The sequence below is a fragment of the Balaenoptera musculus genome, chromosome 9 (assembly GCF_009873245.2).
Source record: "Balaenoptera musculus isolate JJ_BM4_2016_0621 chromosome 9, mBalMus1.pri.v3, whole genome shotgun sequence".
In the NCBI taxonomy this organism is placed as follows: Eukaryota; Metazoa; Chordata; class Mammalia; order Artiodactyla; family Balaenopteridae; genus Balaenoptera; species Balaenoptera musculus.
Window position 1 is genome coordinate 43177228 of NC_045793.1, and position 124625 is coordinate 43301852.

A 124625-nucleotide genomic window follows, 5' to 3' on the forward strand; every position below is an offset into this window, starting at 1 on the left:
TTTTCTTAATATTGAACTGCAGGAGCTGTTTATATATTTTGGAGATTAATCCTTTGTCCGTTGATTTGTTTGTAGATATTTTCTCCCATTCTGAGGGTTGTCTTTTCGTCTTGTTTATAGCTTCCTTTGCTGTGCAAAAGCTTTTTTTTTTTTAAAGCACATTGGTTGGGAAGGCTTTTTTTTTTTTTTTAAATAAATTTATTTATTTATTTATTTATTATTTTTAGCTGTGTTGGGTCTTCGTTTCTGTGCGAGGGCATTCTCTAGTTGCAGCGAGCGGGGGGCACTCTTCATTGCGGTGTGCGGGCCTCTCACTATCGCGGCCTCTCTTGTTGCAGAGCACAGGCTCCAGACACGCAGGCTCAGTAGATGTGGCTCACGGGCCCAGCTGCTCCGCGGCATGCGGGATCTTCCCAGACCAGGGCTCAAACCCGTGTCCCCTGAATTGGCAGGCAGATTCTCAAACACTGCACCACCAGGGAAGCCCCCTGTGCAAAAACTTTTAAGTTTCATTAGGTCCCATTTGTTTATTTTTGTTTTTATTTCCATTACTCTAGGAGGTGGGTCAAAAAAGATCTTGCTGTGATTTATGTCAAAGAGTGTTCTTCCTATGTTTTCCTCTAAGAGTTTTATAGTGTCTGGTCTTACATTTAGGTGTTTAATCCATTTTGAGTTTATTTTTGTGTATGGTGTTAGGGAGTGTTCTAATTTCATTCTTTTACATGTAGCTTTTACAGGTACCAGTTTTCCCAGTACTACTTATTGAAGACACTGTCTTTTCTCCATTGTATATCCTTGCCTCCTTTGTCATAGATTAGTTGACCATAGGTGCGTGGGTTTACCTCTGGGCTTTCTATCCTATTGATCTATATTTTCGTTTTTGTGCCAGTACCATATTGTCTTGATTACTGTAGCTTTGTAGTATAGTCTGAAGTCTGGGAGTCTGATTCCTCCAGATCCATTTTTTTCCCTCAAGATTGCTTTGGCTATTCAAGGTCTTCTGTGTCTCCATACAAATTTTAAGATTTTTTGTTCTAGTTCTGTAAAAAAATGCTATGGGTAATTTGATAGGGACTGCATTGAATCTGTAGATTGCTTTGGATAGTACAGTCATTTTCACAATATTAATTCTTCCAATCTAAGAACATGGTATATCTCTCGATCTGTTTGTGTCATCTTTGATTTCTTTCATCAGTGTCTTACAGTTTTCTGAGTATAGGTCTTTTACCTCCTTAGGTAGGTTTATTCCTAGGTGTTTTATTCTTTTTGTTGCAATGATGAATGGAATTGTTTCCTTAATTTCTCTTTCTGATCTTTCATTGTTAGTGTATAGGAATGCAAGACATTTCTGTGCATTAATTTTGTATCCTGCAATTTTACCACATTCATTGATTAGCTCTAGTAGTTTTCTGGAGGCATCTTTAGGATTCTCTATGTATAGTATCATGTCATCTGCAATCAGCAACAGTTTTATTTTTTCTTTTCCAATTTGTATTCCTTTTATTTCTTTTTCTTCTCTGATTGCCGTGGCTAGGACTTCCGAAACTATGCTGAATAATAGTGGTGAGAGTGGACATCCTTGTCTTGTTCCTGATCTTAGAGGAAATGCTTTCCATTTTTCACCATTGAGAATGATGTCTGCTGTGGGTTTGTCATATATGGCCTTTATTATGTTGAGGTAGGTTCCCTCTATGCCCACTTTCTGGAGAGTTTTTATCATAAATGGGTGTTGAATTTTGTCAAAAGCTTTTTCTGCATCTATTGAGATGATCATATGGTTTTTATTCTTCAATTTGTTAATATGGTGTTTCACACTGATTGATTTGCATATATTGAAGAATCCTCGCATCCCTGGGATAAATCCCACTTGATCATGGTGTATGATCCTTTTAATGTGTTGTTGGATTCTGTTTGCTAGTATTTTGTTGAAGTTTTTTGCATCTGTATTCATCATTGGTATTGGTCTGTAATTTTCTTTTTTTGTAGTATCTCTGTCGGGTTTTGGTATCAGGGTGATGGTGGCCTCATAGAATGAGTTGGGGAGTGTTCCTTCCTCTCCAGTTTTTTGGAGGAGTTTGAGAAGAATGGTTGTTAGCTCTTCTCTAAATGTTTGATATAATTCACCTGTGAAACTATCTGGTCATGGACTTTTGTTTGTTGGAAGATTTTTAATCACAGTTTCAATGTCATTACTTGTGATTGGTCTGTTCATATTTTCTATTTCGTCCTGGTTCAGTCTCAGAAGGTTATACCTTTCTAAGAATTTGTCCATTTCTTCCAGGTTGTCCATTTATTGGCACAGAGTTACTTGTAGTAGTCTCTTAGGATGCTTTGTATTTCTGTGGTGTTTGTTGTAACTTCTCCTTTTTCATTTCTAATTTTATTGATTTGAGTCCTCTCCCTCTTTTTCTTGAAGAGTCTGGCTAAAGGTTTATCAATTTTGTTTATCTTCTCAAAGAACCAGCTTTTAGTTTTATTGATCTTTGCTATTGTTTTCTTTGTTTCTATTTCATTTATTTCTGCTCTGATCTTTATGATTTCTTTCCTTCTACTAACTTTGGGTTTTACTTGTTCTTCTTTCTCTAGTTCCTTTAGGTGTAAGGTTAGATTGTTTATTTGGGATTTTTCTTGTTTTTGAGGTAGGATTGTATTGCTATAAACTTCCCTCTTAGAACTGCTTTTGCTGCATCCCATAGGTTTTGGATCATCGTGTTTTCATTGTCATTTGTCTCTAGGTATTTTCTGATTTCCTCTTTGATTTCTTCAGTGATCTCTTGGTTATTTACTAACGTATTGTTTAGCCTCCATGTTTTTTACGTTTTTTTCCCTGTAATTGATTTCTAATCTCATAGTGTTGTGGTCAGAAAAGATGCTTGATATGATTTCAATTTTCTTAAATTTACCAAGGCTTGATTTGTAACCCAAGATGTGATCTTTCCTGGAGAATGTTCCATGTGCACTTGAGAAGAAAGTGTAATCCGCTGTTTTTGGATGGAATGTCATATTAATATCAATTAAATCTATCTGGCCTATTGTGTCATTTAAAGCTAGTGTTTCCTTATTAACTTTCTGTCTGGATGATCTGTCCATTGTTGTAAGTGAGGTGTTAAAGTCCCCTACTATTATTGTGTTACTGTCGATTTTCTCTTTTATAGCTGTTAGCAGTTGCCTTATGTATTGAGGTGCTCCTATGTTGGGTGCATTTATGTTTATAATTGTTATATCTTCTTCTTGGAGTGACCCCTTGATCATTATGTAGTGTCCTTCCTTGTGTCTTGTAACAGTCTTTATTTTAAGTCTATTTTATCTGATATGAGCATTGTTACTCCAGCTTTCTTTTGATTTCCATTTGCATGGAATATCTTTTTCCATCCCTTCACTTACAGTCTGCATGTGTCCCTAGGTCTGAAGTGGGTCTCTTGTAGACAGCTTATATATGGTTCTTGTTTTTGTATCCATTCAGCAAGCCTGTGTCTTTTGGTTGAAGCATTTAATCCATTCACATTTAAGGTAATTATCGATATGTATGTTCCTATTACCATTTTCTTAATTGTTTTGGGTTTGCTTTTGTAGGTCCTTTTCTTCTCTTGTGTTTCCCACTTAGAGAAGTTCCTTTAGCATTTGTTGTAGAGCTGGTTTGGTGGTGCTGAATTCTCTTAGCTTTTTCTTGTCTGTAAAGCTTTTGATTTCTCCATCGAACCTGAATGAGATTCTTGCTGGGTAGAGCAGTCTTGGTTGTAGGTTCTTCCCTTTCATCACTTTAAATATATCATGCCACTCCCTTCTGGCTTGTAGAGTTTCTGCTGAGAAATCAGCTGTTAACCTTATGGGGGTTCCCTTGTATGTTATTTGTCGTTTTTCCCTTGTTGCTTTTAATAATTTTTCTTTCTCTTTAATTTTTGTCAGTTTGATGACTATGTGTCTTGGCATGTTTCTCCTTGGTTTTATCCTGTATGGGACTCTCTGTGCTTCCTGGACTTGGGTGGCTATTTCCTTTCCCATGTTAGGGAAGTTTTCAACTATAATCTCTTCAAATATTTTCTTGGGTCCTTTCTCTCTCTCTTCTTTCTGGGACCCCTAAAATGCAAATGTTGTTGCATTTAATGTTCTCCCAGAAGTCTCTTAGGCTGTCTTCATTTCATTTCATTCTTTTTTCTTTATTCTGTTCTGCAGCAGTGAATTCCAGCATTCTGTCTTCCAGGTCACTTATCCGTTCTTCTGCCTCAGTTATTCTGCTATTGATTCCTTCTAGAGTATTTCTCATTTCAGGTACTGTATTGCTCATCTCTGTTTGTTTGTTCTTTAATTCTTCTAGGTGTTTGTTAAACATTCCTCGCATCTTCTCGAACTTTGCCTCCATTCCTTTTCTGAGGTCCTGGATCATCTTCACTATCATTATTCTTAATTCTTTTTCTGGAATGTTGCCTATCTCCACTTCATTTAGTTGTTTTTCTGGGTTTTTAGCTTGTTCCTTCATCTGGTACACAGTCCTCTTCCTTTTTATTTTGTCTATCTTTTTGTGAATGTGGTTTTCGTTCCACAGGCTGCAGGATTGTAGTTCTTCTTGCTTCTGCTGTCTGCCCTCTGGTCTCATCTTTGTACATTTCTTGACCAAATCCAGAATCAGCCATTACTCAAAGAGCTTTGATTCCTGTCAAAGATCATCTGCAAATCCAAATGATAACTATAATGTGAGGTTAAGAGCTCAGGCTCTGGATTTGAATGCCAGGTCTACCATTTACTTGCTGTGTGATCTTGGGCAAGTGACTTCACCTCTCTGAGCGTGGTTTCTCATATAGGACTTGACAAAACTGTAGCTGGTGTGATGAGCAGCGGTCAGAAGCACAGGCTTTGAGGACAGACAGATCTGGAGCCCCGCGTTCTGGTTTCTTTCCAGATCTCTGAGAAATTCCTCATGTCAAAGAGCAATCAGGGCAGCACCGCCTGCTGGCGAGAAAACCCATGTGCGAGGATGCCCTGTGAGATGGCGCCATGGCATGCTATTGCACATGTGCACCACCCAGGGTCCACCCATGCCTGTGACGAGTTTCTGATGACACTAACAAAGCAGAATAAAGATGACATTAGGTGTGTCCAGGAATCGGAGATTATAACTTGACAGATTCCATTTTTGCACAGTGATGCCTACTCTTGACTTTGAGTCTAGAACGATGTAAGGAGCCTTACTTTGACCATCTTCTCACCTACTTTAAGAACTACACCAAACCATATCGATCACGTGGATTGCAAATACTCTTAAGCAAAGCAATCATTCTCATTTAACCTGATAAACTAATAAAAAAAGCAATGATCATAAAAACGATTTTGAACTGATTTGTCTAGTCAAAGTGGGCAAGCACTGACTCATTTGCTCACCAACTGATTTATTCATTTAGTATGTTCTAGGAACTGTTTCAACTCTTGAACAGAGATGAACAAGACCCAGTCTCTAACCCATTGTCCCCCACAACCATAAACACACACAGACATACACATATAGGATCCTATAGTCAAGGGGGGAGACACTCATATAAAGGAATAATCACAATACCAATCTGATAAATAGCAGAGACCTGCCAAAATGATCCAAGATCACAGGAGAACGGATTGTCAACCCATTCAATTAAAGAAGTCTTTGCAGAAAAGGTAAGCTTTCTGTTGGTCCTTAAAGCAGCCAATCTGGTTTGCATGTCTAAACATCCACCCAATTAGCCAACCAAGCAGACAAGAACATTACATACAGAGAGAAACTCACCTATTAGTGTCATGAGAATATGATGACAAAAAGAGAGAAAGGAAATGAGAGGAAGGACAATCAGGGAAAAATGTACTGTTATTTTAAAAGTACCTTTTAAAGTGCACTAATGGCTGCCACTTCCTTGGAGATTCATCAAAAAGGAAAGAAGAATTTACTGATGGATAGAGAAATGGATAGATCTGAGATAAAGCAAACAGAGTTAACTGTAATTGTCCAAACTAAGTGAGTATATAGGTGTTTCCTGTACAGTTCTTTCAACTTTTCTGTATGTTAAATTTTCTCATAATATAATGTTGGGGAAATGTTACCTTATATAAAGTTTTCCTGAAATGTGCAGTTTTAGATTTTATTTATCTTTCATTAATTGTCCATTGCCATTTTAAGTAGCCCATGAAAAAATATTTTCGAAGGGCTTTATTCTAGTTTTTTCTCCTATAATCCCCTAGAGATTATTTAGGAGCACAGGGGCTAATTGATCTCTAAGGATCCATGAATCCTAGGATAAAATTCCTGCTTGAGGGATTTCATTTAGAAACTAAAAGATAATTTAAACTAGCATCTACATACTGGTGACGGATTACATTTGATTAGCCTGTAGAACCTTAACTGTGGATCAAAAATAGGTGAAGACTTCCATTTTAATATGGCAGGCTAAGTACACACATGTACCTCCTCTCTCTGCCAAAGTCTATTTGAAATGACACAAAATATGTAATTGAAAAATAAATTTATAACAACCTGGGGAACAGGAAATGATATCACCAGTAGACCATACATTTGGGAGAATTTCTAGAAGTTAGAAAACTAATAAGATCAGATTGATAGAGAAACCAGAGTACAATACACTATGCACAAAACAGGAAGGGGAAAAGGCTGCTGAGGAGAAGAGAGTTGTTCACCCCAAGAGTTTTAGAATCTTCAAATCAGAGAATACAAATCAAAACTGGAGGAGATCCTGGCCATGGGGCAATGCTCAGGACAATTAAGGGACTGCCTGATGAGCAGCTTGGTCTGTAGTCCCCATCCACTCCTGGAGACAAGCACCAGGACAAAGCCTTGAGAATACTTTCCATGGTGGGAAGTCTGCCTTTAGGGGCTGTGGGAAGAGGGTATCCTAACAGTTTTTGAGTTTGGAAAGAGAGAAAAGTAGAACAGAGCTCCGGGAAATTCTCATCCTAGATAATGATCATGCAGGGAAGGTAAGTAGGAAAAAAAGAGTTTTTCTAGGAATGAAAACACTAAAGTATTCTAGTATCAAGGTAAAAATCTTCCTTATTTTGATAACTGTGTGGAACCCCAACTTGCCTCCCTCATCCACTCTAAAAAGAAACATGCCTGTCAGCAGGCCCATCTACTCCTCATTCCTTCCAATCAGGGGAGAAACCTATTATGAAAACAGATACGCACAAAAAAGGAAATCCATGCCAACCTCAAACACTCATCATCCAAGTCTTTCATTTATAAATTTAAATGAGCAATGAAAGATCACCAAACATCTGAGAAAAACCAAGGGTAGCAAAGAAAGAGCCAAGATGAACAGGCAGAAAGAACAATTCTGAAGAAAACGAAAGATATTATATTTGAAAGTGAAATTTAAAAATTCTAATTAGCAACCTCCAAAATTTTCAGGAGGATGTTTTGCTCCTGAAGAACAAGGTACTGTAAGGTGCTATTTTTAAAGAAGAAATCAAAGAATAAGGAAATAACTGCTCAAAAGAAATGCTTGAAATTGAAGTAATTAAAAAGGACCACCCAAAGGCCAAATTAGAGATATGGAATACAAAGCAAAGAAATTTTCCATAAAATAGAACAATAAACAAAGAAATAAAAATATGACAAAGAAAGACTTAGAGGATATATTTAGAAGATCCGTTTAATATAAAAAGAAGAAAGAGATAACAGACTGGAGAAGGGGAAACAATAAAAGAAACAATACAGGATAATTGAGATGAATAAAGACTTGGGACTTCACTATTGACTGCTGAGCAAAAATATTGAAAAAATATGTTTATCTAGACATATCCCCCCAAATTTCTTAACTCATCCTGAAAATAAAGGAATGAATTATTTACGAAGGAACTACCTTTTGAACACTGTCCAACTTTATTTCTTCAACACAGGATGCTAGAAGATAATGACATTGCCATTTAATGTGTATGGTAAAATAAATGTACCTTCAATTTTCAAAAAAAAAAATGCAAGGAAATTCTTCAGCAAAACAAACAAAATGAACAAAGAGGAAGACTTGAGATAAAAGGGTTGGTGATAAGCAAAGATAACTGAAAAACAAAGGCTGAAGGATTGCAATATGGTTGTGAACTTGAGGCAATTGTTAGGAAATATTGAGGCAAAATATGAAATCAAAAGTAAACAGTCAAACTAAAATTAAATATGATTTTAACTAAACAAAAATTTGTGGTGGTAGAGAGGAAAAGCAAAATAAACTTAAATATATTATTCCATATGTACAGTATAGTCCATATGTACAGTATAGTCATATTTGTACAGAAAATCACACTTATTTATGCATCAATAAATCTGAAAGTGTAATATTCATTAAGAACTTTTCCAGGGGTTGTAATGGACTTTCACTTTTACTGTTTAGACTTCCATGCTACTGTAACTTTATAACAATTTGTGTTGCTTTTATAATTTAAGAAATTAATACATTTCCACAGATGTTCATAAAAGTTTAAGAACAGTCATTAGAGTAATAAAATAGTGCTCACCAAAGAAGATATACAGATGACCAAAAAAAGCATATGAAAAGATAATCCATATCATATGTCATTAGGGAAATGCAAATTAAAACAATAATGAGATACCAATACACACCTATTAGATGGCCAAAATCCAAAACACTGACAACACCAAATGTTGGCAAAGATGTGGAGTATCAGGAACTCTCCTTCATTGCTGATAGGAATGCAAAATGGCACAGCCACTTTGGAAAACAGTCTGGCAGTTTCTTACAAAACTAGGCATACTCCTATATGATCCAGCAGTTGTGCTTATTGGTATCTAAGCAGATGATGAAAACTGTTCACACAAAAACCCACATAAGAATATATAGCAGCTTTATTCATAATTGCCTAAATGTGATAAAAACCAAGATGCCCTTCAGTAGGTGAATGGACGAATAAACTGGTACATCCAGACAATGGATTATTATTCAGTGCTAAGAAGAAATGAACTATCAAGTCATGAAAAGACATGGAGGAAGCTTAAATGCATATTACTAAGTAAAAGAAGCCAATCTGAAAAGGCTGCATACTGAACGATCTCAACTATATAACATTCTGGAAAAGGCAAAACTATGGAAACAGTACAAAGATCAGTGGTTGGCAGGGGTTAGAAGCAAGAAGAAAACAAAACTGAAATGATAGTTCTTCCCTCCGCCGTCACTGAACTGCCCCGGAGCCCAAGGGGAGGGCGGGCTCACTGAGGCTGCCGGCTCTGGAGGGGCCCCAGCAGCCAAAGCTGTGACAGTTCTGGGGACCGCAGGCCGGATCACTCATCCTGGGGTAAGCCAGCTGCCATGTCATGAGGATACTCAAGCAGCCCTAAGGAGAAATCCATGTGGCAAGGAACTGAGGCCTCCTAGCTACAGCCACATGACCAGGTGTCAGGGCTGTGCCTCTGAGGTTGGAGAGCCAAGTTCAGGACACTGGTCCACAAGAGACCTCCCAGCTCTACATAATATCAAACGGCGAAAATCTCCCACAGTTCTCCATCTCAACGCCAAGACCCAGCTCCACTCAACGACCAGCAAGCTACAGTGCTGGACACCCTATGCCAAACAACTAGCAAGACAGAAACACAACCCCATCCATTAGCAGAGAGGCTGTCTAAAATCATAAAAAGGCCACAGACACCCCAAAACACACCACCAGATGTGGACCTGCCCACCAGAGAGAGAAGATCCAGCCTCATCCACCAGAACACAGGCACTAGTCCCCTGCACCAGGAAGCCTACACAACCCACTGAACCAAACTTAGCCACTGGGGACAGACACCAAAAACAACGGAAACTACGAACCTGCAGCCTGCGAAAAGGAGATCCCAAACACAGTAAGTTAAGCAAAATGAGAAGACAGAGAAACATACAGTGGATGAAGGAGCAAGGCAAAACCCACCAGACCTAACAAATGAAGAGGAAATAGGCAGTCTGCTGGAAAAAGAATTCAGATTAATGATAGTAAAGATATCCAAAATCTTGGAAATAGAATGGAGAAAATACAAGAAACGTTTAACAAGGACCTAGAAGAACTAAACAGCAAACAAACAGTGATAAACAACACAATAAATGAAATTAAAAATTCTCTAGAAGGGATCAATAGCAGAATAACTGAGGCAGAAGAATGGATAACTGACCTGGAAGATAAAATAGTGGAAATAACTACTGCAGAGCAGAATAAAGAAAAAAGAATGAAAAGAATTGAGGACAGTCTCAGAGACCTCTGGGACAACATTAAACACACCAATATTCAAATTATAGGGGTCCCAGAAGAAGAAGAGAAAAGGAAAGGGACTGAGAAAATATTTGAAGAGATTATAGTTGAAAACTTCCCTACTATGGGAAAGGAAATAGTTAATCAAGTCCTGGAAGCACAGAGAGTCCCATACAGGATAACTCCAAGGAGAAACACGCCAAGACACATATTAATCAAACTATCAAAAATTAAATACAAAGAAAAAATATTAAAAGCAGCAAGGGAAAAACAAAAAATAACACACAAGGGAATCCCCATAAAGTTAACAGCTGATCTTTCAGCAGAAACTCTGCAAGCCAGAAGGGAGTGGCAGGACATATTTAAAGTGATGAAGGAGAAAAATCTACAACCAAGATTACTCTACCCAGCAAGGACCTCATTCACATTTGATGGAGAAATTAAAACCTTTACAGACAAACAAAAGCTAAGAGAATTCAGTACCACCAAACCAGCTTTACAACAAATGCTAAAGGAACTTCTCTAGGCAGGAAACACAAGAGAAGGAAAAGACCTACAATAACAAACCCAAAACAATTAAGAAAATGGGAATAGGAACATACATATCGATAATTACCTTAAATGTAAATGGATTAAATGCTCCAAACAAAAGACATAGACTGGCTGAATGGATGCAAAAACAAGACCTGTATATATGCTGTCTATAAGAGACCCACTTCAGACCTAGGGACACATACAGACTGAAAGTGAGGGGATGGAAAAAGATATTCCATGGAAATCAAAAGAAAGCTGGAGGAGCAATTCTCATATCACACAAAATAGATGTTAAAACAAAGACTATTACAAGAGACAAAGAAGGACACTACATAATGATCAAGGGATCAATCCAAGAAGAAGATATAACAATTGTAAATATTTATGCACCCAACATAGGAGCACCTCAATACATAAGGCAAATACTAACAGCCATAAAAGGGGAAATCAACAGTAACACAGTCAGAGCAGGGGACTTTAACACCCCACTTTCACCAATGGACAGATCATCCAAAATGAAAATAAATAAGGAAACACAAGCTTTAAATGATACATTAAACAAGATGGACTTAATTGATATTTATAGGACATTCCATCCAAAAACAACAGAATACACAATCTTCTCAAGTGCGCATGGAACATTCTCCAGGATAGCTCATATCTTGGGTCACAAATCAAGCCTTGGTAAATTTAAGAAAACTGAAATCGTATCAAGTATCTTTTCCTACCACAACGCTATGAGATTAGATATCAATTACAGGAAAAAAATCTGTAAAAAATGCAAACACATGGAGGCTAAACAATACAGTACTTAATAAGAGATCACTGAAGAAATCAAAGAGGAAATCAAAAAATACCTAGAAACAAATGACAATGAAAACACGATGGCCCGAAACCTATGGGATGCAGCAAAAGCAGTTCTAAGAGGGAAGTTTATAAGCAATACAATCCTACCTCAAGAAACAAGAAACATCTCAAATAAACAACCTAACCTTACACCTAAAGCAATTAGAGAAAGAAGAACAAAAAAACCCTAAAGCTAGCAGAGGAAAGAAATCATAAAGATCAGATCAGAAATAAATGAAAAAGAAATGAAGGAAACTACAGCAAAGATCAATAAAACTAAAAGCTGGTTCTTTGAGAAGATAAATAAAATTGATAAACCATTAGCCAGACTCATCAAGAAAAAAAGGAAGAAGACTCAAATCAATAGAATTAGAAATGAAAAAGGAGAAGTAACAACTGACGCTGCAGAAATACAAAGGATCATGAGAGACTGCTACAAGCAATTATATGCCAACAAAATGGACAACCTGGAAGAAATGGACAAATTCTTAGAAATGCACAACCTTCCGAGAATGAACCAGGAAGAAATAGAAAATATGAACAGACCAATCACAAGCACTGAAATTGAAACTGTGATTAAAAATCATCCAACAAACAAAAGCCCAGGACCAGATGGCTTCACAGGCGAATTCTATCAAACATTTAGAGAAGAGCTAACACCTATCTTTCTCAAACTCTTCCAAAATATAGCAGAGGGAGGAACACTCCCAAACTCATTCTACGAGGCCACCATCACCCTGATACCAAAACCAGACAAAGATGTCACAAAAAAAGAAAAGTATAGGCCAATATCACTGATGAACATAAATGGAGAAATCCTCAACAAAATACTAGCAAACAGAATCCAACAGCACATTAAAAGGATCATACACCATGATCAAGTGGGGTTTATCCCAGTAATGCAAGGATTCTTCAATATACGCAAATCAATCAATGAGATACACCAGATTAACAAACTGAAGGAGAAAAATCATATGATCATCTCAATAGATGCAGAAAAAGCTTTCGACAAATTCAACACCCATTTATGATAAAAAACCCTGCAGAAAGTAGGCATAGAGGGAACTTTCCTCAACATAATAAAGGTCATATATGACAAACCCACAGCCAACATCGTCCTCAATGGTGAAAAACTGAAACCATTTCCACTAAGATCAGGAACAAGACAAGGTTGCCCACTCTCACCACTATTATTCAACATAGTTTTGGAAGTTTTAGCCACAGCAATCAGAGAAGAAAAAGAAATAAAAGGAATCCAAATCGGAAAATAAGAAATAAAGCTGTCACTGTTTGCAGATGACATGATACTATACATAGAGAATCCTAAAGATGCTACCAGAAAACTACTAGAGCTAATCAATGAATTGGTAAAGTAGCAGGACACAAAATAATGCATAGAAATCTCTAGCATTCCTATACACTAATGATGAAAAATCTGAAAGTGAAATTGAGAAAACACTCCCATTTACCATTGCAACAAAAAGAATAAAATATCTAAGAATAAACCTACCTAAGGAGACAAAAGATCTGTATGCAGAAAACTGTAAGACACTGATGAAAGAAGAGGGAAGAGATATGGGGACATACGTATATGTATAACTGATTCACTTTGTTATAAAGCAGAAACTAACACACCATTGTAAAGCAATTATACTCCAATAAAGATGTTAAAAAAATTGAAATGATAAACTATTTAGCAATAAATGATAATGAAAACACTACAATTTGATATCTATGAAATGTGACCAAAGAGTACTCAAAAAAAATTAACAGCCTGAAAATAAATAAACCAAGTGTTCAATGAATGAAGCTAAAAAACAAAATAAGGAAGAGATTAATTAATAATAACATAAATTAATAAAATAGAAAACAAAATACCAAAAAGAGTAGATAATTATAAAATCAAAGGCTGTTATTCTAAAGGTCAATTTAAGAGTTAAGGTTCTCAAAGAAAGACAAATAGTGTGATATATAGACAAATACAAATGATTTAACTTAATGTGAAGTCTAAAAAATCCTGAACTTATAAATACAAGAACAGATTGGTGGTTGCCAGAGGTGGGAGTGGGAGGTATGCAAATGGGTGAAGGTGATCAAAAGGTACAAATTTCCAGTTATAAGATAAATAAGCCCTGGGGATGTAATGTACAGCATGGTGACTATAGTTAACGATAATGTATTGTATATTTGAAAGTTGCTAAGAGAATAAATTTTAAAAGTTCTCAACACAAGGAAAAAATTGTAACTATGTATGATGACAGATGTTAACTATTGTGGTAATCATTTCACAATATAGACATATATCAAATCATTATGTTATACATCTAAAACTAATATGATGTTATATGTCATCTATATCTCAATTTTAAAGAAAAGAATAAATGGAAAAAACGTTGAAGTTCTGATGTGTCTGATTAGTATGGAGAAAGAGAGAGAGGGAGAACATGTAAAAAATTAGGAATGAAAAAAAATATCACTACAGATAGGAAGGAGGTTAAATTTATTAGTAAATACTATGTACAGATACAATGTGAAATGTTATCTTTATAAAAATATAAATTACTAAAATTGTTGCAGGGGTTGCAGAGGCACTAGATAATGCACATATACAAGAACAACTGAAAACTGTATCAATTTGGGAGAGAGGGAGAGACCCAAGTGTTTTTTTAAATAGAAGTTACAATTGCCTACCTAGAATATAAAAGAAACAAATTAAAAAGTTATTAGAATTGAAACAAAATTTCAAGTACATGGCTGGATATAACAACGAAGTGGAAAAATAAATAGCTTTCCCACATACCAGCTCAAAAATATAATATTAAAATTTTTATCTCAATAACAAAACCAGACAAAAACATTATGAGCAATATCTCCCATGACCATAGATGCAAAAATTGTCCACAAAATATTAACAAATCAAATCTAGTAATATATAAACAGAATGATACAGTATGACCAAGTGGAATTCTTCCCAGGAATGCAAGGCTGGTTCAACATTTAGATACCAATCATTATAATAACAGGCTAAATAAGAGAAAACATATTATCGTATCAATAAGGTAGAAAAAAGCACTGGAGAAAATTCAACATCCATTTATAATAAAAACTCTCAGCAAACTCCAAATAGAGGAGAATTTCCTCAACTTGATAAAAAGAGTCTATAAAACTCCTATAACTCACAGCAGACTTACTGATGAAAAACTGAACGTTTTCTCCCCAATATTTGAAACAAAGCATAATGTTGGCCATCACCACTTTTATTCAACATAATACTGGAAGTCTTAGCCAGTATAATAGGCAAGAAAAGGAAATTAAAAGGCATACAGGTTGGAAAGGGAAAAAATAAAACATTCCCTATTCACAGATAACATGATTGCCTACATAGAAAATCCTAAGGATTGTCTGAAAAAAAATAATAGAACTAATTGAGTTCAGCAACATTGCAGAATACAAATAAAAAACCAAAAATCAACCATATTTCTATAGCAGTGAACATGTGAGAAATGACATTAAAAACACAATACCATATACAATCACTCCCCAAAATGAAATACTTATATATAAATCTAACAAAACATGAACAGTCTCTGTATGCTGAAAATTACAAAAAGTTGATGAAAGAAATCAAACATCTAAATAAACAGATGTACAATTTTCATGGATTAGGAGACTCAATATAGTAAATATGTCATTTCTCCCCAAATTGATTCATAGGTTTAATGCAATTCTTGCCAAAATCCCAGCAAGGTTTTTATAGGTATAGATAAGCTTATTCTAAAATTTATATGACAAGACAAAGGAATTAAAACAGCTAAAATAATTTTGAAAAAGAATAAAAAAGTAGAAGAAATTCCACTTTATAGACTTACTACGTAGCTACAGTAATCAGCAATATCTCCCTATTAAGGCTATTTTGAGGATTATAAAAATAAAATATGTTAAGAATTTAGACAAGTATCTTGCACACAGTAAATGCTTAACATATGTGATCTATTAAATAAACATTTTACAGCTCAGGAAGTGACGTTTAAGAAGCGTAAAGTTAAATGCCCACATTCATATAGATAATAAGTTTAGGAATCAGAATTTGAGCAAAGTCCTGCTGGTTCCAAGTCCCAGGCAACTTACCACCATAATATAAACATAACTGAAAATAAGTTACCTTTCCAAAGGCCACTCCAATTTTCTCATTCACAGAGTTTTATTTGCCTGTGGATGATAAACTCTGAGGTCTCTTCAAAATATCCCAGTTCACAAATGTCAGAATCATTTGTGGCCCCAATTGGTCTGCCTATTCAAGTTGTTTTATTTTTATTAGTATTTTTCCTTGCCAGGAGGTCAATCCAATGGTTATCCTTGACTCCTTCAGTAATGGGACTCTGATAGATATTTAAGGATCCAAAAGTCCCACTCTGTAAAACATAAGATGCCTTGTCCCCTTCCTATAAATGATTCATCACAAGTATTAACCCAACAAGCCTATGATCGATAGGAACATCTTCATTTGTGTGTAAATGACACCCGTCTTCAAGGGCCAGTGCTTTCTCTCACTCCTACACCTGCAGAGACTAAAAGAGATTAAGTGGGTCTTCTCAATACATCCCATGAAATATTGATTAAAGGTCTAGTTGAAATAAGTGTATTAATGTAGACTTAAAGCACTCAAGTGAGTAAGAACACCCCAAGGGGAAACGTCTCTACAGAGCAAGTGAGACAAAAAATGGATACTTTGTAAATAGTGAGAATGTTCCTGGGTACACAGATCCTTTTTGCAATGTCACACGGCAAAGTAGGACTTTTATCAAATGATCCCAGTGATAAAAGCCTAGCCCTTGGAGGAAGGGAAAAGGTGGGAGAGAGGAGGGGAAGTTAAAAATGAAATAAACAGGAGGCAAGCAATGACTTTATAAATTAGTATTTCTCATCAAATTCACTTAAAATCACGAAGCTTTTTACTCTCCTTTTTTATTTGACCTCCTTCCCATTTCCACCCAGTACAAGTAGAAATGAGCCACAGTTTTATGGGGAAAATGAATAAGAAGGAAGAAGATTCTCATCAGTCCTAGAAGACCTGCAATGCCTGCAATTCACTGCCTGTGTTTAGTTTCTTTGGGGAAAATTATCTCAGACTTAGCTTTTTCCTGTGGCTTCTGGGGTATACTTAGTCTCTTTTGTAGAATCCAAGGAGACCATTCATTCTTTTTTTTTTTAATGTAGAAATTACAGATTTCTAAGAACTGAAAGAGATCTAATAGAACTTCCAATCCTTTAAATTTTTCAGATGAGAAAACTAACTGGCTCTAACGTAGGTTAAAAGACTTGTCCAGAAACTCACATTATGATAGTAGCAAAGCCCAGTCTAGATCCTTGACTTCTGAACATCTACTAGTGACCCTCGATGGAGGACAATATCATCCCCCAAGGAGTATTCAGAAGTATGTAGGGGTATATTTGATTGTTACCCGATGACTAGGGGGTGCTACTGTACTGAGGGGTTGCTACTGTACCGAGGACTAGGGCATTGTTCAGGGCACTCCTCCCAAGAAGAGTTGTCCTTCCAAAGATGCCAACAGGGTTTGCATGGAGAGATACTGACATTAGTAACCCTCCCTCCACCACACCATTCTAATTTCTTATGACCATTTTCCCTGGGTACATCCCTGGGTACTACTGTTTATCAATATCTTTATCACCCTCCCGCTTCTCTGCAATTCTCTCCTAATATCTCAGTGTCCAAGATCAATCTCCCTTTGTCCTCCATCCCAAGAATGAATTCCCCTCCTCTAAGTGGCAGAAGAGGACCAACTCCAAAATAGTTCCTGTGGCTCAAATAGCCTCAAATTCATACCAGGTAGGAAGGCCTTGAGAGTATTCCCAAACTTTACTGAACAAATGGTAGTTTTTGTCCTACCTCCTTTGCCTTGCCTTAGAGCATAAAAGGACATTCCAGATTTATTTTTTACTTTAACCAGAAGATGTGACATAAGCATATATTATACTAGAACTGAGTCCCCAACATCTACCCGCCTCACATTAACTCAAAATTTAGAATGAGTTATTTTATATACCCAAAACAAAATCTCATGAGTCCCTTCAAGGCATTAGTTAGAAAGAGCCATCTGTGTCTGTCCATTCTGTTCCCAGTAGCCCTTCCTTCTTTGCCAAATGTCTGTCTTCATCTGGGCATAGGCCTCAAGGATTATGTGATGGTTTGGGTTGAGGGGTACACATCCCACTTTAGAATTTAAATGGTTGGGGGGGATATGTTGAGTTTTTTCATGTTCCAAGCAATGTTAGCCAATTGTTGGATAGCTTTCAGAGTTGTTGTAAATGAGATAGCCTTGCTTTAAAGCAGCTTATGTCTTAAAAGACATTTAGCTCTTCCCTGGCAGAAAGAACCAAGCCCCAAAGGCTCAGGGTCCTTGGTAACACATTCTTCTGTTGAAACCTGAACATCATGGAGAGGGCTGGATTCTACCAGATACAAACCAGGCAGCTGCCACATTGCATGATTATTGCCCCCCAACTCCTCTCAGAAGGAGCAACAACACTAAGAACTGCTAGAAGAATTTCATGAAAAATAAGGATTCCCATTATAAACTAGGAACAAAATGAAGACACCACTTTGAAGTTATATACAATAATTCAGCATGTCTTACCTCTTAACAGCAATAAGTTCCCAAAGAAAAGGAGGGTGGAGTCAAGATGGTATACTAGGAGGATGCAGAATTTGCATCTCCACACAACTAGGGCACCTACCAGGCACCGGTGGGGGACCATGGACACCTAAGGGGACGGGAGGAACCCCCAGCAACCGGTTGTTTCAATTAGTTTTATTTTTCCTAATATATTTTTTATATTTCTAATTTTACTTTGTTTTTTATTCTTTGATATTGTACTGCTCCTTTTTTTCTTTCTTTCTTTCTTTTTTTTACCATGCCATGAAGCTTGTGGGATCTTGGTTCCCAGGCTGTTGGTCAGGCCTGAGCATCTGTGGTGGGAGCTCTGAGTCCAAACCACTGGACTAACAGAGAACCTCAGACCCCAGGGAATATTAATCGGAGTGGGGTCTCCCAGAGGTCCTCATATCTCAGCACCAAGACCCAGCTCTATCCAACTGCCTGCAAACTCCAGTGCTGGATGTTTCAGGCCAAACAACCAGTAATACAGGAATACCCATCAAAAAAAAAAAAAAATGAAACGACAAAAAAATATGTTACTGATGAAGAAGCAAGGTAAAAACCTACGAGACCAAATAAATGAAGATAAAATAGGCAACTTACCTGAAAAAGTTCCCAAAGAAAAGACATGTAAATAGATGTGAAGGAACCTTTCTCTCATATCACTGACTTTCTCTAACTCTACCACACTCCCCAGTAAAACAGCTACTATACAGATTATTTATTCCCTTTTCATGTCCCCATCATTTTATAGAGTGCTTAATATATGCCAGGATACAAGGGAGATCAAATGTGAATAAAGAGGCAGGATTATTCATGGTGCTCATGCCCCATGCACGAGAGACAGATTCAGAGGTACAACTGGATATAAATAGTATAGTCAAGACTACACAGGGAGCTCTATTAGCTCTAACTATCATTTCTATCAGGCTATAGAATGAAGCGCTGGAATCATGCCATCATGATCTGCAATCTGGGATAGAGGGGAAAAAAATATTGTCATCCTTCAGAAGGAAATTCTCCTTAGATAAGCACCAAAGGTGGAAATACTCCTCTCTTATACCACAGCCCCGCATCTGCACAGAAGGCTGAGAATCTGCACATGGCCACTTTGCTTCCAGTCACTGGGGATCAGAGAAAGAACGGAACACCCCTCAGGGCATCCTGGATGTCAGGACAATCTGGCCCTGGCATTTGTCGTGTATAAGGAGCCAGGGTGGATGGGCCTGAGCTGGCTGGCGAGGCAGGTCACCCCTGCCTCCCATCTCATGTACTCTGTCAGATAACATGACTCTCAAAAAAAAAAAAAAGGAATGCCTCAGAGGACTCTGTCTGTCTTATGACTTGTTTGGGTACCATCCAGAGACACAGGAACAATTTTCTCAGCCAGTAGCTACAAACAAGTCTTACTGCTTACAGCTCCTAGGCCAAGCTGCTAAACTGGGTCTACATTTTTTTTTTCTTTACAAATTTAGGCCTACTACTCTATTATAATACTTCTCACTGCATAAAGGAATGAAATAAATATTAATTATAGATGAAGATAGGCTGAGTTAAGAAAGAAAAAACTATATATGGCTTATAAAATGCATACCTAAAACATGAGGAACAAGAAAGGTAGAACATAAAATAATTACATATATAATATTCATATATAGTCAATGAAAATGACAACCAAATGAAAGCTGGTGTGGCTATGTTAATATTAAACTAGTAGACTTTAGGTATACAAAAGTTACTGGAGATTAAAAATACACTATATAACAATAAAAGGTTTGTTCACCAATGTATATACACCTAAAAATATGGCCTCAAAATATATAAAGAGAAATTTTGACAGAGCTATGAGGAGAAAGAGACAAACCTACAATCATCTCTCTCAGAAACTGTTACAAGTAATCATGTTGGAATCTACTGTATCCTTATTGACAGAGAAAGGTCAGGAAGAACACAGAAGACATTAACAACCCGATTATATACTTTAACCAATTGACATATGTAGAACACAACCATACACATGTCCTTCAAGCACAAACAGAACGTTAAAAAAAAAAAAGGAATATATACTAGGTCATAAAGAAAATCTCATCAAAATTTTAAGTGATTGAAATTCTGTGGAGAATGACCTCTGACCACAATGAAATGAACATAAAAATTAGAAAGTATCCATATGTTTGGAAATTAAGAAATATACTCCTCAATAATCTGTGGGTCAAAGAAGAAATCACAGTGGAATTAGAAATCATCTGAATAAATGCTAACCAAAAAATCTACATTTAAAAACTTGTGGGCTATAGCCAAAAGAGTTTTTACGAAGGAAAATTATAGCCCTGAAATGAAAATATTAGAAAATTAGAGAGACCTCTCTTGTTTTTCTTGGTCAGTTTTGCCAGTTTATTTCTTGATCAATTTTAATAGTCTTTTCAAAGAATGAACTTCTGGTTTTGTTGATCCTCTCTACTGTATCTGTGTTTTCTATTTTATTAATTTCTGTTTTCATATTTATTTCTTTTCTTCTCCTTTATTTGAGTTTATTTTGCTGTTCTTCTTCTAACTTCTTCAAATAGATGTTGGCTTAGCTCAAACTGCTTCATAATCCCCTTGAAAATTACGATGTAATCTCCAGAGGAAGCCAATTAGAACTCATCTATCTGGAAACTGAAAAACATGTCAGTTGGTCAACTCAAGTTAAAAGTGTTCATCAAGTTCATTTGTATCATTTTTTATTAGATTCCACATATAAGTGATATCATATGATATTCATCTTTCTCTGTCAAGATTTTTTTCTTTCCAAAAAGTTCTGTTTGTCTAAGAAAGTGGTATAAAATAAGTGATATGAAAAGACTAAAACCAAATTATCCTTTATCATAGTCCAAAAAAATTTACATCAGAAAAACATATCAGAAAAAAATAACAAGGACAGAAAAAAAAATTCCACAGGAAACATCACTAAAAAAGCTCAATATTCCCAAATAAGAATCAGAGTTCACCCTTTCCAGCACAATGGGGTATAACAGTGAGGCTACCACAGTGGCTAGAAGAAGCAAACATTCTCTCCATCTCTCCATGAACATGAAAGTAAGATGATTTTCAGGCTCATCTGTGAATTTATAGAGATAAAACATTCACAGCTTAATATGAGCTCCATGTTCAATCAACAAGCCAGAGAGTCAAGTGGAATATTCCCCACCTATGGCCTTCTTAATCATTTTCTAAGCAAATGATAAGAATAAAAGGAATCACTAAAAGCAGATGAGACCATCTTCCCCAAGCAGATTGAGTCATTTCCCTTGACTCCTGGGAAGTTTCCAGAGGTGCCTAAACATTGCTAAGTTCCTCCATGTCTTAAAAACTGAAAAAAAGCACAGTTCGTTTCACATTGGACAAGTGCCCAACTACCCATCAGCTATATCTGAAAGAAAAGAAAATACACGCTACTATGAGAAAACCTGAGAACTCTTAAGTATGATCACGTCCATAGCTTGTCACTTTAGCTTTGCAAAAGTTAAACTTCTCCTCTCCTGGAAGGTGTTCAAGAAGAAAAACATTCCTGTGGAGATAAATGATTTCTGCCTAAAGGATGATATGTAATTGAGAGCAAGGACAGGATATTAGAAATCCTGTTTACAGTTTTGTACCACCAAATTACACCATCAGTGTATTAGTCAGGATAATTTTACTAGCTGCTGTAACAAACAACTCCCCAAATTTTAGTAGCCTAACACAATAGTTCTCACCCATGTCATGGTCCAATTAGGTGTCCAGCTTTCAATGTGATATTTTAGGGGTATCAGTTCTTTTCGTCTTTTTTGTGCTTCCATCTTCTAGGAGTTCCTGAGTCTACCACAGCATCCTTTGCATTCAAATAATGAGCGAGAGAAGAGGATTGTGCCAGGTTTAGAATGGCGCACATCACTCATGCCCACATCGCATGGATAGTCATATAACTCTAATCTAACCACAAGTTTGGTAAATGCAGTCAAAGTAATGAGACAGATGAGCACGTAGGCAGTCTGCCATAGTGAGGAAGCACATCACTCAAGCACTCTGGCACTCACTTTATAATGAGCTGGTGGAACAAAAGGATCTCTAAGTTCACTCCCAGTTCTGGCATTCTGTGATTCTCAAATAGGAGAATATACCTAGCTTGGGTTCACTGACACAGTTGCACATAAGAGAATACTACTCCACTGTTATCTGAGACTTTTCTTCAACTTCTTGATATGGTGTTTGTCTTTAGTGCTTCCAGTGATGTCCCCCCAAATAAGGGAATGCACGTGATAAAGCCGACTGAGCTATCAACAGCAAATCAGGGGCCCTTCTAACCCTAATATTCTTTGATCCATTGCATCATGCTCCTCATTTAGCAAAGAAGTTGTCCAAGAATTCCTGGGATTGTAAAAACCATGAAGGTGTTTTTTCATGGCTTCTGCAGCAGTGCTTTGGCACAGGCTGAGCTCCACGGTTATTGCTATGGTTGTAAGAGAAATTAAGAGGCTAATGATGTTAGGGGACTTAATGGGTGTTTTTCTGAAGATCTCCAAAGCCTGATTATCTCCATGGATGGGAAACATTGCTGACATAAGCATAAATTAATAATCTGTCATTGATGTGTATCTGAGTATTACTATCAAGATTTGAATAAGCATTTAAATCAATAATAAATTTGATGTAAACTGGTTAACTACCAAATAAATCAGCCTAATGCCATTTCCCTTGGTGTCTTATTTTCTTTGTTTTGTTTTACATTGTTAAGATAAGAGATATAGAATATCTGTTCTGGTGATGTTTTCCACTTTATGTTATCATAATAATTAGTCCAGATCTGTTGTTGTTGGGTTTTTTAGTATTTATTTATTTTTATATTTATTTGTTTATTTACTTTTGGCTGTGTTGGGTCTTTGTTGAGACTCTGTATTTGTGGCACGCAGGCTTAGTTACCCTGCGGCACATGGGATCTTAGTTCCCTGACCAGGGATCGAACCCATGTCCCCTGCGTTGAAAAGTGGATTCTTAACTGCTGGACCATCAGGGAAGTCCCTACCCAGCTCTGTTTTTTACATATTCTAAAAGTCAATCAGAAAAAGTTTAGATAAGATACCACATTTTTTATCTAGGATCTTGTGACAAGAAACAGGTTAAGTGTATTTGTTAATTGAGATCAGATGTGGTGTTTTCATAACTAAAACTGAAACTATCAGAAAAAGAATTTTTTTATGTCAATATTTTATTAAGTGGGGTTAATAAGGAGAATTTTCAAAAGATAATTGCTAACATACCTTTAAAAAATCCCTTTTTCATGGCTTTATTTTATAATTTGACCTTAACAAACAACTCTTTCTGTAATATTTGTTGTTCCTACTACTAATGTATATAAATTGAGATTTGCATGACAGAATTTTCTTTAGAAGATCCTCTCTGAGATTGTCCATGTTTTGTGAAATTCTATTCATGTATTACTGAATATTCCAATAGATTAACAGCTGACTACTGCCATCACCTTGAACCAGAGCTGGGCAGTTTGATTATGTAAGGTAACTAAAGTATCCTGGTATAATTTGGTGAGATCCTCAATAGCACAAATCTGTTTTGTTTTAAATGTTCATGTAATATATATATCTGATTATAGTCAGCTGAATGTTAGTAATTATATTCAGCTGAAATTTTGAAATCAACACACTATACTATATCATGACCAACTTACCATTATCCTAAGAATATAAGGGTAATTTTATCAAATGCATAACTAATTGTTACACTAATAATTCAAAGGCTAAAAGATCGTATAATTATCACTATAAAAGCCAAAAAGGATTTTGTTAAAAGACAACAGAACTTCTGTTAAAAACTCTTTAAAAGCTATAAATAAAAAGGTATTTCCTTAACATAGTACAGAAAAGCTTTTTCTGATCAACAGCCAACATCAAATTAATAGTGAAACACTGTAGTGTTTGCATTAAAGTCCAAAGCAAGCCAAGCATTTCCACTATCATCATTATTATTCAACATTGCTAAAGAAATAAGACAGTAAAAAAGAACTAGGTTTAAATATTAGAAATGAAGAGGAAAATATCAGGCAGGAGAACACAAACCCAATAAATGCCATCTCCTTTCCATTTGTTCCTGGTGTTAGAACTATCTCTTTGGATCAATGCTTTGCAAGTCACAGGTCTCACCGCTAGTCTCTGAAGATTCTGTATTTGGGATTTTTTTAATATTTTATTTTAAATATTTAAAGTCACTAAAGTATTGGAGTTGGAAAATAAAGAGATAAGGAACTTGGGCCTGTGTTGCTCAGTGTGGGTTCTTTGGAACCCATATTAGTATTAATGAATGTACTGTGGAAATGGAGTTTTGTGGCTAAATAAGTTAGGTGAATTCTACATAAAATAGGACTTCTCAGAAGCTACAATGCGCCGCTCTGTGTTATAAACACCCAAGAGAGAGTATAGTGTACAGTGTTCCCAAATGTATCTTACCACAGACACCTTCCTATCTCCCTTTTTTCTGAGAAGTCTCTCAAGGGATCAGTGTTCCATGAAACATATTTTGGGCAACCCTCTTCTAGGCTTACCCTCTCATTTCACAGATGAGAAAGCTGATTCCCAGAGAAAGGAAGTGACCTGCTGAAGGCTATTCAGTGACACGATAGCCAGGCAGGGACTAAAAGTCATGTTTCCTCCTCTCAGTCCCATATTCACTCTATACACCCTGATGCTTCTCTCTTTGAGATCCTTCTGTAACTGTTTTCCCCCCAACCCACTCAGTATAATTAGGTGCTGTATTCGTTTGCTAGGGCTGCCATAACAAAATACCACAGATTGGGTGGCTTAAACAACAGAGATTTGTTTTCTCACAGTTCCAGAGGCTAGAAGTCCAAGATCAAGGTGTCAGCAAGTTTGGTTTCTTCTGCGGCCTCTCTCCTTGCCTTGTAGATGGCTGTTATCTCCCTGTGTCTTCATATGGTCTCTCTTCTGTATGTACATGTCTGTGGCTAATCTCCTCTTCTTATAAGGACACCAGTCATATTGGATTAGTCATATGACCTTATTTCATCTTAACTACCTCTTTAAAGGCCCTGTCTCCAAATACAGTCACATCTGAGTACTGAGTTCAGACTTCAACATATGAATTTTGGGAGAACACAATTAGCCCACAACAAGTTCCATTTCTCAGTGTCTAAAGTGCCCTGTGCTTCTCTCAGTTATAGCATGCATCTCACTGAGGTACAGAAAAAGATGGTATATGCCTCACCTACTAATCTGTGGATGATTTAAGAACAGGAACTGTGTTTGTATTACTATCAAATAGTACAGCTCCTAGAATACTCTGGATGCTCAATGAATGATTGTTGAGTACATGAATTATGACGTCAGAGGACCTAACTCCAAGCCTGTGCTCTTTCACTTACTAGCAATGTGATCACTGAGACAAACGGAGATGATAAGCACCTCCCATAGTTTAGGTGAGAATTCAAATAAAATATGTCCCTGGCAAAGTGCCTAGCAATAAAAGGAGCTCCATAAATGTTAATTGAATTTGAGGTTGTATCTTCTTCCCAGATATCTATAAAAAACTAATTAATAATAGTGATTACAAATGCTTAGTAATTAAATTGCTTTTATAAAAACAATAATAACGAGGCATGCCAATCTAGGCCACACAGATACGTAAAGGATTTGTCATCAACAACAATATTCCATAAATTTTATCTCACAGGTTGAAGCCAATTTCAAATCTAGGTAATTAAAAGCCTTTTAGCCAAGGACTGTTTCCTCCTAGCATGCCATGGAGAACACTGTGTGACACCTTCCTGGGCAAAATAACGAACAAAATAATGCCCTCTAGAGGAACGGAATGTTGAGTCTATTGCAGTTTTAACAGGACATTCTTGGTCTAGGAGCTACAGTTGGCCAAAACCTTTGAAAATCTTGATGTTATTCAGTGAAATGATTCTTCTCTACTTTTAGTCACAGAGACACGTTTAGGGCGAAGACAGGTTAAACTCAGGGTACAACAAAAATCTCTGGAGGAACGGAAACCTATTTGCCCCATGTATGAATTATCTGTTGCCCCAATAATACTGGGTAACAAACCAACTTAAGCCGCTCAGATTTCCTGCTGTGGGGAGTATAACTGATTAATGGCTCCAGCTGCTGCCCTTCTGGATCCATCCCCAAGTCAGTGAGGGTATGACTCACACTTCCAGTGACTGAACACAGAGGACCTGCTAATGCAGACCCACTCCTGTGAAACACGGGGTTCCTTTCACAGTGACTTTGGCTCAAGAACTCCTGGTCAGGCTGGCCAGAACTTTCTTAGCCCTGTGCTGCAGTCTGAGACTCAAACTACTCAATCCTTCCTTCCCTCTGTCTTCTACAGAGGTCAGACCTGTGTCTCAGTCTGAAGGCTCTCACCTTCTCTGTCTCCCTCCTCTTTATCCTTCAGCAGCATTTCATCTGGTAAATCTCTTGGACATCTAATTCCACCTTGGTATCTGCTTCTCAGAGTACTTGAACTAACACACACCTCAGAGTTAAATCACTTAAAACAATAAGCATTTCTTTTTGCTCATAAGTCTACAGGTTGGCTGGGTGGTACTTATGGCCTGCGTCAAGCTGGGTTGATCTCGGCTGGGCTTGCTCATGCATGCGTCACAGTCAGCTGGGCACGGAATGGTCTAGGATGGACTCAGTTGGGATGCTTCACCCTTGCTTCGTATGATCTCACATCCTTCCACTTGTGCACACAGCACTGTCTCAAGAGATAGAGCATAAGTGCTCAGGCCTCTCAAGATCTGGGCTTGAAGCTGACATAAACTCACTTCCACCTTATTCAATTGGTCAATGCAAATCAAAAGGCCAGCCCAGATTTAAGGGTGGGGAAATAGACCCCAACTTTTGATAGGAGGAACATTGCAAAGGGCACGGCTATAGGGAGGGGTAAAGAATTGCAGCCATTCTTGCAATCAATCTCTCACACTCCATTTCCCAATATTATCCCCAAACACATTGCCATGTCTGTGCCAGTAACTGCCTTGGCCTTTGAAGAACTATCCAAGCAGACTTGGCCAATAAGCATCTCTGGTCTCTTCACTTGGGCTTAGCTGCCCATCAGAGAGGCTTGTGCGAGCCTGGGCAGAACTCCCAGCTGGTGTGAGCCATGTTAATTGATAAGCATAGCCTGTAGAAGCTGCTGCTAGTGGTCCAGTCTTCCTAGTGGGGAACTTGAAAAGGTTTACTCTGAATACAGCGCGAAGTCTCTTTCCCGTCTGTTCCCTGTCACCCCGCATCAGTTTCAGGTCAGGAATGCTAAAAGAAAACAGGGCACATAAGCATTTGAACTCAACCTTACTTTCTGAGGAGCAAATTGACAATTAGGACCAGGACCTGCATCAAAAAAGAGCAACCCAGCATGAAGTCCGTCTAATTAGTCATATGAACGGAGAGCTTCCCCTCCGCTTCCTCTAGAACATACGCTTGTCAGATCTTATAAGGGAGGCTTTGTGCCCTGACATGCTATTGAAAGGGGACTGGGTACAGGTAGCTTCACATTAATACCATGAGTACCCCTCTCCAGGCCACAAAATGTTCCTCTGAACATCACTTTTAGATTTCTTTTTGGTCTCTCAAGCTGCAAATGAATTTGCAAAGTGAGGCTTTTAATTATGCTGCAAAGATAGACCCATAAAGAAAACCAAGCACCCTGGTCTGGTTCAAAACCCCGACCTCTTTAATACCTTGTCTCATGTTAATGGGAAACTGAGCAAGATGAAGAATTCAAGGTGAAAGCTGGATATGGTCTGCTAATCCTGGGAACTGGATTGTTTAGGCTTCTGCACTTTATACTTTTTTTTCCCTTAAAGAGTTTGTGTGCCACCAAAGGTCACCAGGCCTGTCATCAGAAAAGATTAGAGAAGACGTCCACATAGCACCTTGCTCCGGGCATTGCAGAAATGACGCCTATTCTGAGGGGTTGTCCAGACCCAGACTTTGAGGTAGACAAGCCTCGACTGGATATGATATCTTGTTACTGCCTGGATTCTCACAGTGGGATGGCCTGGCTTTCCACTGTGCGTCTGCGTTTTATTCAAGTGTTAGCTTTTTGGGCAAGTCACTTCTCTCTCTGTAGGCAGCTCCTGGCCCAAGCACATTGTAACCACATGACTATTAATGTGATTTGAGTCATTTATTTTCCTGCTTGGAGTTCATGTCCATATGTGTAAAATGACTCTCTGCTGTAGCCACATGCACACAAGCATGCTTTTATTTTCTCCTTAAATTGTTAAGCAAAGATGTGGACGGCGTGTCTAATAGTACGCAAAGTGGAACATAAGCGCCGCTTCCTCTGGCCTCCCTTCCCTTTCCCAACTCTCTTTTTCCTATCTGAGAAAGAAACTCATGCTTCATCAATTCTAACCGGCCTTGTTAGTTAACTGGGTTATGAATTCCTACCCATCCTTCAAGATCTTCTCCAGGAAGCCTTCGCATACAACATTCCCACTAGACCTCCTGCACACCTCTTGTATGTGTTACCTTGTTGCGACCATTTGCTCTCATGCCCAGTTCACCTGTGCCCCAGAAGACAGAGCTTCTGTTGTGCCAGCTGTGCAGCTCCAACACCTGGAGACCCTCACTCTATCTTTGCCCAAGGAAGGAAGAGAAGGAAATTGCTACACCTAGATGAGACTTAATTATACTACAAGGGAACAGAGATGCTATACCCTGAAGCTTTTTCATAGCACTGCCCAATATTTAGTAAATGGCAGGCCACATAGACTTGCCCAAGTCTGAAAGATTCTCATCATAAAGTAGCCTGGCTGCAGAAATCCCTTGGGACAGCATTAAAATGGAGCTCCAGGGTAAGACGCGGCTTTCTATATTCAGACTCTGATGTCTCACCTGCCCCAGGAAAATGATCCATGGTTGGCATGGAACTTCTCAAAGAGGTGGCTCACACCTGCTGCTGCCATTTGGTGGCCACTCAGCCTCACACTTACCCCTGTGATCTGGCCTCAGCCCCAACTACTCTCGCAAACTGTTCTCCCAAAGATCCCCTATTACAAACCTAATCACCAATTCAATGACCCTTTTCTTTGATGCATTTCCTGTTGTTGGCCCCCCCCCTTTTGTCTTGAAATGCTCTCATCCCATGTGTCTTTCCTCTAGTAACCCCTCTCCCATGGAGGGAGATGCTCATGTGGTTTCAGCTTTTGCCTCCTTGGACTGCCTCTCCGTGCAGTCATATACTTTAAAATACTTCTGTATGTGATGTATATGTGTGCGTGGGTTAACTTTAGTCTATGCCCTGGTGCTGGTTAGCTAGCAGGTGAAGAACCCTAATTAGGGATCCACACTTGTGTATGTGTGTGCGTGTGTGTGTGTGTGTGTGTGTGTGTGTGAAAAGCACTTCTAATATTGTTATATAAATCTACATTAGAGGGTGGGAAATACATATGCACCCAACATAGGAGCATCTCAATACATAAGGCAAATGCTAAAAAAGAGGAAATCGACCGTAACACAATAATAGTGGGGGACTTTAACACCTCATTTACAACAATGGACAGATCATCCAGAGAGAAAATTAATAAGGAAACACTAGCTTTAAATGACACAACAGGCCAGATAGATTTAATTGATATTTACAGGACATTCCATCCAAAAACAGCAGATTACACTTTCTTCTAAAGTGCAACGGAACATTCTCCAGGACAGATCACATCTTGGGTCACAAATCAAGCCTTGGTAAATTTAAGAAAATTGAAATCATATCAAGCATCTTTTCTGAACACAATGCTATGAGATTAGAAATGAATTACAGGGAAAAAAATGTAAAAAACACAAACACATGGAGGCTAAAAAATACATTAATAACCAAGAGATCACTGAAGAAATCAAAGAGGAAATCAAAAAATACCTAGAGACAAATGACAACGAAAACATGATGATCCAAAACCTATGGGATGCAGCAAAAAGCAGTTCTAAGAGGGTAGTTTATAGCAATACAATCCTACCTCAAGAAACAAGAAAAATCTCAAACAAACAATCTAAGCTTATACCTAAAGGAACTAGAGAAAGATGAACAAATAAAGCCCAAAGTTAGTAGAGGAAAAAAATCATCAGGATCAGAGTAGAAATAAATGAAATAGAAACAAAGAAAACAATAGCAAAGATCAATAAAACTAAAAGCTGGTTCTTTGAGAAGATAAACAAAATTGATAAACCTTTAGCCAGACTCTTCAAGAAAAAGAGGGAGAGGACTCAAATCAATAAAATTAGAAATGAAAAAGGAGAAGTTACAACAAACACCACAGAAATACAAAGCATCCTAAGAGACTACTACAAGCAACTCTATGCCAATAAAATGGACAACCTGGAAGAAATGGACAAATTCTTAGAAAGGTATAACCTTCTGAGACTGAACCAGGACGAAATAGAAAATATGAACTGACCAATCACAAGTAATGAAATTGAAACTGTGATTAAAAATCTTCCAACAAACCAGGACCAGATGGTTTCACAGATGAATTCGATCACACATTTAGAGAAGAGCTAACAACCATCCTTCTCAAACTCTTCCAAAAAATTGCAGAGGAAGGAACCCTCCCAAACTCATTCTATGAGGCCACCATCACCCTGATACCAAAACCCGACAGAAATACTACAAAAAAAGAAAATTACAGACCAATACCACTGATGAATACAGATGCAAAAATCCTCAACAAAATACTAGCAAACAGAATCCAACAACACATTAAAAGGATCATACACCATGATCAAGTGGGACTTATCCCAGGGATGCGAGGATTCTTCAATATACACAAATCAATCAATGTGATACACCATATAAACAAATTGAAGAATAAAAACCATATGATCATCTCAATAGATGCAGAAAAAGCTTTTGACAAAATTCAACACCCATTTATGATAAAAACTCTCCAGAAAGTGGGCATAGAGGGACCCTACCTCAACATAATAAAGGCCATATACGACAAACCCACAGCAAACATCATTCTCAATGGTGAAAAATGGAAAGCATTTCCTCCAAGATCAGGAACAAGACAAGGATGTCCACTCTCGCCACTATTATTCAACATAGTTTTGGAAGTCCTAGCCACAGAAATCAGAGAAGAAAAAGAAATAAAAGGAATCCAAATTGGAAAAGAAAAAGTAAAACTGTCACTGTTTGCAGATGACATGATACTATACATAGAGAATCCTAAAGATGCTACCAGAAAACTACTAGAGCTAATCAATGAATTTGGTAAAATTGCAGGATACAAAATTAATGCACAGAAATGTCTTGCATTCCTATACACTAACAATGAAAGATCAGAAAGAGAAGTTAAGGAAACAATCCCATTCACCACTGCAACAAAAAGAATAAAACACCTAGGAATAAACTTACCTAAGGAGGTAAAAGACCTGTACTCAGAAAACTATAAGATACTGATGAAAGAAATCAAAGATGACACAAACAGATTGAGAGATATACCATGTTCTTGGATTGGAAGAATCAATATTGTGAAAATGACTATACTACCCAAAGCAATCTACAGATTCAATGCAATCCCTATCAAACTACCAATGGCATTTTTTTTACAGAACTAGAACAAAAAATCTTAAAATTTGTATGGAGACACAAAAGACCCTGAATAGCCAAAGCAATCTTGAGGTAAAAAATGGAGCTGGAGGAATCAGACTCCCTGACTTCAGGCTATACTTCAAAGCTACAGTAATCAAGACAGTATGGTACTGGCACAAAAACAGAAATATAGATCAATAGGATAGAAAGCCCAGAGACAAACTCACACACCTATGGTCAACTAATCTATGACAAAGCAGGCAAGGATATACAATGGAGAAAAGACAGTCTCTTCAATAAGTGGTGCTGGGAAAACTGGACAGCTACATGTAAAAGAATGAAATTAGAACACTCCCTAACACCATACACAAAAGTAAACTCAAAATGGATTAAACACCTAAATGTAAGACCGGACACTATAAAACTCTTAGAGGAAAACATAGGAAGAACACTCTTTGACATAAATCACAGCAAGATCTTTTTTGACCCACCTCCTAGAGTAATAGAAATAAAAATAAAAATAAACAAATGGGACCTAATGAAACGTAAACGCTTTTGCACAACAAAGGAAACTATAAACAAGACGAAAAGACAACCCTCAGAATGGGAGAAAATATTTGCAAACGAATCAACGGACAAAGGATTAATCTCTAAAATATATAAACAGCTCTTGCAGCTCAATATTAAAAAAACAAACAACCCAATCAAAAAATGGGCAGAAAGCCTAAATAGACATTTCTTCAATGAAGACATACAGATGGCCAAGAGGCACATGAAAAGCTGCTCAACATCACTAATTATTAGAGAAATGCAAATCAAAACTTCAATGAGATATCCCCTCACACCAGTTAGAATGGGCATCATCAGAAAATTTACAAGCAACAAATGCTGGAGAGGGTGTGGAGAAAAGGGAAGCCTCTTGAATGTAAATTGATACAGCCACAATGGAGAACAGTATGGGGGTTCCTTAGGAAACTAAAAATCGAATTACCATATGACCCAGCAATCCCACTACTGGGCATATACCCAGAGAAAACCATAATTCAAAAAGACTCATGCACCCCAATGTTCACTGCAGCACTATTTACAATAACCATGTCATGGAAGCAACCTAAATGTCCATCAACAGATGAATGGATAAAGAAGATGTGGTACAAATATACAATGGAATATTACTCAGCCATAAAAAGGAACAAAATTGGGTCATTTGTTGAGACGTGGATGGACCTAGAGACTGTCACACAGAGTGAAGTCAGAAAGAGAAAAACAAATGTCATATATTAACACATACATGTGGAATCTAGAAAAATGGTAAAGATGAACCAGTTTGCAAGGCAGAAGTAGAGATGCAGATGTAGAGAACAAACGTATGGACCCCAAGGGGGGAAAGCAGGCTGGGGGTGGTGGTGGGATGAACTGGGAGATTGGGATTGATATATATACACTAATATGTATAAAATAGATAACAAATAAGAACCTGCTGTATAAAAAATAAATAAATAAAATAAAATTAGAGGGTGGGTTATTTTGCACAAGGCTGTTAAAATCATTTTAAATCAGTGAAAAGAGTGGCTTACATGATGTGTGGTTGGCTAGAGAGATTATATGGGCTCTGCTGCCCTTTCAGGAAGAGGTACAGTGAGCTCTGTGGCTGACCCTCAGTTTACCACTCTGCCTGCTCTGTGACCACCCTACCCCCCAACACCTAATGCGTGACTCTGTTGCCTGATTTGACCAGAAGGTTGGCTGCCCCTGGCATCAGAATATCATTCCATCCACCTCATAAAGAATCAGGCAAGGTGCTTGTTAAAAGGCCTAAGGACAGAACAGGGCTTCTCCAAGCTTGCAGGAACAGGTTGTATAGCTGTTTTGCACCTGCTTGATACAAATGTTCATATGACTCTAACTGAGGCTTCACTTTCATTGTACCATGCCTTCTTATAAAGTTTGTGAGGAGGACAAGTGCTGAAAGCCTTTACCTACCACAGACCCCTAGAGGTTACCCCGAAACACTAGCAACTGCCACCTCTATTCCTGTGTACATAGTCTTGTGCCATTCAAACTCTGGCCTGTGGGTCATTTGCTTGCAGGTGTTCTGATAATCACAAAATCACAAACTCTCAAACCAAACTCACCATCTATTCCCTTTCACGTTTCTATACAGAGTAAAGTCATTTTTCCATCCAACAAGGTATAAACACTGGGAACTGTCTGAGACTTCTACCTTTCCACCTTCGCTCTTCTTCTAAACCTCACCCACTTTCCAGAAAGACAGCTTTGTAACCAACATTTATCAAAGTCTGCTGGCTCTTCTTTAGAAAATTCTCTCTCATCCGTCCCTGTGTGGCCCGATCTAGACCATCAATGACCACAGTGTTTCCCATCCACTATGCCAGCTCCGTCTCTCCCTCCTTTCACTACTACTGCATTGATTTAAAATCTGCAAAGTTTACAACTCTCCATTCCTACAGAATAAAATTTTCTATATGAGATATTCTCCTTTCTTGATTTGTTCTCAACCTGACCTTTTAGGCATTTAATGCTTTTATTTTCTCCTGTCCTTTCTTATGTCATTCTTCTCTGAAATTTCTCTTATTTTCTCTTCCCATATAAATCCTATTCATCCATCATTTCCAACTGGATCCCACTTAAGACCTCCCCAGCCTTCTTCTCTGAGCTCCTACAATTTAATCCCATTCTACTTTTATACTTCTTGGTGTTCAGTCATATACCCCAAAGGGCAGGAGTCAAGTCCTACCCTTCTTTGCATCCCCAGGTACCTAGCACATTCTAAGTTACTGATTATTTATTTACTCAGTAAACATTTACTGAATACATACCATACTTGAGATTCAACATTCTGGGGTGGGATTTGATTTTATATAATTCATATAATTCCAGATTCATATAATTCCCCAAATGCTGCCACTGCACAACTTTGGATTATCTGGAGGGCATGTCTTATAGAGAAACAAGTTTCCTTTCTAAGGCTGCTATCATTTTCCTCACTTATTAATAAGTCACTGCTATTTCAATCTGACAAAAAAAGATGGGATGGAGTCATCTCATTTGGCCAACCTGTCACCATGAACTCAAGAGATAAGTACATCCAGGAGAATTTCCTTAGCACCAATTAGCAGCATTTGTGGCATTACATTGACTGTTCTTAAAGAGCATTATCCTAGGGAATGTTAAATAAAAGGAAGGAAAAATCATGATGTCTGAAATACATCCAGAAGCACTGCTTGTCTGCTTCAGTATAGATACTATAAATAGTATCTATAAAACCACAATAGGGCTTCCCTGGTGGCGCAGTGGTTGAGAGTCTGCCTGCCAGTGCAGGGGACACGGGTTCGAGCCCTGGTCTGGGAGGATCCCACATGCCGCGGAGCAGCTGGGCCCGTGAGCCACAATTGCTGAGCCTGCGCGTCTGGAGCCTGTGCTCCACAGCAAGAGAGGCCGCGATAGTGAGAGGCCCGCGCGCCGCAATGAAGAGTGGTCCCCACTTGCCACAACTAGAGAAAGCCCTTGCACAGAAACGAAGACCCAACACAGCCATAAATAAATAAAAAATAAATAAATAAATAAAAATTAAAAAAACAACACACATTTAAAAAAAAAAAAAAAAAAAAAAAAAAAACCACAATAGATAGTAATAAAATATTTTGGATACTGGAAAAATATATGTGTAATAAAAATAGCATAAGCCATAATTATCTTATGAATGTTATTATAATAAGCGTTGTCATTATTAGTAGGTACCACTTATTGAGCATCTATTGGATGTCACATTCTTTACATATATTATATAATTTTATTCACTGCCATAACTCTTGGAGACAAGTCTCATTACCCTCATTGTCCAGGTAAGACAACTGAAGTTCAGAGTAACTTAGTCACAAAGTTTCCACAGCCAGCAAGAAATAGAGACAGGATTTAAACTCCATTGTCTCTGTTCTTTTGACTGTGTCATTTATTATTGTTATTTATTATTGTAATTGTTAATTATTGTAATTTTAGATTATAATTCGAGGGTATAGTAAATGTGAGGGCGGTCTAGCTGAAGCATTTATTGCCTTATTGTTCAGTAAGGCTGATTCATATAAGTAAATTATGTTATCACCTAAAACAAGTTTGTTTTACAAAATACTTTTCTTGACCAAAAAAGATTTAAATTATTTATTTACCATGACCATGACATTAAACAAAAAATGTCAATCTGTCTTAGTTCAGTTTACAAGTTATATAAAAATAGGAATTCCTTTAATTCATAATTATATCTGTTTTTCAATTTATTAATATTTAGTGTTGGTTATAGAAGGGAGAGCTGGATCCAAATTGGTAGACTCACTATATTAGCAAGACTTGTCTTTAAATGATGTTTAAAAATATTTTTTAGAAGTATAATATACTTACCATGCATAAATCAGATGTGAATAGCTCAATTAATTTTACATGATTACACACTCATGTAATTGCTACCCAGATCAACATACAGAACATTTCTATGCCTCAAAAGCATTCCCTGTGCCTTTTCCCAATCCATACACCCCCTCTCCTGCCCAAGAAACTCCTACTCAGACTTCTATTACCACAAGAACAACAGGAGACTTTTGCCTGACTTTTCATCAAAAACTATAGATACTAAAAGATAATGGAACAACATCTTGAAAGTGTTAAATTTTTTAAAAACCTACCAACCTTGTGAAAATAACCTTCGAAAATAACAGTGAAACTGTAACGACCACTATATGCCACATATCATCAGTATTCCATTCCCCACCAGCAATGTGGTCACCGAGGAGAATTATGACTAAATGAAATGTGGTATCCTGGACGGGGTCCTAAACAGAAAAGGGACACTAGGTAAAAACCAAGGAAATCTGAATAAGACTTCAGTTCATAATAACATATCAATAATAAGAATGATGATGGTAATGTACCAATACTGGTTAATTATTTGTAACAAATGTACCATACTAATATAAGATGTAAATAATAGAGGAAACTTTGTGTGGTATATTTGGGAACTCTGTACTATCTTTACAATATTTCTGTAAATCTAAAAACTGTTTAAAAACTGAAGTTTATTAAGAAAAGTAAAGATGAATAATGACACTTTCAGACAAACAGAGCTAAGAAAATTTATTGTCAACAGACCTGAGCTATAAAAAAATGTCAAAACAAATTCTTCAGACTAAAGGAAAGTAACCTCAGATGAAAGTAGTGAACTTCAGAGAAGAATGAAAGTGTGGAAGCAACCTAAATGTCCATCAGCAGAGGAATGGATAAAGATGTGGTATGTATATACAATGGAATATTACTCAGCCATAAAAAGGAACAAAATAATGCTATTTGCAGCAACATGGATGGACCTAGAGATTGTCACACTGAATGAAGTAAGTCAGACAGAGAAAGACAAATATCACATGATATTGCTTATGTGTGGAATCTAAAAAAATGGTACAAATGAACTTATTTACAAAACAGAAATAGAGTCACAGATATAGAAAACAAACTTATGGTTACCGGGGGGAAAGGGGGAAGAGATAAATTGGGAGATGGGGATTGACATATACATACACACTACTATATATAAAATAGGTAACTAATAAGGACCTACCGGAACTCTACTCAGTACTCTGTAATGACCTATATGGGAAAGGAATCTAAAAAAGAGTGGATATATGTATATGTATAACTGATTCACTTTGCTGTACAGCAGAAACTAACAACATTGTAAATCAACTATACGCCAGTAAAAACTTAAATAAATAAATATATAAATAAAAACGTCAATTAAGAAAAAGAATGAAAGCACTGGAAAAAGGTAAATGTGTGGGTAAATTTTTAAAATACTGTTTAGAACAATAACAGCAATTGTGTCTGTGGAGTTCATAGAATATGTAAAGTAAAATATATGTTAACAATACCATAACAGATTGGAAGGGGATTGATGGAGTTAAATGTTAGGAAGTGTTTGCATTGTTCAGGGAGACCCATTGCTGGTGGGGAATGGAATACTGATGATATGTGGCATACACTGACATCAAGATTACTTCAGTTATTACATGTGGTTGCCTATGATGAACTGCTGGTTGAAGGCAAGGCTTTAAAAGATCAAATGGCTGCCGCATCCAACCATTATGGTATTAATAAATAAAGCAAAGATCATGGAATAGGCTGGATATTTCTAATAGTGCTGGGACACTAACAGAAATAAAATTATAAGTTCAGTGATTTAACTCTCAACTCAAGGCATGGTCAGAGAATCAGAGACATGCTATAGCAGCCTCAAAAAATTTAATTTCTTCTAGCCACAGGGCACACATAGCTAATGATCAGATTTGAACGGAATTATACTGGTTTACTGAAAGTTCAGTATACAGCATCAGCAGATCTCTTACGTGAAGGTTAAGATCATGTTTTCCCTGTTTGAAATTGCTTCCAGGGGATATCTTTTCTTTGCAAAACCATTCCCCATTTCCCTCATTGCCTCCAGCTCTAGAGAAAAGATCAGACCCTAGCACACCTCAGGAGCAGAACTGTAAAGTCTCTTCTGGGAAAATATAACTTATATACTGAACATTTTCAATTTATTGGTAATTTATATTAGTAAGAACCTGGGGAACCTGTGTGGGAATCAATAATTATTAGACCAATATAGTATAGGCTAATTTATCAATATGGGTACACTTATCCAACTTTCTGAATTTAATATGCTAGCCTACCTGGCTGCAGATGGCTCTAACATTTTGTTTGTTTGAATAACTGAACCTATAGGCTGATGACTTATATCCAATGAGATCAAGATGCTGGAACTTCTTGTATAATGTGGAAGAAGGAATCCGAAAGCTTAGTGAGATGAATGTATCACAGTGAATTTATTATGGGCAACCTACCACTGTGTACCTGGGAGGTGTTAGAGTATAGTCTATTACGGAATTTTAAAAAGATTGCGGAGGGAAGAACCAGCATCCAGTGGTAGTGGGAGATACTACCACTGAAATAGGCGTGCTGATTTCAGTGGGAATGATGGGATTTCAGACAAGCAGTGGCCAAGTGGCAGCAAGGTGGGTGTAATTATCATGATGGGCAGCACGGCTGAGTGGCAGAGTGTTTAAACACATAAGAATGTATGATGGTGGTTAACTGATCACGGTGCTTCTGGGAATGAAATAGACTGCCTGGCAAAATATTACTTGATTTATATCATCAGAAAAACTGTAGGTTTAATGAGCATAATTCAGACTTGTGTTTCCCATAACATGAGATAAAGAAAGACCTTTCATCTAGTTCCCAAACTTAAGCCACTGGGCAGACCCAGAGCCTTTAATTTGAGCTGAGAGCAGGTCCCATTGCCATAAGCGTATATATTGTAAATCTTCCTCCACATCTTCCCCAAAGTGGTTTGTGACCATGTTTTTTTAGCCAGTGCTTTCTTCATTCAGATTTATTTCCTTTCTGATCATTACAATTTCAACTAAGCAGGTTGCCAAAATACATTATTTCTGATTTTATATATACTCTAAAGTTAGGATACAAAAAGCATTTAAATATCTACAGGCAGCAGAACATTTATGACCTTATAATTTTATGGTATAAGAAAAGGGGCACAGATAAGGAATATAAATAAACTATAATCTAAAGAGTTACACACATTTCCTTTGATTATTTATTAAAACCCACCAGAAAAGTGAGAGGAATTCTCTAAAGGCTTTATAAACAGTTGTGAACATGGTCTGACAGTGTTTTCTTCAATTACCTGCTCACATCCCCACAATGTGCCAGGAAGAGAAAAAAGCCAGTAATACCAACACTTCAGAAGTTATTAGACAGTGGCTTTGAGTCTACATTTCACTGTGATCCACTGGACATAGTTGGAGGTTTATGGAAGTCTAAGGTGATAAATGGAGTTTGGGTCCTAGTCAGTCTTAGAACAGGTCTAGAGGGCCTAATTCCCTATCCATGTGGTTATTTTCTCAGAGACAGCATAGTTGGAAAAGACATAATACTAGAGAGTTGGAAGAATATCTTCATTGGCTCCCTGACTTGATATGAGGACTACTATGGTAGGAACGGCCAAGTTGAAGACTCTGGAATTATCCCTTTCAACCAAATTATCCCCTTTCAACCAATTCTCCCCTTTCAACCAAAATAATAAACCAAAAACAAAAGAACAAAAAACCACATATCTGGAGAAATTGCAGCAGTTAATAGTAGCATCAAAGAGTTGAAAAATTCAGGGGTGATGATTCCTATACTTAACCATTTTAACCCATCTCTTTTTGGCCTGGGCAAAAGCCAGATAGAGATTGACTCCATTTGGAGAACAACAGAAATTACTGTTAAATTAATAAAGTGCTATATCAATTGCAATTGGTGTTTCAGATGTGCATACATTTACTGGAAAAATTTAACAGAGCTCCTGGTACTTATTATGCAACTCATGATTTGACAAATGCTTTTTCTTCTATATCAATTAGCAGATGCAATTAAAAGCAGTAGCTTGTAGGAACAGCAGTACACCTTCACTATCTTGCCTCAGGGCTATGTCAACTCTCCTGCTCTTTGTCATAGTATCATCCACTGGGACTTTGATCAGCTGACATTCCAGAGAACATCAGGTTGGTCCACCACATTGATAACATCATGTTGACTCGACCTGGTAAGCAGTAAGAGAAAGTATCTTAGATGCCTTAGTAAGATACATACAGTCTAGCAAGCAGAAGAAAAATCCCATAAAAATTCATGGGCCCACTCGAAACATTTTTAGATGTTCAGAAACATGTTGGTGAGAGACAAGTGGAACATTTTGATGAAAATGAAAAACAAGTTGATTCTCACTTGGTGGTACAATGCTTGGTGGGCCTCACAATTTGAAGGCAATAGGCTCCTCATTTCAAGTTGCTGCTTCAAGTCTTTTACTGAGTTACCTGTTAGATTGCTAGTTTTCAGAGGCTCTTTATTTTCTCCAAGGTATGATACAAACTGCTCTGTAACTCAGATCTTCTGATGTCACAGATGTATTAGTGCTGGAAGTACCTGTTGCAAATCGGGATGCTGTATGGGCTCTGAGGTAAGCCACAATAGAAAGATCCTGCACAGACCCCTAAACTTTGGAATAGCCATGTTTCACTCTGCTGATCTTTTCCTTTTGAGAAGAGCTTCTGACTTACTACCAGCCTTGGAAGAAACTGAACACCTAATACTACAGAGCCACTCATATTGAACTAGGGTGTTACCTGAGCCATCAAGCCACAAATTAGGGTGGACATGAAAATAATCCATCATCAAGTGGGAATGGCATACATAAGCTTGAGCTTGAGCAGGCCTGGAAGGCTCAAGTAAAATGTTTGAACAGGTAGTTGACTTAGACTGTCTGGGCACTTTCTTCAATGCATCACCACTTCTACCTCAGTCCAATTCTATGGAACGCACGAGGAGTCCCCTATGACTCCTTGTTGAAGGCAGTCGTGGTTGGAAGTTGCTGAAGGAAGAAAACACTTGGGCCTGGTTTACATATAAATCTGCATGACAAGCTGGGTCCAACTAGGAATTCCAGCTGTCACACCAAAAGTTACACTCTACGGTGGCTTTATAGGCAGTGGGGAAGGGAACTTTCTGTGAAAAAAATCTTTAAGCAGTACATCTGGTTGTCCACTTTGCCTGAAAGGAGAGATGTCCTGAGGTATGGATCTACCCTTATTCGTAGATAGTGGTTAAGTTGCCCAGCTGATCAAAGGCTTGGAAAGAATGAGGCTGACTACAAGAAAGTATATAGAATATGCAGCTGATTTGCCTAGAACAGCTATAGAGTGGGAAGATATCTGAGTCCCATGTGAATACTCTTCAAAGGGCGTCTACTACAGAGAAGACTCTTAATATTCAGGCGGACAAGATGGTCTGTTCAGTGGATGAAATTTGTCTTCTTTCCTTAGCCACCCCAGTGCTTGCTTGCTCAGTGGGGCCCATATGCAAAACTAACAGGGGCCCATGTATCAAATAGCCACGGTGGTACAGGGAGAGGGTAGTCATGGGCCTAACCTTATCTAATTTGACCTGGATACTCTGAATTTACATTCTCTGCCCACAGTGCCTCTGCCAACACCACCATCCGTGGGATTAATTCACCATTACATTTCTAACCAAGGAACTCATTTTATAGCAAGAAAAATCCAGCAATGAAATCACCCTCATAGAACTTACTGATCTTATAATATAGCCTATCACTCCGAAACATCTGGCCTGATGGTAAATGGCTTACTGCAGATTCAGCTACACAGCACTTGCTGAGAGATAAACACCCTGAAAGACTGAGGTACTGTATTAGTTTTTTGTTGCTGCTATAAAAAATTACCAGAAACTTAGTGGCTTAAACAATGCAAATTTATCATCTTACATTTCTGTAGCTCAGAAGTCTGACACAGGTCTCACCCGTGTTAAGTCTTTGGTAGGGTTGCGTTCCTTTCTGTAAGCTCTGGGTAGGATCAATTCCCTTGCCTTTCCCCAGCTTTTAGAAGCTATCTGCATTCCTTGGCTCTTGGTTCCCTTCCTCCTTCTTCAAAGCAACTGAAGGAGAGTTGAGTCTGTGTCATATCTCATTACTCTGACCTTGCTTCTATCATCTTCTGATTCTCTTCTGCCTCTCTCTTCTACTTTTAAGGACCCTTTTGATTACACTGGGCCCACGTGGATAGTTCAAGCTACTCTTCCTATCTTAAGATCAGCTTATTAGCAACTTCAGTTCCACTTGTAATGTTAATTCTCTTTTGCTATGTAGGCTGACATATTCACAGATTCCTGGGACTGGGGTGTGGGCATCTTGGTGGGGGCTGAGGTGGGGGGTGGCATTATTCTACCTACTGCAGACGCTGTCCTTCAGGATGTAATACATACTCTGAACCACAACCAATATATGGTGCTATTTCTCCAATAGCCATAATATAGAAGTCTAGATATAAAGGAATGGAAGGAGGCGATATAAAGGAATGACCCCTCTGTACTTAGTGACTCCTTGAAGAGTGTTAGCTTCCCAACCCCAAGACCTTGGGGTATGATTATTTAGAGGTCTTGGTTCCTAGGGGAGAAATGCTTCCCTTGGGAGACAGAGCAATGATTCTACTAAATCTGGCTCTGAATCTGTGCTCCTTATGGCACTGAACAAACAGGAAGAGAAGGGGGTACAATGCTGGTTGAGGCATCAGATCCTAATTACCAAGGAGAAATTGGGTTGCTGCTACATAATGGGAGCATGGAGAACTCTCAAGAACCAGAATTCACTGGGACACCTCTTATGTCTTCTATATAAGTTTAATGAAAGACTACAGCAATTCAGTAAAGGCAATAGCACTACGACCTCAGAAAATTCAAGAATGAAACTTTAGATCTTCTCACCAAATAAAAATCCTTGACTAGCTGAGATGCAAGCTGGGGACAAAGGGAACATGAAATGGGTGGTAGAAAAAGAAAGTGATAAATATTAACATGGCCTGATAATCAGTTACAGAAATGAGGACTACAGTGATAACGCCTATTTTGTCATCCTCCATATACACAACATATTATAATATAATATGATATGATATAATATGTACACACACATACACACACACACAATAACTTCTTTTCCTTCTACTCTATTATGTGTAAGGAATTTTGGTGGCTGCTTATTTATAAATTACCAGACCAGAGGAGTCACATGTGATCCTAAAGGGAAGAATTTTATCACCTGGTGATTCTAGACCTTGAAATGGATAGAAGTGGACTCTGAAATGACTGATTTGACTTTGTGTCTCCCCTTCCTAAGAGAGTGAGAGTCTTCATTTGTATGAATAATAGAAGCATGAGGTTGACGTTGTTTGGGAAATAAAAATGGGTGGGAATGTAGAACAGCTGTTGAGTGGCAGAAGAGGTGGACTGCGCCAGCTGGATGCCTGTTTGCTCTCAGATCCATTCCTCACACTTCCCCTGCTCTGTTTCACAAGGTGACGACCCTGGCAAATTGTATTTCCAAGGTTCTGTTTCTAAATGGATTCTGGTCCGGCCAGCCAGTGGTGGGGCTGGTGGGCAATTAAGGCCTGCCGAGGGGGCAGGGCCCTAGCACTTCCCCCCATCTCTCTGTACTTAGGGCAGTATCTCTGTCATTGCAGCTTCTTCTCTATGGTTTCAGCTCTGGCTGTGTAGCCTGCACTGTCATTCCAGTCCCTGGCACATGACAGCTCCTGGTTTCTCCAATCACAGGGGTGGTAGCAACTTCTTGTTATTGCTAATTTGAGTTGCCTCCCCATTTTCTGTTTGGCTTTTTAGCCTTTTCAATCTCTGTGCCTGTGCCCCATCTCAAATTCCCTCTACTGAGCTACCTGGCGTGGGCTGTTTTCCTGACTAAAGCCTGACTAAACCACGTTGGTCTTGGTGAACTCCTCTTCTCCTCATGCTGCACCGTTGCCTCAACTGTGTGCTACGATCTGTCAAGGGCAACATCAACGTCAAAACACACTTCATTAGATTAAATTACTACATCTTGACATTTTGCCTCTCAAATTCTTATCAGAGCTAAACTGATGAGTAAGGAAATGTGTGCCCAACAGGCTTTCTTGGTTAAATTCTCTAGTTAAAAGAATTCATCAACTGCATCTCTGACATTTTCTCTTCCTGTTAAAACCTGTATCAGTTATTCATTGCTGCACAACAAATTACCCCAAAACTTAACATCTTAAAATAACAAACGTTTATTATTTCACATTATGTCCAAGGGTGGGGAATATGGGAGCAGCTTGCCTGGGTATTCTAAGTCACGATTTCTCATGGGGTTGCAGTCAAGCTGTTGGGCAATATTGAATCATCTAGAAACTTGACTTGGGTTGGAGGATCTGTTTCTAAGCTTGGCTGTTGGCAGGAGACTTCCGTTCCTAAGTACATGGGCTTCTATATAGGGCTGCTCATAACATGGCAGCTTGCTCCCCCCTAGAGAGACAGCTCAGAGAGATAGCCAGAGACAGAAACAGAGAAAAGAAACCTTCAGTATTTTATGACCTCATCTTGGAAGTGATACACCATCACTTCTGTTGTATCCTATTGGTCACACAGGCCAACCCTGGAACAACATAGGAGGGGACAGCCCAAGGATGTGATGCCAGGAGGTGGGTTCACTGGGGGCCATCGTGGAGGCTGGCTACCACAGAACCTATGATCAGTCATCAAGAAATACCAAGGGAATTCCCTGGGGATCCAGTGGTTAAAGACTCCACACTTTCACTGCCAATGGCGTGGATTGGGGAACTAAGATCCCACAAGCCACGTGGCATGGCCAAAAAAACAAAAAACAAAACAAAACAAAAAGGACCGGTTTCCTTCCCTTTCTGATTATTTTATATATAATTTTTACTTTGAGAAAGCTGAGGCTAGGAAAGAGGAAAATGGAACATAATTGGATATTAAATAGTCATGTAAATGTTTTTACAGTCTCAATAAACCTGTTTCAACCTTCCAAAATATCTTTTGCTAGAATTCATAATTTTCAAAGGGAAATTTCATATTTTTTTAAATTTCACTTGTGCCTCACAAAAGTACCACAACTTTTACCACAATTAACTAATAGGAAAAAAAATACCATGAAGAATGCGGGGCAGACATTTTTCTCTATCTCTCATAGATGGAAAAGTCTGAGGGTCACAGCCTGCTGGGGTTACTCAGAAGGAGTGAGGAGAATGCTGTTTTCTGACCCCTGGTCTAGCAGGCTCTTTACTACACTTCGCTGCTTTATCTTTGAAATGTAAACAGACTCCAAATTCATTTGGTTTTTGTTTTAAAACAACACCTTGTGAAGGACCTAAGGTGGTTATTTTTACTGGTGTAAAATCACGAATGTAAAATAAGACTCGTAATTGGTCTTATGGATTCTCTTTCCAAAGCAATAGTTAAAGTGGTTATCTCCCTTTTAAGAGGGCCAGTCTATGTACTTAGCAAATCCGCATAATTTATTCTAAGAGGTCTAAGGGGATTTTCATTTTCAGGTTTCTTTTACTCTGCAGCCTTTTAAGCTAGAAGGCTAATCATTCTGCATTATGGTAAGCATCAAGTCAAGAATGGAAGCCTCTCTGTACCCAACCCTGAGAAGTTAGTTTTTTTGTTTTTGTTTTTAGTAGGAGAATATTGCTTTTCTCCAACACCATGGTTTGGTTAAATAAGAGTTTAACTATTTAAGAACATTCAAGATAGCTTTTCTAAAAATTATCATTATTAACTTTCATCTACTTGGTTTTCTCTTTTACTAAGAAATTCTGCTAATTTATATGAAAATAAAAATACCCATCAGGGTCCAATATGAAGCAACTATAACTTAAATTAATAATAGATTAGTAGTTCCCCAACCTGCCCAACACTTCTCTGCAGACTTTAAATGGAATGTTTGCTTCCACCCACCTCTCCATCCCCCAGTGTCCTATCGCGCTCCCGCAAGAAGCAGACAGTACTGACAGGCCTGGCTTATATGACCAAGTGCACAGATTGAATTAGAAAGCTGGCTTTGAGTCATTAGCAAGTATAAAAAAGAAGAAAACGAATGGTGCTTTTCCACTCATGTGACCCACAGTGTCGTGAATGCTGCTTGAACAGTGTGTCTGACACATCACACATCACAACACAGATTCCCCACTCAATTAGGGGTGAGTGTTGTATTTCCACAGCTGCTCAGTCTCCACCCTTCTGGGCTCTCAGGTTGGTTGTTCCTTGCTGTCCTTACATTCTGTAAGCCCCAAATCCCATGTGTGCTAAAGATTCTCCATTCCCCCTTTTTTTTCTTAGCTCTAATATAAAAGCTTCATGTTTTGGAACATTAATGCTTGAGAAGTTTGCTAAAGTTGGAAATAAAGACAACGAACTGAAGATGGATGGCCATCAAGAAAAGGAAAGAATGGAGGGAGAAAGGAAAGAGGAAGTCAACAAAGAAAGGATTTAATGGGGTTTTATAGAAAATTTACCTTGCTACTACAAAGAACAGATAAAAACTCAATCCTTACTCTTTAAACCTATCTGTACATTAATAGATCTGGCAGATCATAAATGCATAACTGAAAATGGGAAAAATGGAGGGCGAGGGCCAGTACGCCAGCAATCATTATGCCTAAATCACTGTCTTCATGTGAAATCAAGATGCTCTAATCAGTGTTCACTCCTTGGAGATTAACCAACAAATAAATAATCTGTATGCTACAATCAATAGATTTTTTTAAAATACAGAATTGATCCTTTGTTGAACAAAAAGCCACCAGAATCTCACTAGCTCTGAGGTCAACTGTTAGGCTAATCCCTGTCCTCAATGTATTTGTCACTGAACTTTTGTTAAAGCATCTACATTAATGGTTCTCAAAAAAAACCACAGAGTTAGAATCTGTTTATGTAATATGCAGATCCTTAGACCCCTGAAAACATGGTTCTAATTCAACAAGTGGGCGTGGGGAGAGAGAGGAGTTCCTCTCAGCTTTCTGTTATAGGATGTCCCAAGAAGGACTGAAAACTCCTCCAAATGTGGTCCATCTCAGAACTTGTTGAAATGCAGGGTGACCCAAACTTACAGAATCAGAATCCATATTTTAACAAGATCCCCAAATGCTTTGTATGCAAATTAAAGCATGAGAAGTACCATTCTAGAGTAAGCAGCAGCAAACTTTTTTTTATAAAAGACCAACTGGTAAATATTTTAGGCTTCCTAGGCCATGTGGTCTCTGTCACAGCTACTCTGCTCTGCCCCTGTCCTGCAAAGGCAGCCAATAAAACGGTTCTGTAAAGTATGGCCCGTGGGCCAAATCTGACCAGTCACTTGTTTTTATACAGCCTGCTAGCCAAGAATGGTCTTTACATTTTAAAATGGTTTAAAAATATCAATAGAAGAATAATACGTTGTGACATGTGAAAATTATAGACATTCAAATTTCAGTATCCATAAATAAAATTTTATCAGAACACAGCCACATTTATTTGTTTACATATTGCCTATGGCTGCTATTATTTTACAATGGCAGAGATGAATAATTGTGACAGAGTCCATATGGCCTGCAAGCCTAAATATTTACTATATGGCCCTTTACAGAAAACGTTTGCTAACCCCTGCAATAAAACTTTATTTGTGGACACTGAAATTTGAATTTCATATAATTTTCACATGTCACAAAATAATATTCTTTTGATTTTTAAAACCATTTGAAAATGTTAAAAAAAACATCTTTAGTTGGAAGGATGTACAAAAGCCAGTAACATTTGAAGCAACCTGGTTCTCAAAGCTTCCTTTGGGAAACACAACCCAGGTTTCCTGAAAAGAAAAAAATCTTCTTAAGCAATGTTTCCCAAGCTCAAATGTGGCCAATAGTAATTTCATTTCTCCTTAATGAAGTCACCCCTTCCCTGGTCTCAGTCACATGGTTTGGGAGGACTTCCACTACCCCCAAATTCCAGGGGTTACAAACTCCCAAACAAGCCAATCAGTGAACCCCTATCCCTTGGATCATGGTTTGGGGTTCAAGGCACATGATCTTAAATGAGGGCCAATGAGGTGTTAATGACATTTTCTGGACTCCCTTCTCTGCAGATGCTACTGATGACTATTTCCTAATAGATGCAAACAAGGAAGAACATAGCCATGAGACCAGGGGACAGTCATCTTGTGACGCCCACCAAAAAAGCCTGCCAAAAATTAGCACCAACACCAAGAAGCCAGAGATGAGAAAAAGAGGTTTCCTTTGTGCCTTGAATCACACTTCACCTGAAACTACACCAAAACTATTTAAATGGGTAGGCCAACAAATTCCCTTTATTGTTAAACTAAGCTGAAAAGAATCTCCCACTATTAGCAACATAGAATCCTAACTGATGCACACATTATCTCCACCCCCCTTCCTTAATATTTTATTTCAAATACTTGCATTTTATCTGGTCATACGTATATCCTCCTCCTCCAACCCCACACCCCCAAAAATGAGCAAATCAACCCTGTCGGCCTGTCAACCTTAAAATCCAAAGATCACTGTTGTTCAACCCAAATGACAAGGAACTCCTCTGGAAGTCAAACCCTTGATGCCAAGGGCAGGACTCCAAGTTTTCTTCTATGCTCATGACCAAATGAGGCCTTGCTGCAGAATTCAGGTTCGGTTCTTAGAGCAGTTATGTGGGCTTCATGAGCATCACCAAAGCCTAATATGTGTGAGCCATGACTGAGAGAGTGTAGCTGCATAAATTAGGAAACCAATGATAGATAATGAGAAGGATTCCCTACCCCTCAGCAAAGCTCCTGTCAGAGGGTCAGCAGAAGTCAGGCAACCTGGTTCAAGAACATGACCAACAGTGTAGGTGATTTTGGGCATGTCACTTCCTGATCTAGGCTTCAATTTTCCATTTCCTCATCCACAAGATGGGGGGGGGGGCTGAATTTTAGTGACCCTGTTGGTCTTCTCACACATTCTGCAATGTCTTGGTCCCTGCTGCAGTAATCCAAGCTAAGGACCTCACCTCCCACAGTGCCCTCTATGTAATGTGTTTGTGTGTGGTGGGGTGGGATGGGGGGGAACTTGCTGGTGGCTCTTTTTTTCTCAACTTGCATAGAGTCAGTCATGCTTTTCTAGTATTCACCCTTGACAGAAACAACAGACATATCAGAAGTCACCCCCTCCTGTTAAAGGTGTGGTGGGAAATGATGAAAGTTATAGGTTTCAGTGTGGGACTTTCTAATTAATCACAGATGGATTCTCAGAAGAGGTGGACATTCTTGTTTCTCACTAGCTCTGGTCAAATCCAAAGCTAAATGTGGCCAATAGGAAGACTGCAGTGCCATGAGAAAGACTAGGAATTCAGGAGCCTTTTGGGGTGCTTGGTTCAAATGTGTGTTCCTTCACCCACCTCTGCCCTGTTAGGCACCAGGGGACCTGAGTCTAGTCACTCAGGGTAGAACCAAGAAATACACAAAATTCTTAGGTGCTTTGGATTCAGGTAGACTTTGAACCACACACTGAAAAATCACTGTCCAAAAAAGTACTTTTTTCAGAATGTTTAAAATAAACAATAGCCATTTATAATAACGTCTTATTTTTTAAATGTTTCCAAATGATGTGACCCACTGGATCATTACAAAAGCCCTGTGACATAGACAATATTTATTATCAAATAAAATTTATGAGATTTGTTTTACAATGAAATGATGTATATAAAAGCACCTGCCACAGATTTTGATATACCTTAGGCCTAGGTAAATGTTAGTTATCATTATAACTAGCAGTTATACAATATAAGAAGCATCCAATCATTTTCCAAAAGAGTGAATTGTGGCACAAAGGACAAGTAACTGACAAGAAGTCATCCTGACTAGTAAAGGTCTTCAGAATCCTGCCACATATGGTAGCCTCCACCCTTAGGTGCCTCCTTAGAAGAAGAGAACTTTCTGAGGTTTGTTGTTTGCTTGATTTCTTCCAGACACATTGGTTTTGAAGTGCTTTTGGAGTTGCAGAAGAGTAGGGGCTAAAAGTGCTGGGAGATGGGAACACAGGAGAAAGGAAAACAAGAATTCTAACCTATGCTCCACCAACTATTAGCTGTGTGATTTATAGTAAGTTACATAACCTCTCTGTGCCGTAGTTTCCTCATCTGTAAAATGGGGAAGATCAAATGAGATAGTATAGGTAAGGTCCTTAGAATATTGCCAGGCACATACAAGCCCTTGAAACAATTTAATCATTATATGGGCCGTTTGCTTCATGTCAGAGGAAGAAAAGCAGCACTAGGCTTTTGGGGTAGCTGATGAGTTGAGTCTAGTGCTGGCTGAAGCTGAGAGCAGTCCTTAAGTATTGGGCTGTGTGCCCAGCACATCCCACTTAAGGACCATTCACAAACATTCACTACTTAGAAGGTCACTTTAATAATTAGTCTTACTTTGCTAATTGTATTTTACTGATTAGAAACTACTGCTGACAATACTGGGGTTGCTGAGAGTGCTAATTTTTTAGCTGCCATCTGAAAATAATAGTGACCGATTTTGCTGTCCAGACATTTACCTTTAAACGGACCGTGTCAATAGCGCATTGTGATGGGAATACAAAGAGGGAATTCTGGAGGCTAGAAGACGCTGTTGTATGATTCCCTCCCTGGCATTTCCAGACCTGACATTCAGCCCTAAACCTGACACCCCAACCCCGACGTAAATATTCCTTAACATCAGAAGACAGTTGTTTGCTTGTAGGAAGATTAAAAACAAACCTAAAGAATGTGGTTTGTAAAAACACTTTGCTAATAACTAATAACAAATAACCTGTGCTTAAGGAGACCCTACCCTGTGCTCAGCATTCTACATGCATCATCTCATTTAATGTGCCCAACAGTCCAATAACGCAGGTCCTAGTATTCCATCCATTTTACAGCTAAGGCAAAGAGGCACAAAGAGACGACGTGAAGTGCCCAAAGTCACACAGATAGCAAGTGGCAGAGAAGAAACTTGAACCCAGCAAGTCATGAATAAAACCAGCAAGTCTATAAGTAATCTTTGGACTTCTTTGGTCCCTCTCCACCCCCTCTTTTTTTTAATGAAAGGGGAGAGGGCTTTTTTAAAAAAAAAAAAAAAGCAGATATAATTCTAGTGTAATAATAGTATTAACACCATTTGTGTGCGCCAGGTGGTCCGCCTAACACTTAAGATGCATCATCTCAGTTTATCTTCAGGAAGACCTAGAGTTAAGTATCTATCCAGATCCATTTTACAGATGAGAAACTGAGGCTCTGACTTCGAAGTTCAGTGATTTGCCCCAACGCCAAAGAGCTAGAAAGGGTCGAGTTGGGAGGTAGGAAATAAAAGTCCAATAAACTGTCAGCCGGAGAAGGGCTGTGTTGAGACGGCCCAAGCCGCCGCCAGACCCCGAGCCTCGGCCTTTCTCAAAGCGCTCCAGAAGCGCTGCAGCTGAGCCGGGACAGGCGGCAGTCTGGGGACCCAGCCCCCACCCAGCCCTGCGCTAATGGGGGTAAAGCTCGGCCGGCGCCATCCTGCAAGCCGAGTCTGATAATAGCCCTGATTAAATGGCGGGGCAGCCAAGGGAAGGCCCCCGCCGCCGCCAGCGCCACCGTCACCGCGCCGACTAAGCAGGGACCGGCAGCGGCGGGGCCTCTAACTTGGACGTCTGCGTCCCAGGCGCAGGGACTGCCTCGGTCGGAGCCGAGGGCACCGTCTCTGGCCCCGGGTCCTGGGTTGGAGCCGCGTGTGCGGGATGGTGGCCCGAGCGCCTCGAGCAGAGAAGCGGGTCGGGGTCTGCTTCTCCACCATTCGGTCGTTCGCAGGGACCCCTTACAGCGTCACTTCAGGAAACATCTTTAGGAATCTGAGTCCACCTCTAGAGTCACCAAGTGATGGAACTTAGTGGAGTAGAGCATACATTGCTGTTGTCCCCTTTACTCTGGGCTGTCGTGGCCCCTCTAAGGTGCAGGTCTGGACCGATGACAGCCGCAAAGGGGATGGGTCGGTGGGAGAGAACCAGCGGATCCCAGAGTCAAGAGGCGAGAGTGAGCCTTGCAAACCCCTGGGCTCGGTGAGTCTGCGCCTCTCCGTTGAGGAAAGCGTCCGCTTCCTGCCATCGCATCTCCGTAACTGGGGCCGCCGCTCCCAGTGTGCTCAGCCGGCGCCGGGCACTGTGCGAGCCGACCGCTTCACGCTAGGGAAACTAAGGCTCAGAGCAGCCAGCTAGCCCACGGTCACTTGGCCAATAAAGGACAAAGCTGGCTTCAAACCTCCAAAACTTGAAAGTCTGCCTCCCATACTTGGGGGTACGCAGACTCCAGCCAAGCTCTGCATGATCTCCAGGGCCTGCCCCGCCTCCATCCCCCTCGCCGCCTCCGCTGCCTCCGCGGAACCTGCAGATTAGTCGGTAATTACCCCCAGGAAAGAAGAAATAATGACAAAGGCCGCCTGGGCTCGCGGTCTATGTGCGACACCGAAAGACCTTTACTTGGCCCGCCTTCTGTTTGGCACGCCGGGCGGGTGGACCGTGGGCATGCGAGTTACATCTGCCCACATTTGAAGGAACAATGTTCTCTGGCCCGGTGAGCATACAACAAAGACAGGCAGGTGTTTACGGGTTTCTGGGGCTGCTATATACAAACAGAGAATTCAGCCCTTTCCTCCGAACTGCCTCTGCTTCCAGAACCGGAAACTAGCCAAGTTAGTGATAGCATTCGATATGGGTTGGAGATTAAGACTGCGGAGCTAAAAGACTTCGGTCACACAGTCCAAGATTGCCTCCCGCTCCACCATGAAACTATCCGTGTGCCCTAGATCAAGTGAGTTACTTCACGTTCCAAGCCTCATTTTCTGAAACTTTAAAATGCAGATGATAATGCTACCCGACAGATATTATTATCAACATTATGTATGTCTTGGGAAGCCTAGTGCAGCGCCCGGCACATATTAAGTGCGCAATAGAAGCTCTTTGCAATGCACTGAAAAACTAGCATCCAGGACTTGAAATGTACGCAAAATGCCTTCAAACTACGTGAGTTAATGGAAGAAGATGCAGCCCAAAGGCCATCTGTGGACCTCCAGTCTTTCCAGCGAGGGCGTTCACAACAGAGAGGCCGCGTGCCTGAGCATCCCCGGGGACCTGGCCCCTTCCTAGTGGTGAAGTATGAATTTCTCTTACACCATAGAAATCGAGTGAGACCCAGAGCCTTTCACAGACTCCAGAGAGAAAGCTGTTTCTTACATTCCTTACAATTCCAGGGTGGAAACTGGGGCTCTTGGACACAGTTCTCCATCAGATCTAATTTGTATCAATTACAAATTTGTAATTTGTATTAAATTGAAAAGGGGCCTCGCCAAAGTTCCAGAGTTGGCCAATAGTAAAATCTGTTAAGTCCTTTACCCTCACACGGACATTAACCTTCACAACAAACTTGATGTAGGTATTATCATCAGAAAACCATATTTTACAGATATGGAAACAGAGGCACTTGCCCAAACTGGTGTTTCTAATGCCAGGCTCCACACCTTCCTCTGCAAGCTTTTTTATTAAGGTTGTTTAGTCTGCCTTTATGCCCTTACATCCTAAGAGTTCTTTTAGCTCAATGTTGAGAAAACTGTAATGTATACTTTTCATATCGATGTTCTTTTATACATCTCCAGCTACGTTTTGAATCCTTGATAGGCAGGGATCGTGTGCAAATTATCCAGCCCCATCCCCACCCCAATAAGCCAATGCCTTGTCCACAATGAATGAATGCCATAAACAGGTTGAATTGGGTATCTCTGCTCCTTGTTTCCTCAAATCTTTATCACAATTTCTATTTATTTGTGTGTGTATGGTTTCATGTGTTTATTATTGGTGTCTCCCACCAGACTGTGAGTTGCATGAGGCAGAAATTTTAGGGTTCTGATCACTGGTCTATTCATGGAACCTAGCACAATACCCAGCCCAAAGTAAGTACCAGGTAATATTAGATAAATGAACAAATACTCTGCATTCTTTATCTTTTACTAGATGCATAAATCTTTGTTCCCTTACATAATACATGCTTCAAGTCGTCTGGAACATGCTGACATTTGGGAATAGGCACCCAAGCCCTTACTGGGTGTATTTTGCCCTCCGCGGGTAAGGGAATAAAATGAGCTTCAATCAAATTGCTTCTGGGGAGACTTGCAATGGGGGCTGGCAGCAGATACCTTGTAGGACTACTTCCTGCCTGGGTCTTCCCCGCCTTGATCTCCCAAACCTCTTGATAAGGACCCGGACAAGTTGTCACCAAACAACTGGCTCCAGCTCCTGAAAATCGAAGGCAGGACGTGCTCCAGCAATCACCCAGGGGACAGGGTGCAGTTGGTTGTTGGAAGGCTGGATCACCTTCCAAAATGTGGTAATCGCTATAAGTTTAATTAGGTGACATCTGCAAAACCGACGCTACTTTGCGAGAGGAGGGGCGCTGACAAGACAGCTGTGGTTGCTCTTCTACGGAAATTGCCTCATTTAGTTTTCAGTTTGTTTTTAAACACCTAAGAAATCACAGCTCAGGAAGGACGCTTGGGCCGCCTGTCTGGCTGTGGTGTGCCCTATCCACGCAGGCCCCACGCCTCCCCACCGGTGGGCCAGGGCACCCGGCCATGATGACCTTCATCCTGATGCAGGGGACCATCCTCTGTCCGCTTTCCTCCTCCTAGTGGGGGTTCCCGCTTAAACAGTCCAGTGTGCGCGATAATGGCAGGGGTGATGCTTTCAAAGCTAGAGATTTGAGTGGAAATCATCGCTCTACTGATTATTATCAGTATAATTTCGATCAAATTCTTAACCTTCCTGACCCGGCCAAGACTAGGATGAGAGCCTAAAATTTAAGGGGGTGCCAAAAAAACTAATAAAGAAATAATATTTCAATGCAGTAATTTAAAAGATCAAAATTCATGCAAAAATTCATGATGTACAAAATATCTAAGTGTTAAACACAGGATTGGTCAGCAGCCAGGCGGTTGAGAGAGGGAAGGCGACGACGTCCCAAGAGGAGGATTGGAAAAGGAGGGCAGGAGCCCGTATAGAGGAGGAGGAAGGAAGGTGGAGGAGGGGTGGGAGAGAGAGCAGGTCTGGACTCCTCGCCCACAGGGTCAGAAGAGATTTCTCTGCTGTTCTTGGGATCACGATGCGAGTTTTGCACCCAATTCTAATGTACGAGTTCTGCCCTGGTCAGGAGGAGGCCTGGGGCGCCTAGGGTCGGTCCCTGCAGTCTAGAGCTCCTGCGGAACAAACCTGCATGCGAGTGGTCGACAGAAGGAGCAGGAGGGTCGCGACTCTAAGGGATCAGCCTGTGAGGAGCTCTGAGGCTCCGCGCCTGATCTCTGCCCGTAGGCCCGGTGGCTCCACGCGACAGGAACCGGAGAAGGCCCCGGGCGTGCAAGTTCCCGCAGCCGGGCGGTGGCGCGCACCCACAGACGCAGACCTCCTCGAGCTTGAGGCCCGGCCGGCAACGTCGCAGTGCCGGGGGCTCTGGCCCGGAAAGATTTTTCCCTTCACTATCTGAGGGCGCAGGCCCTGGAGATGGGCGCAACCTGCCTTAGGCCCACAAGACATCCCTTTCCTGGGTTCCACAGCCGGGCGCCAGTGTGAAGTCCCGGGCCGCTTGGGCGCGCGCGCACACACACACACACACACACACACCCGCCGGATGACACTCTGGCCGCGCCCCTCGAGGAGCTGATCTATGCTTCGCCCTTACAACCGGAATTGGGCGAAGGCGCCTCGAGTCGCCCGGCCCTGGGGCCTCCGGGGTGGACCTAAGCTCCGGACGTTCCGGGCCCGTTCTTGCGGCCGGGACTGGAGGGGGCGCTTCTCGGGGACCACTTGGGTTCAAAAAAACTTAACTCCGTCAGGATGTGCATTTGAGCCTTGGTCCGGGTTCCTCCGAGGAAAGGCTCAGACCACTCCCCTCGCCACACAGTGAAATCAGAGGCTGCGCCGCGCGCTCCCTACTCAGCCCAGGGATGCGCGCTGCTCACGGCGCGCCCCCGGGACGTGTAGCACCGGCTTCCAGGGGACTGCGGCCGCGCTCCCTACGCTGCTTCGGGTGTCTTTCTTGTTCGGTACACCGAATTTAGGAATCCAAAAGCACCGAAGCCCTTTTCTTTTGCTTTTAAGGAGTTTACCAAAAAGAGCGGAAAACAGGATGCAGACGAGATCTCGGGAGTAGAGCTGCCCTTGCGTTGAGTAGCGGGTCTCCTTTCTCGCCCTCGGGTACCAGGCGGTGCTCTTGGTGTGGCACCGGGTCGTGCCGCTCCGGGCGCAGTCGTCCCACGCGGGTGGAGGGTCCCTACCGTTGTCAGCGGAGGGTTCTGCGTTAGTGCTAACGTCCATTAAGCGAGGGGCTATTGGCCAAAATCGTGAAACCGTTTCTTCCTGAACAGTTCTGGGGTCGACCAACTTTTGAGTTCCGGAGACTACAAATGACAATTTGAAACGGTAGTGTGTATAAAGAAACATCTTCCAGTCCTCCATATAATCAAACTCCGTATAACCAAACTCAGACATATAACCCCAAATTTTAATTCCTAGGCTCCAAAGTTTAGCAAGATGTAAATAATGGTCCATTACCACAATGTGACCCCAATCCGTACATTCCAAAACTGTCTACACAGCTACCGGTACGTGAGCATGCGAAGGAAAGATCTCTGAGATCGCGAAATTGCAGCTCAAAATTAAATATAATAAAATGCTGTACTTATGGTTTACTTATATTGGGGTAACTGTTCAGGCGCTTTACGCACCTTATCCCGTTTAATCCACAGAACGATATTCTAGGTAGGAATAAATTATTGGTCTATTTTAATGTAGATGATGAAACTAAGGCTTTGAGACATTTAGGTAACCTGTACCGAGTCTCAGGGAGGGCTAAAGTGGGCTAAAGTCAAGATTCAAAGCCTTCTCCAAGTGCAAGGCACTTTCCGGTGTCCAAGAGTCGCCTCCGCCCTCCTGAAGTCAGCCAGAGAAGGGCCTGCAGGGAAGTGTTAATGTGATTGCTTTGTTCCAACCCCCTAGGTGGCTTTACCTGTTAACCCACGCTAACACCTGGGTTTTGAAGGGACCTCAGAACTGGGCGATCTCCTCTTCGGGTGGGCTTTGAATCACCCTGTGACGGCACCTCTCTGCCAAGTACTGGATCCCCGTTTTTATAGCACGGTATTGATTTGCAGAGGCAATAAATCTAAGAGAAGGGACAGTGTGCCCCTGATAATTATGTTGTAGTATACATTTTATTGCCGCGGTTTCAACACCAACGAGATGCATCACTTTTTAGGGATCCCCAAACGGCTCACCTCTAGAGCCTGAATTTGTTTAAAGTGGCCCTTTTAATTCCTGTGGTGTGCCGCCTGCCTCCGCACACGCTAGCTTAGCTTCCTATTTTGCCTGCAGTAGGATGAACAGTCAAAGTTCGCTGCCCACCAGAGACCCAGAATTGGGCTAAGGCCGCGTGGGCAATTGGAAAAGTGGAAACTGATTGGGGGCAAATCATTTTTCCCCGTGTTCCGCCAATTTTTCTAAAAATGTCCCTGTCATGAAATTATTCAAATTCCAGCCTGAACCGTTAAGATAAAAGATATGTTTCCTCATATGAAAACTGAAACCAGCAAATAAGATCTTCGATGCCCAGCTGAAGCATAAAGTTCTAGACTGTGACATCACTCACCCAAAACAAACAACCCCCCACCTCGTGCCCCCAAAAAACTTCATGACAGAAATCTCCCTTCCTGGCCAAACAGTGAGCACTTGAGACGGGAGAGGGACAAGCTTGCGCCTTACATTCAAACAAGGGAAATGTCACTGTTGCATTGACTGAGATAGGGTGTGTGTTGGGGGGGAAGCTTTATTAACCCAAGGGTCTGGGCTGTCCAAAAACAGCAAAGGACCAAAGACTCAAGAATAGGAAAGAATCTGTAGGCGCATGCAGTGGTTTAGCCTCTATTCTTACCAAAGTTTAATCTGAAAGCATTCTCAGCCTGCGTTACTCTACTGTGGATCGCCCGTGAATAGCCCAGACACAGCTGCAGGGCCCGGGTGTGATCAAAATCTTCGCCTGGAGTGCAGGTCTGCGCCTCTAGCCGGCTGGGCCGATTTTAGGGGAGCTGCACCACCCTGCCAGCCAGACCCGGTTTCTCACTCTCAAAGCAAATGGACATGGGCTGGAAGACGGCGTAAATCCCTTCCAGCACAAAAGTCTATAGTTTTACAAATTTCCCCCTAATCTACATACACTCTCTGTACATCGAGACTAATATCAGAAATCTCATGCAGTACATTGTTAGAAACTATTGATATACGGTGACAAGACAGGCTTAAATCACGAGTCTCCCAGCTGTCATCTTGTTACTTACATGGACGATTTCAACTTTTGACTTTCAGGTTTTTTTCCCCCATAAGTTTATTTCAGGGGAAGGGGAATGTGTGTGCCGTGGAGAGAGAAAAACGTTGGTGGGAAATGGGAGCTGCTTTCCTTTCTTTCTTTTTCTTTTTTCTTTTTTCCTTTCAAGACCCACCAAGAGGCTCCTAATCGCCAAACCGACTGACTGGAAAGGAGCGCAAATATTTACATGTACAGCTTGAGTGTGTGTGTCAGCCTAAGTTTACACGGCTCCGAGTGAGGCGGATTACCCTACGAATTCGGAGAATTTAAGTTATTCAAGCTGAACAAGGCCAACAAGACGACCCCCATAAGGCCGTGGGAAGTCCAGGTCGCAACTGAGTTTGTGAAGGCTGAAGGTTCCGTGTCCCCCAAGCCCGGGCGCTGTGAGGCTCGCACTCTCCAACTGCGCGTCGCGTGGTCCCAGCAGGGTGCCGCGCCCCCCCGGCACGGCGTCTGCCCCTCGCCTTCCCCTCGGTCAAGGCCCGATTTTCGAGAGTCCCTCTCGAGAACAGAAACCCTGAATGAGAGGCGCACCGGTGTGCAGAAGAAGCCGTGGTTCTGAGATCATACTTTGCCAAATGCTCACAGCCCTCACTTAGCGTATCTTTTGCAGGGCTGCATCTCTCCAGCCCCACTGTCTAGCAGCCAGATTTTGGAGCCCAACGAGTGCAGGGACCCAGCCCTGGGTGCTGCCCGGCGAATGGGCTCTGGCCCACTGGCGCCAGCTCTACGGCGTCGGTTTCTGCCCTACTTAGCGCTAACTTTCTTTTGCAACTTTGAGCACCAGTAAGAAAAAGAATGGAAGGAGCAAAAACTCCCCGAGGCTTCCTCTGGTCTACGTTCCCGAGATCCCAGGTCTTAGGACGCGACCAAAATGTCCCCTCCCGACAGCGATCACCTCCTTCTCACTCCTGGACTGCGAGACCAGGTCGGCTGAGTCCGCGGCCGCTGCGCCAGCCTGGTGGTGTCACCCCATTCCCCGAACGGGTGCCATGCTCCAGCCGGCTGCTGAGCGAGGCCACGCGGGCGCCGCGCCCGGGGCGCGCCCTCCCCACCCGGCCCCGCGGCCCCGCCCCCGGCGGCGGAATCAGGAAGCGGTGACGTGTGGCGGCGCTGACTGGCTGCGGGCCGCCGGGATCACAGCTGCCAGCAAATTAAGGCGCAGGGCGGCGAACGCCCGGGCGCAGTGTCCTCGGCGCCCCGCCGCGCTCGCACGGCTACGCTCCCGCTCCCAGGCAACCGCCCCATTTTAGCTGCGCTCGGCCGCTCCGACTGTCCCCAGAGTGGGGAGGGAGGAAAGACGTGGAGCGGGTGCTGCAGGACCCCTGGGCTTTGCGCAGCTGATGCCCGTCTCCAGCTTCCGGAGGCACAGCCTGTGGTCCTACGGAGCGTCCCGGTGCTTGCACACCTAGCTGAGACCGTGGTTGGTCCTCTCCGACTAGTTTGAAGTCTCTGCGGCTCGAGGCTCTTGCGGTGGGGGAAAGGAGAGGCCGGTGTGGAGCTCTCGGGAGGTTGGGGCTGACTCATCTAGAGTCCCCGACTCCCCTGTGATTGCACTTGGAAACTTTCCGCTGTGTTTCAGTCTCTGTCTCTCTTGGGGAAGCTGGACGGCAGTTCGGCAGGCCAGGTCCCTGGCCAGGACCGCGCACTAGGGGCCATGGAGTTCACGGCGTCGCCCAAGCCCCAGCTTTCCTCCAGGGCCAACGCCTTCTCCATCGCCGCGCTGATGTCGAGCGGCGGCTCCAAAGAGAAGGAAGCTACGGAGAACACTATCAAACCACTGGGTAAGTCGGGTGCTAGACCGTCGGGGTGCGCAGGCATGGGAGTGCTGCACATTTGTCTGTCCCTCTGTTCCCTAGCTTCAGGAGGCTCTCGAGGGTGGCCACCTTTCCCGGCTCGCGGCAGCTCTGACCCTCAGGCCATAGACTATACGTTGCGGGTCGGAGATTTTTTTTTCTCTTAGGCCCGAATTCTTTGGGGACTTCACAGTCTGTTAAATGCAACCGGTTTCCTATCTCGTACGTATATCGCTAGTCGCTTTCCCTATTTGTCTAGAATCCTTATGTCAAGTCGGACATCCGGTGTGTGTAACTTTGTTGGGATAAAAACATTTAGGGGATAAATAATAATAAAACCCCTTTTAAAGACTCAACAGGATTTACGATGCGTGTAACACCTGCTTGTGCATTTGAAACCAAGGAGACTCTGACTTCACAAGAAACTAGTTTAATTTTGTTTTTCCCCCGACTTGAATAGACTACACAAAGTCAGCTCCTTAAGACAACTGTCAAGTGCCGTAGAATAAGCCAGTTGTCCCCGCATGAACCATTTTCTACACAGAAGCTCTAGACTTATCTGTAAGACATCAGTGGAGGTTGGCAAAAACATTAGCCAGTTACCATTTCCCAGATTCCTCAACTTTTAGCTATACTGTTTATTTAACAACCTTTACCATTTATAGAAGACACTACTCTCAGAGTAAAGGGAAAAAAGGGACTATATTCCCCTTACCACGAGTGAATTGTGTGGGAAAGAAACTGCTGGAGATAAGTGTTTTAAGTCCCTTTACAACCGAGGGAGAAAGAAGTGTTCTCATCATCACCTCTTGGGTCCCCAGGTAATCACTATTTCACATCCTGATCATCTGGTAGCCCTAAAACTGTGGAAAGCATCAAACAGCGAACTTAGGGTAATATTTTAAATAACTTTTAAACTCTCATCAATTTTTTTCTTCCTTCTCCCTGTCCTTCTCAACATTTTAACATCTCACACTTTGAAACAACAATAATAATATAAAAGATGAAATGTTAGAGATGAAAAATAAGGGGCTTGGGCAGAGAGAGGAGAGAGAACTAAAATCCCTGCAGCAACTTAGAACCAAGGAAAAGGAAACCGGATGATCTCCAGAAAACATGTCAAAAAGTCTCTCTTCCAAGGTTTTCACTCCCTTTCCCTGGTTCTTCCCACCTATCCTCCTGGGTAAATCTAAACCTGCCAAAGAAATGGAAACAACCAATCAGACAAACTCCAACTGTTTAGAAAAAAATTCACCACCAATTTCAAAGTTACGTTTATGGCACTTCCCAACATTATCCGCTCCTATTTAGGGGGCCTCTGAATTCTTTATAAATGCCCCCATTACAGTTTGGTAGCTAGCAGGAAAAGAGGATTTCAGGTTAAAATTCCTGACAGAAGTACAGACAGTAGACTGGGAAACATGCCAGCTTCAGCTCCACTGTCATTGCAACATTGCTTCCTTCTCTACTTTCCTGAGAAAAAACCCACCTTCCTCTGAATTCTAAACTATAAAACCATTCACAGCTCTCGGCACCTCCACCCTTACCCCAGTCTGTAAAATGAGCATCCTCCCTCCCCTGGGGCTTTTGAGACCGGCTACAAAAACAACCAGAAGGCATTCTAGTCCCTTTCAGGGGCCAGTTCAACAGAGCACAATTAGCAGCTGTAAGCCAAGGACTCCGGCACGTGAAATACCTGTTAAGAGAGAATGAAAACACTAGCGAGATGCTGAAGAAACTGTAGGGTGGGAGTCACAAGTGTCTCATTACTGCTCATTTAAACACGTTAAATCTACTCAGAAGAACCACCTCAGACGACTAGATCATTAATTTTTTTAAAAATTGAGATATAATTGACATATAACATTGTGTTAGAGCATTTCTGTATCACTTTCTTCTTCCTCCACTTCCCAACCCTGACCCACTGGTTAGTCTGGAGCTTACAGCATTTGTGTTTTTCAATTGTCAGAAAATTTCTAAGGCTACTTGTTAATTCCCTATACAGATGTTATGTGAATGTGTTTCTGAAAACATTAGTAAAAAATATGATTTTGCCATGGCATGGTTCTCTTTGAATTTGAAAACAGAAGGATAATTAATTTGGTTATTCTTAATTTAAAATGCTTCCATGAATTGGATTATTATTTTAAGAGAAAAGAAGGTAAAAATTTTCTACTTCCTGCTTGCCTGCCCCAAGTCAAAAGAGAAATATGAGAAATAAAACATTATATGTGTGCGTGTGTATGTATGTGTGTGTGTGTGCGTGTGTATGCGTGTGTATGTATGTGTGTGTGTGTATATATATATATATATATATATATATATAACTTGTTTCAATTCCTTGAGGGCACTTAGAACAGAGCTGTTTGAAGTTCAGTTTCACATTGCAGATTCAAGTAGTTTCTTTTTTAAAGGATGCAAGATAATTGGGACAATTACAGAGCTCCCTCCCCCTGTATTCCATCAAAGTGACTGGTGTAGTCCCAGGCCCTTATCATCTGTGGGGGAGAATGTTTGGTTCGTATGCAGTGGTGTTTCAGCTTGATGGTAGATGGCAAACTGTTCTTCCTACTTTAATACTCTGCTCTTCTGGGTTTGGGGTTCTTTTGCTCACTTCCAAAATGTTCTTGAGAGAGAGAGAGAAATACACATATCATCCCTCAAGTACTTGTTTCAAGCCCAGTCCAAAAAATTGGCCCAGAGATTGTACTCCTGTGATTTAACAAGCAATAAATATGCTAGTCTTTCATAAGCTCTCAGGCTGGGAGGGAAATTATAAAAATGCCCTAATGTAACATCTGAAAGCCTAGGAAACTGGGAGCCAGGCAGAGAAGCGAAGTGACTTAATTTTTTTAACCCCCCCCAACACCCCTTTTTCACTTTCTCTTATGGGGAGGGGACTCCAGGAGGGAAGGGAAGTTTCTCTCAAAGTGAGGAAGGTGCTGATTTCTTCACTCCCTTGATCTCCCTGCAGAAAAGTGTCCCCTTTGTCAATGAGGGAGAACTGGCACTAGAGCCCACAAGCTGTGAAGTCTAGAACATGGGAGGGATAACAACAGGACTACTTGCTTTTAATTCTTTATGATCATGCCTTTCCCTTTATCCACTCCTCGCATTTCTATTCTCCAGAGTGGGTTTCAGTAATGGTGGTAACAAACCATGGTTCTAAAACTCACTCATTTGGTTCCGTAAGCAAGCAGGAGCCATGTCACTTCACAGGAATTTCAGGCTTAATTTATATACTGATGGGTTATTGCTGCCCTCCCGGAGATTCTGTGCGTAACTTTTCCAAAGTCAAATCCAGGAACCTATTTCAGTTGCGCTGTTCTCCTTCCTGTATCTTTTCTTGACAGAATTAGCTGTCATTCTCAATTCTCTTTGCCTGCAGAACAATTTGTCGAGAAGTCGTCCTGCGCTCAGCCCCTGGGCGAGCTGACCAGCCTAGATGCTCACGGGGAGTTTGGTGGCAGCGTCGCGGGCAACAGCAGCCCATCCTCCTCCTCTCTGTGCACTGAGCCGCTGATCCCCACCACCCCCATCATCCCCAGCGAGGAAATGGCCAAAATTGCCTGCAGCCTGGAGACCAAGGAGCTCTGGGACAAATTCCACGAGCTGGGCACGGAGATGATCATCACCAAGTCTGGCAGGTTGTAGGGGGGCTTGTTGGGTGAGGAGTGGGGAGAAGGGAATAGTGCCCTGGGTGGCAGAGGGAGTTTCCAGGAACTGGGTGAAACTCTACTGGTCCTGAGCTCCAAGAGGAAGCTTCGCTCAAGGAGGGTTTCTTTCGGCAGACTTGCTTTTGGAAAGAGCTGCTGAGACAGATGTCCAGGCATTTGCTTTCTTGGGATCTGGCAGTGGGAAGCCCCACCCCTGCCCTAAGGGCATGGGACTGGGATCTCTGGCCCCCTGCAGCCTGGGATGGCTTCTGGGTGCAGGGTCGGCATCTGGAGGGAAGCAGGAACTCAGCTCGTGCCGGGGTACAGGGCGGGCTGCTGGGTGCTGTAAGGGAGGCAGGCGGCTTCCCTTTTATCAGCCTCAATTTGCAGAAGCTCCCATTAAAAACTAAAATGAAAACCTGGGAGGAAGAATGAAATTTGAAACGACCACACTCCCGGTAGGAAGGAGCTCTGGTGCAGGGGGCCCCTTGGCGCCGCAATGGGCTGACTCAGGGCAGGCAGGAAGTCCCAGGTGCAGGCTGCTCCTGGGACTGGGGCTAAGGCTCTGGGGGTCGGTGGCCCCTTGGCGCCTGACCGCTCCAGCTGTCAGGACTCTGGGACACACCGCCCAGAGTCTTCCGAAACGAAACTCAACTTGAGAACCCTGCTCTGGCTTTCTACTAAGGCAAGAGTAAGTTTTCTCCCTGCAAGGCAAGGAGGTTATAGGACTCCGTCTGCTCTGGAGATTTTGGTCTGGGAGCCTAATGGGCTTGATGATTTAGCACAGGATTTCCCCTAATTGCAGACCTTTGGGTATTAATGAGGACTCCTACAGAGATGACACTTAAGATTATCTAGGCTCGGGAGAAGGTCAGTCTCCGTATTCACATCCCTGAATGGCTTTACAGGAAACACAAAGAGTTTGGGGGCTGGGTAGGGAGGGAAGGCGGACCCTTTTCCTCCCTCTCTAATTCGGGTGATTCTCTTTGTCTCACTGTGTCAGGAGGATGTTTCCTACCATCCGTGTGTCCTTTTCCGGCGTGGATTCTGAGGCCAAGTACATAGTACTGATGGACATCGTCCCTGTGGACAACAAGAGGTACCGCTATGCCTACCACCGGTCCTCCTGGCTGGTGGCTGGCAAGGCGGACCCTCCGCTGCCAGCCAGGTTTGTGCCTCCAGATTTTCCAGCCAAGCAAAATTTGTATTAACCTTGCTGGCAGAATGTCTCCTGCCCTGGTTGTTTGAATTTTAAGCAGGTCTGTTTTTAAAGCCGTGAGTTCTGGTAAGAGAGCTTTCCAAGCCCAGACACTCCAGGATTAACTACACAAAATATGGGTTAGTCTCTGAGAAAGGCAAGAGTTTGTATGCAGAACATTGCCTTTAATTTTATCTTCGTCATAATTCATTTCAAAGTTTTTCTTAAATTTCAATTGGAATATTTATTAGAAATCTGGATCCATTTCATATGGCATCCATCATTTCTATTTGGCTAACACCAAACATAATAAACCTACTGATGAAGTGGCTGCCCTAAAATCCTTTTCAGAAGTCTTCATTTTAGTAAAGTAGTTGCTTATAGTAAATATTTGTTATAACGTGGTTATAACTTCACATAGTAAATATCATATTGGTAAAATGTGGTTGTTTTTGACCAGTAAAAGGCTCAGAGATTTTTAAGTAAGAAAAACAAACTCTTTTTTTACCTCATTATAATTAGTGGATAAATGTAATTCGACATCAAGTTAATATTCTTCCACTGAATTTGTTTTTCTCTTTCTGACTTATTTCACTCTGTATGACAGTCTCTAGGTCCATCCACCTCACTACAAATAACTCAATTTCATTTCTTTTTATGGCTGAGTAATATTCCATTGTATACCGTATGCTAACACATATATATGGAATCTAAAAAAAAAAAAAAGGTTCTGAGAAACCTAGGGGCAGGACAGGAATAAAGACGCAGACGTAGAGAATGGACTTGAGGACACGGGGAGGGGGAAGGGTAAGCTGGGACAAAGTGAGAGAGTGGCATGGACTTATAAACACTACCAAATGTAAAATAGCTAGCTAGTGGGAAGCAGCCACATAGCACAGGGAGATCAGCTCGGTGCTTTGTGACCACCTAAAGGGATGGGATAGGGAGAGTAGGAGGGAGACACAAGAGGGAGGGGATATGGGGATATATGTGTGTATATATATAGCTGATTCACTTTGTTATAAAACACAAACTAACATACCATTGTAAAGCAATTATACTCCAATAAAGATGTTAAAAAAATATTCTTTTACTGAGAAATTACTCAATATATTAGGTAATGACCCAAACAAAACATGTTCGTTTTTGTGCTGTTCATTGGTGATGTTTTTCCAGGAGAACTCCGTTTTAAAAATCACATGCAAACCTTTATTGCTACTGCCCAAATGAGCATTCTGGGGGAAAAAACCCAGCAAGTTCTTACTTATGTGAATACTAATAGTTTAAGAACAGGACTCTTAACTGCATACTTTAATACAAACAATGAATCTTAGCTGACTTTACATTTAGGGTTCTAAAACCAAGCCTTACAGCTTTAAAGTTGTTTTATGACTAATTTTTATAATTGATTGGAAGTTCATATCAGAGCTAAGAATTTATTTAAATGTACAGGTTTAGGAACTCTGAAGTTATGGTTCAAAGTATGGTTCTTTGTTAGTATCTAGTCTGGAGTCTAAGTCAAGGCACAGAATCAACACAATTTACACATACAGTTCAAATGGAATATTAAGCTTACTTAGTGGTTGATCATATTAGTGAGCTTACAGTATATTAAATACACTGGAGAAGAGATTAAAAGAAGCCTCTCCAAGTTTTCCATTCCCACAAGAGACTAGGAAGGAGATCTTCCCAGCCCTTCCAAACTGATATATTAAATAACATATTAAATAATTTTTAGGACTAAAAATTTTTTTTAAATGTCACTGATTTTTTTTTTAAAAAAAGGAGCAAGATTTACAAATTTACAGTAGATATTTAAATGAATATAATTAGTGTTCTCTGCTATTTACTACTAACTAGCCAGTTCACATTACTCTAGAGCTTCTTTCCAAAATTTAGTTTTTTTTTAAAGGGGGAGAGAGAGGAAGAAAGAAGAGAGAATGAGAGAAGTACTTTAGCAGATTCCTAACCATTTTTACAAGCAAACCCCTTTTCTTTTTTTTTCTCTAAGTCTTTCCTCTAAGAAGTTAATCACTCTTATTTAGCATACATTTTTCCTCCTATCTGAAGGTATGGGGAACTGGTGCAGGCCAGTTGGAAATATGACATGCCTTGTTTATGTTACTAATCTGTTCTGGCTGGAAAAGGAAAGCATGTACCAATACACTATCTTAACTGAAGCATGTTTAAGCTATTGCTGGAATTTTAAGTCCCAGAGGACTTGAGAGAAGCAGGGCTTCCTGTATGTTTTTTCATTCATACTAGTTCAGCTTACTTATATTGATATTAGATTGAAATGTTTTGTGCATTATAGGATAGAAATATTCTAGATCATATAAGCAACTGTTATTATTATTAAAAGACATAGTGCTATATTTTCTAGCTCCATATGGGAAAGGTGAAGAACTTGGGAGGTGATCATTTTTGAACTGATGGTAGAAATTCCTTGCAGTTCCAGTTCTTTGAAGCACTTTATTTTAGACTGAAGTTCATCAGTCAGCTGTTCCTTATCAGAAGAAATGATGCTTGACAATATCATTTGATCATAATAATGGACAAGACATTATACATGACCTAAGTAATGTTATATTTTCATATAGGACATTTCCTTTTTTTAAAAAGTAGTTGATATTTAAATAAATTAATCTTTATTAATGTTATCATATGTGGTGAATTGATACTTAAAGAGGGACCATCTCATCAACTTCTAGGACTTTAAATATTTTTGAACCTTTTTGGAGGAGTGGGTAGGATGTGGTGCTGATTAGTAAAACAACTGCACCTATAAAGTTATAGCCTTGGAGGGGTGACACTTGAAAAGCTATTATGGTTGTGTCATCAAAGAATACTTCAATTGGAAGGCAATTTTGAGCACTCCTTAAAAAAAAAAATCAAACAAACAGGCAGACAAACACCTAAGTTCTTGTACGGGTCTGGTAAGAATCTTTAGTGCTGTCAGCCTGTTTTGTGCTTTGCTTCTTGTGGGCTTTGTGAGTTGCAGCACGTGCACCCAATTCTTCTATTCTTAGTCCTCTGTGTGACAAACCACGGCATAGACTTCTTGTTCTTTACATGAATATGTTTTTAAACTTTTTTCCTTGCCTTTGCCCCAACCATAATATTTGTTTAATGATAGTTATAAAGATTCTACACAAAATATAGATATAAATAACCCATTGCATGGATAAAGGAATTTATCCCATTAAATCAAGGATATTTCCTTTCCCTATCATTAGTTCTATGATATCCCTGACTTCAGAAACGCTTATGTTGAATGCATACTAGGATTGTGATTTACAAAGAGTTGTACTTAGTGTGAAGCTTGCAGGCATTTAACTGTCAGTGAGTAAAAGATTGCCTTGAACATCGCAGCTGATCAATAAACGATAAATACTTGATAAGTATATTTTTTCCCATCAAAGCCTTTTTTTTTTTTTTTTTTTGCTTAGGCTGTTTACAGATAAATACATTGAATAATTTGAAGCTTACCCAACTTGTTTTCACTCTCCTTAGTAAGCACTTAACTAGGTGATGATGAAAGTAGTAATATTTAAAGTACTGGGAGAAGCAGACTATGTGATCTGTGGACTATTAAAAGTTCCCCAGGTCACTGTATTAAAATTATTCTGTCTTGTTTATAAAGAACACAAACTTTAATTTGAATCACCTTCAAGTTTAAATGAACAGATTCTCTAGAATTGTTTCCTCTTTTAAATTCTTTGTCTTCACTGCTTTTTAGCAGTGCTTATACTAGGAATTCATTTTGCAATTAGTTATAACCTAGTCTTTCTTTTGAAAATATCTACAACAATAGGATTTTATATTTGACAGAAGCAGACCAGTAGTTGACTAGGTCGATGGGAAAAACCCACCTTTAAAAAAATGGCTTGGGCTTCCCTGGTGGCGCAGTGGTTGAGAGTCTGCCTGCCAATGCAGGGGACACGGGTTCGAGCCCTGGTCTGGGAAGATCCCACATGCCACGGAGCAACTGGGCCCGTGAGCCACAGCTACCGAGCCTGCGCGTCTGGAGCCTGTGCTCCGCAACAAGAGAGGCCGCGATGGTGAGAGGCCCGCGCACCGCGATGAAGAGTGGTCCCCACATGCCGCAACTAGAGAAAGCCCTCGCACAGAAACGAAGACTCAACACAGCCATAAATAAATAAATAAATAAATAAATAAATAAATAAAAGACCGCGAATTTCTTTAAAAAAAAAAAATGGCTTGTTCAGCAAATAACAGAAAATGTATTAAGTATATTTTATTTATTTATTTTTAATTGGACTATAATTGCTTTATAATGTTACATTAGCTTCTGCTGTACAATGAAGGGAATCAGCTATATGTATACATATATCCCCTCCCTCTTGGACCTCCCTCCCACCCGCCCCCATCCCACCCATCTAGGTCGTCACAGAGCACTGAGCTGAGCTTCCTGTGGGACAAATTGGGAGATTAGGATTAACATATATATACTACCATTAGTATAACCCCTTTTAAGTCATTGGTACACAAAGAAACACATTTAGATGTTTCCGCATTATTTTGGTATTGCTGTATTATAAATTTGAGATTATACGAGGCAAATAAAATTCACTTTATATGATATTTTTGTGTTCCTTTAGAATCAGAATATTTTATAACCCAGAGAGATTTTTTTTTTTTTAAAATCTCAATAAAATTCTCTCATAATTTTCTTAGGCTGTATGTACATCCAGACTCTCCTTTTACTGGTGAGCAGCTACTTAAACAGATGGTGTCTTTTGAAAAGGTGAAACTCACCAACAATGAACTGGATCAACATGGCCATGTAAGTACAGTGCTTGGACTATGCGGATTCCCTGGGATGGAATGGAGAAACCATATAAAACTTCCTCTCTCGATGTCTCTTCCTCTCTCCCTTTCCCCCTCCCACCCTCCAGCCCTGAGTCATTCTATGAGAACATTTATTTGTTCTACAGGGAACCTTGACTGCTATTGTCAAGAGGTCATTTACAGAGATGCTGTATGCCATTTCTATGCAAGAGGGTCAGGGACCTCTGGCACCATGGATTCCTACTTCTGCAACTGCTTTACCACCTGCACCAACTAAACAAAGGGAATGTGCATTTTGGAGGTTACTACAGCCCATTTCTTGGATTAAACATCTAATTTCTATCAGTGGTATATCAGATAACACAGCATAAAGGGAATGGGGCTGAGACCTCCTATGGGGGTTTCCCAAAGTGTGTTGTATAGAATACATTCTTGTGAGATGCAATGGGACAAAAGGATTTTATGTACAAATAAATTTGGGAAAGTGCTGTTAGCTCATTATATATCCCCTCTGTAGAGAGCCTTATGAATATTAAAACACAATGAAGTCTTGCAGTTAAAAACAAAACAATCTGATTTTACATCAGTAAGGAGTTCATTAAAATGTTGAAGAAAAGAGAAATTGGAATTCTCAGCTCTTATCAACAATTAATAGAACAAATAGCTGTTGACACAGGCTTTTCCATGTTTGCTAAGACTGCTTTTTAAGGAACTATCTGTGCTGTTATTTCATGCTCTTAAATAAAGATTCACATTTTTTAAAATCTGTGTTAGATTTTATGCTAAGAAAACTTTAGACAGACATGCATGCTTCTTTTTGATGAGGAGAATACTGTTTCTTTTTTTGCCTCGTTTGCCAGAAAGCACATTGGGATTTTCATAGTTGCTTTCCTTGGCTTAGATATTCTGATATAATTATTCTCTCTCTTATCCCCTTTATTAAGGCTCCTGTTACTTAAGGTTTTAGTTTTTACTGGATTTATGCAATTTAAAGGAAGAGTTTCAAAACTTTTCTCAAAAAAGACGGTTACACATAGATAAGAGAGAGCTCTAGACGTGGTTTCTAATGGTCGGATTGAACCTGGAACCAAGTAAATCACTTCAGGCACTGCCACCATCCATATACCCACAGGAGATCTTGTTTATCTTGACCAAGTCAGAGTAACCAGGTTAACTCACAAGTCTGCTGGTGGCACTGCTGGGATGTTGGAAGTAGGTTAACAGCCTTCTGTTACTTGATGTATTGGAAAAGATAACTGACTTTTTTTACCTTCAAGGACGTTGGCAGAATTGTCCTTTCTTTCAGATGTTTTCATTGACAGATTTTTTTTTTTTCAGGTTAAAATTTATGAAGTATCTGAGAGACATTTTCTGTAGGCCCATGATCATTCTTAATGTCATTCATATTAAAATTTCTTGGGCTCCACTGAAATCTTTGCAGAGAGAAATGAAATTTTTTTATGGTTCTAGTATTTTCCAATGTGAAACTTTTGTAAGAACTGTTTGAGTTTTTCCAGAAAGACCTGAGAATTCATTTTGAGATCAGTTGTCCAGAATTGATATGTTTTCCTTTTAGCATCAGCTTCATGGATGGGAATAGCACTAAGCTATATTTCAGGAGCTCTGGGTTCTAGTCTGATTATGCTAAGATTAGACCTTGACAAATTGTTTAAGTCTTATATGGTTGCTAATATCCATTTTAGCTTTAAAATTTTATTATTTAATATAACTCTTTGTCACCAGAAATAGTGTATTCTGAAAAGTACCAGGAAATATTTTTAGATCCTGTGTTGTTTAGCCAAGTTCTTTGAATCAGTCCTAAAGAAGCCCCCTTTGTAGATGCATTCCAGGAAAATTTCTTATTTCCAGGAATTTATTTCTTCGATGTAACAAAGTCTACATTTCTATCAGTGTTTCTTAGCCCCATGAAAGCTTGAGCAGAGGTTCAAGGAGCCCTGGGATCTGAGACTCAGTCTGGGGTCTGAGTTTGTCCAGCACCCTTTCCTAAAGGAAATTAACGTGGGGGTGGTATAAGGAAGAGGGGACCTTATTTAAAGCTTAGGTTTTTTCCCATTGTGTGTGTGTGAGTGTGTGTGTGTGTGTGTGTGTATGATTTGAAAACTCTATCTTCTTAGTAGAACATATAATGAATGCTCAGGTTTTTCTTATATCAGGATTAGAAGGCAAATGTTTACTTCTGTCACTTCAAGTTTATCCCAGTTTTATGACTGAGCACAGATATCTTGGAACTCCTTGGAATAAACGCATTACACAAAGAGATAACTTTTTTTTTTTAAGTTTATTTTGATTCATTTGAACGTCTCATTTGTTTCAGTAATTCCTATTCAGGTCTGGGATCATAAAAAGATGGCATGTTCAAAAATTCAATGCCAGTTAATGCCCTGTAACTTTGTTGGCTTATATCTCAGCATGGAAAGAGATTGATTCTGTATCGGTTATCTCACAGTGACTAGTATTTAACTCTGCTCAAGTCAACCAGTGTTAACACTCACCCACCACACCCAAGTTAGCCAAAGAACAAGAGAGCAACAACACTGCATGCCATTGACCCTAGTCCTGCCACAGCATGTGTCAGACACCTCCCCTGAGAGCCAAGCTCTCTGCTAGGCCCTTGGGGTGAAGGGCGTACATTGTGAGCCCTGTTATCCCAGGAAAGACATACCCGATTTTGTAGATTTAGGTAGCTGTCTGGGTTGCGGGGTGGGGGGAGATGTGGAAAATCTTTAATATCTGAAAGTAAATTTTGTTGCTCAAATTTCATAATGGTAAATTATTGTATTTTATTTAAATGATACATGAAAAATACTGCCTTGTTAACAGGGTATATTTCTGATCTCTAAGTACCAGGCAACTTTTAGCAGCTATGGAATGGAAGACGTCCATCACTAACATTCTTATTTAGTTTGTGACTGTAAGTCAGGAATCAATGAAGTTGTCAGAAATGATGACGACGATAATAATAATACAGTTTACTAAGCACTTCCTATTTGCTATGTGATTTACAAGGGTTACAGCATCTGATCCTCACCACAACCCCTGTGAAGTTAATACTGTTCTTGCATTTAAGAAAATGAGGTAAGAGAGGTGAGATCACTTGGCCCAAGATTAAAAAGCTAGAAAGTAGCAGATTCAGTATTCCAACCAAGGTCTACCTTATACCACGCTGCCTTTTAAAATTGTTTTATTCCCTCTGCCCCATCTGCCACCCACCCCTCACCCCCCACTGCCCCAAATAACAATCTAGCCTCCTCAAATATGTAATTTCTTACTTTAGAAAATTTAGAGACATACTGCCTTTGGTCTAACCAGACTAAAAAACAAAAACGTTTTTTAAAAAATAAACATCCTCCAGATGACTTTTTCCTCTGTCATTTTAGAAAGGACACTTGAAACAACCTGTATTATTTGCAGTTGGTTTGGTAAAACGTGACTCACAATACTCTGCAGTATCTTGTGAAAATTATTTGCCTGAAGAATGGAAAGGGTAGATCCTAATCTTAAAACTGCATTTGACACTGTAGATTTTATGGTTCTTTCTTTGCCTCATTGTAATTTGGTCTGTTTATTAGCACTATAAGTACTTAAAATCCAGTACTGTACTTCCCACTCTTTGCTACAGATAATTTTGAACTCAATGCATAAGTACCAGCCACGGGTGCACATCATTAAGAAGAAAGACCACACAGCATCATTACTCAATCTGAAGTCTGAAGAATTCAGAACATTCATCTTTCCAGAAACAGTTTTTACGGCGGTCACTGCCTACCAGAATCAACTGGTGAGTATACCCTTCACAATTTATTTCCCAAATAAGATAAGGCTTTAGGAGAGTTATCTTCTTGGAGAGAAGGGCTATCCCAGTACTCAAAACAGAAATTCACTTTGGAGAAAGCTATGGAGAATCAGCCCCAGGACTTCCAAATATGTTGAGTATCTGTGGCTCAAGGTTATGAAGGTCTGTATTACACCATCTTTCTTAGAACCTTTATACTCGTGGTCAGGCTGTTCACTGCTCCCATGTCCCACCCAAACCTGACCCAATCTGCCTTCTCAAATTTTCTCAAGAACATTACCTGCTTCCTTCTCTTTCTGGTAGAGCCTCATGACATGTGTAACCATAACTCATTGCTTCATAAAATTTAGAAGTTCAGTTTTTCTGCTAAATTAGCACACATAGTGTGCTAGCCAACTATCCAAGCTACTGATACGTTAGATATTTTGTGAGATTTATTCAGCTGTATTTCAGGGTAAGATAATTCTAGTAGAATGATCTTAAATGCCTCTTTAGATAATAAACTGTAGTATGTAAGCAGTTGTGTATTTAATTAACGTCAAGATATCTAATTTATAATATTGAGTTATATGTTCTACTCTCTGTTGTAAATCATATTTAAAATTTATGCATTTCTTCATCCATAAGGCTTAGTCCAACTCTACTGTAAATATTTATCAAAGTGTTGCTAAGGACTGGGTGCTGTTAGATACTTCCCCATGTATCCTTCTTTCATGGTCAGCGTAATCTTGAAGGCCGGGGGTAACGGTAACATTCTTTAGTGAGGAATCTGAAGCTAAGAGAGTCCACAGTCCGAATGGACCAGAAGTAGAATTCCTTTTCATATACTGTACTTTAGTAAAAGGAACTCACATTGTCCGTTTACTCTGGGTTTTGTGTCTTGCTTTTATTTGACTGGTTATAGGTAGCCAGAACTCTTGCTCTCCTCATGTCTTGATGTTATATTTTGGTTCTGAGTGAATAACTGTTAGGTGCTGCCTGACAGATGGCTCAGAGTGGGATGGTCAACCAAGGAAATATGGTGTTGAGTCTCTCAGGAAGAGCAAGAAGATGAAACTGAAAGCCCAGGTAGCCCTACACAAATGAGGAAACAGGAAGTCAGAGAAGGGATGTGGAAAAATGGCCAGAGTGGGTATGTGTCTGTAAGGCATAAGCACCTATAATTTCCATATGACTTTGAGTAGATTTCACTTCACCACTGTGGCTGCCATCTTCTTTGCCTGTAAACTGGGACTAAGAACCAGACCATCTTAGGGAACAACTGTAAGGATCAAATGAGATGCTGTGCATAAACATGCCTTTGGAAATTGTAAGGCACTCTATAAATAAAGCACGTGGTGACTGTTGGACTGTCTCTGGAATGTCCAAAGAGGATTTGCCACCATTTGGATTTTTAAATGTTAGTGGCAACTTTTCAATGAGATAAATGAATGCACAAATGTTATACTATTTATCTTTAAGTAAAAGCAAAGTACTATAACTTTTTAATTATCCCTAAGATAACAACACAAGAGTGGCAACTTTCAGAGAATGCCCAAGCTAAAAATTTGGGTATAGAGTGAAGCCCACAAAGGCCTAAAACATAATGCTCCTTCTCTTAGAACCTGGAACACTGACATCAACAATCCCATTTTTAATTTATTTGAGGATACATGTAATACAGGTATCACAGGTTCAGAAAAGATTCCTGAAACATTTAATTCAATTTACACTAACTGAATTAGTAGCTTTTATATTATGAAACATCAGATTTATACTAATACAAGAAAACCTGCTGATGTTTGAGAATGAAATAAAAACTTGTCATATGGAAACTTCATTGCTTTTATCAGAATTATCTGTAAAGGGAACCAAAGCAAGAATAGGTAATTTGGGATTGTTTAGTGAAAATTACAGACAGAACAAAATTAAGGAAAGTTCTAAGTGTAACACCTTAGATTTGGTTTAATTGGTGAAGGAGTAATCCTGAATAAATATTGGCAGGACCTTTCATATCACGGAACACAGAATAGGAGGTTATTATCTACATAATTATAATAACAGCTAATATTTGGGTGCACAAGGCACCATTTAAAGTGCACTGTCTTATTTAATCCTCACAATGATATTATGAGATAGGAACAACAGTATTTTTATGTTGCATTTTACAGTTCAAAGAATGGAGGCATGGAGTTAAATAACTTATCCAATGTGACCCTGCTGCTCCCATCACAGATATGAATCCAGGTAGTTAGGTTTAAAAGCCTAACCTCTAAGCTTTAGGTGCTTGGTGTCCCCAAGAAAGGGGGACCTCACCTCCTGTCAGCTTGTGACCCTGATGGATTCAAGACATCCTTTTTAGAGGGTTTCAGTTCTTTATGTTAATTTCTTTTCTTTTCTTTTCAGCAAGTGCTCATTGCTTACCTGCTGTGTGCAGGGAGCTCTTCACACTGACAGCAGCCAGTGTAACAAGATGGTAATCAACCTATATTGACAATCAAAATATCCACTGGCATTAGCTGTTTCAAATAGGAGCCATATGGTTTAGTGACATTACCTCACTGAATTCTTTTGTTTCCACTCAACATTTATCTAAAAAATTTTCAAATATCCAAAAGTTAAACAAATGGTAAAATGAACCACGTATACGCTCCACCCAGATTCAACAATTAACATTTTTCCAATTTGCTTTACCTCCCCTGCCCCATTTCTCAATCTCTGTACATGTACATACTTTCCCCCTTCTCGCAATCATTTGAAACTAAGATGCATGCATCATGATACTTTACCTGTAAGTACTTCTACAAGTTTAGACTGACAATAAGATTATTTTGTAACCACAATATCTTTACAACATCTAAAATTGAGTTCATATTAAAAATTTCAGGATGGACCTACAAATGTCTTTATAGCCTTCCCCCCCACCCCCGCCTTTGAACTAGTATCCACCTAAGGTTCATGGTTTGGATTTATTTTAATTTAGAAGAATCTCTCTATATTTTTAATCAGTATCTCACTTAATTCTGACACTGATCCCCTGGATAAGGCCCCATAAGCCTCATTTTGTGGATGAAGAAACTGAGGTTCAGAGTGATTAATACACTTGCCCAAGGTCACAAATCTGGTAAGTGAAAGAACCATCTTCTGGGTGTTAACTCCTCCTTTTTGGTAGCATCCTGCTGGATTGCAAGGCCAAGAAAATGATCACTGACAGTGTCAAGGTTGGGAAACTGAATTTGAAAATATTGCTAAATTAAAATCGGCTAAGATTCTAATAAACACATATCCCAACACTAGTTGCTCCTCTTGAAAATGTTTATTTCTAATTAAGATTATAAATGGGCTCAAAATCCACCTACCAGCACCTAGCTAGCTTTCACTGTATCATTAAGTGTAACGATTAATATGATTAGTATATATCATTTCATTGCTAAATAACCCACAATAAGTGATTAAATTCAGTACTGCTTTTTTCAATAGATCCTGCCATGTCTGAGTTTATTTCTGTGCACCCACCTTTAAAGCCATAATCCCTAGCACAATGCCATATGTGTGTGTGTATGTGTGTGTGCTTTTACTTAAAGATAAATAGTATAACATTTGTGCATTCATTTATCTCACTGAAAAGTTGCCACTAACATTTAAAAATCCAAATGGTGGCAAATCCTCTTTGGACATTCCAGAGACAGTCCAACAGTCACCACGTGCTTTATTTATAGAGTGCCTTACAATTTCCAAAGGCATGTTTATGCACAGCATCTCATTTGATCCTTACAGTTGTTCCCTAAGATGGTCTGGTTCTTAGTCCCAGTTTACAGGCAAAGAAGATGGCAGCCACAGGGGTGACGTGAAATCTACTCACATATATATTTGAAATTCAATTAATAGTCAAAAATTTGATTTGGTATAGTAATGAGCCATTTTTGCAAATGGTTTATAGACCTCATAAGACCAATCGAAATTCACGTGGGGTGAATAAATCATTTTGGGGGTTAGTATTTTCATTAGTCTTATACAGTTTTCTGAAGTTATCCTTGATTCTTTCTAGGTCTCCTCACATTTACTGCCTTTTCACTGCTATACCATGCTTGTCTACTGATTTACCCATAATAAACATAAAATAAATATATAGGAAATAAATTAAATGTGTACTAAGTACAGTATAAATATTAGAATATTTTCATGCACAAAGAACAGGGAGAAAAGAGAGAAAGAAGATTTAAAAGTTCACACTTAGGACTGCCTTTACATCTCTTAAACTTTGGATAGGACATTATTTACATACATATTAAAAGCCAAATCAAATTTTCCATTAGAATTTGTGAAAAAGCTTCTCATTTATTGTGTCTGGTAGTTTTATTTGTAAGTAATGAAAACGGGACCTTTTTTCTATTTTTTGCTATTTTTTCCTCTGGTTTTTGTGAGGAAATGATTGCATTTCTTAACATTATTAGATTAAAGCTAAATACATTATACTTTCAACAAACTATTTTATAATTTAAGATTTAAAGGTCATACATTGTTTTTGAGCAGGCATGCCATTGCTGTAGAGTTGAAGTGTAGGTCAGGTTTCATTTTTAAATGCCTTTGGACAGATCTTTTCCTGATAATTGGAGAAATGGTCTCTGAGGGCCAATTTCACCTTGTGGCTGGGAACTCCAGCTATATTCGGAGTCCAGTGATATCACATGGAATAATAACTACTAGAAAAAGTCCCTTTCTCTTTGGTGCAGCTGGCAGTGTCAAAATCTGCCTTCCATTTATACATATATTTATCTATAAAGGAGATGTTGAAAGAATGAATTTGTTTGGTTAGGAAATGCATTATGTTCCATATTATTAAGATAATACATGAAAAAACGGGTGTATTTTGACCAGAATTAGTCTGTGATTTGCATATATGTAGATACACTTGAAACAGGATTTCTTAAGCACATACTGCTGTCCTTACTTGTTAATTCTTCTTCCTCACAAAATGAAAAATACTGCTGCATTTAAAATTTGTTGTTGAATCATAAAGACATACTTGTAGTTTCACATGGGTTCTCTACATATGTTTTTGGTAGTTGACTATTTTTGGATCTTCCTTTTAATTTTACCTTTGACATGGGTGATGCTGGTTCAACAGCTTTACAAGCTGCAGGTATTCTATATTAGGAAAATGATGTCCAACTGACATCACTGTATATAACTCAGGTCTTTCTCTCATCAGTTCTCAAATACGTAACTTTTTCATTCTTCCAAATTTCATAAAGGGATATAAAACTATATCTGCAGAAATGAATTTCTTTCTATTAACTACTGGTTTTTATTTAAATATCCATGGAATAAAATCTGTGCCTGACCTTTTAAAAGTGCATGATTAACTAGAATGTTAAAACTTTGCTATTTAAAAATTACTTTATCTTAAAATAGAAAACAAAATGCTTTTTATGTAGACTCAAGAATTTCACCTAGTCTATGACTGGTAAACATATGAAATCATATTTCTGACTGCTTGTCCTTGAAGCAAAGTTCAAACAAACATTTCTGGGGTGCTTATTGTTGGCACCCCAGTAGATTCAGAGTCTAGTGATACCACAGTGAGCACGGTGGGCTCATTAAGAAGTCTACCCACAGTCCCTGTACTGCTAATCGGTACTCCATAAAGCCTGTTCAAGACTGTAGTGGTTAGTTCAGGGCCCCCATACAATTTTAGTAGTAAGAGATCCATTCAGCTTTTTTTCTCTAACTTCCAAAAGCAATTTTTTCCCCTGGAATTAGATAAAATAGTCCATAGAGAAAGTAAGTACCTGGTTACTCTCTTGAGCTCCTTTTCTACTTAACAAACTAAAGTTAAATCACTGCTGAACCAACTGATAAATCTAGCTGTATGAGTACACGTTGTACTATTCTTGAAACTTTCCTACAGTTTGAAATTATATCAAATGTAAAGTAACAAAGTTACCATTGATACTCTTGGGGATGATGAAAGAAGGACCAAAAAGATACTGGAAAGAGAAAGTTCCAATAAATGAAAAAATTCCAAAGAAATCTGAAAACTTGTGTTGAATTTGATTCACTTCCTCATTCAAAGTTATGGCAGTAATACTAGATATGGTGACACATCAATTGAGCAACTAACACACACACACACTGAGAATATTTATTTTCTATGACAACTCCACAATCATCACATTCTGAGCCAACAGTCTACCTCCTGGAAATATAAATAACAATAAATACAATTCTCAAAATCCTTTTTAGGGACAAAGTGGATCAAAGGTGGTTCTTTAACTATTATAACAGATAGATAATATTTTCTATTCTTTTAGTTTATAAAGACTTAAACAAAGCTTGATATGGTTCACATTTTTTTTGTTATATTTATTTAAAAATTTTTTTTTGGCTGCACTGCGTGGCTTTCAGGATGTTTCCCGACCAGGGATTGAACCCGGGACCCGGCAGTGAAAGCGCCAAGTCCTAACCACTGGACCACCAGGGAATTCCTGATATGGTTCACATTTTAGAGGGATGGCTGCAAAAGGACTTCGTTCAAAATTAGTTTCTCCATCAGATATTATTTGCCTTTGTCTCCAGAAAGTTTTATCCATTGGCAAATCCATTCACTTTTTATAAATGAGCTTATAAGAATTGAACTTGAAGACTTAACTTTATTGCTGTATTTTACAGTTTCAGTTTGAAGCTTTTATCTGGGTTTGGTTCACACTTAATGTCACCTAACACTGCAGGGGATGTGGTGCCAGCTTCTTTAGTGGCACTTAAACCACTTCCAGTTCTATGTATGCCTCTGCCTGCTCCATGGAATTTTAGGGACCATGTGATCTCATTTCTGTTGATAAATTATTGTGAAAGTGTTTTCATGAACTATAAAGCACTTCAGAAATCTAAAGTATTTTCATTTATAATTATTCAGTAGAAAAAGATAATCAAAGAAATCCCGTTTCTGAGGATTTAAAAATCTTGTTGGTGTTTTATAATCCTAGAATATATTGACTGCTTGGGCTTTAGAAGATGTTTATAATTTATTTCAAACAAATAAAAATTTTTGCCTTTGCCCTGAAAACTGACCTTTAATACTAAATCCTAGTCTGAAAGAATGGCTAAAATAGACTTCACCCTTTAGAAATCCATGCCCTTGATTAAAGGGGTGGCTGACTTTGAGAGAAGGTTCTCTACAAACTCCTGATGGCCACACTTTAGGGGCAACCTCAGTGGTTCCTGTATATTTCTTTCTATGCACACTTTCCTTCACTGTTTACCATTTTCCATTAACTAAGCTGAAAAGGAAATTAGCAATTTTATTTTTGGCTACTCTAGAGTGAATGTGCATGGGACAAAAATGAGCATTTCTGAGGCTCTGTCAAGTGCCCTTAAAAACTAATATCAAAGAATCAATCTTAAAACTTGCCAGTGTTAATGATAGAGAAGTACAGTCTCTCTGGTAAGGACAGTGTGGGAAGTTCTATTTTAAGTGAGGTAAATAGCTTTTTGCAGCTTGTACATTGGTTAGCTCACATTAAGAAAACTTGAAAAGTAAAAAAAAAGACTTTCTTTTGTAATGAAAAAAGCAATTCTTTAGATGTTAATAGTTTAAAATGAAAAGTAGATACACTCTGATCAAAGGAAAAGTTGCTTATTGGCAAAATAGTATTTCAAACTATTATATATATATATATCTCAAAATAGATATATTTTTGATTGTGTTTACTCCTTACTTTGAAAGAGGAAGGCATGCCTCCCTCAACCTATAACTTTTTTTCCAGGTTAAGACTATTCTGTGTGTGTCTCTCTTTCCAAAGATGAATGTGGGTTCTCATTTTGACACAAATGAGCTATGACTCTCTTTAAAGGTGTCTGTGGCTCTAATTCCAATAATCCTCCTCCATTCCTTTTAGCTCTTAACACTCAGGAATTTTGCAAGTAGAGCATCTTTTAATCAGTGTTTTATTTATTTATTTATTTTCTTTGTAACCTAACATATTTTTCCGTGAAGGTGCAGTGCATATATTTTAATGGATCTTTCTACATTAATATTGTGCGAATTATGACTAGCACAACATAAACACTTAATACTTCAGACTATAATTCTTATTAGGAAATACTTTTTTTCCATATAAGCATAGAGTCTGTAAGTAACATTATATGGGAGGATAATAAGAGACCCACCAATTTGATTCTTATTTAGTCAGATGGAAAGGGGAACAGGGGTAAATTTATATGCTGAAAGCTTTACATCATATATTTATGTCAGGTATTTCATATAGTATTGAACATGAAGTTACTACTGTGGTATCCATTATGGTATATATAGCTACCCATGGTATTAACAAATGAGGCTGCCAAGTCAGCATGAGGTAATGTTCTTGTTTTTATTCCCCATTACCCACCAATGCTGGCCTCCTAGACAGCTTCCCCATTCCCCAGTCGAGCTCTAGCCTTTCACTACTCTCTTAAATACTTCACACGGCAGCCACACTGTTTGTAAAAGGCCCCCATTTCGAACTGTCTCTATCCATTGACTTCCAGCCTGTTTTAGGACCAGTCTGTCCTCAACTACTTCCTTCTCTCTGAGGCCTTCTCTGACCATTCCACCCAATTTAGGCCTCTTGTGAACTTCCTTAGCAATTTTAACCTTTATCACAATACTGAGAGACATTAAGATATTCTTGGGGTGCCATGATGGAAAATGAACAAAGTTTTTATTTCTGATTTTATTTCCTTGACCATGGAAATGATACTGTTTTGTTACCCTTTCTTCCCTTTCCAGATAACCAAGCTGAAAATAGATAGTAACCCTTTTGCCAAAGGATTCCGGGACTCCTCCAGGCTCACTGACATTGAGAGGTAATGAGAATTTTCTGTTTACTTTTTTGCCCAGATAAGATAAAGAGAAGCACTAGTTTGTAAGAGCACACTCCTTTCAACACCAAAGAGCCATAACCTGACTGTATAGAGTCTCCAGTACTCTGTATAGTCTCCAGTTCTCTGCCCCACCTTCCCTTCCAGTTATAAACCCTGTAGATATGCAACTGCTTAAGCTTTGACAGCTGCTGCAGCTGGATCTATTCTATGCTCAATTTCTGAGTGAAGTGGTTTCTTTGGACAGGACAGTTTTTCAACGGGGCTTCTTTGTTATCAAAGACACAGTCCTCTCGATGGTATTAAGCTTCATGTCTTGAGTGGCAATCCACAGAGAAATAGAATCTTAATAGCCTTTGCCTTCTGAAGTGGATATATTTGTTAACATAAAGACTTATAAAGGTAGTTTGGAATTTTGAAACAAGGAGAGGCAATTTAAATCAAGGTGTATATTTTACCTACAGCATAGACTGCTTATACTTAATAGGAAAGCTATCAGATCTCAGGACCTTTAAGAAGGCAAGTGACAATCATGTGCCATAATTTACCCCACTTTTTATTTAATTAAAATGGTTCACACAGTGTGAGACTGTCTAAGTGATGAGTAATGACTATATTGAGATGCATAGTTTGCCCAAAATGAATGTCAAAAAATGGTTTTGTCAAGGAGAAGATTATTTGTATCCCTTAAACATACTATGTAACTTTCTGTACTTATTCTGTTTTGTTTTTGGTGAGCACATTTAAGTTCCACTCTCTTTACAAATTTGAATTATATAATACAATGTTATCAACTATAGTCACCATTTCACACATTAGGTCGTCAGATCTTACTCATCTTCTGTATCTAATCTTTTATGTGGCCTGGAATCTTTATTGACAGGTGGGGTACCCTAGCTACCACCAGCCCTCTGGTTTACTTTATCTCCAAATCTTTGTGTGATTTCCCTACCAACTGCTACGTGTTTCTGCCACACTCTTTGTTACCTACCACATGGTCACATCTGACCTCAGCACTTCTCTCTAACCTGTCCTGGAAACTCAAATTAAAGGATAATTACATGTTTTAGCAACATCTGTCTTATCCTTCCCTCATCCTTCCCAAATGGCAGAGCATAGGCGTGTGGTTTTGACTGGTGGGAACAGATATAGAAGCTCGGTGGGGAGACAAAGTATCCAGCAGGAGAGACTGAAAGTTGGGTAGAACTGTGGCATCTGAGTAGAAAAGATTAATTAGTTGGAGTGCTTGACAAGTGATTGTGGGGTATTGAGAGATCAGGGAAAGAAAGTTGAGCTTGTTGAAAATCCATTGCAAAATGCAGAGAGATGGCAAGGAGATAACTCTCCAATTAGGTGGGACATAGGCGTGCAAATAGGTCATAAGACCCAAGTCAGTGAGAAAGTGGTATCAGCAGCGTGGGTGACAAAGGAGTCCATTTACAAAGGCTACTTGCATTTAGGTGTGGCCTTTTTTATCTCCTATTTCTGGAGTGCCAGAGGTACTGATTCAGACTGGGTTTATGCAAGTGGGATTTTAATATGTGAACTTTTTCTCCGTTCTAGTCAGGGGTCAGGCAAAAATGAAAACAGTGGCTCAGTTGGGAAGTAAGTGATGTGTTTTTACAGTGGGCATCATATCTTCTGTCTCAAATCAGTGGGTGAGCATGGTATATAGAGACAAAGTCATGGGTTAGAGTCCCAGCTCTGCCTTTTCCTGCCTGAGTGATCCTAGAGAAGTCACCTAACTCCTGAGTCTGCTTCCTCATCTAGAAAATGGAGAAAATAACCCTGCTTACTTCAAAGGTTTATTATGAGAACCATGTAAGATGACATTTATGAAAGCACTTCTAAATCTCAAAATGTAAAATAATTATATTTTATTAGATGAGCATAGTTTTACCCCATCTAAGCTACTTTTAACAGTCTTAATAAACTACTCCTAGAGTAAAAATAGCCCCTTTTGTTGCACTTGTGCTTATGAGAGACAAGTACCCAGACTCACTACCCTTTAGAGCGACGGATTTGATAACACATGCAGCCACATTTTTCACTTATTTTATAAACATCCTGATGTGGGGAACACTCACATGTACATGAAGCTAAGAAGCTTTCAATGGTCTGAGGGCCAAGAGAGCATCTTATGTGACTAGCTGCAAGTTTGCAAGATGACCTAAGTAGTGTGAAATTGGACAAGGTTTTGGATTTCATTTCCAGGTATTTCAGTCTGAATTTTTTCTAAGCAGCCTTTGGGGATGGGACAAATCAGATCAATTGATCTTTGGAGACCTAAAGAAATTAAATTAGTCTGGAGTCAGTTACTGCACTAAACCATCTAGTAATTGAATTGCTCCTTGTAACTGACTGAAAACAGCCCTATTTGTAACAATATAGAGAGCTTTTTTTAATAAGAGATCTGAGAGAAAAACACATCTTTTTAGGACATGATGACAGAAATTGCACTTTTCTAACCTAATTGAATATGACGTTATAAATATGTGACCTTAATGATTTCAAGTTTCCTGTTCCAGATTTACAGCTACTGTGTGGGACACCCAAACAAAAATGCCTTTAGGATTGGATCTGTTTGCCTTATACCTCTAAACTCACAGTATTATTCTTTCTACATCTGCACAAGCTTTGAGGATACTCTAAAGGGCATTCTGGTTTTCTTGCTCTCATTTTATGAGGTTCCATTCAGATACCTGAATGTCTTACATACTTCATGTGCAGCCTTCTCTCAGGGACAGCATCTCCCTCATTTATAAAAGGAAACTCATCTCATTACCAAAAGTAGAAAGTGTTTTCATTAGATGCTTTGCACATATACCTACAATGGACAGCCAAGAAGCAAATCAAAAGCTCAAAGGGATTTCTTAATATAATCTAATTTATAGTTATTTAGTTCAGGGAAAGAATTATCTGCTGGTGCCATATAATAAATAACTTACAGATACTCTATCAGTTGGTTTTTCTTTTGTGGGGAGGGAAGGGGCACTTTGTATAGTAAGTGAAGGCATGGTATTACTTCTGAGAAAGGAGAAATTACTATGAAGATATTTAAATGTTCAAAATTAAGTTTCTTCTGTTAGGTTTTTTTGTTTGTTTGTTTGCTTTGTTTTTTACAATTAGAGTTCATGCTTATTGCAGAAAAATACTGACAAGCAAGAAAAAGAGCATAAAAAAAGTAACAAAATTCCATTCACTCAGAGATAACCACTGGCAAAAACATATATTCTTCCAGATACTTTCCTATGCACATATGAACATTAACTTCCTTTGAAGTTTACCACACACACTATTTTTAATCATTTTTCCCTTAATATCAATAGGTATGTCTGTAGTATACTTTTTAATGGCTAATTTTCCATTGTGTACAATAATTTGACCAATCCTATAATGTTAGTTACTTAGGTTTCCCACTCTTTGTTATTACAAACAGTGCCAGGAAGTAAAATGTATATCTTTACACATATTACTCATTATTACTATAGGATAAATACTAACAAATAAAAATGCTGTGTAAAAGGATACACATTATTTTAACCATAATGTTATTTTTAATTGTTAAGTTATAGGGAAAACCTGAATGTTCAACAATAGGAGAATGGTTTAATAAATTTTTATAGTCACTCAATGGAATTTTTTTAAATTGTGGTAAAATATGCATTTTGAACATTTTTAAGTGTATAATTCAGTGGCATTAAGTACACTCACAATGTTATACAACCATCACCATATCCATTTCCAGAACGTTTCCAACATCCCAAACAAAATATCTGTACCCATTAAACAGTAACTCTCTACTCCTCCTCTCCACAGCCCCTGGTAATGTCTATTCTACCTTCTGTCTCAATGAATTTGTCTAGTTTAGGTACCTCATATAAATGGAAAGATATGCATGTTTTAAAGGCTTTTCATATATACTGCCAGGTTTCCTTCAAGAAAGATTGTCCATGTCATGATCAAGAGTGTCCATTTCTTTGCACCCTTGTGAAACATGATCATCATCTTGTTATCTTTGCCAATTTGATAGGTGAAACTCTGTATTTCTCTTTTATAAACTGACCTATTTATGTCCTTCGCCCATTGTTTTATTCTTTTGGATTGTTCATCTTTTCTCTTATTCATCTATAAAAGCTATTTTTATGTATTAATATTTTTATTGTTCATATATGTTGGAATTATTTTATCTGTTTGAAATTAGCTTTTTACTTATGTTTTTGATAAATAGAATATTTTATCGCCAAATGTATTGTTCTCTTTATGATTTCTATCTTAAAAAGATTCTCTAGTCCAAAAAAACATAACTAGGTAAATATTCAACTACAGATTTTCTATCATTTTATTGCTTTCTAGGTTTTTATTTAAATACTTAACTCATGCAGTATTGATTTTGTATAAAATATAAAATAGATGTCATTGTATATTCTTTATAAGTGGCCCCAAAACTATGTATTTACTAACATATTCCTTCCCACTTTTAAAAAATTTCCCCTTTATCATATACTAAATTCTTACTTATAGTTGTTTTTAGTCTCTTTATTGATCTGCCAGTATTATATTATTATAATTTTGGTAAATTGGTATAATATATAAATATTTGATGATAGGTAGATATCTGATATGACAACTCCAGATCTTTTTTCTTGTCATTTTCAAATTTTCTTGACATTCTTTGACATTTATGCTTCCAGTCTCTGGAATTTTGTCCAGTCTTCCGAAAAAATGTCATTGGAATTTTGATTGGGCTTGTGTTAAATTTATATAATAATTTGGGGGAGAAAAATGATATCTTTACAGTAATGAGACTTCTAGGAGTATGTCATATGTTTGTCTTTTTACTGAAACCTCTTCTTATGTTCTTTAGAAGTTTTGGTATTTTCAAGTTTATAAGTCCTACACAATTTCTCAGGCACATAGCTACATTGTCCAGTTCAATAGCCACTGGCCACAGATGGCTAGTGAGGACTTGAAATGTGGCTATTCCATATTAAGAAATACCACAGGCACCAAAAAACAAAACAAAAACAAAAAAACAAACAACAAAAAACCAAACACTGATTTTTAGGGTTTAGTATGAAAAAAAGACTGAAAGTATCTCAACAATAGTTTTAGGATATTGATTACATGTTGAAATAATATTTTAGAGACATACTGGGTTAAATAAAATACTAAAATTAATTTCACTTTTTTAAAATGTGACAACTAGACTATTAAAAATTACATATGTGGCTCACGTTACCTTTTGTCTAGAATGTACTAGAAGGTTTTTTTTTTGGTGGGAGAGGGCTTGCTTTTGAAAATAGAATTTTTAATTAGAAATCTGTCTAGTCTGTAAAAAGCTATTGATTCCTATATGTCTTTGGCATCCTGCCATTTTACTGAACTTAAAAAAATTAGTTTTAACAATTTTTCCTTTTAGTCTCTTGACTTAACCACTTAGATTTCTATATCATTTGCAAAACTGATCATTTTGTTGTTTTCGTTCTAGGATTTACGCCTTTAACAATGTCTTTTTCTTGTTTTATTACACTGACTAAAATTTCCGGAATACTATTAAAAAGTGATGATAGTTAGCATTTTCTCTTGTTCTTGACTTATTTAGTAATGCCTCGTGTTTTATCATTATATATGGTTTTCATTGGCTGTTGGTTTCAGATTGATATGCTTTATCATATTGAGGTATGCCTAAATTAAGAATTTTTTGCTATCCTGAATGTTAACTGAATTTATATTAAATGCTCCTTTAACATCCACTGAGACAATTTTAATGATTTTTCTACTTTTAAATAACAATATGATTAATTCTAGTCATACTGTCTATGTTGAGCCATCCTTGTATTTCTGGAATATATCCTATCTGGATTTTATCTGTTTTTCTTGTAATATATTGCTGGATTTAACTTACTCATATTTTATTTAAGACTTTTTGTATCAGTCTTCATAACACAGATATACTTTGTTTCTTCTTTCCTTCTCTGTCAGTTTTTGGTGTCAGGTTTCTGCTAGTTTGTTTGAATAAACTGAAATATCTTCCTTCTTTTTATTGTTTGATCAGTTTAAATCCAAAGAAGTGATACTTTACAGTCTTGCCCATAAATTCATCTGTTTGCACTATTCTTTTGAGGAATACTTCTTTAACTACTTTCTTAGTTTGTTCCATAATTTATCAGTCAAATGATCATTTACTTCTATCCCATTTAATGCCTGTCTTGAGTTCTACTTTGTCTCATCTTATATTGGTATACCTTAACATTTTTTGCTTTTATTTGCCTTTCAATTTTTAAAAATCTTTGTCCCTACAGCAATAGACCCCTCTTTCTCTTGCATAATCAAACAAATATCTTGACATTTCTTTCATTAAGTAAAAAACAACCTTCTCTTGATGCCATGTGTCTCTTGAGTTACTGATTTTCCCAGTTTTCTACTCCTTCTAATAGTAAAGCTCCTTAAAAAGAGTTGTGTGTATTCTCTTCTCAGTTCCTCTCTTCCCTTTGTCTCTTCTACCCTGTCATTTAGAGTTTCACCTGCACTACCCCACCAGTCCTCCTCTGTCCAGGTCACCAGTGAACTCCCCATTGCTAACCACAATGGTCAATTCTCAGTCCTATCTTACTTCACCTATTACCAGGGTTTGACACTGTTGTTTATTCTCTCCCTTTTTCCTCTTTGCTTCCAAGATCTCTCACAATCTCTGGTTTTTATTCTACTCCATTGGCCATTCTTTCTCCATCCCCTTGTTGGTTCTTCCCCTTGTCCTCCATCTGTAAACAGTAATGTGTTCCAGGCCTTAGTCCTTGGACCTCTTCTCTTCTCAGTTCGCATCCCCTTCCTGGGTGATATCACCAGTTTCATGCCTTTAAATGCCATTATATGCTGACTACTATCAAATTTACATCTCTGGTTCTGGCCTCTCTAGAGTCAAAGCTCTGGCTGGCTATTACTTTTACTTTTCCATCTCTGCTAAGGGTACCTCACATCTACAACAGGACGCCCAACCACACTCTTCTACACCTGCTCTCCTCTTACAGTTCCCTTCTCAGCTGCATCCCTCCCATTGCTCCAGCCAAAAGACTGGGTGTCACCCTTGCTGGCCCCTCTTTCTCTTTCCACATGCAGGCAACTAATCATTCTAACTATATCCAGAGGAGTCCAACTACTTCTTACCATTCCCACTGCTACCACTCTTATCTAGGACAATATCATCTCTTTCCTGAATTATTACATTAATTTTCTAATTGATCTTTCTACTCCCACTCTTACTGTTCTTAAGTCCATTTTCAGTTCACCAATCAGAATGATCTTATCAAAGAAAGGAAGTCAGATCACATCACTCTTGCTCAGAGTGACTCATCTTCCCATTCACAGTAAAATCCAAAGTCCAGACAAGGCCTGAAAGGTCCCACAGAATCTGATTCCAGCCCTCCCAGTTATCTCTCTGAACTCACCTACCTTTGTCTTGCTCACTTTCCTTTGAACATGCCCAGGCCCATCTTAGCCCCAGTTAGGGCCTTTATACTTACTTACCCTCTGCCTAGATTATGCAGCCCCCAATATCTGATTGGTCCAATGCCTTGTCTTTTTGCTTCCTACTATATCCCCAGAACCTAGAATAGTGCCTGGTACATAGTAAACACTCAAATATTTGTTGCGTAAATAATGCTGTGTCTTTATAAATGTCATACAGAGTATCTGTATTTTTAAAAGTTTGTCTGAAGGTCTTTGTGTTTTAGTTGAAAAATTTAATCTATCTCCAAGTATTATGACCACTGATATGTTTGGTATTGCTTCTTTCTAACTATTTCTGCTTTCTGTTTAATTCAGCTATTTGTTTTACCCCTTATTTTCTCTTCCTGTCTTTTGTTAAATTTATCAAGTCCCGGCACCACCCCCCACCCCACCCCACCCTGCTTTTATTACAGTTAACATTCCACAGCCACCACTTGTCAGCCAGTGAGCTATGCAGTTGACACATTTTATTTCAGCTACACTTCAAAATAATTCTATAATAAAGAATGATTATCATCCCTATAAATCTATAATAAAGAATGACTATCATCCCTATTAAGCTGAAGCTTAAAGAGATTAATACTTTATTCAAATTCACATATGGTAATTTGTGACAGCTGAGCCTCACACCCAGGTTACTTTGTCTGAAACCAAAGTCCTTTCTTTAATGTTCATTATATTTTTTAATATAATTATGCTTTTAAATTCTGAAAGACATAATTGTAAAATTGATATTTCTCTGTTATTGTTAGGAATGAAACAATACATTTTCTTTTCTTGTAAAATAGGAGATACTTAGTATGTGATTTTTTCCTTGTACTGCCCCTCCCTCAACCTATAGTTTTGGTTTAAAAAATCTGGGATTTAAAATCCAGCTTTTTATTCATGTATCTTATCTTCTTTTTCAGTTCTTTTTCTTAATGTTTATGTAAGGATCACAAATACATCAACCACGATCATTTAAATTTAATTCTAGTCATACTCATTTCATTGTTTAATGCTCATTTCTTCTGTTATACTCTGATTACTGGAATTGTGTTCTGACTTTATTCTCAGTTGTTGATAAATGTTGAGTAATTGGTTGAGGAAGGATATATGGGTGACCCTCTTTATCAGTTCATACATATCTGAGAGGATCTGTTGCCATTATTATAACCTGACTAGTGTCACTGTCTTTCTCCTCAGAACTCTTTCAACCTTCCTTTGTCATCTAGTTTTTAAATACTGTAGATAGAGTAAAAGCTGATGCTAAACTCACTGTCTTTCCTTTGTTGGAAAATTACCTTTTTTTCCTATCTGATAAAAATGCTTTTAGAAAGTTTCCTTTGAAATTCAGAAATTGTACCAGTATTTGTTCAGTTGTAAATTTTTTTCATTCGTATTCACAATATAACTGAGCGCTTCCAATTGAAAACTCAAGTCGTTACTCATCTCAGGAAAGTTTTCTTCTTGTTCTTTTTTTTTCTCCTCTTCCTCATTCTTTTTGCTTCTAATTGTTCTGCTCTATTCAGACCTACTAAAATTCCTATTATATAAATGTTACAACTCCTGAATCTATTCCCTATTTCTTTCATCTTTTGTTTAATAATTTTTACTTCTTTAACTGTTTACTCTGATATTGGAAGAATTTCCTATATGAGTCTTCTAATTTGTTGATGCTGTTTTCTACAGCATCCGGTATGCTGTTTGCTGTCCTTACTGAGTTCTTTTAAAATGTGGTAATTAATATTTTGTCACTTTCAAGTATCCTTTTACATTTCCAGATTGTTTCCTTTTCATGCCTGCTAGTCCCTGCTTTATTAGTGTAGGGTCTTCTTAAATCTCACTAAAAACTTGAAACTACAAATTAGAGACTTAAAATATTTGTTTCTTGGAACAAGTCTGTTTCAAAAGAGAACACTTGTTCTGTTTTTAAAAATTAGTTTTCTTCTTTTGAATTGCTGAGTTTTTTGTAATTCCAATTTCCTTTCTCTAGCTCATGTATAGAATGGGATGTCTGTTTGTTTAGCGTTAGGAGCTGAGATTAATTGTGAATAAAATCATGTGGCTCTTTGTTTAATCTTGCAGGTGCAGACTGAAGAAGGGGTAATAATTTAAACTTACTGTGAGTGTGCCAATTTGGAAATAAAATTATTCTGTTTGGGTTAGGAAGTTGTTGCAGGTAGGTGGAGATAGCCTTGGAAAAGGGAGTTTTAACTTTACATTGATTATATTACCCTGTCTGCCTCAGCAGCTGGAAATCAGCTGTTCCCTCTCCATGCCCAGCAAAGCAACCTCATGGCCCTCCTCCAGAGCCGGTGGTGGTCATTAGCCCCACACCCTGCAGTGTACCAAGACCGCAGTGTGCTAGCTGAGAGCGTGCTGCTGTGGGATCCCTTCCTCGTGGCCTCCAGCAGTGTAAGAATCTGCTTCTCATCAACTGCTCAAAGATCTGCCTTTATCATTAATCTCTGCTGCTCCAAGGTGGGGTTTAGGTGAAGCTCTGACAGAGGGCTTTTCGTTTCTTCCCCATCCCCCCAAGTAGCTTTCCTCCCTGTACAGCGATGAACCGCACGCTGTTTGATGCTTCCCTCACTCCTTTCCTGTGGCTAAAATGTCAGACTATGCAGTTGGCACTCTCCCTTCACACTGAGAGTCTCTATAAAATATGTTTAAAACTCCCTGGGACTGAACAAAACTTTCAAACACATGAAATTTGGACACAAGCCCAGAGGGAATCAGGCCTTCTTGCTCAGAGCTCAAACACTATTAGTTTAGATGAAGAAGAAAACTTCAGGAAACAAAGTTGCAAATCTGCTATTCTGGAAATTTATAGTTTTATCTGCATCAAGCCATGGAGCAGCAAGCATTTTGGCAGGTTTGCTAAAGAGGTTCACAGTTTATGGATAATTCCTAGGTCTTAAATAATGACTTCTGGTGCTAGAAAGAAAGCAGTGTTGGTTCTAACATAGCTCTAAGCTGGCTTGTGGAGTTTCTGAGGCAGTGAGGTTTTCATGAAGAGCAGTGTGGGGTGAGTGGGGCCCACCTCTAATCAGGTAAATAGCTTGGAGCAGGGGTTGGCAAACCCTGCTGTCTGCCACCTGTTTGGTATAGCCCACAAGCGAAGAATGGTCTTCACATTTTAAATGGTTGAAAAAATTATAAAGAATAACATTTTGTGACATGCAAAAATAATATAAAATTAAAATTTATTGTCTATAAAGTTTTATTGCAGGACAGTCACATTTTTCAATTTATGTATTGTATGTGGCTGCTTTCATGCTACAGTGACAGAGCTGAGTATATCTGACAGAGATCCTAAGGCCTGCAAAGCTTAAGCTATTTTCTACCAGGCCTTTACAGAGTAAGTTTGCTGATCACAGGCTTAGAGCTTTAAGGGGCTGTGGAAATGTTGGTAGCAAGGAAAACTCCTACCCAGAAATTTTACCTTCTTAGGATGGTATTTAAAATGAAGAAACTCAGAATTTCATTTTGAGGCCCATATGGTGATGCTAATTGACAAAGCTGGCGAGATCTGACCTCTGCCAACACCTTATCCTTCCTCTCTTTACAATGGTAGTTTTTGAGACATGCCTTAGGGTCATTTTAGCACCTGTAGTTCAAGCCAGAAGAAAGATGACAGAGTAGGATGACAGAGTAATAACTTCAGAGATGCATACTTTTTAAGATTCTCTGTAAATTTCAATTATCTATGCTATTTTTATCCATCGTCTAATCTTGTGCCTCAACTATAATGAATAACTGAAAAATAGGTTGTAATTTTTTTTCCTCTTTCAGAGAAAACTTGCAGGGCCTTTAGAGAACAGTATAAAAGGCATTTGGGAAAGCTGGTGTTAGAGAGACTCCTAAAACATCATCCAGTTTATTGTTAAGGAATTAGAAAATACTTTTACTAATATTTCCCAAATTTGCATTTTAAAATGGAAAAATGTGATATTTAAAATGTGTAAGAATCCAGTACTCAAACTTTAAATAAGTCGAATGTGAGCCTCCACTTCTCAGAATCCCCCTCCCCAGAGATAGTCTCTGTCCTCAGTTTGAAGGATATGTGTGTGCACACTCACATGTACTTTAAAGGTAAAATCCTACTTGAGTTCATACTAATACTTTCTATTTCAATTCAGGATGATAAAGTTTTTACTTAACCTCTCTGACCTTTTCTCTGTACTTCTTTTCTCTCATGCTGAGCCTCTAGTTCTCAGTAACACCAGGAATGACAATATTCTGTCATTGCTCCTTTGCTTTATCTCACAGCATAGAGAAAGAAGCATAGCAATCTCAGAATATGTATGTCAGCATATCTCCAACAGTGTGCCAACTAAAAATAGTTAAAAATCTTTTTGTGGTTCTTTTTGTCCTTAGTGTAGATTCTGTTGATACTAGAGTGTTGTGTTTTTTTTAAGTTTTGTTTTGTTTTGTTTTTTGGTCATACCACCAACCTAATGATACACATTTAGGTTCATTTGTTTTATTGTATTTTTTATTTTTTGGAATTTAAAAAAGTATAATTTTCTTATATGGTTATTTAATACATGATTTACAAGGTTTCAAGATAAATCTACAGAACATGGCTTATTCAAAGGCGGTCAAAATTCTGTATCTCCTCCATCCTATTTCTTCCCTCTCCTATCGGTAACTATTAAAAAGAAAAAGCATTGTTTATCCTTCCATTTTTTTTTTTTTTTTTTTTTTTATTGAATTTATCTTTTTTTTTTTTTTTTTTAAATTTTTTTTATAGCTACTTTATTTATTTATTTATTATTTATTTTTGGCTGTGTTGGGTCTTCGGTTCGTGCGAGGGCTTTCTCTAGTTGCGGCAAGCGGGGGCCACTCTTCATCGCGGTGCGGGGACCGCTCTTCATCGCGGTGCGCGGGCCTTTCACTATCGCGGCCCCTCCCATTGCGGGGCACAGGCTCCAGACGCGCAGGCTCAGTAGTTGTGGCTCACGGGCCCAGCTGCTCCGTGGCATGTGGGATCTTCCCAGACCAGGACTCGAACCCGTGTCCCCTGCATTAGCAGGCAGATTCTCAACCACTGCGCCACCAGGGAAGCCCTCCATTATGTTTTTTAATATAAGCAGATACATGTTTATATATGCTTCTTTTTCTTAAATTTTAACTCTATACATTTTCACCTTGTTTTTTATGTAACACTGTACATTAGTATTATATTACATATATGTATATCTGTAAGTATATAATATACATGTAATGTATATAGTAATATGGGCTCAGTTGTGTCATATTGTTTTGTTATATTTAAATAGATATACAAGTATTTTATATAAATAATCTTTTACTATGTGGTCTATTTTATTAGCAACTTTTTTTTATACTTTTTTTTTGGTAACTAGCAAGATTCATACTCTTGTTCTGTTTTCCTTTACACTAATATCTGTTAAGAACGCCTACTCTCCCTCTTTCTAATTTTCTTTAAGTCCCCTCCTAGAAGCAATATTGAAATTAACTAGTAACTTCTTTTTTTCTTCCCCTCTACTTTCCCTCTTTTTCAGCATCTGATTTGAAGTAACATCCTTTTAATCCCAGTTAATAAACATATATAATCAACAACTTTATTCTACTTATCATGTTCTTTCCCCATTCTCCCGCCCCATTTTTGAGAACTGTTTCTCATCTACCTTGTCAGAGAACAGTCATTACATACTATATCCTTTCTTATAACCATAGTTTAGTCTTAGTTCTATAAGTAAATATATATTTAATGCCCCTGATGCATCTTATGTCAGTGTCTCTCCAGTGTTTTGGTTGTCTGAAGTTCATTTTCTACTTGGTTCCTCAAGAAAGGCTATAGTGGGACCAAAATTCCTTGTCTTTTGCATGAACATAACAGTCTGTGACCTTCATTTGTGAAAGTCAGTTTGACTTGGTATACACAATCCTTGCATCACATTTTCTTTCCTGCCATATTTTAGATATGTTGTTACTTCACTGTCTCCTGGAATAAACTATGACTGTCAAACTCTGATGACAATCTGATATTCTTTCCCATATAAGTGACAGCCTGTTTTCTGGAATGATCAAAAGATTTCATTCTTTTTCTTTTGTTCTTATTGTCTTTGATCAAAGGGCAGAAGGGGATGCGCAGTTCCCAGAGGATTATCTGGACATGTTGCCTTCTTATTTCTTTCACTCATAGATGATGTGAAGGGACAGAAAGAAGGTGGCATCAGTCTTCTGAAACATTATTCATTTGTTCCTCTTGTACCTCATGCTTCCTTAGAATGAGGAGTCCTTGGAGTACAATCCAAGACCCTCCCTATACTAACTTCTAGTGAGCTTGCCAATGGAATAAATTTTAAATTGTCAGAAGCTCTGCTGATGACCTTAGAGGCAGAGAAGAGGAAATTCATGGTGAAATGAAATGTAAGGATTATATGGATTTTCCTTCTCTACATCATGGGTCCCATCCAGACAGCTGGCACTTGCATCATTTTGGTGGACTCAATGGGAAGCTGAATGGATGTCCTGCTCAGTGCTCTCTCCAGATGTCCTATAGTAGAGACATTTCTCTAAAAACTTCTCCTCTACCTTTGAATTTTGGACATATTAGTCACTTTTTTTCTTAAAGTGTGGTCCAGAATAAGACTTTCTGCAGTATACTTTTGTGTACTTAGTTCATCTCTCCTCCTCATCTTCACCTTCCCCTGTTTAGGATACCTGCTGGTATCTGGGCTTTCTTCTAAGCATTCTAGCTAGCTTTGGAAAAAAGAAAATTCTGACAATCAGGGCTCCTGAAGAAGTCATGCATGTCATGAACTGATTAGTCCAACCTAATAGTTGTTACCCAAATAGCTGACAACATAAGTTCACATATCACTCTTATATTCTGTCTTTAGAAGAAAACCAGTATAACTGATTTATGCAAAGCAGAGGAATATATATATGGGGGGGGGCATTGTATTGCCTGAGAAAATAAATGGATTAGACTTCAGCCTAGTGAATAGTGAAATGGTTATGGCTCATAACTTAGTTTGCTAATTCCCTTAATCTTTCATAAATACAACTATACTTGAGTATTATGGAGACTCTTACAAAGTAGATTATGCAGTGTCTGTAATAAAGTAAAAGTGAAACAAAATTTCAACGAAGTCAGCTAAAACAAACAAACAAACAAAAAACCCTGGATGTTAAAGGCAGCCACCATGTGAGAGGCAGGCTATTCGAGAGTAAAAATACTAAAGAAAGCAAATGGCAAAAGGTAGTAACAATGGTCTCTGCTTTATTTATTTTAAGGCTGGAGTGATTTGGGGAGCCAACCAGTTTCTCTGTCATTATACCAATGAGGCAAGTGGGGCCGAGAGTGATCTGCCAGATCACACAATTAGTAGAAGATTTGGGGTTAGAACTCAGGGCTCTTTGCAACTAGTACTGGACTTTTTCAAAATGGCTCTTTTTAATTTTAATTCTGTTTATATATTTATAGACTCATAAATTGTTAGAGCCATAATGGATCTTAGAGCTCATCTAATCCAGCCCACCATTTCCCTACCACACCCTCATTTTATAGGAGAAAGCAAAGCCCAGACACAGATAAGGAATCTGATCGCACAGCTTCTTAGTAAAGAAACATCTTTTTATCATCTCCAGTGAAGACAGAGTTAGTATAAAAGACTGTATGCATAAAATGAAAGTTATTTTGTTTGGCAACCAGATTAAAGTCTGCTTTTAAATACAATCTATTAATTTAATAAATTAAAATAGTCTGGTGACAACAACCACAGAAAGGAAGGGATGACTTTCAACAGAACTAAATTTTTTTTTCAAATTATATAAGTAGTTACCACAAAATTCTTTTAACTAGCAAGCTATGTTCCTGCATTTAAAACGTTACTCATTTATTCACAGCTTCTAAGAGGAAACATTTATATTACAAAACAGTGTCAAACAAATCAGCAGGTTTGATAGAGTAGCAGAGTTATTCACAATTGACTTACGGTCACAATTTGTCCTCCTTTTTTTCTTGCTTGTTTCTTTCCTTCTATCTGTGTCTAAAGGATATTTGTTCCCTGCCTCACAATTTACTAAAGTTTATTTTTAGAGGCTGAATAATCTGTACTTTGCATGAGACCTTTGTTCTAGTCACAACAGTTAGACTTAAGAAACTAGTTTTTTTTTTTTCCACAGTGGTACAGTTTACTTATTTAAGTTGCTAATAATGATATAAAACCAGAAATGTGTATTACTATTGAAAAGAAAAATTAGTAGGATTAAGTCACATAAATAAAAATAAGCTAAAATCTAAAAGCTTTTAAAAAGATTATTTTGTTTTTCCAAAATGTATTGCATAATATATTTCTGTTCTCAAATTAAAATTAATGATTTATAATACATCTCCAATTATATTATCTAAAGTTTTCATTTATTAAGTACTTTGTGGAAGCAACAAATATTGATATATTGTCTTCCAGTAATTTATAACATTATCTGCATAAATCTTTAGAAAAATTTTGTGACAAGGAGTTGTTTACAAAGGCCTAGTAAGATATGATGTAAACATGAGCAAACTGATGAGCAAGGACAACTTTAAATATTTTGTTTCCTGTAAATTAGATTTGATTTTAATGGATCTGACATTTTCTCCCTGAATGCAGCTTTTTACCAGGTCTGTATAGAAAGAGAGAAAGTTAGAATGTAAATCGAAATAATATTTACTTTTTATTTAATTTTCTCTCTGACATGTATATTGTAGGATGGTTTAAATGAAGCATAGCAAGTTATAGCAACTGGAAGTCTCAATTTCATCTAAAATGATTATGATTATGTAACCAGCTTTAGGAACACATGATTTTGATACTCAATAACAGTGATTTAATTTTGTTACCTATAAACATTTATTGAGCACTTATTATATGCCAAGTACAAATATAAGCTCTCTATGTGTATTTAACTCATTAAATCTTAATAATAACCCTAAGAGCGAGGTCATATTAATATCCCTCATTTTGCAGATGAGAAAACTGAGGCAAAGAGTAGTGAAGTAATTTGACCAAAGGCACACAACTGGCAAGTGGCAGGGCTAGGATTCGAGCTAAGCAGGTTCCAGTAACCACTACACTAGGGCAGTGGTTCTCCGAGTGTGGCCTCCATGTCAGTAGCATCAGCGTTACCTGGAAACACGCTGGAAATAATATTCTCAAGCCATACTTCAGACTTACTAAATTAGAAACTCTAGGGTGGGGTCCAAAAATCTGTGTTTTGACCAGCCCTCCAGGTAATTCTGATGAACACTTAGTCTGTTGGGCTGCTATAACAAAAATGCCATAGACTGTGAGTAGCTTAAACAACAGACATTTATTTCTCACAGTTTTGGAAGCTGGCGAGTCTAAGATCAAGGTGCTGGCAGATTCAGTTTTTGGTGAGGACCTGCTTGTGGTTCATAGACAGCTATCTTCTCACTGTGTCCTCACATGGCTGAAGAACAGAAAGCTACAGCAAGCTCTCCTTTCTCTTCTTATAAGGGTACTAATCCCATTTATGAGGGCTCCACACTTAAGACCTAACGGTCTACCAAAGGCCCCACATCCTAAAATCATCACATTGGGGATTAAGATTTCAACATGAATTTGGGGGACACAAACACTCAGTCTATAATACACTAAAGTTTGAGAACCACTGCCTAGATAAAGTAAGCATTGTTCTCTCCCTTGTTCAAAGGCCAACAGTGTAGTGGTAACGGTGGTCATGCAAACACATGATTGCCATCCATCTAGTAAGTGCATTTAAAGAGGAATATATTGGGTAGAGCGATGGTGCAAAGGAGAATGTGAAGGAAAAGGGTTTTGCTTTTTTGAGCATTAAGAAATTTGTACTCTAGTTTCAGAGATAGAGGAAGGGTAATCAGTTCAATACTGATAGAGTATGTTGGTTTTGCTTATCTAGAGTTTGAACAAATAGTTCAGATGACTTCCAATAGTTCTGAACATTTTTGCAGAATCAACATAATCATTGCAGCTACCCTGTATCTTGCCCACCTTCTGGCTATGATTGTGTCTCTCACATGTATATTAGTCTTGGAATTGATGGTTACACATTAGTCAGAAGAGATCTCTTAAAGATACCTAATGATGTACGCTTTTTGCCTAGAAAAATAATTTAGTGTTAGATATTAGAAAGGCCAACCTTCAATAATGGTACCCATTTTACTTATCTATTAAAATCCAAAGTAACTATTGTCTCTTGCTTTGGGATATAACAGAACTGAGCATTACAAGATACTGTCCTAGCTTGTAATACCTAAGTCACTTAACCCATTAGGTGAGTCATCCCATATTTTTCAGAGCACAGTATTCCAGAAATCCTCACAGTAGTCTTCCAGGCTAAATAAATTCTTTGCACTTTTCATTCTGCTGGAAACAGGGATTAGACATAAAGTAAACAACATGAGCTGTCTATTCTTTGTAACATCTTCGAAGAGACCGCCCTGATTTGCACCACTGTTTTCAATCACTTAAAAGGCAATAATTTAATTATGCCATCCTTTATATAAGAACTGCCATTGCTTTCAGTTCCCTTCCAGGCCTGACAAAAATAAATCACTTCAATAAATCCCTTTTTTCTCCATCTTAGAGACAAGAATAAGTAATGATACCAGTGATCTTCCAAGGACAAAATAAATATAATGTACTTTGTATAGAAAAGCAAAATATTTCACAAGGCAGTGATTCACTGTGTTATTTAAACAATTTTTCTTGTGTATATGTGAAAAATGTTTAAATGATTTTATATAAGGGCATTTTTAGAGAGGCAGATACTATACTCTGCTTTTGAACTTAAATGCTTGGATAGAGCAGTCTACGTGCCTAGGATGGGCAACAGAATACACCTTAGAAATACACCATCCATAATTTCAGCCCATTGATGGTCATTCCTTTATGACTTTACAAAGAGAAAATATTTTCTAGGGTATCTGAAACAAGTTCTTTCCTCATGTGAAAATGACCACCTAATTCTTTTCTAAGTTCATTTTAAATATTAACAGTATGACACATGGCTTAGACTGAAAGGACATCAGCTTGAATGTATGCTATAGTTGTCATTTTATTATGGGTTACTCATCTCAATTGACGCTCTTCTTAATGACCCAAGTTACCCAAAAAGACAGTCATGCTCTAATATTACAGTGAATTAAGTCCTTGAGTAAGTGACTCAGCTGTTAAGGCTACAGGGGTCCAACATTACCAGAGTGTGGGCATATAAAGCTTAAAATATATGGCAGTTGGCAAATTGATTAGTTAGGGTCCATGTCATGCCAAGTTACCCTTTCTGTTAATTTCTGCATTTACTGGTGCCTCTTAGTAAATGATAAAATATTTTCATGTCAACAAGTCCAACTCAAGGGATTCAACAAGTTCACGGGATCTTTAAAAACAGGTTACACTTTTAAACAGGTGATATGGACTCATTAAAGCTTAATGTTATATTTTATGATAGGTATAATTTTATAATAGAACTGCAAATAACGTACTTTTCAAGTTTTCTGCTGACTTTTACATTCAATCACTGAGAAAAATCCTCCTGTTTGGATCACGTTATTCTGAATTAGGATTATTCATATGGGTGAAATAAATTGGAAAAAAATATAATCTAAAAGAATAGAATTTTTACCTGCTTTAGATATACTTTTATAGGGCACTAATATTTACTGAGTACCTCCTATGTGCCAGACACTTTGAGCAATTCCAATGCCTTATCTCATTTAATTCTCATAGTTATAGTTCTTATCACTATTATTTGCTTTACTTTTATTTTTCCATAGCACTATCATCATCATCTAATATGCTACACATTTTTCTACATATTTTTCTTATCATCTTTCTCCCTCTCCCCCAGCCCTCTCCCCCATTAGGCAGGGATTTTTACGTTTTGCTTACTGCTGTCTCCATAATTCCTAGAATAGTGCCTTGTTCATAAAAGGTGCTAAATAATTTTTGGGGGGATGAATGAATGACTTCCCAATTTACAGATGAAGAGAGATTAACGAAGTAACAAAACTAGAATGTGAAAATGGTTTTAGGTGGTCCATAAACTCATCTATCCATTCATCCATTTGATGAGTGACTTTAAAGCCCATGAAATTTCCCATATACCACATTGCCTCCAATGCATTTACTATACTGATATAAAAATCAGCATGATAATGAGTTTTATCAATTCATTATAAGTTCCCCAAGTATCAGCGTTAGACCAGCAGTTCTTCTCTTTTTGTCCATTGGTACGTTACCATTTCTTTTATTTATTTATTTATTTATTTATTTATTTATTTATTTATTTATTTATGGCTGTGTTCGGTCTTCGTTTCTGTGCGAGGGCTTTCTCTAGTTGCGGCAAGTGGGGGCCACTCTTCATCGCGGTGCGCGGGCCTCTCAGTATCGCGGCCTCTCTTGTTGTGGAGCACAGGCTCCAGACGCACAGGCTCAGTAATTGTGGCTCACGGGCCTAGTTGCTCTGCGGCATGTGGGATCTTCCCAGACCAGGGCTCGAACCTGTGTCCCCTGCATTGGCAGGCAGATTCTCAACCACTGCGCCACCAGGGAAGCCCTACCATTTCTTATGATAGTTTATGATTTGTAATTAATTTTGAATAAACATGTCCAAAGTTCAAATGGTACAGAGGCATATATGGAGAAAAGTATCCATCACACACCTTCTCCTCCACTAGAACCACCTGGGGAGATTTACCAATTACTGAAGCCTGTGTCCCACCCCATAGATTCTTATTTACTTGATCTGTGGGTATGACCTGGTTTTGGAATTTTTAGAAGAGCCTCAGGACAGACTTTGCTTCAGGTAAAGGTAAAGCAACAAGGACCAAATATAACCTCTTGCCTTAAATAACTAAGAAACACACAAAATATATGAAACAATGCTTTTTTAAATGATACTGGACACAAGGCAACAAAAGACAGTAATCCCTGAAAGATGGGAAACAAATGAGGTGAGCCCTATGATGGACCCAGCTTAGAGTCTGAGAGAGTATCTAGGCCATGGCACAGGGAGGGAGAATACAGGCTGAGCCTGGCAGACTCCCTGAGTTGAGCAGTCAGAGCTGAGAGTTCAATGAGAGCAAACAGTGAGAATCCACAGGACACACCACAGGAGAAGAGAATACCAAAGTCCTACAGGGGGTCCCTCTTGAGTGTTCAGCTGGGAGCTGACTAGCACATGTGTGAGGAAACTACCAGAGGTTGGGGGGAGGGGAGCACCTGAAAAGATTGGCGGAAACAGTACCTAGTGTCCATACAGGGATAAAAATAATGCCTGTTCTAACTAGATGGACTGGAAAATCTTGCAATTTGCAGGGCATTTGATAGAATACTCAGTAGGGTTTTGCTTTAATAGTGAGAAAAAAATTAGTCCTAGACTAAACAGTATTCCAGTTCTACCTAACATATCTTGAAAGCAAGACCCCAAACGATCACTTATTTCCAAATAACTTAACTATATCCTAGAACAAAGCTCAAGAATATTTATAAGAATACAGAAATACCCAGCAACCACCAAGATAAAATTCACGTCTGACATCCAATTAAAAATTACCAGAAATGCAAAGAAGTAGAAAAATATAACCCATAAATTAACCAATTGAAAATAACCCAGAACTGACACAAATATTACAATTAGCAGACAAGGACATTGAAACAGTTATTATAACTGTATTCCAAATAGCCAAAAATTAAGTAGAGACATGGAAGAGGCCCAAGTGATCCAAATCAAAATTCTATTATGGTTTAATCACAGGATATTGAATCTAGTTCCCTGTGCTATACATTAGGACCTTGTTGTCAAAATTCTAAAGATGAAAACTATAATGTATAAAATGAAAGATACACTGGATGGGACTAATGGCAGATTAGATGTTGCAGATGAAATATTAGAGAACTTTAAGACACAGCAATAGAAACTATCCAAAATAAAACAGAGCAAAGATAAATTTTAAAAAATGAAGAGTATCAGTGAGTTGTGGGGAAACTTTAAACAGTCTAATATATGTGTAACTGGAGAATTGGAGCCCCTAAAAGGTGGATGGGGAGATGAAGGAAGAATTATATTTGAAGAAATAATGTTCAAAAATTTTCCAAATTTAATAACAACTAAAAACACACAATCCAAAGAGGGCCAACAAACCCAAGCTCAAGAAGCATTAAGAAATAACACAGGGCTTCCCTGGTGGCGCAGTGGTTGAGAATCTGCCTGCTAATGCAGGGGACATGGGTTCGAGCCCTGGTCTGGGAAGATCCCACATGCCGAGGAGCGACTAGGCCCGTAAGCCACAATGCTGAGCCTGCGCGTCTGGAGCCTGTGCTCCGCAACAAGAGAGGCCGCAATACTGAGAGGCCCGCGCACCGCGATGAAGAGTGGCCCCCGCTCGCCGCAACTGGAGAAAGCCCTCGCACAGAAATGAAGACCCAACACAGCCATAACTAAATAAAATTAAAAAATAAAATAAAATAAAGAAATAACACCAAGGCACATCATAATCAAATTGCTCCAAACCAGTGTAGAAAATATTGAAAGCAACCAGGGAATTAAAGACATAGTACATAAGATAAGGATGACAGCAGGTTTCTAGTCAGAAACAAAGTAAATGAGGAGACAGTGGAGCAACATTTCTAAAAGTACAGAAAGAAAAAAGTCTGCTCACCTAGAAATTTATACCCAGCAAAAATGTTAAAAAAAAAAAAAAAGCAAAATGAAGACTTTCAGACACACAAAATTGCACTACAGATACGTTAAAGGAAGTCCTTCAGGTAGAAGGAGAATTATATCAGATGTCAACCTAGATCTACTCAAAGGAATGAAGGACAGTGGGAATGGTAACTACAAGAATAAGTAGATCAATCTTTTTCATATTATTCAAATCTTTTAAAATATAATTAACTGTTTAGACAAAAAAATAACAGTGTAGTGTGGGGTTTCTGTAAAAGTAAAATGTTTGACAAGAATGGTACAAAGGTTAGAAGAGAGAAATAAAAGTAATATTATTGTGAGTCTTATACTTAAAGTGGTAACTATCACTTGCCAAGCAGATTGTGATGTGTTAAAGATATTTACTGTGAACACTAAATCAACCACTAAAAAACCAAAAGTTATAAATAATAAACCCAACAAAGGAGATGAAATGGAATTATAAAATATAACCTAAAAGAAGGCAAAAAGAGGAAGAAGATTTTTTTTGACAAAGATGCAGTGGTAATTCAGTGGTAGACGGGCTCATCTTTTCAACTAATAGTGCTGGAATAGTTGGCTATCAATAAGCAAAAAATGAACATCCATCCATACCTCATGCTTATACAAAATCAACTCAAGGCAAATTATATATCATTATGTGAAACCTAAAACTATAAGAACTTCTAGAAAAGAAAATTAAGAGAAACTTTTATGGTCTTGGTTTAGGCAAAGATTCTGGGATAGTATAGCAAAAGCATCCATAAAATTGCAAACAATAAATTGGACTTCATAAAAATTAAAAACTTCTGCTGTTTAAAAGACACTGTTAAAGATGAAAAGACAAGCCACAGCCTGGGAGAAAATATTTGCAAGTCATACATCCTATAAAGGACAAGCATCCCGAATATATAAAGAAATCTCAAAACTCAATAATAAGGAAACAACCTAATTTTTAAAATGAACAAAATATTTGAACAGTTTTACCAAAGTTAATATATAGAAGCAAATAAGCACATAAAAAGATGTGCAACATCTTAGTCATTACGGAAACGCAAATTAAAACTATGATGACATACTAGTACATGTGTATTAGAATAGCTAAAATTAAAAAGACTGATCACACCAAGTGTTGGTGAGAATGTGGAGGAATGGAACTCTCATACACTGCTGAGTGGGAATACTAAAATAAATGATACAACTGCTTTGGAAAATAGGTTGGCAGTTTCTTAAAAAATTACACATATACCAACCATACAATACAGCCATTCCACTCCTAGGCATCTTCCCAAAAGAACGGAAATCATATGTATATTTAAAAATATTCATTAATATATGCAGCAGCGGCATGTGTAACAGTTAAAAACTAGAAACAATGCAAATGTCCATCAGCAGATAAACAGACTATAGTACGTCCATACAATAGAATGCTACTCAGAATAAGAAAGAATGAACTATTGATATGTGAATCTCAAAGTAATTTAGCCAGATAAAAAGATACACATAAGGCACGATTTCATTTTTAAAAAATTTTAGAAGACACAAACTAATGGGTAGGAACAGAAATCATACTAGTGTTTTCCTTGGAAAAGTATGTTGGGGTGGAGACCAGGGAGCATGATGGGCATGAGGAAACTTTTGGAGGTGTTACATACATTTATTATCTAACTTGTGGTGGTGGTGTCACTGGTCACGTAAGCCCAAATCGATCAAATTGTACAATTTAAATATATGCCACTTACTGTACATTAATTTTACCTCAATATAGTTGTTGTTTTTTTAAGAGCTTTAGGTAACTCAAGTGTATTTGGGACAAATTTGGGAATCATTGCTCCAGTAGGCCCCTAGTTCCACACTATAGAGAAAACCTATTCTAGGCCACTTCCTGTTCTGGGAACTGGAACATTCTGGAAATATTGTGCATATACAAACATACATATTTCTTGTTTTAAATTCACAAATGGTAGCAAACTTTATACACTGTTCTGTACTTAACTTTTTTCACTTAATATGTCTTGGTGATCATTCCATATCAATAAATATGGAATGGCCTCATTTTTTTAAACACCTACATGTTAATCCACTGGATCTGGATTTTGCCTGATCCCAGTGATTTTGGCTGCATGAGGTGGTACTGTATGCTTATTTTAAAACCTTTTGGGAGTAAAGATATAACTTGAGTAGTTGTTAGAATTAATTTTTTTTTTAGGCATACCTTTAAATCTTCACTTGCATGCTATATAATATGACACAATGCTTTATAATCTGTGTGAGTATACAAGCTTTCTAGAACACCAAATTCACTATTAGTATTTTTTCACAGGTAAAGTCTGTATATCTCTGTGAAATGTTGACAAGTATTACATTTTGAAAAGTTATTATGACATTTTATTTGCTTTCCTTATCCCCTCAAGATGAAATTTGGTGTTCGGTTTGTCCTTTATTCAACACACTTTTTAAAAATCCTTTTTTTGTCCTTTGGTGGTTAATTTGATGTTGGTCTTTAGGCCACAGCTATTCTTGGAGATGTATACTGTATAAGCTAACCTGTTACCAACTTCCATTTTTGGCAAAGAAATCATTTGGCTAAACTCTAGCTGGGGGCTTCCCAGGTGGCGCAGTGGTTAAGAATCCACCTGCCAATGCAGGGGACACGGGTTCAAGCCCTGGTCTGGGAAGATCCCACATGCCGTGGAGCAGCTAAGCCTGTGCGCCGCAACTACTGAGCCTGCGCTCTAGAGCCGGTGAGCCACAACTACTGAGCCCATGTACTGCAACTACTGAAGCCCGCATGCCACAACTACTGAAGCCTGCATGCCTACAGCCCGTGCTCCACAACAAGAGAAGCCACCGCAATGAGAAGCCCATGTACCACAATGAAGAGTAGCCACTGTTCACCGCAACTAGAGAAAGCCTGTGCACAGCAACGAAGACCCAATGCAGCCAAAATAATTAATTAATTTTAAAAAAAACCTCTTTATCTGGTGTTTTTCTCGCTTAATGGCAGCAGGTTGAACTGGCAAACACCAAAATAATTTTTGTTCTGAAAGTTAACAACACTCTTTAGTTTTTAGACTATATTGCAAGAGAAAGACCATCTACAAAGACAATGCACCAATTTATTTGGGGGCTTCAATTCCCTAGTGGCCCTTTATGTGTCCTTCATAGGTTTTCCATAATTTTCAGTCTTAAAGCAACAAGAATCTCAAAGTGGCCACTATCCATACTACCCATATTGTCATATACTCTATGCACTTACTAGGTTTATTAGTGAACATTGAGTCTTTTTTATGACGAATGATATTCTGAACTTTGGGCCAGTATTTCATCAGATGAACTCAATCAGTGCAGTTCGTATCAGGTGAGTGTTTTGTGTTCATTAGCTGATGAAGTCACAGGATTGCAGCTCCTTGTAGTAAATTCACCAGTCATTTTTTCACATCATTAAACTCCATATTCCTATGGTCAGGTTTTATAGCTCCTTGTTCACCTTTGACCCTAATTTTGTAGAATTTCAGGGAATTGTCCTTATCCTGTCCAGTTAGGTTTCTTGTATTTATATGCCTGAGGTCATGTTTCTGAGGCATCTACAATGAAATAAACATGCATGTTTTGAAAGTTATCTTTCCCTGAAGTGGTGGCATTTTTTTTTTAATATATTTTATTTATTTATTTATTGGGCTGCGGCGGGTCTTAGTTGCGATGTGCAGGCTCTTCATTGTGGTGCTCGGGCTTCTCTCTAGTTTTCTAGAACACTAGAAACGTGTGGCCTGTGGGTTTTCTCTTCTCTAGTTGTGGCACACGGGCTCCAGAGCGCATGGGCTCTGTAGTTTGTGGCACGTGGGCTCTCTAGTTGAGACGCGTGAGTGAGCTCAGTAGTTGTGGCATGTGGGCTTAGTTGCCCTGTGGAATGTGGGATCTTAGTTCCCCGACCAGGGATAGAAACTGCGTCCCCTGCATTGGAAGGCGGATTCCTTACTGAAGTCGTGGTCTTTTGGCTGAGAAAATGGTTTTACTGACTGGTAAATCATCTTTAAGACTCCTCTCCTTCTCTGAGTACTTAACTTTTTAGTTTACTCAGGATGTGTCACTCTCTAATCTAGGGAAAGTGTGGAGAGCCTGATTCAGAAACACTCCTATGCCCGCTCACCCATCCGTACCTACGGAGGAGAAGAGGATGTGCTGGGGGATGAGGTTCAGACGACACAGAATCGAGGTAAGACTGCTTCTGGGCTACGCAACTGCCGGGCAGGGAGGTGATGGGACTTCTAGCCCTCAGGGGAGAGACTGCCCCAAAGTATTTCAGAAGCCTCTTCAGGAAGGGACAGCCTGAGGCTGATCATTATTTTGCCTTTGCATCTTAAGTGATGATGCTGCCTAAAGCTTTCCTGTAGTTTGTTTTCCAGTAAAAGGACACTGAGCCTCTGAGTCAGGGCCCAGGAGTTATTTGTCTGTGATCTACTACCAAAGAGCTATTGGACTTTGGGGGTGGCCCCTTAGTCTTCCTCAACCTCAGTTTTACAATCTGAAAATCAGGGAATATATCTATTTTACTTATATCAGGAATATCTTATTAGGATCAATGACTAGAATGGAAAACACTTTTAAAAAGAAGATTCTCCTAGTGAACACATTGTGTAGAGGTGGTGCCCCAGGTGGTGAGAATAGCGGAGTACTAAAAAGTTCCTCTGCTGCAGATGTTCAAAGAGGAGCCCTCTGCATCTGGGAGGCCAGAGAAAAGAAACCAGAGGGGGGTGCCCAGGCACAGGGATGTTCACATGGGGAGAGTCCTCTGTCATATTTTTATGTTCATGATATGGAATAGCATAAACAGTCAGAACATATGACATCTCTTATAGGTAAATCCAGATGAGCTACTAGTAATTATACAACTGGAAAATTCAGTGTCAACTTTTGTTTCAACTTCTGGATACTGTGATATAAGAAAAACTTACTCTTGCAACTTGTCAAATATCTAATAAAAAATTATGGACACTAAGCTGTCATTCCTGATAGTTTGTAATGACTTTTGTTTCAACTTCTGGATACTGTGATATAAGAAAAACTTACTCTTGCAACTTGTCAAATATCTAATAAAAAATTATGGACACTAAGCTGTCATTCCTGATAGTTTGTAATGATGTATATTACCATTATTACTTAGTATATTATTATATACTAAATATATGATAAATACAATATACATATATATTTTATCTTGTATTGTGACAATTTGTTCTTTTCTATTGATGTGGCTTCTCATCTTGCTCAGTACTATGCTATTTTCATAAATGCATTATTTTGTTTTTATAACATGATAACATATTTTTGTATCTGGTAGGGAAAATCTATCCTTGTTATAATTTTAAAAAATTTAAAATTCTGTCATTATTTGTCCTGATAATTTTGAGAATCGAGTTGAAGAGGGAAAAAACATTGGCATTTCATTGGCTTTACACTCAACCCATAAATTAATTTGGGAATAAATGACTTTTAAAAAATTTTTATTTTTCATCCAAGAATATGGCATGTGTCTCCAATTATTAAAATCTTTCCTTACATCTCTATTTCAATAGAGTCGTGTGAAAAACTTAAAATAAGTATCATGCATTTCTTTTTAGAGTAATTTCTAAGTATTTATGCTTTATTTTTGACAGTGCTTATTGTTTCCACATGACTCAGCTATGCTGAGTAGAACTGGCATATTAAAATGTGTTTGGATTTTGTGTATCTGTCTTAAATGTAATCAACATAGTAAATGTTCTCATCATTTCCAAAAGAAAAGAGTTACAGAAGCTAAAGAAAAAAAAAAGAAAAACAGTCTTGTGGGTTTTCATAGTGGCTTTGGAAACCAGGTAGCTTCGTTGAGGCTTGTCTGTCCAGCCTTACTTACAGGGATGCTACAGAGGTTAAGACAGATATCAGCTATTTGGAAGTCCTTTAAAGGGAATCAGGTCATTACCTTCAGGCAGGGTGCTAGTGTTTTGGCCACTCTCAGGGAGTATGCAGGCCATCTATTGAGTTAAGTCAGTAAATTCTCTTTTCCATATATGGTATAAATGATATCTTTTTGTGTGGAAAGCTAGATATGCCTCATGATTTAACCTGTCTCTCTTTTAAATTATAGATCTATTACATATTTTTAAAAATAAAATTGACCCTTGCAGATAATGTAATTCTTTTTTTTTTTGACATCTTTATTGGACTATAATTGCTTTACAATGGTGTGTTAGTTTCTGCTGTATAACAAAGTGAATCAGCTTTACATATACATATATCCGCATATCTCCTCCCTCTTGCGGCTCCCTCCCAACCTCCCTATCCCACCCCTCTAGGTGGTCACAAAGCACCAAGCTGATCTCCCTGTGCTATGCAGCTGCTTCCCACTAGCTATCTATTTTACATTTGGTAGTGTATATATGTCCACGCCACTCTCTCACTTCGTCCCAGTTTACCCTTCCCCCTCCCCGTGTCCTCAAGTCCATTCTCTATGTCTGCATCTTTATTCCTGTCCTGCCCCTAGGTTCTTCAGCCCCTTTTTTTTTTTTTTTAAGATTCCATATATATGTGTTAGCATACAGTATTTGTTCAGATAATGTAATTCTTGATTTGCACACTGAAGTAGAGTTTCCAGTCTAATGAGATTTTTTTTTTCCTTTCAGGGTCAGCCTTTACAACATCTGATAATTTGTCTCTCAGTTCCTGGGTATCATCTTCATCCAGTTTTCCTGGATTTCAGCACCCACAGTCCCTGACTGCTCTTGGCACCAGCACAGCATCCATAGCGACACCCATTCCTCACCCTATACAGGGCTCTCTGCCACCATATAGCCGACTTGGGATGCCTCTAACCCCATCGGCCATTGCCAGCTCCATGCAGGGGAGTGGCCCGACATTCCCCTCATTCCACATGCCCCGGTATCATCACTACTTTCAGCAGGGGCCCTATGCTGCTATCCAAGGACTGCGCCATTCCTCTGCTGTGATGACGCCATTTGTATGACTCTTCTAAAAACCGGAGAATCCAGATCCAGAATGTGCAAATGGGTATGGAAATATAAGACAGGGTTGGGTGGGTGGGATGTGGGGTGTTGGAGCCGGGGCTCTCCAGGAGACATGGGACCTATTAAAGAGGAGAGCTGGACTCACAATAAAACCTACCACTGAGGGAAAGCACCATGGACCAGGATTCATCTGTAGTGGGGGACAGCTTTTGGCTTTGAGAGAGAATCAGTGTAAAGTTCTTAGCCAACCTAAGTCCCGCAACTATTGGATATCAATGTACCAAGAAAGTTTAATAATACAAGGCAGATGAATCTTAAGATGCATTATTCCTAGTGGTTAAAAATGCTGTGTCATTGCAGTAATGTATAAAGTCAACATGTATAGGTTTTCTTTCTACTTTCCACAGGTTAAAAGAATCTTCAAAGAGGCAATACTATATAACATACCATAATGCATAATGACTAACTGAAGTCCATTTCTCCCTATAGAAATGAGAGCCAATAGAGAAGTATTTGTAGTGCTGTAGCTTAAGCATGTTTAGTTTTCCTTTGTGGTAGTCTGCTGGGGAAGGAGCTGAGATAATGCTAATGCATCCTATTTTGTGGATGAATAGGTGGTAATGACTTCACAAAGTTCTTTCTGTAATATTGAAGGGCCAGTACCTGACAAGTTCTTTTTCACAGCCTTTTCTTTCTTTCTAATTCTCTTTCTTGCAATTACTTGCCATTTGTGTAGGAAAAATCTTCCATATACAAATAAAACTGAGGTTTTATTTTTCTGGGCTGCATTCTAAATACACTGCTGATTTATTCACTGAGGGACACTTTAAAGTCTCTACACCTTGACGCATGAGACTTTCTTTCACTACAATAAACAGATGGTTGCCCTATTCTAAAAGGAATTTTTCTGCCGTGGATACCAAAGCTCCCTTCATTTTTACTTCAGCTTTGGGAGACCTTATGGATGTTAAAATGCACCAGGCCAAATTCTCATTTTCAGTAAATCTGCTTCGTTGTTTGATTAGCTGCTGCCACTGATTGACAAGGATTTATGAATGACCATTCTAAATGCCCATATAGCCACCACTTAACCTTTGGTCATGAATAGGTATGTGTCCATCTATCTGATTGGCCCTTTTTTCTCACTGTATTACATTCAGTAATTCTACCATTTTTCTAGGTCCATAATATGAAATTGCATGTTAACTCAGTGACACCCTGACTGAAACATTGGAAATGCTTATAAGTAAATCTAAAGGATTTATCCACTTTATTTTCAACTCTTGCTATCTTCTTAAGCCTTCTTTTAATATTTATAATAGTAATTAACTATATTGTAGTTATATATAACATCTGTATTATTTTTGAGCCATATATATCTAAGCATTTACAATCAGGGTAGTACATTTGGCATTTTGCAACAGTTCTTTTCCCTAATAACAGAGGTTTAATGAAGTTTGTAGTCCTTCAATTTTAGATATAATGCATTCTAGCTATAGAATTTAACCTGTCTTCTTCACAAAGCTCCCCAATATTCTTAGTTTTTAATGTAATATTCATTCTACTTCGTTCTGACTACGAAAGTATTGAATCTGTTCAAAGAGATGGGAAATCTTGCTGCTGAGAGTAGACGTGTATTTGGAAGTCAAATGTTAATATACTTATCACATCAAACTCAAGTGGGATTTTATTTGGTTGTTTTAATGTTAGGCTTTTCCATATCAAATGACTTTCTTGGGCATTTCCAGCCTATGAAACAAGGTACAATTGGCACAACCTGTCTAAGTGATGCTATTGTTGGAACTTGCAATTGACTTTCTCCACTGTATTCCAAGGTTTGGTTATGGAGAAGCACCAGCTTCTCCATATGTTAACCAAACATCTCAAAGTCCTATGGCAGACACTGTAGGCTTATTTCTAACTTCTTGCATGTTATGCTATAGTATCCGCAGGTAGTTTGTTTTCAAACACAGCACAGATGTGCGTTTCTTTAAAAAAGTAGTTATACATAATGTTTAAAGTAAATATCCACAGAGCTTCGGATAGGGATTTAATGTTTAATAGTTGGCCTGTTGTCAGTGCTTTTAATACAGAGTACTGCTACTTAAAGCAGGAATAACAAAAGTAAATACTATTTTACATGATACTACTTAATACCCTAATAAATGACTGGTCTACTAAAGCAAATCCATATCTGAATTTTCTTTTCAACGAGCATGAAAGGATCATTTTAATACTATTTTGACATTTTTCCCAATTGGTGTGTCTCAAAGTAGGTTTATATATTTTTGTTAAATATGGTTTTATGCTAGTACGTCCTGAATTCATAAATTTATTTTGTAATTAATCAATATAAGAATAAAAATAGCACACTTAGAGAAGAGCAAAGACTAAGACACCAAAGCATGCTCTTGGAAAATCACACCTGAAATTCTTGGATACACTTTTTAAGTATCTGGTATTATTTGAACAAGAAAGAAGAAACACAGGTGAAATGGAGCTTAACCTGATCAGTCACTCTAGTCATGAAAACCAGGGGTAGATATATGACCCCACCAGGGTTCTTCTGAGCTCTTCTGCTTGTTGATTATTACTTAACTCCTTGGGTATTTAACATTTAAAACTCTAAAGTCTATTTTACCAAAATCAATTGCAAGAACTAGATAATTAGGGACAAAGCCAACTTAATAATAAAGAGCATGAGCTATGGTATATTTGGAATAAATTCAGGGTCCCCCCCCAGGTATATTACAGTATTAAAAAGCTTGGCTAACGTATAGTGCTGCTTAAAAGCGGCCCTGCCAGAATGGCTTTATCTAACCCAAAAGAATTAATTCATAACTTAGTAGATTCTACATATGTGATATGTTTTTAAAACGTTTATCAATAATTCTGAGTAAGCTCATTTATTTCTTTTACTTAGTAAATCTTCCCCCCTCCTCTGTCCACCCTTGGCAGTATAAAGGATAAACATATCCAGTTTGTGTCCAACATATCACAAATTATTAGGTAACAAGGTCTACATTAATGAATTTATATTACATTGCTGGTCCTTTTGAGTTTATAACAATGGTATGTTGTCTTAAAGGTCTACCACCATTTCTAGTAGGTGGGCACAGAGTAGGAGATATTAAGACACTTCCTGATTATGATGCATCATCTAGTAAACACCCTGTGTAAGAGTCACATTGACTTTGTGGGATATTCCAAAACCTCCTCTCTCCACCCTTATCTGCATCTCTGTAATTGCACTTCTCCAGCCACAATGCCCCACCCTGGGGGATAAAAGGAAACCCTCTAAAAGCCCAAGAATAAGTATTCTTAGAAGCAAAGCATCTTCATCCCATACTGCCTATGAATTTTTCATAGAGATAGTAGGATATTTATCCCAATTCTGAATTTCACATTAGCTTTTCAGGCTGTCCTGCTTATATTTAAGTTGAATTATACAGAGAAAAATGAGCTTCAAATAAGGTAAATGGAGTGACTTTACCACCTCATTAAAAACACAGTCAAACTCAAGCCATGACTCAGTAACTAAGGTTCAAAAAGTCAGTTATGTAATGTGCAGGATAAAATATGGCAAGAAAAACAGTATTTTTACTCAATCTTCCATTGACCAAGTAAGGAAAACTGTTTTCATTATTAAATGTGTATGGAATTGATAATTACTACAAACAAAACAATATTATACTATAAATTTAGACTAGACAGAAAAAATTTTCAGCTGGCTCCTTTAGAGAGCTAGGCTTGGGTGGAGGATGGATTTTATAAATTTTTATATTATTTCAGAATGTAAGGATTTTATGTAAACAAGCAAAGGGAAGGTTAAAAACTCTTAAAATTTTAGGAAATCATAACATTCTTTCTTCACTACTATTCCATGCCAGTAATAAAATATTCCAGTACTTAGCTTTCTTCAGCATGCCTAAATACGCAAAGGTTCATTTATAAATATCTGATAGACAAATAATCCATAAGTATTCTCTGGCCCTTATTTCTCTGTCTCTCCCTTAGGTAATTCCAATCTCCTCCCCTGATAATAAGAAAATAAAAACATTTTGGTGAAATAGTACATCTGGACAAAAAATACAACTTGTTGTATTTTACTTCTGGTACATTAAAATACTGTATTTAGTTGTTGTTTTTCTTAGTTTCAGAAACCTAAAAGAAGGTCTTCTATTTCCTAAAGGATAAAATTGGATCTAGCCTCTTTAGTAGACTCTATCACAGTTCTATTGTTTGCTGTGTTCATTTGCTTAACGAATTGCGTGAGAACAGTCACTGTAATGAAGTGTGTGTGCTGGGGGTGGTGGGAAGGGCATGGGAAATGTTTTATGAAAAAAGAAGTTATAAGCCTAATACTATAAAGTAACATCTAATGAAGTTCTTTTTAAGTGCAATATATTTATTTCTGCTAGAAATGTATTATCAACATTATGTAATATTTGAAGCATTACATGTTATTTGTAAACAGCTTAAAATTATATATTACCCAAAATTGTACAAAAGTACAAATGTGTGGATGTTAATTTCTTTCATTAAATATGATGTGTTTCGATATACATGCACACATTTACACCTTTCATTATCTCACACACTTTGTGACTTTTGGTACCCATTTCCTCACCTGAAAAAAAAAAAAAGAGGAGGATTAGGTAAGATCAGGGGATCATAACTGGCCACTCCCAGGCCAGACACAACGCACAGCAGTACTATGCAGGGTTGTGGTTTTGTCTTTAATCGCACTTGAAAGTCTTTAGAGAGGACATTGCTCTCAAGTTGCCACCAGTTCCCATTTTCCTACACCCAGTCCCTTTCACTCATTCACTCTACCGGAAGAACCTTTAGAAGCGCCAGTCTTTGCACTTTTCTGTTCTGAATGATATAGAAGACTCCATAAAGCTTAAAGAACTCCTACCTCTCATTCTAGTCATGAGCTCTTGGATGTGCTGTAATATTACACAAAGCAGACTGACACAAAATAAGATTAGCCAAATTCAAAGTCTTAATCCTTCTTCCACGTAACAGTCCTTCAAAATGCTTGACGTTATCAAACCTTCTGCTTTCAGAAGTCTGCTCTATTACCCTTAATATTTTGTGCATGCCAAACACCAAACTTTAAAAATCTTCTATTTGGAATAATTCCCAGCTTATAGAAAAGTTGCAAGAACTGTACAAAGAAACTCTGTATACTCTCTACCCAGATTCACCAATTGTTAACTTTTTGCCCCATTTATCATTTGCATTCATACTGAGTAGTCAACGCATACACACACACACACAAATTGTTTTTCTGAACATTTGATAGTAAGCTTCACACATCATGCCCTATTATCCCTATAGTAAGCTTCACATATCATGCCGCATTATCCCTAAGTAATTCAAAGTCTATTTCCTAAAATCAAGAAGAGTCCAGTAAATATCTACAGTAGAATTAGCAAGTTCAGGAAATTTAACAATGGTACAATACCGTGACCTACTATCTGTACTCCAATTTTGTGAAATGATGCCAATGATGTCCTTTGTAGCATATATTTTCCTTCAGTAAGAAGTATCAGATCCAGTTCAGCATCACTTATTGCATTTAGCTGTCAAATTTCTTTAGTCTCCTTTAATCTGGTACTTATCCTTCCTCAGCCTTTGTCTTTCATGGCAAAAGAATTCCTATTTTTCAATGGCTTATAATTTATTACTACCCTTAGTTATCTTGATACTCAAATCATCCCAGATTTGGTCACTGGGAGCCCCTTAAGTTGGCTCCTGTGTCCTCTTGACATGCCCTAATTTACTTTTTTTTTTTAAGTTCTTCAATTTCTGGCATAACACACTGTTCCAGGCTCATCTTGTACCTTTCCTGCCTCAGCCCTGGAATCAACAGTTTCCACCAGGAGCCCAGATTCCTTTTAGTTGGGAAACTGTATTAGTAACCAATATCTGCATGCCAGATGTGCTCATTGTCTTATGTTTCTAGGCCTTTTCAGCTGACAATGTTAGGAGTATATATATATATGTATGTAAGCACACATGTTCAAATATACATATGTGTGTGTGTATATAAAATGTATTAGAAATCATGAGTGTATGCTGGTATCTCCAATTCCAATGTACTCCCATAGGATCTTTTTTTTCCATGCTTTGCCCCATTCCGTATCTGTATTTGCCTTCTTCCACAATGAGAACCCTGGCTCCCAACAACATCAATATATTTATTTACTCAATTCTACTATACACCCCAAATAATTTCATACTACTTCTTTCATACAACTACAACAAACCTTCTAAAAAGAGTTCAGCATTTGTTTGCAGTTGTTTACCCTGCTACTCAACTAATTGTATATAGTCAAATGACATGTTTAGCAGTTACTTAGTTTTTTTCCCCTATATGGTTATGTTATTCACTTGCAATACAACTGGGTTCATTTGTTCAGTTTGCTTATAGTTTTAGGGTTTTTTCCTCTCCTTCTTACTGATTTTTAAAATATATATATAATATTAACGTACTTCCAACAACAAAAAAGACTCATAAAACTAATAAGCAATTATAACAAGGTCATAGGATACAAGGTTAATAAAAATAAGTCAAATGCTTTCTAATATATCAGCAATGAACAATTGGAATTTGAAATTAAAAATACAACACCATTTATATCAGCACCAAAAATAAAGAAGAAATACTTAGGTATCAATAAAATATGTGCAAGATCTATATGAAGAACACTACAAAACTCTGATGAAAGAAGTCAAAGATCTAAATAAGTGGAGAGATATTCCATATTTGCAGATAGGTAGACTCAATAGTGACAACCAATTTGATTTATAGATTCACCACAATCCCAAACAAAATCCCACCAAGTTTTGTGGCTATCAACAAACTGATCCCAAAGTTTATATGCAAAAGATCCAGAACAGCCAACAAAATATTGAAGAAGAACAAAGTTGGAGGACTGACAGTACTCGACTTCAAAACTTACTATAAAACTACGTTAATAAAGACAGTATGGTATTGGTGCAAGAACGGACAAGTAGATCCACAAAACACAATAGAGAGCCCAGATAATAAACCCATATGAATACAGTCGACTGATCTCTGACAAAGGAGCAAAGGCAATTCAGTGGAGAAACTATAACCTTTTTTGAAAAAAATTATGCCGGAACAACTGAATATCCACATGTAAAATAATGGATCTAGATACAGACCTTGCACCTTTCACAAAAATTAACCCCAAATGGATCACAGGCCTAAATGTAAAATGCAAAACTATAAAACTTCTAGAAGATAACAGGAGAAAATCTAGATAACGTTGGCTTTTTAGATACAACGTCAAAAGCAGATCTATTAAAGAGAAAGTTAATATGATGGACTACATTAAAATTTTAAAAAGTCTGTTCTATGAAAGACACTATTAGGAGAATGAAAGGATTGGCCACAACTGGGAGAGTATATTTGCAAAACACGTCTGATAATGGGTTTGTATTCAAATATACAAAGACCTGTTAAAACTCATCAATCAGAAAACAATCTAAGTTTTTAATAGGCAAAAGATCTATGTGAAAGACAACATACCAAAAAATATGTAAAGGTGGCAAATAAACATGAAAAGATGCTCAACATCACATGTCATTTGGGAAACGCAAATTAAAACAACAATGAGATACCATTACACACCTGTTAGAATGGCTAAAATCCAAAACACCAACAATACCAAATGCTGACAAAGAGAAAGAGCAACAGAAACTCTCATTTATTGCTGGTGAGAATGCAAAATGGTACAGCCACTCTGTATGACAATCTGGAAAAGGCAAAACTATGGAGATAGTAAAAAGATCAGTGGTTTCCAGGGGTTTGGGAAGAGGGAGGGAGGAATGAATAGGTGAAACACATAGGCATTTTAGGGTGATGAAACAATTCTGTATGATATTATAATGGTGAATACATGACATGATGCATTTGTCAAAGCCCAAAGAACTGTACAGCTCAAAGAGTGAACCATAATGCAAAGTATAGTTACATTAGTTAATAATAATGTATCATTATTAGTTCAATTGTAACAAACGTACCACACTAATAAAAAATGTTAATAACAGGAGAAAACTGTGTGCAGCAGTGGAGGGGAAGGGATACATGGGAATTCTGTACTTTCTGCTCAGTTTTTCTGTAATCCTAAAACTATCCTAAGAAATGAAGTCTATTAATTTAAAAAAGCCAATGAGATACCACTTCACACCACTATAATGGCTATAATCAAAATGATGGACAATAACAAGTGTTGGCAAGGATGTGAAGAAATTGGACCCCTTGTACGTTGGTGGTGAGAATATAAAATGATGTGGCTGCTTCGGAAAACAGTCTGGCCGTTTATAAAGTTGTTAAACATAAAGTTACCATATGACCCAGGACTTCCACTCCTAGGTATACACCTAGGAGAAATGAAAACATATGTCCACGTAAAAACTTGTACATGAATATTCATAGCAGCATTATTCATAATGGCCATAAAAATGGAAACAACCCAAATGTCCAGCAACTGGTAAACAGATAAAATTTGGTATATCTATACCATTAAATATTAGTTAGCTATAAAAAGAACTGAAGTACTGATAAATGCTAAAACATGGATGAACCTTCAAAACACCATGCTAAGTGAATGAAGCCAGACACAAAGACCACATGTTGTATGATTCCATTTATATGAAATGTCCAGCAGAGGCATATTCAGAGAGACAGAAAGCAGATTGCTAGGGGCTGGAAGGAAGGAGGAATGGGAATGACTGCTAATGAGTATGGGGTTTCTTTTTGGGGTAGTGAAAATGTGGACTTAGATAGTGGTGATAGTTCCACAACATTGTGAATATACTAAAGTCACTGAATCTTACACTTTAAAAGAATATATTCTATGGTGTGTGAATCATATCTCACTAAAGCTGTTACTTTAAAACACAGAAAAAGCTATCCAGAAAATATTTTATTTCCATTTCGTAGGGCCCAACTTGTCAACTTTGAGGACTTCCAGGGGAGTTAAATCTTGTGTACTTGTGAGTTAAGAGTGAGCAGTCTAGAATCTTCTGCCTGCCTCAAAATTCTGTGAAAAGAAGATAATACTGCCTATTATCTGTGAAAAGAAGATAATACTGCCTATTAGATAGCATTGTATGGTTTTAGGCTCTCAATTTAAACTGGCTTATTTTTAGCTCCATTTTTTTTTTTTTCCCCTAGGAGGAATTGTAGCTGGTTCTTTGGACTCCCCGAAAAGAAAAAGATGATATAAATAATTTCTTCTCCATCTTGAGCCTTGCTATGATAATAATTGCTACCTTTTGTAAAACATTTACTATATATCTATGTACTTTATATACATTATCTTACTTAATCTTTGCAACAACTCTATGAGGTAGGAGCTATTATTATTCCCATTTGAGGTATGAGAAAATTGAGGTTTAGAGAAATTAAATGCTCAGAGATCTACAGTAAGTGAGATAGCCAGGACTCAAATCCTGTCTGTACTCATAACTAAGACACTGTGCTAACCCCTATAACAAAAATTTCTAGATTTTAAGAAAAAAAATTTAAGGTCTACATTGCCTTTACGGAATCCAGGTACGCAACCTTAAATAAGAAACATAAAAGCAAAACTCAACAATTTTTCTCCTAATGAATTTTACATTGTCACTGGTAAGTGTGTCTCAAGAAGAGTTTCAGATTGTAGCAAAAACAAGAAGGAAATTTTAAACTTCCACATTTACCTTTTAAGAATGGGTCAATATTTATGTGAAAGCAGGACTCTGCTGCCCAAAGCAAGAGCCTGGTGGTCTTCATATAAATACTTATTACTTATTTAGGGGCATTTCCCCTTCCCTTTATACTCCAGTCGCCATTTTGGCTCCTAAAGGACAGATGTAATTAGAGAATAGGAACAATGAAGCCCACTGTACTTAAGAGACTGGAAAGCAAGTGGAATCAGGGAGGAACCAGAACAGAGATCAGGTGGAGGCCAGGTTGGGGCTGCCTGAATAGGTAGAGAGAGATAGGCTTAATTCATCTGAGTTGGCAGTGAGAGGTGTAGCAACTAAAGGACAGGATGGGGAAAAATTGTGGGGTAGATTGCAGAGAGTAAGACCATAAAGGTGGAATCAGAACACATAGCTGGAGATAGATGAGGAGAGAAGAGAAGCACTGTTAAGAAGGGAGTTTGGTACAGGGCACTGATGACTCATTAGGTATATTTTTCCAGCTACCTAAACATATGTTCAAATACTAACTACAATCAAATAAGTTTAAAAGACTTTAATAAGGCCATGTAGTCCGAAGTCTTTATTTCATAGTTGAAGAAATCAGAGCTAGAGAAGTAAACTGCCCAAAACATATTGGCTCATACCCTACTGCGGTATTTCTTGACCACTATGTCATGATCAAAGTTAAATCTTAAGTCAATCTAAAATATTATGTGATATAAAACATAGCACACAGGTGCCTTATGTTTCATTTCTGTTTTTGCTATACTTTGTATTTAACCTGCCCATACATATAATACAGTTCATTCTTTAATATAGTCTAAGACTTTTGCTTATTTATATTGAATGTAGTAATTCTTGTATTAGTTACTTTGGTGGTAAATTTTTAAAAATCTCAATATGTTGGAGTTTGTTCATGGAACTATCACCACTGGGTTCAAGGAAAAATTGACTTTTGAGGTCTGGTATAAATATTCATGTATGTGCTTGTGTATATACTGGTTAAGTCATTTAAAAATGATTACTGAGTACCCTTCTGCTCAAATCAGTGTGCATATCTTATGCAATTAGGCAGTCTCTCCATGTGGGAGGGGAAGGAATTCTCTCAATTAATTAATGGATTACCTTCCTTCCTCTGAATGACACATGCCTATATAAGGCTGTTCAAGGTCAAGGGGATCTCATTTCATCTGATACACATCTGGGGAACTAAACAGTATGGGTGGCTGAGAGAGCTACAGTTTTAAAAGGAGAATAGGACCCTCATGGACACAGAAAGTAGACTAGAACTCTTAGAAATTCCAACTTATTACAGATACCTTTTCTCCCATGGATGAAAAGGCAGTTTTATGCAAACTGTCATATACAGATGCATTTACATTCAAACTGTATGCTTCACTGCAACTCGGTGACTTTCCATTTTCTTCTATGAAAAAGCACCTGCATCCAACTAGAATTTAAACAGGCTGTATAAAGTAATTCAATAGCAGCAAATGCACTATTTAAAAATGAATCAATCTGAGATATGTAATGGTTTTAGACTGAAGCAGCTGTTTTATAAAATATACATATGCAAAGACTTTTCTTTTAGTGGAAGCAACTTGCTGAAGAAGAATTTGAAAGAATCTTTTAACATATAAAACAGACCAATTAGAAAACAAATAGCCACCAAGAAGCCTATATCTATGGTTATTCTATTTTTGAGACAAGAATAGAGATACATGAATAAACAGAAATTTTTTCATCTTTGTGAATTTATAGGAATTCTTGCAAAAGTATTAAAAAAATGAATCCCATTCAGTTCATCTTTTTAAAACTTCTTAATTGAAATGAATAAAATTACTAAATCAAAATGCTCAGAAAAAATCTTGGATATGTGGTTCACTTATAGTTAGCATAATCATGAGATTCTAAGAATTTTGCTACCATTTTTGGGACTGATGATGACAGACTAGAGATAAACACTTTGATGCCAATTCCAACTCTTTGTACCATAATAGAGAAAAAAAGTACTTTAATGTATAAGAAACTGTGAAACAGCACAAATAAAACCCCATCTTGTATGCAGATTATCTGTTAAAGTGAAATTAGTACTTTAAATTATCAACTTACAAGTGGAAAATTAAACATTTTCAAAATGATATTCACTGAATTACCTCTATCTTTCCTGATCCATATAACCAAGCTAGTTATAGATGTAACTCAGCTATCCACTTAAATTTATGTCTATGTATTTGCGCAAAGTTAAAACACTTAAATTTGATTAAAAACTTTCTGAATCAATGAAAGCAAAGTCATTATTATTTGGAAAACCAACCACTGACCACAATGAATATCTTAATTATTTTGATACATGAAATATGCAATGTAATTATTTTTATGATGGATTATATTTGGAATTTCCCTACACTTCATATTTAGTTAACTGATATATTACAAGAACAGTGATATTTTTCTTTTTAAAAATGAACTTAAAAACTTCCGTAAATTTTTAAAATTCTGATTTACAAGTCGTTATTGCCATCTGCTGGTTATACAGTTTCATTGCATTTTGGGGTAAAAATTAGCAATTGTTTTACTAAAATAGAAAAACAGAGACAACTTTTCGATATAGATGACTGGAAAATCTCTATGTAAGAGAAACAATTTACTAAATCACAAGGTATCTTCATCTCAAAGAGGAAAAAATAATTTGAGAATACATTGCATTATATCAAATTATAATGCACTATTTTAATTGTCAGTTCACCGTAGAATAAGTATCAGGCATACTGATTTAAGTCACTGTCATTAATAAGCATAAAGCTAAAATACGATTTAAATA

At 38.4% G+C, this 124625-nt stretch overlaps 1 protein-coding gene across 1 annotated transcript; it reads left to right on the top strand.

The window, feature by feature from the left end:
• Positions 1-59960: 59960 nt before the first annotated feature.
• On the top strand, positions 59961-116532 carry TBX20 (T-box transcription factor 20). The gene is made up of 8 exons (XM_036864558.1): positions 59961-60538; positions 63939-64197; positions 65210-65374; positions 70103-70211; positions 73857-74015; positions 82780-82856; positions 109169-109281; positions 111728-116532. Exons 1-8 carry the CDS (start codon positions 60412-60414, stop codon positions 112066-112068), a joined length of 1350 nt encoding a protein of 449 aa, XP_036720453.1. The 5' UTR covers positions 59961-60411; the 3' UTR covers positions 112069-116532.
• Positions 116533-124625: the final 8093 nt, after the last annotated feature.

What these genes read in the sequence shown, in the direction of transcription:
- TBX20 (XM_036864558.1), top strand. Translation starts at nt 60,412, where the DNA reads ATGGAGTTCACGGCGTCGCCCAAGCCCCAGCTTTCCTCCAGGGCCAAC. An exon ending in GAACACTATCAAACCACTGG is followed by an intron (nt 60,539 to 63,938) that starts GTAAGTCGGGTG and finishes CTTTGCCTGCAG; the next exon opens with AACAATTTGTCGAGAAGTCG. An exon ending in AGGCTCACTGACATTGAGAG is followed by an intron (nt 82,857 to 109,168) that starts GTAATGAGAATT and finishes TCTCTAATCTAG; the next exon opens with GGAAAGTGTGGAGAGCCTGA.